The sequence below is a fragment of the Brachypodium distachyon genome, chromosome 4 (genome assembly GCF_000005505.3).
Source record: "Brachypodium distachyon strain Bd21 chromosome 4, Brachypodium_distachyon_v3.0, whole genome shotgun sequence".
In the NCBI taxonomy this organism is placed as follows: domain Eukaryota; kingdom Viridiplantae; phylum Streptophyta; class Magnoliopsida; order Poales; family Poaceae; genus Brachypodium; species Brachypodium distachyon.
Window position 1 is genome coordinate 37,134,563 of NC_016134.3, and position 138,291 is coordinate 37,272,853.

At 46.9% G+C, this 138,291-nt stretch overlaps 18 protein-coding genes, 1 long non-coding RNA gene, 2 other non-coding genes and 1 pseudogene across 23 annotated transcripts; 13 read left to right on the top strand and 9 right to left on the bottom strand.

Annotated features, from left to right (window-relative positions):
- Positions 1–7,884: 7,884 nt before the first annotated feature.
- Positions 7,885–12,702, top strand: LOC100834358 (annotated as a pseudogene).
- Positions 12,703–15,537: 2,835 nt separating this feature from the next.
- Positions 15,538–21,881, top strand: LOC100834659 (O-fucosyltransferase 35). The gene is made up of 9 exons (XM_003578144.4): positions 15,538–16,329; positions 18,174–18,308; positions 18,397–18,466; positions 18,554–18,624; positions 18,707–18,795; positions 18,893–19,025; positions 19,089–19,321; positions 20,392–20,868; positions 21,081–21,881. The coding sequence occupies exons 1-9, from the start codon at positions 15,835–15,837 to the stop codon at positions 21,280–21,282; spliced, it is 1,905 nt and encodes a 634-aa protein (XP_003578192.1). The 5' UTR covers positions 15,538–15,834; the 3' UTR covers positions 21,283–21,881.
- Positions 21,882–25,249: 3,368 nt separating this feature from the next.
- On the bottom strand, positions 25,250–29,687 carry LOC100845623 (F-box/FBD/LRR-repeat protein At1g13570-like). Its single transcript, XM_024454641.1, is given in 5 exon segments — positions 25,250–25,328; positions 27,199–27,344; positions 27,346–27,473; positions 27,577–27,714; positions 28,827–29,687. Coding segments are annotated over 5 exon segments (1,293 nt in total). The 3' UTR covers positions 25,250–25,308.
- Positions 29,688–31,101: 1,414 nt separating this feature from the next.
- LOC100834966 (mediator of RNA polymerase II transcription subunit 20a) lies at positions 31,102–34,919 on the bottom strand. Its single transcript, XM_003578145.4, has 4 exons — positions 34,758–34,919; positions 34,325–34,670; positions 32,915–33,004; positions 31,102–31,579 (listed from the first exon to the last, which is right to left on the bottom strand). Exons 1-4 carry the CDS (start codon positions 34,772–34,774, stop codon positions 31,355–31,357), a joined length of 678 nt encoding a protein of 225 aa, XP_003578193.1. The 5' UTR covers positions 34,775–34,919; the 3' UTR covers positions 31,102–31,354.
- Positions 34,920–35,880: 961 nt separating this feature from the next.
- LOC112268878 lies at positions 35,881–36,945 on the top strand. The gene is made up of 2 exons (XR_002960368.1): positions 35,881–36,182; positions 36,541–36,945. It is a non-coding gene; the product is annotated as an uncharacterized LOC112268878 (long non-coding RNA).
- Positions 36,946–37,328: 383 nt separating this feature from the next.
- LOC104585107 lies at positions 37,329–38,217 on the top strand. Its single transcript, XM_024455107.1, has one exon. It carries the CDS (start codon positions 37,520–37,522, stop codon positions 37,805–37,807), a length of 288 nt encoding a protein of 95 aa, XP_024310875.1. The 5' UTR covers positions 37,329–37,519; the 3' UTR covers positions 37,808–38,217.
- Positions 38,218–39,771: 1,554 nt separating this feature from the next.
- Positions 39,772–39,931, bottom strand: LOC112269018. The gene has a single exon (XR_002960609.1). It is a non-coding gene; the product is annotated as a U1 spliceosomal RNA (small nuclear RNA).
- Positions 39,932–39,953: 22 nt separating this feature from the next.
- On the bottom strand, positions 39,954–42,599 carry LOC100845929 (serine/threonine-protein kinase STY13). 2 transcript variants are annotated; one of them, XM_024455106.1, is made up of 5 exons: positions 42,304–42,599; positions 41,783–42,091; positions 41,344–41,667; positions 40,580–41,257; positions 39,954–40,456 (listed from the first exon to the last, which is right to left on the bottom strand). In XM_024455106.1, exons 2-5 carry the CDS (start codon positions 41,900–41,902, stop codon positions 40,271–40,273), a joined length of 1,308 nt encoding a protein of 435 aa, XP_024310874.1. In that variant the 5' UTR covers positions 41,903–42,091; positions 42,304–42,599; the 3' UTR covers positions 39,954–40,270. The 2 variants fall into 2 exon arrangements, with proteins under 2 accessions (XP_024310874.1, XP_014758833.1); XM_014903347.2 differs by having other exon boundaries at positions 41,783–42,599.
- Positions 42,600–43,042: 443 nt separating this feature from the next.
- On the top strand, positions 43,043–45,014 carry LOC100846231 (protein BIG GRAIN 1). Its single transcript, XM_003576532.4, has one exon. The coding sequence runs from the start codon at positions 43,769–43,771 to the stop codon at positions 44,750–44,752; it is 984 nt and encodes a 327-aa protein (XP_003576580.1). The 5' UTR covers positions 43,043–43,768; the 3' UTR covers positions 44,753–45,014.
- A 6,536-nt stretch (positions 45,015–51,550) lies between these two features.
- LOC100835274 (phospholipid:diacylglycerol acyltransferase 1) lies at positions 51,551–58,411 on the bottom strand. Its single transcript, XM_003578146.4, has 6 exons — positions 57,704–58,411; positions 55,135–55,357; positions 54,719–55,002; positions 53,613–53,940; positions 52,514–52,779; positions 51,551–52,287 (listed from the first exon to the last, which is right to left on the bottom strand). Exons 1-6 carry the CDS (start codon positions 58,186–58,188, stop codon positions 51,810–51,812), a joined length of 2,064 nt encoding a protein of 687 aa, XP_003578194.1. The 5' UTR covers positions 58,189–58,411; the 3' UTR covers positions 51,551–51,809.
- A 4,246-nt stretch (positions 58,412–62,657) lies between these two features.
- On the top strand, positions 62,658–68,260 carry LOC100835582 (protein Brevis radix-like 1). Its single transcript, XM_003578147.4, has 5 exons — positions 62,658–63,154; positions 63,397–63,797; positions 66,733–66,868; positions 66,969–67,405; positions 67,737–68,260. Exons 1-5 carry the CDS (start codon positions 63,002–63,004, stop codon positions 67,813–67,815), a joined length of 1,206 nt encoding a protein of 401 aa, XP_003578195.2. The 5' UTR covers positions 62,658–63,001; the 3' UTR covers positions 67,816–68,260.
- MIR1878 (microRNA MIR1878) lies at positions 65,334–65,431 on the top strand. The gene has a single exon (NR_126845.1). It is a non-coding gene; the product is annotated as a microRNA MIR1878 (primary transcript).
- A 6,976-nt stretch (positions 68,261–75,236) lies between the features above and the next one.
- Positions 75,237–78,329, bottom strand: LOC100846534 (solute carrier family 25 member 44). Its single transcript, XM_003576533.3, has 2 exons — positions 78,210–78,329; positions 75,237–76,744 (listed from the first exon to the last, which is right to left on the bottom strand). Exons 1-2 carry the CDS (start codon positions 78,327–78,329, stop codon positions 75,524–75,526), a joined length of 1,341 nt encoding a protein of 446 aa, XP_003576581.1. The 3' UTR covers positions 75,237–75,523.
- A 4,281-nt stretch (positions 78,330–82,610) lies between these two features.
- Positions 82,611–83,916, bottom strand: LOC100846845. Its single transcript, XM_003576534.4, has one exon. The coding sequence runs from the start codon at positions 83,717–83,719 to the stop codon at positions 82,751–82,753; it is 969 nt and encodes a 322-aa protein (XP_003576582.1). The 5' UTR covers positions 83,720–83,916; the 3' UTR covers positions 82,611–82,750.
- Positions 83,917–86,587: 2,671 nt separating this feature from the next.
- On the bottom strand, positions 86,588–88,080 carry LOC100835890 (transmembrane protein 45B-like). Its single transcript, XM_003578148.4, has one exon. The coding sequence runs from the start codon at positions 87,890–87,892 to the stop codon at positions 86,921–86,923; it is 972 nt and encodes a 323-aa protein (XP_003578196.1). The 5' UTR covers positions 87,893–88,080; the 3' UTR covers positions 86,588–86,920.
- Positions 88,081–97,776: 9,696 nt separating this feature from the next.
- Positions 97,777–99,302, top strand: LOC100821038 (zinc finger protein 8). Its single transcript, XM_003576535.4, has one exon. The coding sequence runs from the start codon at positions 98,015–98,017 to the stop codon at positions 98,948–98,950; it is 936 nt and encodes a 311-aa protein (XP_003576583.1). The 5' UTR covers positions 97,777–98,014; the 3' UTR covers positions 98,951–99,302.
- A 3,391-nt stretch (positions 99,303–102,693) lies between these two features.
- On the top strand, positions 102,694–103,379 carry LOC104584685. Its single transcript, XM_010239920.3, has one exon. The coding sequence runs from the start codon at positions 102,831–102,833 to the stop codon at positions 103,254–103,256; it is 426 nt and encodes a 141-aa protein (XP_010238222.1). The 5' UTR covers positions 102,694–102,830; the 3' UTR covers positions 103,257–103,379.
- Positions 103,380–106,528: 3,149 nt separating this feature from the next.
- LOC100836199 (AAA-ATPase At5g57480-like) lies at positions 106,529–108,470 on the top strand. The gene has a single exon (XM_024463534.1). It carries the CDS (start codon positions 106,787–106,789, stop codon positions 108,371–108,373), a length of 1,587 nt encoding a protein of 528 aa, XP_024319302.1. The 5' UTR covers positions 106,529–106,786; the 3' UTR covers positions 108,374–108,470.
- Positions 108,471–108,614: 144 nt separating this feature from the next.
- On the top strand, positions 108,615–112,814 carry LOC112268573 (putative cyclin-dependent kinase F-2). The gene has a single exon (XM_024463535.1). The coding sequence runs from the start codon at positions 108,646–108,648 to the stop codon at positions 110,080–110,082; it is 1,437 nt and encodes a 478-aa protein (XP_024319303.1). The 5' UTR covers positions 108,615–108,645; the 3' UTR covers positions 110,083–112,814.
- Positions 112,815–112,921: 107 nt separating this feature from the next.
- Positions 112,922–113,740, bottom strand: LOC100836502 (uncharacterized protein C227.17c). Its single transcript, XM_003578150.4, has 2 exons — positions 113,581–113,740; positions 112,922–113,503 (listed from the first exon to the last, which is right to left on the bottom strand). The coding sequence occupies exon 2, from the start codon at positions 113,499–113,501 to the stop codon at positions 113,106–113,108; it is 396 nt and encodes a 131-aa protein (XP_003578198.1). The 5' UTR covers positions 113,502–113,503; positions 113,581–113,740; the 3' UTR covers positions 112,922–113,105.
- A 204-nt stretch (positions 113,741–113,944) lies between these two features.
- Positions 113,945–117,437, top strand: LOC100836813 (gamma-tubulin complex component 3). Of its 2 annotated transcripts, XM_010239921.3 has the most exons (4): positions 113,945–116,288; positions 116,392–116,797; positions 116,895–116,956; positions 117,169–117,437. In XM_010239921.3, the coding sequence occupies exons 1-2, from the start codon at positions 114,055–114,057 to the stop codon at positions 116,645–116,647; spliced, it is 2,490 nt and encodes an 829-aa protein (XP_010238223.1). In that variant the 5' UTR covers positions 113,945–114,054; the 3' UTR covers positions 116,648–116,797; positions 116,895–116,956; positions 117,169–117,437. The 2 variants fall into 2 exon arrangements, with proteins under 2 accessions (XP_010238223.1, XP_003578199.1); XM_003578151.4 differs by having other exon boundaries at positions 116,895–117,286.
- Positions 117,438–119,122: 1,685 nt separating this feature from the next.
- LOC106866628 (formin-like protein 14) lies at positions 119,123–120,524 on the top strand. The gene has a single exon (XM_014902197.2). It carries the CDS (start codon positions 119,352–119,354, stop codon positions 120,339–120,341), a length of 990 nt encoding a protein of 329 aa, XP_014757683.1. The 5' UTR covers positions 119,123–119,351; the 3' UTR covers positions 120,342–120,524.
- Positions 120,525–138,291: the final 17,767 nt, after the last annotated feature.

Sequence of the window (138,291 nt, forward strand, 5' to 3'; positions counted from 1 at the left end):
CCAGAAATACCAAAAATACCCCTATCCTGCTCCTGAGCTTTCCTGTCTTGATTCTTCATTTTGGAGTCGAACTGAACAAATTTGGATTGGGCAAACAAAAACCGTGCCTATGCTACCCTCTATGGTCAATTGGTCATCTGCTTCCTGGGAGCTGATAGTTCTGTCTATTCTGTTCAGATTTCAAAGTTGAGCCCCTTAAGCAAGCTTGCTCGTGATAACAACACAACAAGCAGAACTGCTGAAGCAGATCGCTTGCGTACAATGCTTCTTGCAATGGCCGATGCACGGGCTGTTCTAATAAAGCTAGCGGACCATGTGCATAACATGAAGACTTTAGAAGCTTTGCCTTTGGTCAAGCAACAAAGATTTTCCAAGGAGACTATGGAGACCTTTGTGCCTTTGGCAAATGATTGGGGATTTCTAGCTGGAAGGACCAGCTAGAAAATCTTTGCCAAGGAGACTATGGAGATCCAGTAACTTGGGGCCAGAGTTTATGAACAACCTCGAGTGCTTGGTACTGGTAGCAGTCTTCCTCCTTGTCAACCACAAGACGCAGGCCATGAATGTCATGGACTTCATCCGTTGTTAAATTCTTCCTGATGATGTGCCAAAACCAATTAGCAAAGATACAGAAAACAAAGGTTCGTCATCAAACTTTGTAATCATATATAATTCAGACAAAAGAAAAGCTATTAACCATACTTCAGCATCTTGGAGTAAACACTGTAGAGGTTTTTGTGTCTTCCAGAAAGATTGCGATATGAGACTCCTGCCTCCCTCAAACCTTCATCTAGTGTATCCACAGCAGATGTGATTAGCGCTTCATCAAAGGTTTCTGCAAGTTTTGATGACAAGTACGTGTACTCCTCCGGATTCAAATGCTCGAAGCAAAGATTATTCTAGCAGGTCCTTCCAGCTAGAAATCCCCAATCGATCCCGCCATCACTCCTGGACCGGATTTTGCAGGGAACATCTACATTCCTTGGTCTAGGTACTCTTTCCGTTTGGATATGTAAGTCCCACGCAGAATTTTATGTAAAACTTTGACCAAAAATTGCATTGCTAATATGAGATTATTACGGCACAAAAGATATATTGTTCGATTCATATTGAAAACTCTTTCTAATGATATAACTTTTTATATACATATATTAAATATAATTTGAATAATTGTTGGTCAAAATATGACACAAATTTCAATACGAGCCTTATAAACCCAAACGGAGGGAGTATTAATTAAAAATTCTTCATCTCCAAATTAATTAAATGTCACAGAAATCTGTACCGATGATTTACCGTGAAAATTTCGGCAAACATCAAACATCAAGACCACATCATAAACTATGGAGAACATGTCTCAACGAAAAATAATACTGAGACATGACTATTTGCATCAATCACACGAACAATTCAACCAAAAATCCACAAAGAAATCAAGTGGGTATCTCCTATTGAAAATTCATGGGCAGTAAAATTTCAAGAAACCAAGTAACATGCTTTCTGAAAATTCATGGACAGTGAAACTTCAAGAAACCAAGTACTAGCATGCTTTTTGAAAATTCATGGGCACTGAAATTTCAAGAAACCAAGTAACATGCTTTGCATGCGGCATTGATTTGTCACTATATTACTTTATCGGAAAAAATCAATTAGGCATTCAATCACATGAACAAATCTCGGCAAAATCCACAGCCACCTACACCTGAACATCCTGTTACCATCACGATCAGCGCCAGGACAGAAGAAATCAAAATAACGGAGCACCAACAAAACACAGAGGAACTCAGCAGCTGATACCTTTTATTGGCATGGCAGGGCAAAAGAAATCAAAGAAACCATGATACAGTACCTCATAAGGGTGAAAAGGTCCCCACGAAAAAAACAAGGTGAAGAGGTCAGGTGGCCAGTGCAAGCACGAGGGAGATTTAGCTCCTGGTTTGGTGCGATAATTCAAAAGTTACGGGACCAAATAATTCCATACGTCCAACCATCCAAGCATTAACATGATTAACAATGTACCCATGGTACCACTATCCTGTTATTAAGTATAAGTATGTTCGAGTAAAATATGAGCACGGCTCTTCCAGGGACGTCTTCAATACTGATATAGTGGTATGAGACCATGCACAACTAAAATTCGTTTCACTCTAATATACGTCTTGGCTGAATTCTGCAGCGGTATTGTCTTGGATAATACCAATATGGCTTTGGCACCGGCCAACTGTCAATGAACATAATTTTTTAAAGTCAAGACATTCAGAAATCTGTGAAACTAGGCAACAAAAACTTTTGAGACATGCTATAAAGAATATAACTATAATTAGGCTTCTCTGTAGTACCGGCAGCAACAGTCCTACAATAGATCAAAGGATGGTTTAAACATCTAAGAATTGCTGAATCAGCTCAAAAAATTAAAGAATAACTGAATTTGCCTAATCTGCTGTTCCCAATAAATCTAATCAGATACCATGGTAGCAACAGCTTAGTCAGTTAGTACATGGCAGGGGAGTGGGAGCAGATGTAGATATGGATAAGCCACAACAATAGCGGCTGTATCTAACCCTAATTTAAGGTAAAAACTACCAAGTATATGATTATCAATGCATAAACATTGTAATGATATTTTCAACAAGATGTCAAAATGTTCAACAAAGTGTAAAAGCAACTAAAGAGCATACACACCAGCACCAAATTAAATCTGAACTTATTTTAAGACCAAATGTAGACCAACAATCAAACTGAACCCAAATTCTGCAACTGTCAATTCCAGATGGTATGGCCCAGAATTGAAAAATAGTAAGGATCGAACTGATCACTTAAGTCTACTTCACTGACACTTCAATGATTATATGGAAAGCACTGGAGCACTTGCATAGCATACAAGAAGGCATACCGCTCTGGATTGAAATCCCTTAGTACTTTCAGAATTATGTTCAATCCAGAGAGAACCGAGAAGCCGTTTGATCCTGTCCGCGGTGGGTCTGTGCAGGCTCTGCGGGTGAAAACCCTTCATCGATTTGGTCAGTGCCGGCGACAACAGCGTCCTCGGACGTCGCTCCTTTCTTGAAGGCGTCGTCATGTAGCCCTACTACATCCCACCCTTTGCGGACGAGGTGCTTCCGAGCGAAAGCTCAGATTCAGTTTTCGGATTGAGTAACGGTGGCGTCTTCGGACGTCGTGTCCTTCTTAGAGGCGTTGCCTTTGGAGCCCTCATCTTGCGGGGGAGGTTGCTCGTAGCGGTTGGTCCGGTTGGGGTCTTGGCCAGGGATGGCGGCTTCGAGCGGCACGGGCCAGTCGACGCGCGAGTTGTTCTTGTCGGGGCAGCCTCTTCCTTGCTCCGGTCGTCGAAAAAGCCAAGTTTTGCCTACCTTCTTCTAGCGATAGGATATGCTCCCTATTCGGTGTCGTTGGAGCGAGAGGGGGATTCGCTTTGTCAATTGCGAGTTGTTCTTCGGTTGTGTCCTTTGTTTGCTCGTAGTCCGGGTTTTTCGCACAGCTTTCCTAGAATAAGCCTTGCATTGTATGGTTTTTAGGCCCGGTTTTCCTTATAAACAGGGTCAATTCTCTCTTTCGAGCGATGGAAATCGACCGTCTTTTCCTCAGAAAAAAAAGAGATGAGAGGGGAGGGCGGGAAAGGACCGCTGGCGAGATCGAGGGCAGCGGGGACGGAGAGGACCACCAGCACCGTGACCAGCAGCCGGAGGAGGAGGGCGGGAGGGCAGGTCGTACCTGCAACGGCAGCTAGGTCTCGTGCGGGACTCGGGAAGAACCTCTATCGGGCGTGGTCGCTCGAGACGAAGAGCCAGGGTAGCTTTTTGTAAAATAAAATAAAAACTAGCAGAGTGCCGTGCACTGCCACGGCTCGCTGCACTGCGCTCCGCTCTTGTTTGGACAATTCTTCACATATTTGAAGAGATAGTTACTTGCTCATGCGATGCCATGTGCCACTTCGTTCGTATTCTCTGTGTAGGCGGTGGATTTAGGTTTTCATTATATTTTGTGATACTCCTACATCCCACTGACATGTATCAGCAATGAAATAGGCCAATATGAATGTAGTAAAACTAACAAATTTTGCAACAATCAAATACCTAAAATTACAGGTAAGTCATTTGTTGTGCAAACTGCATAGTATCCATGAAACCTTGATCTCGTTCCGTTTGCAAATATTCATCGTTATTTCACTTAACAACAGCGACAAATCACTGCATACAGCAGTTAGTACAACACCAACTTCCCTCCTCTCCAAGGGGTGCTGCTACAGTGAAATTGCTCCAGTACACGTCACCACGAGCCTTTACCCCTTCCATCCGACGTCCAAATGCAATCCGGCGGCTGAGGTTGAAACCGACGCAAAAGAATTCTCAGTCCTTCCATGACCTCCTTCTTCCAGCAGACTGTGCTCTGTAGTTTACAGTGCATTCAACCATGGAAGCATCCAGCTAAAAAAAAAGAAAAATCTGAACTGAGAAATGTAAACAAGAAACAATATCCTAAAGAAGAGATCGGCAACTATGTCCACATAAAAAAACACGCGGGAGCATCGGCAACTATGCCTAGCATGTTCTGAAGATAGCATATAGAAGAACTGCCACACAGCAATATAGTTCCAGATCGCATAAGTGAACTGAGCATGAAACATCATACTAAATTTCTCTGAACAATTAAAAGTTCCAATTGTCATTGAAATTTTATAGAAATTCTGTTGCAACAAGTGCTTCTACTGAACATTCAATCAAGTACTGAACAAATTGCAGCTTTTTCTCCTCCACGGCCGGCGGTGCCCAACAGTGTGCTCGTCTTCCCCTCCTCCGTGTGAAGGTGCAGCCTCTTCCCTCTGCTCCTTGCCGTGGCACGGTGGCGCGAGCAGATCTCATCCCGGTGAGCCCCTCCCTTTGCTCTGTGGCACGAGAAGATCTCACCCCGGCCCATCCACTCATCTTCCCCAGCACCACAGCGACGACCATATCACATCTTCCATCTGCTCCAGTGGAAGCACCCCTCTGCTGCCCCATCTGCAGATGCGGCGGCACTCCCCTCCTCCATCTGCTCCCGCCTCCGTGTCTGGTTCCGATTTGTGCCGCCGTTGTCCCAGCTCCGCGCTTGCGCTGCCTCCATCTACGGACACGGGGCGAGCGACGAGTCTGCGGACGCGGGGGCGCTTGACAAACTACGAAAACGCGTGGTGAAGGGAACGGTCCGTATTTTTTAGATAGGTAGGCATAGATATAGATTTCGTCATAAACAAAACCCAAGATCAGTATGAAGGTGCGGGTAGGTTTTATCGAATCTTTACAACAATCGCAACAAAGAGAAGATGTTGGTGAAGACCGTTGATATCGATTCCCGCAGCTAAGATTATACCTTCCAACCGCGAGAATTATCCCTCCCGTCCGAGAATCAAAAGCACGATCCCTCTGCCGGTATCCACACGTACGGAATCACCAATTCAGCATTACTTCGGCGTCCAGAACGAAGAACTACCGGAGACTAATTGTGGAACAATGAGAATGGGTATGAGAGAGAGGGCAGCCTTGCAGCCCACAGCCTTGCAGTTATTGTATATTTAACTTGTGGACTAACCCATAGTATGTATATGTTACTTGGTTAAGGGTTAGGTGATACATATGGGAGAGTTTTGAAGGAGAACAACTTTTATAGTCCATATGGAGACGGTCATCAAGGATTGAATTGTGCAAGTTCAAGATGAGCATACAAAGAGAATACATGCTTGAAACTTGCCATCAAATCCCTCCATTTCATAAAGGTTGGCGTATTTTGTTTCGTTAATACAAGGCTGAAAGGGCATTTCTCTCCTAAGTGGTTTTGGTGGTGATGACAACATGTTGTGTGGATTAATCGTGCATTAAGTATCTCAGATTTGATATCAAATGACGCAAAACGATTCAATGCCCTCATGATTGGAAAAGAAGCGTAGTGGAGTTTAGCGGCCTTTTCATTTATTGAGTCGTAGGAACTCCGTACTATTAAGAGGGAGTCCACATGAGAAGGTAATGGGTGAATCGCTTTTCACGTACACAAACATAAATCTTGCACCCACATAAAGCCTACCCAAAACTGAGAGAGAACAATTTCTTTATCTAGCTGTTGTGCTTGTGTTTGCCCAGTTCCAGAAGTTCCGGGCAATCGGAACTTCCACCCTACCTCCGGACCAGCTCCGCGACACTACTGACTAGAGCGTGGTTTTGCGGAGGTTGGACCCGAGCTTGGCCGGAATTTCCGGTCACTCGGAACTTCCAATGATCAGCGGAAGTTCCGCCCCTGGAACTCGCAGTGCATAAGGGTTAGATTTTGGGAAGTCCATATAAATAAACATTTGTCCCCAACGGGTATTCTGCCCGAGCACGAAGCCAAGAACAGCCCACTCTCTCCCAAGAACTCCATAAGCTTAAATCTACTAGATCTTCATCCATAGAGCTTCCCCCTTGTTGATTCTTTGAGGATTAGAGGAGAAGAGCTAGATCTAGGGATTCACCAAGTGACAAAGTTGATTCTCCTGGTTTTTCTTGTGGATTTCGTTTCTCTTGGACATTTGGGAGCCCTAGAAGGAAGTGGTTGCCTTGAGCTCTCTCTTGGTGTGAGGAGCTCAGGGATTGGATTGGGAGCATCCAATTCAGTTGTGGAGCTAGCCTCAGTCAAATTTGTAAGGGTTTCGACTTCGCCACCAAGGAAGCCGCTAGTGGAACTCACCTCACCTTTGTGGTGTTGTGAGAGCTCATCCCACCTTTGTGGTGTGGTGAGTTGGAGAATAGAGTGAGTCTTTGTGTCGCCTCTACCTTTTGTGGTAGAGCACTCCTCCAAACGAAGACGTACACCGACCCCAATATGTGGAACTCCGGTGAAATCTTCGTCTCCCGTGTGGTATCAATTCTTACCCTTTACATTCTTGTTATCTATTATTGCTTCGGCTATTGCACTTTAGAGAATCTAGTGAGCCTTAGAATTAAGTGCTTTGTATCTTTCAAGAAAGAAAAAGAAAAGGTTAAAATTTGTTAGCCGCCTATTCACCCCCCCCCCCTTAGCCGACCATACCGATCTTTCAAAGGCTTTGACCGATGAAAACTCCATTGTTATGTGTTTTTTCATACATGAAATTTATACCAATGGATCTGTCTTTAAAAGTTCTTGCTAATGATCATGGTTCCATATCATATAACTTACATATTAATAGAGTAATTCTTGGTCCAAAGCTTGTCTTAACGAACAAAATACGCCAACCTTTGTGAAAAGGAGGGAGTATTTTGTTGTAATGGGCATGTGAAGATGTGATTAACGTTAGGTCTCCCACATTGGAGTGTGGGGGAGAAAATTGAGAATATTCACTAAAGTGACTGTGACGAAGTGGAGAATTCCAACGTGAGACACGCATGAACGCCTACATCAACCTAATGTGGATTGCTCAAGGCAAAGGTATATCTTAGCTAGGTTTCCTAGTTTTACCGGTCTCAAGGATTTTGGTGTGAGACCGGTTTATAAGTTAGATAGCCATTCTATCAAGATGGGCTTTCGGGCGGTAGCTTGAACTTGTCGTGTGTATAGTGCTCAAACCAATGCACCAAATGCAAGACAAGAACATAAAAAATGCTCAAATCCCTCTCTCCCAAATGTCACCCAAATTAACAAATGTATTGGAGAAATTAAAGAGGAGGAACATAGAGGAGATTAACAAATGAACCATCCAAATAGATTTACAAACTCCCTTCAATTTGATGGGGAATTTGGGGCTTGGGGGAGGTGGAGAAAGCTCTCAAGAATTGGGAAATTTCGATCCAAGAAACTTTTTTTCCTGTTGGAGAAGAAGCCCCTTATATACGGGTTCCTGCGAATCTGCCCGTTGTGGCCAGATTCCACAGCCCGGAGGGCACCCGGAGGTTCCGGATGAAATCCGCTCGTCCCAAGTTTGGCTCCATGCTTGCCTCCTGTGGGTACGATGGCCGTGTTATCATCTGGATAGAAGGCGGTAAGGCTGATGAGGGGGTGCAGGCGTATACTTTCACCGAGCACAAGTCATCGGTCAACTCCATTGCATCGGCGCCTCATGAGCTTAGGTTGTGCTTAGCTTGTGGTTCATCTGATGATAGCATTTCAATCTTCACGGCTCGTTCTGATAGATCTTGGGACACCGCACGTATTGATTGGGCACATCCAGGTGTGGGTGATTTCTGTTTCTTGGGCTCCACCAATGGCCCATGGTTCTCTGATCACTACCGGACCTCCTCCTGGTCAGTTTGAGTATGTCAGAAACTTGCATCTGGTGGTTGTGATAACACGGTCCAAGTATGGAAGCTCACAAATGGAAGTTGGAGGATGGATTGCTTCCCTGCCCTCCAAATGCACAAGGACTAGGTGAGGGATGTAGCCTGGGCTCCAAACCTTGGCTCCTAAATCTACTATCGCCAGTGCCTCTCAGGATGGGATTGTTCTAGACCCAGGCAAAGGAAGGCGAACCATGGGAAGGCAGGGTTTTGCACGACTTCGAAGCCCCTGTTTGGAGACTGTCATGGTCACTTGCTGGCAATATTCTGGCTCTTTTTGATGGCAATAACAATGTGACCACTGTGGAAGGAAGCTGTTGACGGTGACCGTGGCCAGACGGCCCAGAGGCCAGGGTCCCGAACACAACCACACAAGAAGCACGGCCACATCCTCTCAGGAAAAAGAAAAGGAAAAGGAAAAAAGAAGCACGGCCACACCACGGGCATATCCATCGGCTTCCCAACTGAGACAAACAACACGCTACCTCTCCACCCGACCCAACCGGGACGTGACCCGGCGGGGAGCATGGCGTCGTCATCACCGCCGCCCCCCACCGCCGGCGCGCGGCCCAACCCCACCAGCTCCTCCTTTTCCACCGCCTGCCCGGGCTATCACATCTGGCTTTGCAGCGCGTATAGCTTTAGGGCTTTCGCCGTCTCTTTCCAGCAAAGGCAAGCGTGCCCCCTCACCGGATGCTCACGCCCATCGAGCCCCATCCGCTGCTCTCAAGGCTCAGGCGAGGTAGCGAATCCTCTTTTCATCCATCATTTCTAATCAAATTGTAATGTATGTGCATGGGTTTTGTTTTCTCTTGACTGGATTGGGGAAACTCTATCAGCTGTTCCATGGTGAAATCTAGGAAGTGAACTATAGTTGTTCTTAACCATGAGTGTTTGCTCGACAAGATGGTTTCTAGTTTGTACCTTGTTCGTTCGTTTAGGGACCAATTGTTCGCAAGAAGAATTCCTGGTTGTTTGGACAGCATAATATCCGCTTAATAATGATGGAATAATTTCAATTTCATGTTTCAAGACATATTAACAGTATCCTTGTGCCTCATATGGAAAATTAACCTGCTTTGTTTTTAAGAAAGTATGTGCATATTCTACCATTGGTGAAAATTTGTAAAAGTGTGGTGTTTAACTGTTAGTTGTTTTCCTGCTACCAGAAAATAAAAATTCTGAAACGCTGAATTTAAAATGGACTTTTAGTGTGAGAGTGGTAAGAATCAGCCAATCATGGTCTTTCTCTATTCTCAAAATCACAAAATTACATGCTTTTGTTGTACAGTGAAATGCATATCTGGAATTCATACATATTCCTGAAATTCATATTGCACTCTTGGGAATGTAATTGATGGAAGGCTTGAGATTTTGTGAATCTTCATAGGTGGTGACTGTTAGCATAGGTGCACCCGTGTGAAAAAATAATTTTAACCAATGCAAAAAAAACACTAAAAAAAACTACACGTATCAATGTTCAAGTCTTCTATGTGCATGTAAATTTTTCATGCAAAACCAATTAGTTTTGATATCCGTGTAAAAAGACAAGTTCAGTGAGTGTCTGCTTATTAGTGCACTGATTTTCTTCCCTGGACATAAAAATGTTCCTATTGACATGAAATGTACAGGCACATGCTTAATTGTTTTAAATATTAAAACATGTACAGGAGCCAAAACGTTCCTTTTCCCATTTGATGTTTATGCTTATCTGCATTTCCTTTCTAGGTTGACGCGGTTAATATTGAAGAAGCCAAACAGGCACAGGGAGCTTCCACCGGTATGATGTTTGTGGCACTATTAAGTTCGCTTCACCAACTTGTGTTTTTTCTCCCTAGGCCTGAATTGTTTTGTTCTTTTCTTTTATACAGGCCCAAGATATTATGACAAAGATTTGTTGCCAAGTTTTTCACCTAAAGAGTATTCACAACTAACTGTAAATCCAAAGACTGAAATTAGTACATCTTTCTTTTATCTTGTTTCCATGGGACAGTCTTTAGGATTTCATGTACATGCATTTCATGAGCCTAAGAGTTGAACCTGCAATCTGCACAAGAATGTACTCAGAGAGGGAGAAATTTATTTGTGGTACTTATCCAATTAGGAGATAAGATGTCATGTGTCGTAGTTATCCAATTAAGAGATAATGTGTCATCTGTCTTAGTTATCTGGTTAGAAGATCTTCAAATAAGGAGACAAGATCCCTGTTGTTAGGAAAGATGTGATTAGTTCTCTAGGATCCAAGTTATCCATATAGAAGAGGGTGCTTTCATCCCATATCAATCAAGCAATGGATGCTGAGTTTATTTAATATTCTTTGCGTATTTTTTAGCCTTGTTATCCCGTAATGATCCAAGATCATTCCACAGAAGATCTTACAGAGGTTGGTGCTCTATTGTTTATCTGACTTCGCTTGAAGATAGTGCTTTATGCAAAGAATTGTTGGCAGAAAAAGAAACCATTGCTTGGGTTCGACGGGAGACTAGGGCTGAGCTATTGTATACTAGCATAGAATTGCAGTGCGAGTAATAACGTTGCATGTATTACAGGAGAACACTTTATCATCTCTCTTCTTTAGTGTAATGAATGTCAGTTTTAAGCTCCCAGCCTTTCTCAGGAACCATTATACCAACATTTCTTTTGCCCAAAATTATACGAATACTTGCAAGCGCATACTTGGTTTACTCTTTTAATCTTATGTTATAAAGTGATAGTCCATCGTTCCTCATGTATTATTGCTGGTCAGGTTGCTAGAAAAACTGAAGAGATATGGTGCCGCTGGAGTTTTGTCATATGGACTACTTAATACCGTATATTATGTCACAACCTTTTTGTTAGTTTGGTAAGTCAAGGCATGCTTCTGTGATACTTTGCTGGTTTTTAGAATAACTTTTTACCTTTCTGTAACCATTACTTTCAGAAGAAACATTCATTTTTTGTACTTCAAAATGTAAAGCTGTCAATTCATTGTTCACGAGAAAGAGGGCACTAATTCACTTAAATACTTGTTTCACTTCGTGCATTTCCATGAGCCAAAACAACTGCAGATGCAACGGAGTCTGAATGATTTACTTTTCAGGTTCCATTTATCTCCTGCTCCTGGCAGGATGGGTTATGCTGCAGCAGTGGAGAGGTAATGGTTGTGAAATCTGTCCTTTTACTATTGCAGTTCTCACAATAATGTGTTCTATACCGTCTACTACAGGTTCATTAAATTAATGGCAATGGTGTGGGCTGGCAGTCAAGTTACTAAAGTTCTTCGTGCAGGAGGGTGAGTCAGTATCCAACTTAGTAAATTTAATCGTTGTAGAACCTGTACCAAAACCAGGGTGGTGGAATCTAGTTGTTTCACTTTTGAGGAGAACAGAAGTACATTACTGATCTGCATGACCGGAGTACGTTTGATCCCTGTGGGTGAAATATTAATTTCGTGGGTAGAATCTGGTCTCACACCCTCCTTGACGAGATACCGCAGGGCTCCTCCCTACTGGTCTTTTTTTTAATTAAAAATTGTACTAGAAATGAAATACTGTACAAAAATAACAGGATTACAAGAAAGCTCCATGCCAGGAATTCGAAGTAGAATAATCCTTTTGCTTTGCTCCAATCACGCAAGATCACCAGATCACTAGTGGGGTCTAGTTATGTACTAGCTATCACTGGCTCCTTGAGGAACACCTCAGGTATGAACCTGTTCTGATTTCGAAAATTGACTCTTTGGTTTACTCCAGAGCTCTTGCACTGGCTCCTTTTGTTGATAGAGGGCTAACATGGTTCACTGTCAAGTTCAACTTCCAGTCAGAAGGAAAGGTAAAACATGAGACCTCATGGACAGCAATTTCTTCAAATTTAAAGAAATGGTATAGTGTTACATTTATTCATCACCGATCATCTAATGTGTCCCGTGTTACATTTACCATGTTGCAGGCATTTGCTACAATCGTAGGGTTATGCTTTGGACTTGCTGCTCTCGTGTTCTTTGGGTTGACAGTACTTTGGGCATAGTGCATCTGCTGATGATGACAGTTGAGGAATCGTGGCAAGATGCCCAAAGTACTGTTAGTTGGCACTTCAGTACCGATGGGCTTCCTCCACCTTTCCCCTCTTTTAAAAGAAGAACAGAAAAATAAGGCTTACAAGAGAGACAGCACCTTCAGCATAAAATATTCCTGTATCAAGATCCTATAAGGGGTGCGTTTTTCAGATCTTCCAATGGAAACAGTCTGTAGCGGAAATAAAATATGTTCTGATGTTAACACAATAACACAGCATCTGGATTCAAACATGTTGACGCTCTTCTTCTTTTTTTCTTTGCACAAAATGTTGATGCTCTTCTGCCAGGCTTATACTTAACTGCTGTAATTTCCATGGAACAAGCTATTGCACTGTGTGTGTTTTCTGAAGACATAAACTGTTTTTTTTCTGAGTAATCACCGCAGCAGGATGGTATTACACGAGAGAGTTGGTTCTGCCAGACACGAGCGGGCTATCTTATGCTCTGGCTTCTTAAACTGAAGTGTCCAAATTGTGAGATCGGAAATGATGTTACAAATGGTTACAGGGGAATGTCGAGCTGCTGAAATACTTTTGCGTTCCATTTCCGGCCGAGCAAGGACGACCATCACCGCCACTCCAATACTAGAGGCCTTTGCACGGACCACGGAACGGCTACAAAGTAGAAATTCCGAGGATCAGCCGAACCCGGTGCAGCCTGGTTCCGGCCGCCCAGTTGGCGGTACATCCGAACCTTTTCCGGAGGGACAGCAACAGTCTGTACATTCTCTCGAAAGATAGATTCTTGCCAAGTAAAAGTCTCGCATGTTAAGCCGCAAGTGGCAGTAAAACAAATGCAGAAATGCTCCAATGAGCGACAGCTCGTGAGCTCGATTCCAAAGACGGGAAGAGTACAGGTAGGAAAGCCAGGTACACGTGAAATTATCTTCTTCCCTAATCTGCACGTCAACCAGCAGTACAGACAGCTCCCCACAAAGTAAACGCCCCCTGCTTGCTGCCTGCCTGCCTGCGTTCGCCGCCGCATGCAGCACAGCACAGTAGTCGCGAAAGCACGCGTACTGCCGTTCGGACAATTCCGGCCTTTTACGTCAAGCTGGAAAATAAATAAATAAGGGTGTGACTACTAGTGGTTGGGGCGGGCCGCTGGCCTAGGTGGAAGAAAAATAGATTGTAATGAAGCAAATAAACAATATAGGAGTACTGGAACTCATAATATCTTTGACTTAAAAGAGAACGTAAATGTGTTTGTATGGTATACAAATTTGTGTATCTTCGGGACTAATTTCCTGTGTGACTGAAAAGACAAAAATATTAGGTTGAACTACATGTTGTTGTTGCTCTAGTTTTATAAGAATATTTAGAGATGTGGCATCTAATTTTTCATGTAATCAATGTTGACAAATGGATGGTCACATGCTATTTGGTTTGAGAAGTGAGCATGAGAAGACATGGTTTCAAAAGTTAGACACACCAATGGTGGTTTAATATCTTTCATCTTTTGAATTACATCTGCACATTTATTATGAGCTTTCCATGCCGAAATGATGAGAGACTGAGAGTAGAGGGGACATGGCTTGGTGAATTGGTTGACGTTTGAGGTAATGTTATGACGAGAGTGACTTGAGATAAATAAAAGAAATTATGTTTTTGTCGCACACTGAGAAAATATGCATGTTGAGCTTGCAAACATCAAACGAATTTTAGTGGGAATTAACTTGATGACGTGGACACTCTGTATGCAGAACTTAGTGGGATCAACTTAATGATGTGGACACTTTGCATGTTAAGTTTGCAAAAATTATTAAATGAATCCTAGTGGAAATCAATTTGATGACATGGTAGCTTACATGTTGAGCTTAGTGGGAATAAAGTTGATGATATGTACATTTTGCATGTTAAGCTTGCAAACATTAAATGAGTATTAGTGGCGAACAACTTTATAGATATTATAGATATGAATATGAAATATGAATCGCACGTCAAAAAAAGATACTCCCTCTGTCCTACTTTATGGGGGCATATTACTACCTCCGTCCAACAATACCGGCGTATTAGCTTTCCTTTGACTTATGGTTTGACCACAAATTACTCTAATAATATATAATATACGACATAAATTGATATCCATTATATTCCTATTTAACGATATTTGCTTATGGTTATGATTTTGATCATATTAGTCACATATTAATGGAGTAATTTGTGGTCAAAGGTTTGGTCAACCAAAACCTAATATGCCAGCTAGTTTCTTCACCTACTAGGGCAGCCTCGTGGGACCAAATTTTGGACATAAATTCCCCTTCATGCTTTTCGGAAGAAAAGAGAAACAATGTGTGCAGTGCATACAGGCTTAGAAGAAAGAGAGGGCGTTGTTGCACCTTTTGCCTCGTGAAGGGACACTGGAGATGCATGCATGCAGGCTTGGAATAGAAAAATAAGGACATTTGTGGCAATCAAACAACAAAAAAGGCTACACGCCTCTTAATGCTGGACTGAAGAAATCAAACAACACATCTCCTAAAATAGGACGTCTCTTAAAGGGAGTAACCATGAGGCTAGTCATAGTGTAAGTAATTTAGGTAGTAACATAAGATGCTAACTAGACATTTTCGTGACATGACATGGTATTAAATGAAGAAAAAGAGAAAGGTGGTAACTAGATATGTTATCATAACATCACACAAATCAAGACAAGATGAGTATACAACCTAATAGATGACACTATGCATACAACACATATATGTTAGGGCATGTACAATGGTTGATAAGACTGCCTTATCTTAGCCGTGACACATCAATTAGAAAAAACAACAAAACATGTTGTACAACGGGTTATCTCTTATTGTTATATCTTAAAATTAATTTTTAGATGAATAAAATTAACTAAATAAATACTAAGAAAAGACAAAATCTAGTACAATGTGAAATTTGTCTTATCATTCTTGTGAAGAGATCATCTCTTAATTAAGAGAAAGCTTGTGCATTTTCTTAATTTCTCTCTCTCCCACATCAGATTTTATCCTACGTGGCATCGTCAAGAGAAGACTGACGTCATCCCATTGTACACGCCTTTACTATCCATCCACTGTGGAGGTACTAACTTAGTAACATATACTCTAATTTACTCACCGTCACGAGCAGGGTGAATCGACTAAGCCAAATCAGTCGACTTGGAATAAATAAATCCGCGCGAGTTGGCAGCGCCCCGTAATTGACTCCTCCGTTCTGACGGTTTCCTATGGCATGCGTAATCCCACACCCGGATTCCCACTACGCGCCTCACGTCGACGACTCGTCCTGCCGTCTCCTTCACGCGTCATCTTCGTTCGCCGCTTCAGTGGCTTAGTCCACTCCCACCTTCCCGTCGCGTCCCAACCGAACAAAGGCAAGGTCCATTAATGGCGCCTCCGCTGATTTAGCCTCTCTCATGGTACCAATAGTCCGCGTGGGGACTGGGGGTGCCGGGGGAGAGTGAAGGCAGCGCGACTTCAGGGTCGAGGAGTTGGACTGCGTCTGCTTGCCTTGCTGGAGCTCCCACCGCCACATGGGCTACCAACCCAAGCACGGCGGCGGAGGCCCGGGGGCCGCAGGAGGCGGCGGCGACCTCCTGCCGCGCTTGCATAGCCCCCGCGTCGCCGGAGGAGGCTACATGACCCGCCGCGCCAACTCGTTCAAGCGCTGCCCCGGCGGCGAGATCGAGCTCCAGATCGGCTCCCCGCGCTCGCCGCGGACCGAGTGCGTCGGGAGCCCGCCCGCCGAGCCGTCGGAGGCGTCGTCGTCCAGTACCTACGCCTCCATCGGCTCGGCCGCCGGGGGCGGCGGCGGCGGCCTCCACCACCAGCAGCACCTTCGGTTCCGCCTCTTCAAGCGGCCGGGCTCCAGTGGTGGTGCCGGCGAGGTCGTTCTGGGGCTGGGGATCCGGGAGAGGAGGAAGCTCGGCAACCTGCTGTTCTTCGCGTTTTGTGGCGTCTGCCTGATTCTCGGCGTCGCCAAGATCTGGGCGGGCGGCTGGTTCGGGCTTCCTGGCGATGATTTGCAGGTATGGACTATGGAATCTATAAATTTCATTCTAATTTTTACTTATAGCTGCCATTCTTCATTAGGATCAACAGCATGTGACGTTCGAAGAAAGTTGCATTTTTGCACTGAACGTAGGAGTACATTTTAGTTCTTATCACCAATACATGGTGCCTACTAATGCTGTTGCCCACCAACCGAGAGGTCTCAAAGACTAGATTAATGAGAAGTATGCTAACTTTCTACATTCACTTGCCATTCTTGCATTTTTTTTATGATCCTTGGCATTCTGAATTGCAACCTTGCAATTCGGACATCTGAGTAGCCTCCTAGTTCCTATCATAATTTAACATTCTGGACAAGTCAAGTAAAGTGGAAAGAGAGATCTTAGGGAATCTGATTCTGATTGTTTGACACTGAAAAAGTAGCAAGAATCTGAACAGGTTTTAGCACAATGGAATGTGATGCTCAAGATATTGGCCTTCTTGAAGAAGTCCGAGGTCGGGCTTTATCCTATTCTAGGCTTTATATTCTAGAATGGAACTTCTTAAATAGGGATCATTTAGGTGACACTTAGCATTTTTAGGATGTTCCACTCGTTGGAGGCTTGTAATCCTTTGCCGGTTGGTTTACTATTGAAACACTTGTTGCTTTGGTGCTTGTTGCTGTTGGCAGTTGGTTGTTGTAGAGTTGAAGATCTTCTGGTCTATCCAAGTTTGGCACAGCATTCTTTATGCCCCTACGAAATACCCTTTTATTTTCTTGGACTAAATTGTAGGATGTATGCTTAGTTGGGCTTATTCAGGTCAACACTCATCTATTATAATTTCTCCCATATTCATCCTGTGCCGAGCCAGATTTTAGGGGTACCTTGTCGTGAGGTGGAAATGGGGAATCCGGACTGCAGTAAGCCCATGCTACCTAACCAGCGCCTTCCTTATCAAAGGATAAGCAAACATCTCATATCCACCACAACAATCAGCTTACCAGACCTGAATTATTTGAACTCCATTGATGAGTACAATTTTACCCATTCAAATTTTCCTTGTAAGAAATAGCTCTTCTTCTATCTGCTACAGTGCTTGGGCAATTCAAGTTTTAAGAAAACTAGTGCTTTTAGTATGCCTATCCAAGGTAGTTGTGAACTCCTAGATGAAGTTAGCTGCAAACTTGTGATATTGTATCTTTTCAAAGTGCAAATATACTTGGTGTAACAGTATGATTTTATCTTTAGTATTCAAAATTTTCATCTTTAGTACGGAGTATTAAGCAAGAAAATAATAGGATTGGAATAAATGCTAATAGTATGAAAGTGCACGCATCCACAATTGGGCAAATTTATTAGTAGGTAGCTATGTTCAATCAAGCAATATCTTGTTGAAAATTGCATCAGGTCTAAGCCAACCTAGCCAACCAGAATTAGATGGAGAGATAACTCCATGGTTGTTCATAGGAAGACATTCCATGACTGATCCTTTATACTTTTTTTGAGCTGTATGTTAAAATTTGGCGATTTGCCACCCGTTCTTGATTGTAGATATAAGTACCTGACATATGGGAAGCTGATGATAAATTCGATATGTCCACAAAGTATGGGTTGTACACTATGTGCTTTTACTGTAGCTCAAAATCTGCATCATAGACTCATAGTATTAGCTGCACATAACTACTATTATTCTTTTTGAAGTCTATGAATATGATGGCCTAATTTGCTTTTGTCAACATTGCATAAAAGTTTAATTTACTGGGCATTACTTTTTGTTAATCCAAGTTATCGAGTTAGTCTAGATCTCTAGATTATAACATTTAGTCAAGAGAACCTTTGGTATCAGAATGTAATTAGCTGTGTTTTATACATGCTTCTAGGATCTCTCTGTCTCCTTCTCCAGTGATAAAAGGCATCAAGTTAATCACTTTGGATACATGAGAGGGAAAGAGAGTGACAGGATGTTGATGACAGTGGAATCTAGGATTGGCGAAAGAGAAGGCATTGTGGCTGAGGCTAGTAATATATCGCTGATAGACCTGTTCCTTTGTTGACATGTTAATTAGTGAAAGGTAACTTTTTTCTTGTCTGTACTTCAAACAGGCCTCTGATGTCTGGTCTCACCCAAGCAGTGAACATTTCAGACAATGCATTGTCTCAAACTCACATAAAAGTAAGTTGGTTTAGATCCCATTAAAACATTTTTTATCTTTCTGTTCCTTCGTTAACTTGATATGGTTGCCTGTTCATAATTTTGTAGAGAATGATTCTCAAACAACTGGCTACGTTCTCATAAATGCAAATGGAGGTTTGAATCAAATGAGATTTGGGGTGTGATTACTATCCTATATATTGATCTTGTGTTGCCATTAATATTCTTCGGCCTGATATCTGTTCCTTTTTCATGCTGCAGATATGCGACATGGTTGCTGTTGCTAAGATCCTGAAGGCAACACTGGTTCTACCTTCACTTGATCATACATCCTACTGGGCAGACGACAGGTTGGCCCCTTTAACCTCAACATCTTCATCCCTAATCCTCTATAGCTTGTCAATTAACAGCGCTTCACTGTACCTTTATTGTTTCCCAATCCTGTAGTGAATTTAAGGACCTTTTCAATTGGAGACACTTCATTGACTCACTGAAAGAAGACATTGATATTGTTGAAATGCTACCTCCCGCATACAAGCAAATTGAGCCTATGGCCAAAGCTCCAATTTCCTGGTCAAAGGTTAAAACTAAACTTTTTTTAATCAATAAAGGTTACATCGAGCTCAGTATTTTATCCTGGCAGGTCAATTATTACAGAGATGAAATACTCCCTCTCTTGAAGAAACACAAAGTCGTTTACTTTACTCATACTGATTCTCGCTTAGCAAACAATGACCTTCCTAGTCATATTCAGAAACTAAGATGCCGAGTTAACTATAGATCTCTGAAGTATTCTCGTACAATTGAAGATCTTGGTGCTACCTTAGTTTCGAGAATGCACCAGGATGGAAGCCCGTATCTTGCTCTCCATCTAAGGCAAGTTCATTGCTCCTATGTTCATCTCAGGATGCTTCTGTCTGCACTTTCTTTATTGTCATTTTGATTGTCTACTAACATAGTTCTCTTAGTGGAGTTATTTTTTCCTTACTTATTATGCATTTTTTTTGGTAGTTGTAGCTGTCTCCAAAATATATATATGCAGCTAGAGTAGACAAGCCATTTGCTATGTCAGTGCACATAAATGAATTTATTAGGGCATGTATGTTGATCTCTTCAGTCAAAAGATAAGTGAGTTCATGAACCTTGAACTTGCAGTGAGTTCCATTGCAATGATATTTATTGATGAAATAGATTGCCTATCTAAATCACTAATCGATGCTCTTAGGTACACTATTTGATACAAATTTCACAAAATCATCTTGTGAACGAAGTTCTAGGTTGCTTCATCATTATCAAATTTTCTTGTGTAGTTCTACTCTTTTTCCTCCACTACATCAGCAAATGATGCCACAGAACTATGGTGTTCTGATGAAGCAGACTCTTAAGTCTTTTGTGTTATGTTGTTCTGATGAAGCAGACTCTTAAGTCGCCAGATCATACTATGTTGTTCTGATGAAGCAGCCTCTTAAGTCGCCACATCATATAGCCCATTTACTTGACCTATGTCGTGTTAGCGTCCCAGGCCCAGCTCCACACACTCGTTTCGTGTTCAGGCGTTTGGCGCATCCGGTCTAGCCCATAAGCGGAGAGTCCTCTCCATCCAAAAAGCCCGGACTGATGGGAAGATGGCTACTCTCCCTTATTTGCAGCCGTAGCCCCCTTCCACTAGCAAGGTGGGACTAAAGTCACTGGCAACGCCTAGTATCCTAACATGTCGACACTGTGAGTTGTAGTGCAGCTGGCAGCACTTCATCGGAATGCCTCTCTCTAGCTGTCAGATCTTCTCCCGTTCCTCAAGTTCCTGAAGTCCCCAATAACCCAATGTCTAGTTTTGTACCTGTATAGTGCTTGGCAGTGATCAATTGACCCAATCTTCATTATGAGCCACACTCCACCACTGCTGGAAAAAATGTAGGGATTTGCTAAAGGATATTTACATTTTGCAGGTATGAGAAGGATATGCTATCTTTTACTGGTTGCAGCCATGGCTTGACATCAGATGAAGAGCAGGAGTTACGTAAGATGCGTTTTGAGGTCAGTCATTGGAAAGAGAAAGAAATCAATGGAACTGAGAGAAGAAGTATGGGTGGCTGTCCTTTGACTCCAAGGGAAACTTCACTTTTGTTGAAAGGTTTGGGTTTCACACGAAGCACCAGAATTTACTTGGTTGCGGGTGAAGCTTTTGGCAATGGAAGCATGCAGGCACTGGTGGACGATTTTCCCAATATCTATTCCCATTCTACCCTTGCAACAAAAGCGGAGCTCGAGCCCTTCAAAAATCATCAAAATATGCTTGCTGGTCTTGACTATATTGTAGCTCTCCAGAGTGATGTCTTTATTTACACTTACGATGGAAATATGGCAAAAGCTGTACAAGGCCATAGACGTTTTGAGAACTTCAGGAAAACAATTAACCCAGATAGGTAACACATTTTCCTTGATTAAAGTGCTAGATGTGTATGGTCATTTTCCTTCTACACCAGAGTGACCTTAAGGCAATAGCCCCATTTTGTGTGTTACAAAGAAATAACCGTACAATCTTTGCCAAATGATTTTTTTTCTTTGATAACATAACATGTACTGTATCTTATGGTTTTGGGGTTTTCTGCTTAATGTCTAATTCCTTCTCTTGCAGGATGGGTTTTGTGAACTTGGTTGATGAATTTGATGAAGGAAGAATTCCTTGGGAGGAATTCAGTTCAGAAGTGAAAAGGTCACACAGTGATCGAACAGGAGCTCCATATTTTAGGGAGCCTGGAGAATTCCCAAAGCTAGAGGAGTCTTTCTTCGCTAATCCCTTGCCTGGCTGTATATGTGAGAAACATAGTGAACAATGAATGGGTAATCAAGTCCATTAGATGATTCTTTGACCAACCACTCCTCCCAGAAGACATAGGGTCCTCGGCTTCCTGCCAGCTCAGCCCTGATCGATGAATTTAGAGTCGAGGCATGGCACATTGCACCTCCATTTGAAGTGCTTCCCCTGCTGAAGTTCACTGGAAGAAAATTGACAGGTGTTCAAATTATGCAAGCAATTGACAATATGGCATGCCCTGCTGAAGCTCACTGGAAGAAAATTGCCAGCTGTTCAGATTATGCAAGCGATTGGCAATATGGCATTGGTAAATTAACTCCCTTGCAACCAGAGCATCTGGTTACCCGGCCTCTATTGCAACGACTTCGAATGGTATATAGTACGAACTACGCTGGAGTATGCACTTGGTGTTCCCATTATTGCTGCTCCTGTCTCCTGCTTGAGTTGTATTTTATGTAGACAACACTGGATATACACACATGTACAAAATGGGTGCGTTGTGCCCTTATGTGTGCTGTGTACAACTGAATATTTTTACACGTGTTTTATTGAGATATACGCAGAAGTAAATGGTAGAGATCTTGCCGAGGCTCGCATTGAGTCTGGTTTAAGTACTTCTGATGTTTATGTCTTATATTACGTGCATCTCTTTCTGATAATAAAGTGGGGATCTCCTCCTGGAAACTGGAATCACCAGATAACGTTCTGTTCACTGCCCAGTAAATTTAATTATAATATTACTACAAGTATGTATTATTTTCCCAAAGGAAAACGGAGTCAGACCTAAGAGCATTTTGCGGAAAGGACGGATACCGGATAATGAAACAGTAAATTTAAAAAGTGATTCGTGCATGAATCTCATTCACAAGAACAACACATCAACTTCTTAAATCTCAACACTAATTCATGAAGAATAGCAGCTTAACTTGCAATTAATAAAAGTAGTTCATACATAGGGTTAAGCCCGCGAATTTCTTATTGGCACTTTGACCGGGATGAAGTTATTTTCACTTGATCACTACCACGTAAGATTTGTGGACTGGCCTGTAAAAGATATTATTTTATTACAATAAATGTAATTGGCCCCATGGAAAAAAAAACTAGGAACTATTCTAGGGAGTGTATAAAGACATTTTTTAGCCTAAAACGTGCCCCTGTCAAAAACCTGTCATGTGTGGTCCCCAAGTAGAAGAACCATGTGTTTCCTCTTCCCCCTCATGTAGTCATGTTGTGGTCCCGTGTGGTACCAAAATATTCATCTTTCTCATTTTCCATTCCCGCCACCTTCTATGCTTTGTCAGATTTCCCTCATTTGTTCTATGAGAACTCCACACATGTACCAAAAGTTACTTTGTCAAAACTCATAGATCGATTAAAATCTCACGGTAGTTACAACCGAGTATGCTAAGCATTTAGCATGTACAATATATAGGTAGATGTAACTTTTAACATTCATAATTACATCTTACATCTAAAGATATGGAAAGTAACTCTTAACATTAAAACTACGTCTCTTTAACTTATACAAGTAACTCTTAGCATTAAAACTACGTCTCTTTAACTCATACACGTAACTCTCATACACTGAAACTACATACAGCAAAATTAGAGAGTAACTTTTAACCCAGAATTTACATCAAGCACTAGATAAAGTATAGATCCAACTTACCCGCAAAAAACAAAGTTTAGATCCAATAGAGAATGAAAAATATTATGAGGATGAACACACATGAGGCACAAGAGATGTCAGTAGCAATAGGCGCCTCCCCTATCAGAGGTGGTGAGGTGTGGCAGGGGAGATGTGGCCAAAATGCAGAGGTGGCAGCAATTTCACGAACCTAGACGAAGATGCCTCCATATCGACGAAGACAAAGGAGACATAAGTGTTTCAGCCCCCAAATCACTTCCCCCGATTGACCCGGCCGAAAACGAACACAACGAACAAATACTTCTTCGGATTAGGCGTGGAGACATGTCGCAGGCCACCATGGGGCATAGCTGAATCGGTAAGGGTCAACGATGGCCAACATTGAAGAGAGGGACTCGCCTGCGAAGAGAGACGCCTCTGTCCATCTCAATCTCCGGTCAGAATCGGCCGACCTCATTCCTGTGCTCTCTCTCTCCTGCTCACGGGTCTTTCCATCATGTCCGCCGACACGCTGCTTTGTCTGCCACGGCAGTGGCCGGCTGGCCGTTGAACAACAGCCAACAAGGGGGCGGTGGCCGTCGAGCAGCAGGCAGTACAGTGCGGCGGCATTGGCTGTAGAGCAGCAGGCAATAGGGGAACGATGGCGTTGCCCGAAGGGGAGGCAGTGGTGACGCCTTGGTAGAGAGCAGGGAGAAGAAAAATAACGAATGAGTGGATAAGGACCTGATGGATAGAAGGCGACTAAGGAGAACCGCCCGATCGCATCCGATGACTCATGTGCGTGAGCACCGCATAGGACAAGATCGAGCATGGGCACAAAAAGGAATTGCGAAAAACTAAACATAAATTAAAAAAATATTCAAAATACATATCCTAAACGCCAATTCTTTTTTGTGCCCGTGCTCGATCTTGTCCTACGCAGTGCTCATGCGCATGCGTCGTCGGATGCGATCAAGCGGTTCTCCTCAGTCACTTTCTATCCATCAGTTCCTCATTCACTCATGTGTCTACCTCTCCCTGCTCTCTACCAGGCGTCACCACCGCCGTCCATTGTTGGCTACGGCCAATGTCGATGTTCCCCTACTTCTCATAATATTTTCCATTCTCTGTTGGATCTAAACTTTGTCTAGTGCTTGATGTAAATTCTACTCGATGTAGTTTCGGTATATGAGAGTTATTTTTATGAGTTAAAGAGATATAGTTTTAATGTTAAGAGTTGTTTTCAAGTTCCTTCAATTAGGGCATATATTGTTTCTTTTGACCGGGCATTACTCCATCGACGTGTGACTCATGTGATACAAATCATAACTATAAACAAGTACTTTCGAATACAAATACAACGACATCAATTTTATTTCACAAAACATATATATTAATATACCAATTCTTGGTCAAAGGCTCGGTGAAAGGAAACAATATATGCCTTAATTTAAGGAAAGGAGGGAATACATGCTAATACTTAGCATAATTGGTTGTAATTTCTGTGAGCTTTTAACCGACCCGTGAGTCTGGACAAAGTAACTTTTAGTACATGTGTGGAGCTCTCATAGAACAAAAGGAGGAGGGAGATCTAGCAAAGCATAGGAGGTGGCCACGATAGAAAATGAGAAATATGGAAAAAAAATTGTACCGCACGGGACAACAACGTAAGAGGAAAGAGAAAGCACATGGTTCCTGCTACTTAGGGATCACACATGACAAGTTAGGGTTAGGAGGCCTAGAGGCCTAGACCAGCCCTAATTAAACCTTAGTTTGTGTAATACAACAATATATTTTTTGAAACAAACCTTGGTTCTCACATCTAATTTCTGTTATTCTAATATGTCTAGTGGCCTTAAAAGCTGTATAGGTTAAGGGATATTAGATTGGTCGCGCAGCATACTCATAGCCACACCGCCATGGCCTGGCCAAGAAAATGTAGGGACAATGTGGGAAGCATAATAATAGGCAGGCCTAACCTGTCAGAGCAGGGTTCAAATCTTAAAGGTGGTATAGTGTTGCAAAGTTTGTGCAAAATGGGGCAAGAAGGAAAACTCACTAAATGGAATTCGGCAAAATTAGAGGTAAAAAATAGAATTCACTCTTTTTAAGTAACAGAACAGAGAACCCGCTTGGCCAACATCAGCCTAGTTTTATTACCAAGCTCATGCTGAAAGGCTCTGGCGACACCAATAGCATCGACTAGTGTTAGACAAGAGAATGCACTAAACTTCATAGCCAATTCTGACTAAATCACCAATGGCATGCCAATTTCTTTCAGAAAAGGGAATGTTGCTAAGTTCCTTTGAGAAGCCATTCTCTGCAAGCTGCGTTTATAATCATCAGACGGTAGAACTGAATTGTTGAAATGAACTAACTTCACAAGTCCCCAGCAATGCCCAGAAGTTGGTCCCTGGCCTGCTAATAATCTTCAGCTTTACCTGCGTAATTAATTAATAAAAACACGTTTTTAAGAAGAAGCACATCACAATCGACAGAAAGCAGATGTAACACAAATATATTGCCCACCACTGAATATTTATACTAACAGGCCACCATCTAGCAGAAATTAGCTCACAAATTTAGCAGCATGCATTAACTTGAAGAATATATCACATGCATCATGTAAAACAAAGCATTTGGGTCAAGTACTTTGCTTCTAGCGACACTCCGGTGGTTTAGCTGCTTGCAGTGTTGGTGTGTCATCTCAGTTTTCAGTTGTTGAGGTATCTTGCCCATTTCAGATTGGTGTTTGTATTATCTTATCTCTACTAATGAAATGTGGCAGAGCTTCTGTGCTTGTGCAAAAATAAACAGAATTGCCATTATGGAAAATGATGACATCCACCCCAACGGATCTGCTGACCAAGCTCATGCCAACGCCAATTTTGCAGATAACTAAATACCAAAAGTTGGGATGATTTGAAAAGATGTAGAATTGAATCCGCACCAAAAGCTCTCCTTTGTCCTGACATATTTTTCTCCCTGTTCATGTCATGATTCTTGAACCCGGGTTAATCTATTCCCTCTGATACTATTTGGGAAAAAAATCATACCTAATAGTAAAGAAGTGGAATAGAAAGGAATGCTCAAATTTTATACAATTATCACTTAAGATAGATGACATCTGGGGGCAGACCATGGATTTTTTATTTATTTTTGAACCTCGGGGGCAGACCATGGATGTCTACCTATATGCCAGGACTGGAACTTCAAGAAAGGACACTAAGAATTTCAGCACAGTATCAGTCACAGCAAGGGTATTTTCATCTAGTTAACATCTCATTTGGTTTGTTAGGTTGTAGAAAGAGAATTCATTCCTATTCTTTAGGTGTGTGTCAGCCGCCCAGTCTTCACAGCAATAGACCAAGCAGCACAAATAACCTCCAGCTAAAGCTAATCCACTAGTTAATTACGATGGAAGCAAGGATCTCAACACATATACATCTGCGTTTCTCTCTCTCATATGTATTTTTCCCCATAACCTATAGTGTACTGTACTTATTTATACGAGTAAATTTTAAGGAACCACAGTTCTCTCTCTCTCTCACACACACACACACATTCCTATTTATACACATAATTTTCGGAGAACTTTATATACTAAGATAAGATTATGTAATATACCTGCAGATGAAAAAGTACCCCTAAAAGTTTGTAGCAGAGTATGGTATACAAATCCTAATCTGGCTGCATTTCCTATTTTAAGCATGTGCATTTCTTTTATTTTGCAACATGTCACACGGTCCTCTGGCCAAGTGAAATTAGTGGCGTGAGAAACAGGATGCCGGTGCAGGACCAGATGAAGTAGCTAGTTAATGACCACAGGAATTCCACGTAACAAGGAATGTACTACCCTTTGCATCTAAAAGGTACTCCCTCTGATCCTAAATTTGAACTAAAACAACGACAACAATTTTAGGATCGGAGGTAGTAAGTTTTATCTCAACCATTAGTCTCCATCAAGATTGTGACTTAATAAAGTGAGCTGTACCGAAGCAAACCTCAAATATAAGGTAAATGCACTGGTATGGCAGTAATTTTAGAAAAGGATAAATGTCATGTGTAAAAATAACGGTTTTGCTATTTCTTAGGCGACTGAGAAATAACTATCTCTTAGTCGATGATAACAACCTTTAGATTCAATCATTGAGATTCGTGTAAGATTAATGTAGGTCCGATGGATAAGAAAATCTTCATTGGATGGCTATGATTGTCGACTGAGAAATACACACTCCCAAAAAATAAAATCCATAGCTTCAAAGGAACTGCATAAGATGATATTTACCGTGTGAAACTAAGTGTATTTACCTTTAAATAGGACCTGAGCTTCAGCTGAAGCTCTTATGTATCTTAGTAATTCATTTAGAGCATCCTCAGAAGACATCATGATTTTCTCACCATGACTAATAGATAATGTATGAAGAAGCCTTGCTTTTGAGAGAATCAGCTCTATAAGACATTTCGTTTGGAAGCCAATTAATTCCGGTCATCTGCACAACCTGAAGGTTGGCACACATGCCATCAGTCCATAATGCACTTTGAAACTCTCCATTAGCCTCAACTTTCTGCTCTTCGCCAAAGATCTTCCACATATAAAAATAAAACAAAAGTCAATCAACGGGAAGAAACAAGATGACCTTCAGAAGATACAAGTAATAAGAACCTATATGGAACATTCAACAATACCTCTATTTTGAGTTTTTCAAGATTTGGAGCACTCTTTAGTAAGCAAAATGTCAATATAATAGGGGGAAGTTCACAAAAGTGCATTTGCAACTTCATGCTCTTCAAGTTGTGAAAGGTGCAAGGAAGTGTCTCTGGTATCTTCGCACTTGACTGAAAAATGGGAGGAAGAAAGAAAGGATAATATCAGGACTTAAATTGGATGCATCTCTAGAGTTAAGGAGCAATTCTGACAATGGGGCAATCCCTGCTTCTACATAAAAAGAAGATCATAAATGTTAAAGAGTCTCAGCACACTATACGACCACAAAAAACAATTTATGTAGCACTTGCAAAGGAGAAAATACATTAACCTTATTTTCAAAGTCAGGATATAACTTATAACACAGGGATGTAAAATATGGAGTATGGTTTGTTTTCCTAATGGAAATGGTGCCGGGTGGTCTTTCCCTTCCTGAGAATCGGAACAAACTATGGAATTTTTTTCCCGTACTGCCGGGTGTACTACTGTACTTACTCCCACATCTGTTCCATAGCGCAACTGGGAGTATATACCATATGTACTATTTTTTAGGTAGTATTGAGTATGTACAATTTGTCAATATATACTTATATTTATAAATATGAAGATATTTCTAAAATATACTAAAACAATGTACCAACATGACATGGTCTTATAGTGCGCATGATGTTGGGACCAAACACCAGTAGGTGAACAGGTACTGGATGTCCCTGCCCCCTAGCTGGATTAGAAACTTGATATGAATATCATACCATCTCGCAATCTCGCTTATTAACAAATATCCCGTCTTATATACAGAAAGTGGGAATTCTAGAGAGTAGGGACCCATGACAACAAAACCATTTTTTTCAATGGAATGAAACATGATATAATGCGAAACAAATTAGTCAATTGGTCCATACATATTTTGGATCATTTGAAGAAAGAAACCTAACCATTTCTAAAATGGAGTACCTAAACGTGTTGCAGGTTTTTTCACCGCATTCAAGAAAATATAACAGACATTCACCACATTCAAGAAATTTTCGTCCTATGTTCCATTATCATTTGTGCCTGGGGGCTGAGGCCAGTTAGGCCAAGTAATTTTATTACATTTGTCTCTAAACTTGTTACTTGATAGAATCAGCAGAGCTTCCCTGGCTTTTCGAAGAAAAAACACCATATTCCTATGCAAGGCCTTTTAACTAGCTAGCTTTTGATTGAGTCAGAAAAATAGACTCTGAAGATAAACTGAATATATGGGGATATATGCATTTACCGGTGCAAAGATAGTGGAAATCAAAAGCTTCCTAACTTGAACAAGCCCTGCAAGAATCTGAAGGAAATTGCGGTGAAGAACAAAGTCCCACAAATCAACGACGGCGGAACGCAGACACCGCAGCTCCTTTAGGATCCGGCCATAATTTTCTTGAGAACAAATCTTTAAGTGCCTGAGATTGGGCGCCCGAATCACCCATTTTCTTATGACATCGGCGCCACCGATGTAAACGTCCGTAAGTATTAGCTCCTCGAGCAACGGGGATGTGCGAATGATCTCCTCGATTTGGTACTCCCCGTTCTCCTGTAACCGCACGTTGACGAGAGCTAGTTTTCTTAGCTCCGACAAGTCCTCGAAACCTGGCGGTAGGAACGGGATGACACAGCCGAAGAGACTGAGGGAGGTGAGCCGGCTGCAGGAGAAGACAGATGAAGGGAGGAGGGGGAAGCAGTCGTTGAAGCTGAGGTCCAGGGTCTCGACACCCCGGCGGGAGAGGACGAGGATCCAGTCGTGGGTGCGGGCTTCATAGAGCTTGTCAAGGTATACGTTGAAGAGCCGGACGCGGCCAGGGCAGCGGAGGAGGATGCTGTCGACGGCCTCCAGCCCCTTTGGCGCGCCATCGTCGTCTACGAGGCTTTGGAAGGAGAAATCGAGGGACGGGAGGGCCTCCCATCGGCGTCGCCAGGCGCGGGACAGCGCCGACGTGCGGACGGCGTCGCGGAGGCCGAGGCGGGTGAGGATTTCGTCGACGACGTCCGTGGGCAGGGAGATCAGGGCGTCCGCCTCCGCCGCAGCGGCCTCGGCTAGCCGGCGCAACTTGCGCGGTGGCGGCATTTCGCCGGCGATCGCTCGGCGGCGCGGTTCCTCTAGGGTGTGGATTTGAGGCTGAGCGCTGTTTCGGCGGCAGTTTGGAAATGTTGCGCTCTTCTCGTTGTGGTGGGACTGGGACAATTTGGCGCGCAATGAGGTGATTTCTGGTTGGAAGAAGAAAGAAATCGCGGGAAAAGAGGCACAACACAATCCCCGGTATCAACGTCGCGAGATTTTAGTCACTTTACCCTGTTACTCTCTTTTTTCTTCTGCGGAAGATTTTGTTGCGTATTTTTTTATTGATTATCATATTATTCAAATAAACCCATCGTCGTAAAACATCACTAGATACACTCTGGAGTCTGGACAGGGAGCTCATGAAATAGGCTTGCAATAGTTGCATCTATGAAATGAAATAGAAAATGCACATTCGCTCTCTAACTTTTAAGCACAGATTAAAGTTGTCATTCCACGAAACTAAACTTTTGCTCCTTATCCTTGTGGTGTGACGGATTAAAATTGACACTCTCACAGACTAATTGTCACCCTGCAAGACGCGTGACGCGATCTCAAGCACAATCTTCCCAATTGGATGGCCAACATATTGTTCGTTCCAAAAGACTAAAGAGTGAACGTGCGCTCGTTATAAATTTTGTGCGGTCTAATTGGTTATTCGGATTGAACTTATATAAGCCTTCATAGTACAACTACAATTTGCCCTTTTTTTGCAGGTATTCAGTTCAAGATTACCATGAAATGATGACAGAGCAAGGAAACACCATTTAAGTGAAGAAAAATCATTGTAGAAATCAATCGCATTCGATCACATAGGATGCATTGCGATGTTAGGGATGCTGGTGCCGATCGTTTGAGAGAAGCACAAACATTGTATGCAAGAGGGCAAGAGAAAATTACGGAGGAGAGCCATGGAAATTTCTCAAAACAGAAACTAAAGCCTCAGACAGGTCATCGAAGAATTCAGGATGGATGGTAGCCAGGGAGGGGTCCACCAAAGCCCACTGGACTTATGTAAGATGGTAAGAATTGTGAGTTGTCTCACCCATATACTCCCTCCATTTCACAAAGGTTGCCATATTTTGTTCCGTTAAGACAAGGTTTTAACCAATGATAACTCTATTAACATATGTTTTTACGTACGAAATTTATATTAATAGATTCATCTTACAAAATTCTTTCTAATAATCATGATTTTGTATGATATATGTTACATATTAATAATGTGATTCTTGGTCAAAGTCTTGTCTTAACGAAACAGCATATGCCAACCTTTGTGAAATGGAGGATACACAACATAAAAGAATGCTCGTGTGTATTCTCAAAAAAAAAAATGCTCGTGTTGTAATTTGTAATACGTCCTTGTAATAGATAGCGGCCACTCATGATAGCCTGATTCATTGACGGCATCAAATGTTTGTACTGTAGTTTGTAAACAGACAGCACCGGGCATCTATTGCAAATACATGTCACAGTAACTCAGTTTCTAACAATGGCCATTACAGGTAAATCAAGTTAAACATTTCAAATCTGGTAGGTGAAGGGATAACTTAACCAGAGTACGAGCAAATCAGTTGCATTTCATCAGATAAGATAAAGGTCCTGCCACTTGTTGATAATACAAGGATCATGGGACAAGATACACAGCATGATATACTCAACTTTCATCAGGAGATCTAGGCCCTCACAGCTGCCATAAGTTGTTGCAGGCAGGTAGCATACTGAATTGCTGTGTGCTGGAAAGAATAGTTATCTGAAAGACCATAATCTGAAAAATTAGACTCTACATGGATGAAACGACCAGGCAGTGACTTCTTTGCAAGTGTTTCCTGCCATATGTCAAAGAAGTCTTCCATAATTGCCCTGGACTTTTCGATGGATGATAGGGGATAATACTCTACCTGCATAGAAAGCAACAACAAACTTCATGTCAGACAGCATATACAGGGAAAATAATCTCGGATGAAAACCACATTTCTTGATGGGTTCTGAAATTTTTGTCAACCAGCAGAATCTTTCAGAAATTAAAATTTAATGTAATATCAAAACTATCCACAATATGGATGTCATTGAAAGGCCCATCAGCTTTGGTGGAAAGGCTGCAAGCTTTGGTCCTGGGCTCAAGGCAAATTGGCAATGTTATTTTTCATTTCTTTCCAGTAAAAAAAATAAATCCAGCAATTTAGGAAGTTGTTTTCCAATATTTCCTCCGGTTACCAGAAATATTGCTGACGGGGCCCTGCTAACTTGAGTAATAAGCAAAAGAAAAGCAATGATGATTCGTAAAACTGAAGAGTTGCAGGAAGGAAGGAATGTACAATATGCTGGCAGAATTCATCTAGTTTACCCATTCCTCCAATTAAAATTTGAGCTCACTACACAAACAGAGATGTGGATCATTATATATGTTTACAAGTTAACTGGTAGGTGCAAATAATGGAATGACCTTTTCAACTATTTCCAGAAAGGATATCAAGAACCTTGCAAATTTAAAGCTGTCAAGGTGTGTTTTAAAAATAAAATCTAAATATCATCGTCTTCATCTGCTAAAATTCATCAAGATCAACATAGTCAGATTTGCTCTCTAACCCATAAGTAAATATAAAAACAAACTACAAGCTGTATATTTGTACTCATCAATAGAGGGTATTCCAGACTGCCTGGATCTGTATATATCTAGACATCAAAGAATTATGTTGAGAGCCTAAGCAATAAACCCATTGTTCCATTAACAGAACTTACTCAACAGATTTGCTCTCTAACTCACAGTTAAATATAGAAACGAACTAAACTGTATATTTCTACTCATCAATAGAGGGTATTCCAGACTGCTTGGATCTGTAAATATAGACATCAAAGAATTATGTTGAGAGCCTAAGCATTAAGACCCATTGCTCCATTAACACAACTTACTCAACAGATTTGCTCTCTAACTCAAATTTAAATATAGAAATGAACTAAGCCGTATATTTCTACTCATCACTAGAGGGTATTCCAAACTACCTGGATCTGAATATATCTAGACATCAAGAATTATGTTGAGAGCCTAAGCAATAAAATCCATTGTTCCATTAACAGAACTTGCTCAGCCTTAAATTACACTGTTGGTTCAGTGCATTTTGGTTTAATTCTCATCATTGACTAAGAAAAGTCAAACAATCAATCAGTCAACATAGGATTAAGGCCAATAGGGTGCGAGGTAGAAACAAAACAAGGAGGCGGAATAATGAAAATACCTCCATCATGATTCCTCTGAGTGTTTCAGAGTTGTTAGGAACACATTTCCCTATCCTCAGGCAAAAATCACCCAGTTGATACTGAAATCCCTGTAGATTGAAACATATATATTATTAATGTGTGAACCAACTGAAGTTTCATATGAGACAATGCAGCATGCACACAGTAATAGAATAAGCACAATCTAGATAAATTAGAATGTGAGATACAAACAACACTCAATTAGCTTCATTATGATATTCAATGACCAATTCTATGCTGATTCTTGCTGATCACTACTTACTCATGTTTACAACCTAGAAAGGCAGACCCTTCCTAAAGTTAGAAGTCAAAGTGGAAACTGGTATAATGGACTATTTTGCACTGTTGTTCTATAGCAAGACGTAAAACTCAAGTAACATGCATCCTGTGAGAAGCAATTGCCTTTCTTTTTACAGAAAGACGCAGGAGTTATGCCAATCAATTAAGAATGATTGAGTTACATGTACAAGAGCACCTCAAAGGGTGCAACACAAAAGGAAAACCACCCTTGCTGGAATTACTTTCATCTTTTATGACCTAATATTAGGAACTTTGGTATTTTTTTAGATGGTGGCTTGGTTAATCTATCCTGGACAAATTCATCCGCAGCACTTCGTCAAATCGTCCATCTTAATCCCCTCTACCCACACAGGTGGCAGTTTAACTCACATTGGTCGTTTAGTTAGGAAAATTCAACATATTTGGCCGGGGGCATGACCTCCTTTTTATTTTATTTAATCATTCAAACAAAAATAAGTTCATTTCCAAATAATCCTAGGGCCTAAGGACAGCCAAGTTGTTGCCTCCTCAGTGATTTGCCTGTCGCTTTCATGCTTCCTGTAGCTCTATCCCCTCAAACCGAAGCCTTCTTGATTCCTCTAGCTCGTTCTAACACCACCGTCCACAGACCTCCCGTTCTCTCTTCTCCTCCCTCTTGCGGCCAATCACTCCCCCTGTTGTCCTCCCCCCCCCTTCCCCCAACCCATTTCCAAATTCAACAAAAGACGACAGGTACCTATGGTGGGATAAATCCCACCTGAATATATTCCCAGCAAGCAACATAGAAAAATACAAAAAAAAAACAATACATGATTACAACACAACGCAAATGAACCTTCTAACAAGAAGCTAGCGATGCAGCATAGGTCATGGTATAATTATCGAACAGGGGGCACAAGCAATGGGTCATGGTGGCAAGTTCATTTAGCAAAGTCACAAAGGAACTTCGAAATTTATTTAAATAAATATTATTTCACTTTGTTTCAACAGAAAAAAACACATAATGGTCAACAATTTAATCGGTATTGCTTCAGTTAACAAAATAAAGGCCAAACCTAAGTGTGACGTCAGAGAAGAAATATGAAGGGTACGGAAAGAAGCAAGGGGACCTCGAAGTTTAGGGTGACTCGGGCCTTGTAGGACTGGAGCTTCTCCATGACCAGGGGGAAGGCGGCGTCGGCCTGTAGTACGAGGCGCTGGGGCCGGAGGATTGAGAAGTAGAGGCCGGGGCGCTCGTGGAGCGCAACACCAAGGAGCTCGCGGGCCACGTCGTTGGGCTGCTGCTGCTGCGCGCCGCCAGCGGCCGTGCCGTCTCGCGTCATCGGGCGGTAGAAGATGATGGAGGTCTTCCAGCGTCCGTCCTTGGTGCCACCCAGGGACTCCGCGCAGCCGCAGGCCTCCGCCAGGATCTGGCTGTTGAGCGTCACGCCGGGGTTCGGGTGCCAGTGCATCAGACTGCGCCGCGGAAATACAGAGACGGGGTGAGTTGGCAGCGGTCTACCGTCGGGAGAGAGAGAGAAAGGGAGAGGCGCGAGTAGGTACCACTTGGCGGCGGGCATGGCGGCGACTCGGTAGAACGCCGGCGAGGAGACGCGACGGCAGTTTTTTCTTCTTCTGTTCTTTGCGTGGGCTTGACAAGACCATTAGCTCCGTAACAGATACCTTTGGTCTGGTACTCTCCGAAGATACAAGCCCATTGGGTTGGGCTCGAAGTTGCATTACGGGGTCCATGAAGTAGGAACTAGATTCTGCTAAAGTCCAAACTAATGGGATACGGGCCAATATTTATCCGCTTAGCCCTTGTGTGGCACTATAATATTTTAGTCACAAGCAGAGTTGGATTCTCAAAAAAAAAACAGAGTCGGAGAGTCAGAGATCCCCTTAAAAAGAAAAGCAGAGCCGGATAGATTAAACCCTAAAAAAAAGCGAGGCGGAGACAAGCCCCAGGCAAGAAAGGACTTGAATATTTTTTTTCTTTGATAAATTGTGATAATTTGAAGTTTGGTCGGGATTTCCCGTTCTTAATCACTTTTGCTTAGTCGCATACACTGTAAATCTGTAATGGTCTTGAAGTTAGTTCCTGACTTCGGCACTCATCACACATGCATCGAATATTTGAGAAGATCGGATGTTCACTCATGCTCTTAAAAAACTCTTCCACTCAAAACGGATAAGTGTTTATTGATTAAACATGCCTTTTTAGGATTCTAGGGACTATCTCCTGTAATCCCTCCTCCGTACCAAACGGCTTATTTGGGGTTTCTAGCGTTTTCTTAAATGTGCAGAGAAGGGATAAAACATTAGAAAAACAAAGACTAGTTCCAAACAAGATCTCAAGCGTCCCGAATCATGGCAATACTGGCGGATGATAATTTTTATTTTCAGTTTGAAACTTCCATTTGGCAGTTAAATCTTTTTTACACGACCGAGAACTTTATTGATTATCAAGGACTCCAGGTCTCCAAGAGCATTATTTCAGTTGATTTGAGGTAGTTTAGTTTTGCTAACCCCATACGAAAGGGTCGATGATTAGAACTAAGGGCATACCTTGGAGTCGGAGGCCTTCAAAAAAAAATGAGATGCTGACTCAGACAGACAGCTGGGCCCTGCTCTCACCCTCTCCTTCCGTACATACCCGGCGTCCCGACCCGATCGAAATCCATCCTCGAGTCGATCTCGAATCGAGAACCCACCCAGCATTCCCAGGCCACCGCCGCCACCAGCCCACCACCATGGCCAAGCTGCCAGCCGTCCTCCACACCCCGCGTCCCTCTTTTCCTCCGGCCAGCGCCCGTCGCCGCCGGTCGGACCTCGTCCGACCCGCCGACTCTCCTCGCCCCAACCTCCATCCCCCGCGCCGACCTCTCCTCCTGCAGCTCCAAGGCCGCCGCCGTCGCCTGCACTAACTGCAGCTCCGTGGGCTCTTCGTCGTCGTCCATCACCCGCGACCTCGCCTCCATCCCCAAGGTTACCTCCGGCAACCCGAGCTCGCCTTAATTTGTCACCTACATTCACATAATCGCTTGCTCACTAGAGATAATCTCAGTAAAAGACAGCATTTAACCGACATTTCCTGTTTAATGTGCTGTGAGGAAGAATCCATTATCATCTATTCTTTCCCTGTGACATCACTAAACTCCTTTGGACCAACATATCTGCCATGCTGGATATTCCCACTATTACGTGCTATGAAGATGTCGCTACCAAATGGCTTTGCAATACTAAGCATGCTGTTACTAACATGGTCTCCTCTGCTTTTATGTGGACGATATGGAAATTACGCAACGATTTACATTTTGGGCGACTAATGAGGTCTGGCCTGCAGGTTATTTGGTACAAACTGACTCAAATGTTGATGCGCTGGAGAATACTTTGTCCCAGCAGAAACAAAAGTTTGCTGGACAGATGCTTGTCACAACTGGAGACCAGAACGAGAGAGGTTCCCCTGATCCTGGCATGCTGAAAAAGAGAAGAGTGCTTCTGGCTGGACCGGGAACTCCTCAACCTCCTGAGCTGCGGCGTGCGCTCATTGCCTGATCGTTTGCTACCTGTGTGTACGTAGCACGTGCACTGGGGACAAAGATGACTGTAACTTTTATCAAGTTTTTACTGTTGTGTACTCTTTCCATTAGGGATGGTGATGGTTCATGCTGAATGCTGATGTAAACTGTGGTTTCATATTCAATGAAAATGGAACGGGGCGGGGCCTGTGGCTCTGAAAAATTTGTCACCTACGTGCCTACGTCTACCCGCGGGGGCCAGCTGATCGATTAACCTTCTCCGGCAGGCCTCTTCCCCGCGGATCGATCACCAGGAGGCATCCAAGCTCCTGGTATACGACGACGGATTCGCCTTCCGCGCGGCAGCAGCTACGGCGCCGCCGCCGGAGCTTGCGCTGCTGCTCGACCTCCCCGACCCCGACGACGCGGCCTCCTCCTCCACCGTCGTATCGTCCTCTCTCGCCGCATCCATGGCTACTTCCGCCGTCCCCGATCAGTTCGAATTGGTGCTGCTTCTCGAGTTTCCTTTGATGCTTATATTTTGGAGTTCGCGCAGTGGTTTTGGGTGTTGTCGACCTGCATTGTTTTCCTCTGAATTCGAGCGGTGTTTGTAATGGTGATTCCGATCAATTTGAGTTCGAGTTGCTTCATGATTCTCGTGTTTTTTGCCACTGAATATTTTGGATTTGTTTATGTTCGTTTCAGTTCGCCGTGGGAATTTTATGCATTGGGCTTTGGCTGGTGATAAAATTTTCGTTTCAGGCCGCAGACAGCGAGCAGGCTCCTCCGTTTCCGCTCACGGAGATGGAGCTCGTCCTCGCCGAGCTCCGCGGCACCCGCGGTCTCACCCCGTGCAGGAAGCGCCTCGTCTCGGCGCTCGTCGAGGCCGCCGCCGCCGAGCTCAACTCCAACCCCACGGCCACCGCCCTCCGCCTGCGCCGCGCAGCCTTCTGGAGGAAGCTCCGCGTGGGGGTCCTCGCCGCGACGGTCTTCTCCTTGGTCGCGATGGACCTCGCGCTCGCTGCTGCTCTCTTCGCCGGCCGCCGCGGGAACTCTGGCCACTACCAGTACGACGGGCTGGTCCCCACCTGACCTGAGCGATTTTATGCAGTGCAGCACGCCGTTCCTTAATTTGCTTCTCTAATGTTTGCTGCTTCCTAGTAATGCATGTCCTAGCTTGTTAGCCTTGTTGCTGGCTAAGTACAGTACGTACTAGTGTTCCCTCTGCTATTTCTCAAATTTTGCAACTCTCCTCCGCATGAACTGATGAATACCGTTTCCTGATTTTTGCAACCCTTGCGGCGGTATGCAGCTGGATGGTCTTGCAACATGGAGGTTCAATTGATTTTCAACACTTCTGGTCATGGATGGATTAGTTGTATACTGAGCTCTATACTTTTGTTTCTCTTTCGTGTAAATGAGCTGCTTACGCCTGGGGAATCTATTGCATGATTTGTGTTCTGTTTGGTGGAATATGTCTCAAGCAATGCGATTACATCAAAGATACAAGGTCCAAGTGATGCCGTCAGGGGGGCTGGAAATCTTGTTCTGTTGTTTTATGTGCATCTAAGATAGGACAATGTTTCAGGTCAGGGGATGACAATATTTTCTGTTGTTTTTCTATGCATAAATCTGAGCATGCGCATTTATCGTTCTGCGTTAATTTATATCCTCGTATCTGATCGGGATATACTGGATTCAGTAAAGAAGTATTGCAAGGCAGAGAGATTCAAAATGGTTTCGGCACACTCTGAACGGGTAGTTTCTGTTTTCAGTTCAGTCATGTACATGTTCAGTGAAGTGACCAATTAATCCTGCTTCTCAGTTTATATCTTTAGTTTGCACCCATCATTTGCTGAAACCCCCCATTGTGTGTTACCATCGGATCAATGGACCATTTAAGAACTCATTGTGCCATATAATATGTTCTTCTAGAGGCGCAAGTACAAGCAACAAAACAAAGTCAAAAGCCGAAAAGAGCAAAGAGAGAAAACGAAAAGAAAGGAGAAAAGCAAGGCTATACGGGGGAGTGGGAGAGCAAAGAGAAAACGAAAAGACAGACCTTGAAGACAGGAAAGGGAGAAGGAGAAAATGTGACCTTGTGTTTTTGGAAAACCAGATTTGAAGATGGTCTTTATGGAGGAAGTATTTTTAAGAGGATGATACAACGGTATTGACGATGTCACGAGACTCGGGTAGCCACATGTTAGCCTAACCAGGCCCATCGACTAGGGGGTGCTTCAAATCTCCTGAAGGTGTCTGACCGTGAAGAGGGGCCCCGGACCAAGATGGAGTGGCGACCAAGACAACTTCAGGATATTTTAGGGGTAGGAAAGTTCTTTGCCCCAGGGAATTCTCTTGTAACCGCCTGGATAGTTATAACCCTCGCTCGGATTGGACTATTAAGTCAGTGATGGGAAAGGTCTAGGCAGAAGCTAACTTTTTCATTCATCCTCGCATCAACCCTTTAGGCTACCACAAGTTTAGCAAAGAAACACATCTCAATAACCCACATATGTAAACTCAGATCTCGGCAGCTTTGGGGATCTCTTGCCTCAGTTGCATGAGCACCTCGAGACAAGAACAACACAAGCAAACCTCAAAGAGAGGAGTAGGGTGTTACCTCTAATCGAGTGTCTCAATTGCTACCGTCGGTGATCCTTGGTCGTGCGATACCCTAAATCAAATATTACGGTACAAAACACTGACAAACATTTTTCTAACAATATTGCTCACTTCTCTTGGAGGATGTTGCATCAATGATTTAATTTTCATGATGATGAAAAGGAAAATATTAAGAGTATCCAGGTCTAGAGACACAATAATTGTTGTTGGAGCTATATTTTTTTTCTTACACCTCCCTCTTCCAAAAACCCATTAAAAAAATTGTCATCTCTTTGTCCATTTTATGTCTGATGCATGAGATCAGTTATGAAAATACCGTCAAGGATATACTTTGACTTTCAAGGGTTCCATGGACAAATATATATACATCATTAACAAATTCATTCAACACTAAACATGTTCGAGGGGCCAAATTTTAAATTTACAAATTGGTAGGGGCCGCGTGGACGTGTACCCCCTCTGCCACAAATTATGACGTCCACTCACCCACTTGGGGAGATGGTAGACCAACGCACTCACTAAGTGCATGTGAGCCATTGATCTAGGCCACGACCCTTGTTGATCAGCCGTCGACCCCGTCCATGTAAGTAAGTCGCAACGGTGCACCAAGCGCTAGTTATATAGATGGCTGATTTTTCCCTTGCGTCCTCGCCTGGCCGATGTGGTACTAAGCTACATCCTTTTTTACAGCAACGCAGCCCAGCCGCAGTGTGAGATCTCATTGGCCTATATCAGGTTGATGTGCAACGTACAACTACTAGAGTGGCCTTTCACAGCAACTACTTCCTCCGTCCCATATCAAGTGTCTCTAATTTGTTCAAATATAAATATATCTAACATTTAGATACATGTAATATTTCGACACTTAATATGGGACGGAAGTAGTACTAAACTCGGCGTATTTCTCAAAGAAAAGAAAAGAGTCCGATGCTAACTCTGAGTGGTCTCGAGCTGCTCTTTGATTTCTCGAAGCGCCGAAGTGATAGTGTCAAACGAAGGCCTGTTCAAAGGCTCCGCATGCCAGGTTCTGCATATGAGATCAACCAATGCGCCAGAGTTCGCGTCGTCTTCCGGGAGTCTTGGCCGAAGTTTCCCATCTGCTACTTCCAGCGCAATCTGTAAAAACCCACAACAATTATGCATGGATCGATCGGACAAAGTCAGCTAATTAATTAAGATCAACAAATAACACTGGCTAAGTGGCTAGCAGCTATTGTAACCCAACTAATTAGACTTAACCTTGCTAGGCCCGTAGCTCGTATCAATGTACGGATGCTCCCCGGTGACGAGCTCGTTCAGTATGACGCCGAAGCTGTACACGTCGCACTTCTCCGTGTACGGCTCGCAGCGGATTACCTCAGGCGCCATGTACACGTACGTGCCGGTCTCGCCGGTGAGCGCCGCCTTCCCGTCCGGCAAGAACCTGGCATGCCCGAAATCCGCGACCCGAGCGCTCCAATCGCCGTCCAGCAGCACGTTGCTGGGCTTGAGGTCGCGGTGCAGGACTCTCGGCGTCTGCTCGTGGAGGTACCGCATCGCCAGCGCGATCTCCAGCGCCCTGCTCACCCTATCCGCCAGCGTCGGCGTCGGATGATCCCTCTGCCGGCGCCGCCTGTCCTTGGCCCCGTGCAGCCACTCCCCCAGCGTGGCGCCGCTGAGGAGCTCGGTCACCAGGAAGCAGCTGTCCGGCGGGCGCAGGCACGCGCCCATCAGACGCAGCACGTGCGGGTGCCGCTGCCGCGACAGCAGGTCGGCCTCCTGCGCGAAGAAGGCCTCGGCGTCGCCGGCCATCCCGTTGCTGGAGAGGGAGAAGAAGAACTCCGGCCTGACCCACTTCACCGCCACGTCGAGGCCCCTCCACGTCGCCCGGTGGATGTCCGCCGTCGATCCTTGGCCGATCATCTCATGCAGCTCGATCTGTTTCATCCATTCACCCGCGAATTAATAGCCTTCAGAAATTAAACACGATGCTGTGATCGATTGAAACTTTTTTCTCATTTTACCTCGTCAGGTGAAATGGACCAGCCGTGCTGCAGCGCGAGCTCCCTCGTGGCGGCCAAGTACGGGTCGCTAGGCGGCGCTTCAGCTTCAGCTTCAGCTTTAGCTCGCTCGTCTTCGCCGTCGGCGCCGGCCGCCGTTGCGGCATCGGTTTCGTCGTCCTGGTGAGGCGACTCGTCGTTGGAGCTGTTGGATATGAGGTGCAAGAAGCCGTGCTCCTGTGCGACCTCAAGGCAGAACCTGAGATACTCCTGCGTGCTCTCCAGCCGAGCCTTGCACGTCTCCTTGAGATCGCTCTGCTTCTGGACCTCGTCCCTAAGCTTCGCGACCTTGACACAATAAACGCACATGTAGTCATGTACAGATCTAAAATTAACCGCTGCAAAGTAACCTCAGATCCTTTCTTCGAGAGTTTGTACTACATGTTGTGGGATATGTGTGTACCTGTTCAGAGCACTGAAGGTTGGGTGAGGGCGAGGAGGAGAAGATACCGGCGAAACGGCCGCGGAGCCCACGGTGGTCGTGCCCTGTGCGCGGCCCATTGCCTGCCGGCGTGCTCTCCATGGCCAGCGGATGTTTCGAGCCGTGGGGACGGAGTGCCGTTTTGAGAAACTTTTTCTGCAGAAACAAGTCGCGTGGACTCAAGCATACGAGAGTAGCGATTCATCCAATGTAATGTTGACGAAATCACCAAACTATGGAGTTTTCAGTAGAAGCGCCAATGCGATTGGTGACATGTGGGCCACGCAAGGCCTGCAAGATGACTAGTTCTTAGAAAGAAAGAAAAAAAAAACATTTTGGGGGCATAAATAAGGGACTTTGCTGAATGCCAAGCTGGCCTAGCTGCGCAGGCTGAAAGTTCTGCCCCATTCTTTTCAGAGTAGAGTGTGTTTGTGTTTTCTTGCTCGTTTCTTCATTTTGTGTGTAGTTACTTTGTGCAAGGATTGGCCAGACCGTCAGATTACCTCTGTTCACATTCTTCTTTTTTTTCTTTTCAAAATGCTCTGCGATGTTATTGTCGATGTCCTGAGGCAACTAGACACCGCATGGATGCGGCGCTCAAGTCGGCATGGTGGTGCTTGGCTTGCTCAGCATTTCAGCAAGGTGCATGCGCATTGAAGATACCCTCCTGTCTCAAATTTGTCTAAAATATGAATGTATCTATATTTAAAAAACGTCTAGATACATGTAAGATTTCGACAAATAATTTTGGCCGGAAGGAGTACCATCTTCGTGGAGTCCTATGTGACGTTTTGTGGCCACTGAGAGAAAGCAAGTTGGGGCATTGCGCGCCCATGGCGACAGCAATTATATTTTCATAGTTCCTCCGTTCAACAAAAAATGTCTCAATTTTGACTAAATTTGAATGTTTCTATACACTAAGTCATATTTAGATACATCCAAATTTTGATAAACTTAAGACATTTTCGTTGAACGGAGAAAATAGTAAGAAATCACCTTCGTGGTGGCAGTGTCACCTTCTTCAGCCTCGAGTTTAGACACGAGCTTCATTCCAAGCAGCCATGGTAAACGTGACAATTCGTCAAACATGTGGTGTGCACTGCCAACGCCAGCGTAATATTGAGCAACGAGGCCCATCGTGGACATGAAGAGGAAACGAGATGGTGTATCATGCGTCCAAGTAAACGTGCTTTAATTTTTTTTTCCAGCCAGAAGCCCAGAATCCATTTTACTATTGGAATTGTCATGACAATTTCATCCTTCATGTATAATCATGTATGTGTGCATATTCATACGGAAAGTAATGAGGGCGTTAGAGTTTTTGCAAAATCAGATACTACGTCAGGCAGAGTATTTGGTAGAGAATATCGTATGATTGTAATGCTCTGTACGACTGTACCATCTTGTATTGTCGACAGCTTTGCTGGCTGACTTGACTCTCGATCGGCCCTGTATGCAACTTGCCAGGCGAAGACAAACAATTAGGCAAGCCGAGTTGGTCAGTGGGCCGCCGGAGAGCCGGCCAGTGCAATCAGGCCTTTCGTCAGTTTTCAAACCATAGTGCCACTCAAGTTACAGATACCGATGCCGATGCCGATGCCATGCGCCAGCTCGCGGTGCACAGCACAGGAAATTTGCCGCGGGACCAGCAGGCCGCTGGTAATTTGCCGCGAACGAATTCCAGCGGGTTGGTGGCGATCGCGCGAGTGAGATCCATGGACGGGCACCTGCCATGCCAACGCAGCAGCGCCACCACTCCCCTGCACGCACGCACCAACTTACATAAATCCATAGTACCACGCATCTCTCGCCCTCCTCGTCGATCGATCCCACTCCCACCTTCCTCCTCCAGCCCTCCCCGTGTTCTTAAATTTACCTCTCTCCGCTGATCGTTTCTCTTCCCCTTCTTTGCTGTGATCGATCGATCGGTGTGTCTGTACTCTGCCCGAACAGTAACAGTGCTCTGTCATGGAGAAGGGCCGCCGCAGCCACGGCCACGGCAAGCGCCCGCCCCCGCTCGCCCCGCCGCGTCGGGAGCGCGCTGCCGCCGCGTCCTTCTCGGCCTCGCTCCTCGACACCATCTACCGCTCTCTCGACGAGGGCAGCGACGCCGACGCCACGGCGGCGGATGTCGCCGACACCCCGCGCCGGTCGGAGGAGAATGCGCCGGCGCCCGCGCAGTTCTGGTGGGCCAAGGAGGCCGGCGGCAAGCCGAACATGCGCCGGCTCGAAACGGGCCCGGCTCGCCGGCGGCACTCGGGGTACGCCTCGTCCACCGCCTCCTCGTCGGACTCCGCTTCCAGCAGCTACAGCTTCTCCTGCTCCTCCGCTTCGACCACCGACACCGAGTCCACGGCGCGCCGCCGACGCAGCCCGCCTCCTCCGCCACGGCGCCAGCCGGAGGAAGTCCGTGCCGACGCCGCGGAAGCCGAACCCCCGTCTCCGCCCAACAACAAAGCAAAGACGAAGAAAGGCAGGCCGTGTTTCCCTGGAGCAAGGCTTCGTCCCAGAGATGCGTCCGGCCCGTCTTCTCCTGCTGGGGGCCCACTCCCGCCGCCGTCGCCGGGGTCGTTCGCGTGCGTCCTCCGGACCCTCTTCACCTCAGGCCGCCTCCCGAGGAAGCAGCCCAAGACTCCGATCTCACGGGGCCCGCAAACCCCGCAGAGGACATCGCCGGAGCCAGCTGAGACGCCGCGCGCATCGGCGACGTCGTCGGAAAGGAGGTCCGTGAGGTTCTGCTCGGATGCCGAGGCGTCGTCGGTGGTGCGGCGCAGGGTGGAGGAGCTGGTGCGGAGCCTCGGGGAGCTGGAGGAGAACGACGAGGGGAGCGACTCCAGCTCCGATCTTTTCGAGCTGGAAAGCCTCGGCGGGGCCAACGGTGACGAGCTGCCCGTGTACGGGACGACGAGCCTCGTGGCCAACCGGGCTATCGCGCACCAGGCGGTTTTCTAGCTGCCAAAGCAGAGTCTCATTTCAAACAGTTCCCAAAAACAAAACAAAAGATGTGTAAGAATCCATGAAAAATTACCTGAAAATATTTCATCTACTATTTGTTTCCATTTCTTCCGTTGCATTGTGTTGTATATAATGAAATGTCGTCAACTTGAGCTACCTATTCGTTAAAACTGGCAAATTGTTGGTTTGGAGCTCAACTTGGCCACATTCTAGGAATCTTTTTGTTCAAAGCAGAGGCAAAAGTTTTGTATCTTCTCAATAAGAAGCCTAGAAAAAATAGAGAAAATTTCAAGAAACTCTTACTTTTGGACAACTTGTATCGCAAAACTACAATTTTTGGAATTTTATAATTAAAAATACAGAGTAAATATCTAGGGCCCGGCGGCGATGACGCTGACGTCGAAGAGTAGGGAAAAGAGTCTTGTGAGAGTCAGGATGTCTTCGAGACGACGAGACATTAGCAATGGGAGGAGGAAGAAGAAGACGTGCAGCATAAAACAGACCACTTTGATGCTAATGAGGCTGACATGTGGGGCCCAATGGTCAGAACTATTGTTAGCCAGCTTGATGCTAGATTACAGGTTGTCTGATACAAATTAGTACGATACTATGTGTTAAGTGATAAAATTTCAAGAGTTATAGTTTTGGGATACAAATTGTTCAAAAGGTAAGCACCTCTTGATATTAATTCGAAAAAAATATACAAAGGGGAAAACAAAAAAGTCCCCACAACGGTCTACTCTGGCGGCATAATAAAACTCAACTTCTTTGCCCCCGAAAAAATACTGGATAGTGGGCCCAACTTTCATATCGGCACATGCACATAATTCTCTCAAGCACAACCCACGCACTATCTTGTCTTGCGAGATTGCAATTCTATATGCACAATTGCACACCGAACCAAAAATAAATACATCGAACAGATGCCTCCATGCACGATTAGGCTGAATGTGCTGATGCTATCTACCAACCGCTGTGAGATCCCCAGCTAATTGGATGACACATCGGAGTAGATAAGGCTCCGCCGACCAATATTCCATGAGCATCGATCGTTGTCTTCATTGTTACACATTCTTGTCATGAAAGAAAAAACATTCTTTTTACGTGCGAACTTCTGAACAGCAAATGGGCCTGATCCAGACCTTTGGATAGATTTACTCTAGCTTCTACCTGAAGCATTTCTCTTTCATGGTCGAGAATGATGGTGAGTTGGTGATAACGGGTGTGCCATTTGCAGATGGGAATTAACTGTGACGTTTTGTAAAGAAACATATATACGAGCTCTTGAACTGGGGGTCCAGTACATGCTTTTCGATTGGTTCCGTGATCTATAAACTTGTCACGTGAAATGCGATATGATACGGGGAAAAAATACTTATATTTTATATGTAAAAATAATGTGAAAAAAAAGAGTGTTTGCATCTCAGTTTCGTGGAAGGCGCAACCGTGCAAGCAGCTAGCTCGATCGCATCGTAAACTCCAAACCGAACAATAACAGAGCTCGAATAATCTTCAGTCTGTACAGCACGGCGTGCCATGAAAATGCAGGACACTGAGAGTCTGAACACGTCTTCGCTTGCCGGATCGATCTACTAAGCCTTAGGGGACGTACGGCATGAGGGAAACAATTCGTGTCTACTCGTGGCGGTGCATGTCTTAGCAACACGGCAGTGCGTATGCAATTTTTTAATCTGAACGATTGGGGAAATATGGGAACTATGGAGTGCATGATTCGGCATTGCAGAGCTGGATATTCCTTGATAAAAAGACGTGTTGAACTCTTTAGATATCTAGCTTGACGTACACAATTAATTGTATTTGTTTTTTCGATCATCTCGATGGACGTACGTGGTACTGATTGAATGGAAATGCAGAAGATGATTCCAAGCACAGGCATGCATCTAGCGGGCGACACCGACGGCTGATCTGCATGCTCGCACATGATCTGGACCGGATGTCCGCGCATGAGAGTGACAGTGGTAGCGCGTAGTATGTTGCTAGTTATACCTACCTGTAACACACTCCATTTCTGCTAACCTTGCACTCGCCCGCCAGAAGAAAGAGAGAGGAGAGATACATAACATGTACCTAGAACCATAGGAAACTTCCGGAAAACGACGCCCCTGACGACCGTAAACAGAGACTAAACATATTATTGTCTTCAGAGTTCAGAGATGCATGTATGTAGTGTTGCATTGACAGCATCGTGATCAATGCTGCCAACAGTTGATACACCACCGAATCGAGACGAAAAAGTTTTTGATCCGTCGTATCGTCAACGTGAATCCAGGTCAGGTCACGGTCTGTTGAATTGACAGGCAGTTCCCCATGAAGTACGTACTGCAGAGGCAATAAAGAAACAGGCAGGCTGTCAGTCAGTCGAGTCGCAGGCAGGCGAGGCAAGGCAGCAAACTGCAAACCGTTGGTTAATGCCTTAATGTTGACACGGACACAGGTCGGTGTGTGCTCGCCCGGTGAAGGGCAGCCGGCCGGCAACTAAACTACGGCACGCGTGACCCAGTCGATCGCTCGGTGGTTGTAGCCGGAGCCGAGCGCCAGACGCGGACGGGGCAACTAGGCGCTAGCCCCGAGCATAGGATGCCGCGTTCCTTTCCGCTTTTCGTGGGCGAAGCTAGGGGGGAACGAGCGCGCGGTGCACGGGTCCATCGGGGCCACGGCCGGAGTCCTCCCAAACCACGCAGACCCAAATAGATTAACTTGAAACCGACGGAGGATTCGGAGGAGGGAGGACGCGAAGAAAAACACGTACAAACACGCAAGCACACACGGATTTACTCAGGTTTGGAACCCTTTTGTCGAGGTAAGACTCCTACTTCTGTTTTGTTGTATTAGCCGAGATAGTCAAGCTCTTACGATGGCGTTCCTTGAGCTGTGTTCTTGAGGAAGAAGAAGAACAAGAAGAAGAACAAGAACAAGAACAAGAAGAAGAAGGAGAAAATCCTAAATACCTAAGTGCTTGATCCTTTTCACTCCGCGGGCACGGCTTCACTGCGCCCAGGTCACACTGACATGCGGGCCGAGTACCAACGTCACCTTCCTTGGGCCCCGCCGGACACGCGGCTTGGTTCCCTTCGGGTGGCACCGCAGGGGACAAGACAACTTTACTTTTCCTGGCATCCTACAACAAGTACCGCTATCCTCTGCCGTCTCTCGTCAGAGATTCTCTTTCGGTGTTTCTTTTGTGCAGTCGCCTGGCACCGCTACGTAAGCGGCGACTGCTTTTCCCGTGGTAATGATAACGCTGCTTTATTTTGCACCGCGTGGTCAGGATAAGACCGTTGAGAGATCTCGGCGCTAGCTGAGATCAAAAGGCTCGTCCTTATCCTGCACACACTCGGTATGCCGGCTTAGCGTTAGTTTGGCTTTATGATGCCGGCATACTTGACCATGCCGGCTTTGCTCTCGTCATCTCGGCTAGAGCGTGTCGTCATGACCCTATCCGGGGTCATCCCACCGACACACGGCGTCACGCGTCTAGATGGCAACAGGGACGAAACCCGTCGGGTAGTGGCTGCCCAAACTCGTCTCCGCGACCCTGGACCCAAACCCGTCCCCATACTCGTTCCCGGTCATAGGTTTCAAAAATTTCCCAGACCCGTCCCCGTCGGGGAACCCGAACCTGTTTTCTACACAGGCAAAATAGTAGCAGCAACATTAAAAAAAAACGATTTTCAGTACCATTCACACATAATAACAGCAACATGACAACATCATTTAATAAGACATCAGCATATAGTTCGACGACCTCATACAAGTTCACACAAAATAGACTATGATCTCATACAAGTTCATACAAAATAGACGATGATCTCATACAAGTTCACACAAACACGCATACGAGGAGCTGAGGCTGGCGGTTGTACATGGAGAATGGGGAATTTGGGTGGGGATTTAGGGTTAGGGACAATAAATATATAGGTAGGGTTTGGGGTACACATATGGGCTGGATTGGGCCACTTATATGGGTTGTATTGAAATCTTCGCGGGTTTCATCGGGTACCGGGTTCGGGTAGTGTTGTCCCGGGTCTAAACCCGTGAAACCCGCTGGGTTTCTATTTATACCTATTTACAAACCCGCGGGATTAAATTTGACCCAAACCCGTCACCTAATGGAGTAAAAACCCGCGGGTTTTCGATTTTGGGGCCCCGTTGCCTTCTTGAGTCACGCGGCGAGGTCCATCCTCGTCCATGCATATGAATGCGCGACCGCCCGCACACACGAGCGCGGCCGGCGCGGACCACTGAATTGATCGGCGTGCTGGTGGTGGGTCGCCAGGAGGCCGCCACGTATCGCGCGGCTTTCGCGAATGAGCGCGAAACTACAGCGGCGCAGACCGCCGCGCCCGATCGAGCGGGCACTCGGGCAGACACAGGTTGTTGTGTAGCCCTTGCCACGTTTTGTTCCTTTCATGGTATTTTTTTTTTGAAGGAACGAAATTCCATTAATGTGGCAAAGACGCCTGGTTACAAGGTTTAGCAATTAGCTGTATACAAGGATCAGGCAAAGCGTGAAGCAAAACGCTAGAGGACTCACTTTCCTTAGCGTACTGCGCAATGCCGTGCACAAGGCTATTACCGTCCTGTTTCACCCAGCTAGTGTTGAAATTGTTGAAGCCGCGCAGCAGGCCCCCGATCTCCCTGGTGATGAAACAGATAGGGGATCTGTCAGTCTCGCCCGAACATAGAGAGTTCGCGAGAGTTTTGCAGTCCGTTTCCAGGTGGATACTGGTTAATCTGTCACAGCACAGGGATGTAATTCCCTGGACGCACGCCGCTGCTTCCGCCTCCAGGGCCGAGGAGCAGGGCGGGAGGCGGCCCCACGCCGACGCGACGACCGCACCGTCGCCATCACGGAGAGCAGCTTCCCACCACGCATCACCAGACTGTTCCAGGAAGCAGGCATCGCAGTTGAGTTTCAGCAGCCGCTTAGCACCGGGGACCAATTACATGGCCTGCAAGTGGGAGCATCCGGAGTGGCGAGAGCTGTCGCGGGAGCACGCGTGGCCTCCAAAGGGAGCTTTGAGATGCCGGCTTCGCCAAAGCACCCGAGAAGAGCCGCATCACCACCCTTAATATTCTCCATTGCCAGCGAATAGCTTCGGATGAAGCGAGCTGAATCTTCCACAGTTGCCGTTCCCAATCCGAAGACGATGTCATTACGGAGGAACCACGCACGCCACCAGAGGAATAAGAGGCGTTGGCGAGTGACAGCATCGGCTGAGTCCAGGATGACAAGCACCCAATCAGTCCGAACCTGGCAAAGCTTGTCTTCAGGAGGTAGCTTCCAGTCATCCCTCATACGCTGGCGGAGAGCAAGGGCCTTCGGGCAGGCCATGACAGCATGATAAGAAGATTCCACTTCGGTTCCACAAAGGGAGCAGAGGGGGTTCACTTTCTTCAGACGCCGGCTGCGCAGCTCTTGGACACCCAGCGAGTTGGTGGCCAGTTTCCAAGCGAAGATTTTGATTTTGGGAGGGACATTTGCCTTCTAGATCACATTCCAGAGCTTACGATGGCCAGCCGGATCAGAGCTTGAGCTGCCGGACATGTCTTCAGAACATTCACCCGTGGCCAAACGATAGGCCGACTTGACACTGAAATTCCCAAGCTTCTCTGGGTACGATGACAGGACATCGTCACTGCCGTCCGTCGGGATTTTAATTTGCAGGATGGCTTCAGCATCATGGGGGTAGAATATCTGCCTAATCAGCGGTTCGTTCCAATTATTGGAATTCGGAGAAACAAGATCTGCAACTTTCCGAAGCCTGGTATTGCAGGCTTTCCTAGTAATACGGAGATCCCCCCAGGCAGCCAATTATGTCTCCAAATATCCAAAGACTTCCCATTGCCAATGCGCCACACGTAGCCCTTTTTTAGTAACTCCAGGCCATGCATTATACCTTGCCAAACCTGTGAAGGGGATTTAATGAAGTCTGTATCGAGGAGGTTACCGTGGGGGAAATATCTGGTCTTGATCACACGAGCGCAGAAACTATCCGGCTTGTCCAGGAGCCGCCAAGCTTGCTTTGCAAGTAAGGCCTGGTTGAAGAGGAACATATCCTTGAAGCCCATACCGCCCTTCATCTTCGGTCTGAGGAGTTTGTTCTAGCCAGACCAATGGATCTTACGTTTGTTTTCTTCGTCTCCCCATCAGAAGTTCCTTGTCAAATGTTCCAGGTACTCGCAGATATTCTTAGGAAATTTGAACACACTCATCGCATAGGAAGGGAGGGCTTGGATGGCCGATATAATAAGAACCTCCTTCCCTCCAGCCAAAAGATATTTCTCAGACCAGTCATCTAATCTCTTGGCGGCCTTCTCTTTGATAGACACGAATTTTCCGTTCTTCACAGCACCATCCGGGACAGGGAGCCCAAGATACTTTTCCTCAAAAGTGACTTGACTAACTCCCAAGATCGTAGCGACAATCACACTGTTCTGGTGCGAGACATTTCTCTCAAAGAAGATGGAGCATTTGGCCGGGCTTAGCAGCTGGCCGATGCATCTCTCATAAGTGGTCAGAATGCGTTTGATCACTTGCGCTTGGTCTGTGTTTGCTTGGAAGAAGAGCAAACTTTCATGGTATTACCTCCGATCCTAAGTTGTTTTTCTTTCAAATATGAACTAAATCAACAATAATTTAGAATGGGAAGATGTAATATTAAATTAAAAAGCCATGTACACTGTACACTAGATCGTCGCTATAGTTACGGCCTCAGCTAAGGAAAAAAACTTAGGCCTGACATATGCCAAGCTAAAGAGAGAAAATCTGCCTTGGTGAACAAATGATTTGTTATAACTGATGTACAAATGATTTTCACAATATTTCTTCTCAATTCTCATCACAAAGGAAAGTATCATAGAATGCAAATGTAACGGACGTACTTCTATACATTTTTAATATACAATGCCGGACCAGAATATTGCAATAAGGTGTGAGGAAAACACATTACATTATCAAACCAAAATTAATAATTCAACTAGAGAAATCTGCCTCCTTGTAAGTAAATCACATGATTTCCTACTAGACATGTTATAATTTCAGATTGATCTTTTCTGACCATTTGAATATACCAGAGTACACCTGATCACCACCTAATTCCTCGCCGGTCGCCCCAGCAGCAATCCTGATAATATCCTCCATCAAAGCAAAGTTCCCCATGATATCAACGTGTGCCCCACTCTGTGTGCCCCTGCCTTCGAGGAGATTTGAGGGTGGAGAATGACTATATTCTCGGACATAAGTCTTGCTGCCAGAAGGGTTGAAGCGAGTTTTTCCTCGCCATCCTTTGGCACACATATAACCCGCACTAAGAACTGGAACAGTCTCGTCACCATCAGCCAAGTAGACACCACCTTTCAAGCACTCATCCCCACCCTCAGCGGAGGCATCTATCTGAAAGGGTATGTAGCACTCCGCCTGTGGGGCTAACTTATAGACATATGCTCTTTCAGTAGGAATGCCTACTCCATACATTGAAAATATTTCCATTTCAGGTGCATTTGGTAGTCTGCAATTGAAAAGGTTGTGAGGTAGCATACAAAAACAAAAATAAGGAAATTCGAAATTCGAAATGTGGAGATACGAGGAAAAAACAGACAAAATGTGCAGGGTTTCTTTGCATGCAGGGATTGAAGTGCAGCAGATGGATAAAACCCAGAGAAAACATGTTTTCTTGAATTTGTCTAGTGTAGAAAACTGAATTAGAATGAGAATACTGGCAAAAAGGCTCTTACTTTGTCTCCAAGGGGTTTGACCAATACTTGTAGTGATCATATTTTGGATCATCCAAGTTATCAGCAATTCCATATGAGAAATGAACACTACCACGCTGCATCATCCTTGGAGCAACAAAGCGAAGAAGATCTATGATAGAGCTGGCAGTGTAAACTTTGTAGTCTGCAACTGCCTTCACTCCACCCCAGCCTAATTCGTGATACTCTGTCCATACATCCCCACATGATGTGTTTGAATGGGCAATGTTATTGCCTTTCACAGCATCCTGAAATGAGGATAATAAGGTTTTGCTCTGGCATCAAGAATTCGTGAGTCCTTTTACAGTGAAGACTACAAGACAAAACCATATATCTTAAAGCAAAGATGACATTCTACAGATAGTTCGTTGTGCCTTTTGTATACACAGGACGGCAAAGAGAGAATCATCTTTGAGCTCGACATTTCTCAAATGGTACCAAGGCAAACAAGTGACCAAGAGAACAGTATATACAAAATAATGTTTGATTCTACTGACAAACACATGCCAGATACCTGTTGAGCCAACAATGTCGACCATAATGGAATAAAGAATGATAATCATTAAGAAGAGAGTTTCACTGGAATGATGAACCACCTACAGTTTCAGACAATAATATCGACCATAATGCAACATTGTTATGGTGAAGGAGTTTAGCAGAATGATAATTTCTTAACACAAACAACGGTGCAACTAACAAAATGAATGCTGACAAGTAGCAAAAGATCTTCACCGGAATGAATGCTGAAAGAGTTACACAAAATAACGGTGAAACTGGAATGATTATCATTTTTCTAAAGATTTGCAGCTGGAATGAAGATTTCAACTGCATTTTGTATTTTCCGCAGGAATCATAATCATTTTGTTAAAGATTTTCACTGGAATGAATGCTGAAGGAGTTTAACAAAATAACCGTGCAACTAACCAAATGAATACATATTACATCAAAATTTCTAAGACAGGAAGAATAATGCAAACTGTTAAAGGCAGTGACAAGTAACACAAGACAATAACACAGACCTATAAAAAAACCGATTTGCAAATATAACTAAAGAGCTGATAGTATGCTTCTGAATACTCACACGGAATTCTATCTGCTCAATATCCGAAGGTGGAGCTTCTGCTACATCTTTTCCAAAAGACACCAGTCTTCCGTAGTTCACAGGCTCTCGATGAACTTCGACAGGCCTCCCAGCAACATCCTTGGAAACCTCAGAATCATTGGTTTTTTGCTTCTTAGCTTTACACTCAAAACCATCTTCTGGAGACCAATCCAGACCCCCCCAGATAGTGTCGCCGCCTTTAGGGATCATTGACATGGTTGAATCCCATGTACGGGTCATACGCATCAAGTGGCGCAAGGTCTGAAGTCCAAGAAAATCAGAGTCTAACACTTCTGGCGCAATAGCTCTGTATATGAATGAAAGGAAGGGTAATTTTCTTATGAACAAACAAAGAGAAGCATGCCAGGATACTGTACCAACCACAGAAGCAAATTTATGTTTCAAGTGAAATTAGAAAAAGTGCATACTCTTAACAGTAACCATTTACACTTCAGCCCTGAATTATGGCCATGCTAATACCTTCGATGGTGCAATTATCAAAGCAGTAATCCCACGAGAGAACATAAGCTTAGAACTTAAATTTTGTTTGCAAGTGATGTTAGTGTTGTATCACTAACAGACGGCCCTATGGTAGAAAATTCGTAATTGGGATCATGGCCATTTGGCTGGAATTTCAATGAAGAACATACATACAATCTACAGTTCTACACTTGGAGTGCTGGTATTAATACGATTGTAATACACATGACAAATATGTGTGCAAATACAAGACATGTGCCACGATTATTTTCAGTGTCCGTTTTAGATGACGAGTACACTAACAAAACAGCGAGTTGCTTAGACCTGTGCTTGCAACTGTTTTAAAGTGTGTGCAATGTTAAAGTTTGTAACTATCAGCAACACTCGGAATAATTGAAACGACCAATACTAGCAGCCAACTGACATTACTCAGAGTAACATTAAACATATGAGTGTTGTATGTTACCAAACATATTAGATAAATATGTGTTGAATTATTTCCTATGAATAATCTCAAACAAATCGTATAAACAACTGCATTATAAAATAACATGATTTTACTAAGCAAATTAAACATCAGCTACAAAACTTTTAACTTCAGTTACCTTGCAACAGCAACATCTTTGGCCTCAGACGAGAAAAGCCCAGCTACAGCCTTGGGAACTCCTAAGAAAGGTCCGCCAATATTTGCTACAGTTTTGATGTGCTTCGCACACCAATCAGGTCCACCACCACCGCCCATGGGAGGAGGTGCTTCCACCCACTTCATAAAATGAAGAAAATAGAGAACTCCCATGGAATGTGGGATCACCACAACCCTATTTCCACCATTAGTCGCTACCAGGAGTTCAATGTTACTCTTTATTCTGCTCAACGTTTGATCACGGACCTGCAGATGGTGGTTTACATTAGAAACATGACGGATCATCCTATATCAGTAGCATTTACGCACTGAGAAAACACATAGCTAAGGGTCAGGGCCTCTATGTCATTCTTCACACAAGGGCATAAAAAAAGTTACCTCAGTATTCTGGAAAGATAACCTCCAATCATACGCAGCCATGTACATGTTCTTCTCTTCATATCCAATACGAGCTAAATTGGCAATCAAGACTGCCCAAACAAAGTATCCTGGGACAAAATAGTCTGCTGCGACAAGGCCTGTGACCGGCCTAACTCTTACTCCTGGTTTATCTAATCCAGTTTCATTGTCCAATGACATATGTTCAACCCAGCATAAAGGCCTAAAAATGTTTCAAGAGGATTAATGAGAAAGAGATAGCGAGCCACTGCAACAAATGTAATCGTGCACAACTGTATGCAAAAATAAAGCTCTAGCAAAAGGAATGGAATAGAATAATATGCCAACTTCTAGACTAAATAACAGAGCTTCAATGACAATATGCCAACTTGTAGACCAAATATGAAGAGCACCCATTCTAGACAAAAGCTTTTCCAATAGAATGAGTCGGTAAACATAAACTAAAAGTCTACAAGTAACAACATTCACTCAAAGCGTAAAGCGTAACCTTAGCAGCGGTGGCTGTAATACCATCTCAAATGAAGTAACAACACCGTAACACACAGTTTGTTCGTAATCTTGTATCTCATGATCTTGCATACAACTAAACATCAACATACACATGAAAATGGATCCTCTATCTTGAAAATAAAACCGACTCCGAAGACAACTCCATTGAGGAGCCTCTTGTGTTTTTATACTTAGCATAGAATCTATTTTTCCATGGATGTTTCAAGACTGAAGCTATGTCATAAGATGCGTGCATCCTCCTTCTATGTGTATACTATGAACTTCGTTGCTGGTAACAGGAGCCGGTTCCGTTTATTATAAACACTACTAGGTGAGATGTGCATAACAAGCATTCGAGCACATCTGTTCCTCACAGCTGCTGGGTTGGCATGGCAAATATGCCACATTACTAACATATTTTCTTTAAAATGCAACCCCAAACTTCTCCTGAAATTTCATGTGATATTAATTATTCAAATGGTCACATTCCAATGCAGGTATTTAAAGCAAAGTATATACAACACCTCATATTATGTAGCAACTAATCCCACAGGAAATTACCAGAAAGGCTGAACTCTTAATGTCTTTCCTACTTATAAATTGGTGGTCGTCCGTTCACTCCTTCCTAACCCTTCTTTTCTCACACCTGACAAATTAGAGTGCCCGAGTTGGAGCAGCAAGCCATAACCTTCCCTTCCACAGTCTCCTACCGTCGGCTCTTAATCTGGCCCATAGTCTAATTATCATGGCGTTGTTACCTATAATTTTTCTTTTCTGGCGATTCTGTAGGAAAACACGGGCACTGTGCTAGTCATATATAACATGACAGTACACCAGCCTCTGGACAGGGTTGATAATTTTCCAAGGGAATGCCGGAAATGAAACTGAACCAAGAGACAGAATACTAAAAGCTACATTCCCCATTTTCGCAGCACATCAACTTTTCAGGGTTCAAATGAGGCTTATTTATATATTACACTTTAGAATATAAGAAGATGCAAGAAACAGAGAAAAATTACCACCCCAACCAAAATATGAATATGAACGTAAATAAAGAGAATTACTTCAGTGCAAGATTAGTGGTCTACTTTCCTATATATGGATAACTAAACTAGCACAAGGCTTAGAAGGAACAGCAGGCATGTTCAGGAGTAAGGTCAGTAATCTCCCAGAAAGTAGGCAACATAGGCCTCTCCAGAAAAGTAATGCTTAAATGATGGAACAGTCAGATAGAACCAAGACCCCACTGTTAAAATCTACAGGGCATGCCCATGATCACACCAAAAGCCTCTTTTAATGCAAATTGCAAATTCTTCCAAATACCTGAAAGTATATAAACTAGAAAGTACTTATTTCTCTTGTTCTCATATATCATGCCATTCAACAGTGATGTCTAGTTTCACAAGATGTGCACTCCATTCAACTCTAAAAAGCACCTCTTGCCCACTCAAATCCCACTTCCCTGCTAACAACAAAAATACCATCTACTTCAAGACAAATGAAAGTGACTTTCACCCTCAACGTTTCAAATATCTTACAATAGTCACAGATCTTACAAAAATAAATAGTGAAGCAACTAGCTTACAAAAGCACATCGAATTCAAATTACCTAAAAAAAGTTTAATCCTCCAAAAATAACAGTACAACCACAGAGAAAAGTAACGAACATTAATCCCAACTTTCTACTGAGCACCCAAATCCCAGTTCTTGATTGAGCACCCCGCCATTGAGAAATCATACAGCATAATTCAGATTTCATAAGAGCTGGAACAAATCTCTAGTCCTACATCTCAGATATATTAAGAAATAAAATTCTACAAAAAGGCATCTGACATGAAGAGGGATTGACTACCCGTGGAATAGAATTAATTCCCAAAGTCTAAATCGCCAAAACAATTCTCAAAAGCTCAATGAACAACAAAGCACCCAAAAGAGTAACATGAGACTCCTTCTATTAAAGCATCCTAGCGTCCATTTCTATAACGACACTAATAACCAAACAAAGTAGTAACTTAACGAACACGCGATGGATGCATCACCCAACAGATAAGAAAGCAACCTCTTATACACGTCACCGAATGTGCCGCCCCAGAGGCGCTTGCGGAAGAGACCCTCAGCGCACTGATGTCCCTCCCAGAGCTCGAGCCCCCCGGTGACGATCCCGGGAACGAAGACAACCGGGTGCTTGGCATGCAGCCCCTCCTTCTGCATCTTCACCCCGGGCGGGTCCGGGAGCGGCCCCGTGATCGCCTCCGTGACATACTGCGGGAACGACGCCGGCATCGCGTTGTAAAGGAAGAGCAGCAGCCACCAGGCCGAGCACACGCACCCCACCAGCCAGCAGCAGCTGTCCACGCACGACCACTTGGCTTTGACCCGCCTCCCGGCCTCCTTCGACGGCGGTGCGGAGGAGGAGGAGGAGGGCTGAGCCGGCTTCTTCCCCTTGTCGCCCTTATCCTTCTCGTCGTGGTCGGAGCCATTGCTGTCATCCCCCGGCGAGGGCGGCGGCGGCTGCTGTTGCTTCCTCCTCCGTAGAAGCGACATAGCGCGCGGGGACAGAGGAGGTCGGTAGGGCTGCGGGGGGCGGCTACCTGCACAGGCGCGCTGGCATCGCCGGCGGCGGTGGCCGGAGGGGAGCGGGCCCTCGAAACCCTAAGCAGCGGCGGGCCCCTGGGAGGCGGAGGAAGCGAGGTCGAGAGGGGCCGAGGCCTTGTCGTGGCGTGGCGTGGCGGCGTCGCGGGGTCTGCGTTTGTGAGGCCGCGAGACAGAGGAGGCTGTGGCCGCGAGTTGGATGGAGCCCGTAGGCCACCGGCGCGCCGGACCGATCGCTCTCCGTGAACCCGGTGTATGTGCGCCCAATTGTTCAAGTAGGCCCCGCGACATGGTCTGGGTGTATGGTTTATGGGGGCTGTCTCGATGGAATGGGCATCTGCGGCCAGAGTGGCAGTCAAAGACGATGAAGTGGGGCCACCCGCCAGCATCGCGTACCCGAATAATAATAGCGATCCAATCTTTTTCTGCGATTAAAATCAGAGAGCCGCCAACTATGTCATCTTTCTTCTTCCCCTCTTTTTGGATTACAAGGGGACGTACAAGCGCAGGCACAAGGAAAATAAAACTTCACGCATTTTACTCACAGTTTGAAATACAACAAGTGGCAATCGGCTGATCAACACCAACACAACTGAAAATGCGAAAAACTATATCGCGTGGGCCCCAGCATGGCATCCTCCTAAAGTCTCGTAGAACACCCCCCGTCGTCCACGTAATACCCCTACGAGGGCGATTCTAAGATTAGGTGATAATCCATTCGCAGAAAGAGAGAGAAATCCATTTGAACTCCAAAGTGAATTTCTGCGTGAAATTGTGAAGAAGATTTCCTTTATAGAAAAAAGAAGTATGCCTCCAACAATTTCTCTTCAGAAAATATTTGAGGTGGACCTTCGTTTCTAAAAATGTGTCGGCAGGGGATCTTGTCCTTGTTGAACTGATCCTAGTCCCATAGTCCTAGCATGATTAGGTAAAACTTTGAAGGGCGAAGCCATATATCTGTTGGGATAAATTCGTTATGGGTTAACTTGTTGCATTTGTGTCTGAGCCGAGACACTCTCTTTAATGTTACACTTAATATTGAATTGCATTCACTAGCCATCTCAGCCAAAAGTCAGAATTAATGAAAACATGCTAGACAATTTAATTCAACACTCACCATACCTATTTGTGAGGTTTGTTTGGAGATCTGCAAATATTGTTTTTCTTAATATTGCGTTGCCCAGGATTTGAACTTGAAAGTTTTGATACCATATTGAAATGCACGTGCTAGCTATCTCGACCAAAAACCCAAACTAATGAAAAGAGGCTAGAGAAATTACTTCAACACTTATTCGCAAAATAAAATTACTTTAACACTTAGGAATGTATGGGCATCTGCGCACATGATTGTGAAGGAGAAAGAAGAGCAAAACACACCACTAGTGCATAAACTCGGAATGAATGCATAGTTTAGTTCACGAACTTAAAAAATGCACACATAAATTCTAAAATGGTATTAGTGTAACACTTAGGTTCAAAAACAGTCATGCATGGTTAATTCCAGCCACGTTACCTAATCAATATTTTGTATCGTTAAGACATGACTTTGACAATAATAACTTTATTAATTTGTAGTTATATAATCGGAAACCATAAGATCGGCAAAAACTTTCGACAACGAGTTTATTTTAAATTCATGTCTTAAAAAACTCATATTAATGAAGTAATTTTTAATCAAAACCTTGTTTGACGAAACCAAATACGTCAAGATTTGTGAAAAGAAGCGAGTAATTGATAAGACCAATTTTTTTTTTAAAGGTTAGGCCCGCTCTTGGTTTCCAACAATTTGTTCTGCTAGCCCATGTTTGGTCGAGGACCAGGTCCTCAACCTTTGGCACTTGACTGCCACATCGTCTGGGCATGGATGCAGCATGATGCTCCTTGGGCTCTCTCTCTGCATCTTCTAAAGAACAATCATAGTGCAAGGCTCATTGTTGATGATCATGAAACAAACACTACGGGTAAGTGTTAACTGTGCGTGCACCCGTAGCTGCAGACAAGAAAGCTAAAAGTAATCTTAAGCAAGACGAGAAAAGGATCCGACGAGCCGGGGAGCAGCTCGGCAGCAGCAACCCCACCCAGGAAAAGAACGGATTAACTACTATACGTAGCATATTATAGGCAATCAGTGCTCTAATTTGTCACCACCGGAGCCGAGCCAAAGCCTCGTCCGTTGGGAGACAAGCCAAGGCCCACCCCCGAGCTAGCCCCGAGAGCGGCGGGCATGTGCTGCCGTCGACCACTACCGGTTCGAGCCCCGCCCCGCCCCGCTGCTCTGGAACGGAACAACAACCTCGTGGCGGACGGCGGGGAGATGGCGATCGATGTGGGCTGGCTGTGGGGGACGACGCGGCTGGAGGATATTGATATTCGTTTTTCCGGAGGGGCAGGGCTGGCTTGCCGCTGGCGTGGCGTGTACCGGAAAGGCCGGGTGGCATGATGGGTGGCGCTCGAGTGGCCATGATGGATGCGGCGCCCGGCTGCTCGTCCGATAGCGATCGGTGGCTCGGCATACGGTTGGCGGCGCAACCGCAACGTCTTTGTTTGCGCCGTGCGGGCGAGTTCGTGATGGTTGTAGGCTTCTGCTTTTGGTACAGGGGACTGGAGTATTAGTCAGATCTAACCCTTGATTTAAAAGGTTATATTAGACTTCCTTCGTGTTAGGCTAAGGCTGACGTGACCCTCCGTCCAGATCATTAGAGAGCTACCATGGCATATGGCATGTTTAGGTTTCAAATTAGGGCTTAATCCGATGTGCACATCTCATGATTCTTTATAAAAGAAAAATACTAGCATACGGGTGATTGCATACACCATCTGAAATCTCCATCACGGTCAAAGTGATGAACTAGTATATCTCTGTGATTCAGCTGGCCAGAACTCATTTCCGCACCAGAAGTCCTTGCCTGCTACTTCAGCTACTAGGGCGCCTGGGCGCGCCGTGTGATGGCTGGAAGGCCGCCGGTAGGCCAAGCCACCGCAATCACCGTCTCTCCATAGGGAACATAAACTGTCTGGGTTAAATAAACATGTTTATTTTTAAATCACGGAGTAGGTAATTATCCTCTTGATTACGTTTTACCCCTCAACCGATAGTACTCCACAGTTTTTAGATGCGGCACTCCTTCCGTGTTGCGATGGAGTACCAACGAAGGATGTCCATTAGATGAGATAAATGAACGGTTTGTATTTATTCCGGGGTACCGTAAAATAGCTCTTGGTATAAATGCAAATCAGTTGGTGCAATGTCCAAAAGTATCCTCCTCGACCTCGAAAAAATGTCCAAAAGTATCCTCCTCGACCTCGAAAAAATGTCCAAAAGTATCGTGACCTTTTTTACATGCGGCTTCGTTGATTTTGAAAGAAAGGTAATTGCACCGGAAGCCCAACAACTTGAGAGTTAGAAGCATTTTAGTCCTCTCTAAAAAAAGAGCATTTTAGTCCAACAAGTTGCAAAAGGTGAAAAACTAGCCATAAAACTTGTAATTTGGATTGCTTAGACGTTTAGGCCAATCAAACATTGACACATGGCCTGTTTAGCCGGTTTTTCAAACCCCCTGGGACAATTGCATAGTTACCCCTCGATTCATCTCTCTCCTCCATCAAAAGAAAGAAAACCCCCCTTTTCCTCTGCGCCCGACCGAGATCTTAACCCTAGAAACCCTTCGGCGTGCGAGTGACGGCGAGAGACCGGGGGTGAGCGAGGGAGAGGCAGCAGGTGGTCCGGCAGTGGATGCGGCGAGGTTTCCGGCCAATGGGCAGTGGCGATGACAGAGGCGGCGGGGTATGCGGCACCAACACCAGGTGGAGCACACCGGACGACGGCGGTTGGGCCAAGGTGACCGGTGACGCGGGTTCATGCTGAAAAACTGCTTCCCCCAGAGCAGTCAAACTAGCTAGTCCGTGAAATATTAAAAACAAGGGACTTTTCCACAAATTTGCAAATTGCCTAGCTAGAACGCCTGAGAACACCGACGTGTCCAATTCGGAATAATCCGGGTTACTGTGGACATCTAATCAAGTTTTAAGAGAGTTTTTCACCTTTTGCAACTTGTTGGACTAAAATGCTCCCACCTCTCAATTTGTCGTGGGTACTGGTGCAATTAGCTCATTTTGAAATGTCCATTCCCAATTCACTTTGAAAAGGAAAATGGGCGCATTTGAAATCTTCAAAAAAAAAAAAGAAAGTCACGAGTATATTTGAATGTTTCCTTCACCTTTTCACCCACCCACGCATCCCCGTCGAAACAGACACGCTTGCAAAAAGTTCTACTGCCACTCACACACTCACTCCCTGCTCTGCTGTCAAGTACTGCCCACACGGCCACACCCACGGGGCCCACCACCCATCAGAGATGTGTCAGCAAACTTTGGCATTGATCGATCCATCCAGTGAGTCCTCCTCTCCCTCCAGTGGAGCAGAAACAGCACAGCCGCTGCGCCGCTCCATAAATTTATCCCCACTTGACTCGTGCCCGTTGTGCGGCTCCTGCCATTACCGCAATATACTAAGCCGCCATTAATGCCCTTAACTCGAGCTCGAGATCGGAGAAGGGGAGGGATGGAGGCGGTGTGCGTCGCCACGTCTTGATCCGTGTTATTCTGTACTACTCCTACGTGCGAGCCAGCCAGCCGCCCCCCGTTTAAAGACGCCGCACGCCGCTATCGGTTTCGCTTTCCGCCGGGAGTATCCGTCGCTGTCGTCGCGCGTCCGTGAGAGGGGCGTGCACGTGCGTGGTGCTCGCCGGAGGGCCGAGAGGTCAGGATGCTCACGTGCATCGCTTGCTCCAGGCAGCCCGGCGGCGGCGGGCCGCGGCTGCACGAGCCGCCGGAGGACGAGGACGCCGTGGACGGCGGCGGCGTTAGCGATGCGGCGACGCCCAGCACGCGGCTGGCCATCAAGGCACTCACCGCGCAGGTGGGTTCCCCGGTACTCTGTGCTTGCTCGCGAGTGAAGTTCGATTGAAATGTTTTTATTTTTGTCTTTTCTTGTTCTGTTAATCAAAAGAAAATACGGGAATTTTAATTTGTCGAAATCGTTATGGAAAGTTACAGCTTCCTAGGTTTTGGAATCTTGTTTCGAGGTCATAATCATCAGATCGAGTGGCACTGTGGGAGTCGGGGGATTGATTTGACGGGGGGAACTTTTCTTCTGTTCAGATCAAGGACATGGCGCTGAAAGCGTCGGGCGCGTACCGGCACTGCAAGCCCTGCGCCGGCTCCTCGGCTGGGGCTTCGGGGCGGCACCACCCGTACCACCACCGCGGGGGCAACGGCTTCCAGGACTCCGAGACCGCCTCCGGCTCCGACCGCTTCCACTACGCGTACCGACGCGCCGCGGGCGGCGGCGCGCTGTCAAGCGGGGACGCCACGCCGTCCATGAGCGCGCGCACCGACTTCCCCACCGGCGACGAGGAGGAGGAGGAGGACGACGAGATGTCGTCTGGCGGCGGCAAGGAGGACGACGCGAAGGAGTGGGTGGCGCAGGTGGAGCCCGGCGTCCTCATCACGTTCGTCTCGCTGCCGCTAGGTGGCAACGACCTCAAACGCATCCGGTTCAGGTGTGCTTTTGCGCGATTGCGCTTACTTGAGCTAATATTTGCTTCTTCTTTTTTAACGCATTACTCGGTTCTTCGATTGCACAGTATCCTACAGTATTGGCGTAGTCTAAATTTCCAGCAGTTGTGATTGCAGTTTTGTTAAATTCCGTCGAAAATTTGCTGATAGATCAGACTGAATATGTTGAAAACACTCAACGCATTGAAGTTTCAGGCAATCTTTTTTTAATTTTTTACTGGTCAGTACGCAAAATTACTAAAGTTTCCTTGAGAAATGCACAATATGATATGGAGTAGTTAAACCTGAGTAGCTGACTTTGTCTGTGTTAACATATATAAATTTTAAATTTGGTTCGTATTTTAGTTTTTTAGCCCTAGTTGTAAATAGCTGGCTTCCACTCTTCTAATTATCTACTCCTTCTCGTCGTCCTCCTTGCTGCTAGTCTATTTACTACTGATTTTTGTTCCCTATTTTCTTTTTCTCTGATTTTTCTAAAAATCTTCAAAGCTGCCAGTCTATTTACTACTGAACGCCATGGAACTTGATGACCTTTAATTTGTATCTCGGTTGGCTTGAAAAGGAAAATTTGATATGAATCATGGGATATCATCTGTCAAAAGTCAAAACTCAAACCAACTTCCTAAATGAAGTGACCTGAGACTGCGAGTTACTTGGGTGTAATTCTATTTTGACTAGAGAATGATAAAAGGTATTATACCGTTGGAACTGGGAACGGTAACATAAAGATTCCAAAACTTCAAAATACTACAAAAGTGATACTCTACTCTACATGTCTGCCACACTTTTCCTCACTTCTATGTTTTCAATAGATTTTGAATCCCTTACTGTTTTGGATTTTACTACTGGGTAAGCTCGAAGGGGAACAATCTGGCACATCGTGAATAGCAATTACTTTAGAAAAAATGGTACTTCTCTCATTGTCAACTCTATGGTAAAGACCCTCTTTTAACCCCACACGTGCTCCAGCCAGGTAGAAGTCTAGATGTGTCAGCATGCATGTTGCAGAGTCGGTAGGTTTAGAATTTTAAGCTATACTTTATGGTAGAGTTTATGGGATCATGTCAGCTGTCCAAGGTAGAGGCATAGGAGCTCCAGTGTATCAAGTGGGTATGAATTTTGAACTTACAAGTACTATGTGGGGCAACTCCAGCTTGCACATTTGTACTTTAGGTTATCAAAGCCATACATTTGCTGTGCTGGAGGTGGTGTGTCCTCTCCACCAAGAGGTAGTATTATCATGGGGCAGAGATATGAGAGGCCCACAAGCTACATCTCATCTGGGTAGTCAATAAAGAATCTTAATGGAAAGAGAGCATGGGAACAGAAAACGTTCTCTCTCCTCTCTTCATTGGCCATATGTTATATAGAAGTGGTTGGTGAAATGGTGTTGGCTTGTGATCTTAAATCATATGGAGATGGGTCCCTTCATATCAGCATGGACTTCTAATTGGCAGCAATTTTGGTATGTGTGGAGCTATGGTTCCAAGAATGTTACAGTCATCATCATATCTTACAAATCACTATTGCAAACTTAGTCTGAACACTATAAAAAATGCTCATGTAAAAATATGCGCATCATAGATTTGTAGTGTTCAGATTGAGTTTACAGTAGTTGTTTTAAGATTTGTCTATAACCACAGTAGCATTGTTAAAATAAGATTCTTGCATGGAGTTCCTCATGGCCAGCTATGTTGAAGCCCCCACTCGTATTATTAGGTTCAGAATACTACTATTTATGGCTGAAACACAAGCTGAACCTTAAGGTGGGTGCAAGGTGTTTTTTGTTTATTTAATTGGTTCTAGATCTACGGTAAGTAAGGACGATTTAGAGTTTTGTAGTTTATGGATTCATGATGGAGTTGGTAACATTGATTTGAGAATAATGTTATTTAGATCTACCAGCAATACCTATTGGCAATTTGGCATGACTACTTTTTCGGCACAATTGATTGTTGATTTCTGTCGCCACTGTGTGTTAAATGGGGTGTTGTCAAAGCAGGAAATCGCTAGCAGTGGGCCATGTGAATTTTATCCTCCCCCATGGCCCCTTCGGTTCTGTATTTAGGAATTGCCAGATGAGGTTGATTAACTGTTCACTTTATCAGTTGAATCTGGTTTGTAAACTTACTGGTCATATGCATGTGTGAAGATATAACACTTCAAATTAATATGCAAGTGGAACTAAAATTCTCTGTGCCGCTGCCATGGATCCATCATGATTTTCTCGAGTATACAGGCATATGTCATGACTGATTGGTGAGGTAGAATAAAACTGATACATATGAATAGCATCAATTTGCACGCCCACCCCGCTGACCTTGGTTTATTTCTTCTTTTGTTTGTTGTAGGTTAGCTGGGGTTCTGTTTTCATTTTCGTTTCGGTAGTCATCATTTTGATGCTTTCGTGTAATACAAAAGTACACGCATTTGGGTGCACTTTCGAGAAAAAAATAGTTCGGAGTAATATTTTGGACTGAGTAGTTGCTAATGAAGAACTTTCCAAGTTTGATCTGGGAAGTTGTGGGATAATGGAGGGAACACTCAATTCTATCTACCAAGTAGAATATATGTGCCATGATCCTTTTGATCTGTTAGCTGCTGATGTTCTTAGCTCCCATGCATTCATTAAACCCACAGCTTGGCATTGATCATGCAGATTATTAAGTAATTACAGGTATAGCCCGTGCTGTTTATCGCTTCATTGCTCATCCTGTGATTATGTGGAAAAAAAGTGTCAGTTTAGATCTTTCTTGCACGCGATTTGTTATTTTCACAATATACTAACCTAAAATGTAATAAATGTACGTTCTGATATAAATATCCATGCTTGCTTACATTTTCTATGCTACTTTCTTTGCATCTGTAATTCACCATGCTGTGACTTACTTTTTTGTGCATGGATTGATATTATGATAGCCGTGAGATGTTCAACAAATGGCAAGCACAAAGGTGGTGGGCTGAGAATTATGATAAAGTTATGGAACTTTACAATGTACAAAGGTTTAACCATCAAAGTGTTCCTCTCCCCACTACTCCAAAGTCTGAAGATGAGGTGAGAAGTGCTTAATTTATCTTTCTTAGCTGTTTCAATCACTAGAAGTCCGTCTTGTTGCATGACCTTTACGTTGTTCCATGGCATTTGCATCCTGCAGAGCTCCAAGGAGGATAGCCCAGTAACACCGCCGCTGGACAAGGAGCGAGTACCTCGTTCATTAAACAGAGCAACATCGGGTGGCGGAGCGATGGGTTACTCTTCATCAGATTCTCTTGAGCACCATTCAAATCACTACTGTAATGGCCTCCACCAGCACCAGCACCATGGACACCAGTGCTATGATTCAGTGGGGCTGGCATCGACACCGAAGCTGTCAAGTATTAGTGGAGCCAAGACAGAGACCTCATCGATGGATGCATCAATGAGGACGAGCTCCTCTCCCGAAGAGGTTGACAGATCTGATGAGCTCTCAGTGTCAATCAGCAATGCAAGCGACCAAGAGAGGGAATGGGTTGAAGAAGACCACCCCGGTGTATATATTACCATCCGGGCTTTGCCTGGCGGCATCAGAGAACTCCGGCGTGTTCGATTCAGGTTTGTCTTACATCGTGCTTATATTACCGTTCTTTGTGAATGGGATTATTCCAGAGCCGTTGTTGGGGGTAGCGTAAGGTCCTACAAATCGCAAAGATACGGAAATATTAACTTCTTAATCTTCGGAAAGCTGTGAAGTGTTGAGCATATATACAAGCCTGGAAAGACAGAATAACAACCTAATCCTAACAATCGAAGTTTGGTGAAATGCGTAGAAGCGGTGCATGTTGAGTCGGCACCAACAAAGCTTTCCTTTTCCCCATTCGTACAAGGTAGGTGTGGTCATATGGCAAGAGACTCACTTCTTTCACTACTCTTGCTCTTTTTGTAGCCGGGAGAAGTTCAGCGAGATGCATGCGAGGCTATGGTGGGAAGAGAACCGAGCGAGGATACACGAGCAGTACCTCTGAGACGGAAGAGACTCACATCAAAACAACACAACACAGGGACCTTTTTCTTATTCCACATGAGCTAGCTGTTAATCGATGTACATTTGGAGTTGGAGCTTACGCCCTCTCTCTTGGCAGCAGCGGTAGTGTATGCATGTGAAGTTAAAAAAGGCATTGTTTTACTGTACTAACCTGCTAGGCTCTGGTTATGTGTCCATTGACATGTTTTCCTTGCACGGTTTTGGGTTCAGTTTGGACTGTGAGTCTGTCTTGAGTAGTAGTAACTCGAAGGGTGTGTAGCCTAGGGATGCCATGCCATCTGTCCTGAAAGGCTGGAACCGTCCGTGGTTTGCAAAAACCCGTGCTCCGTCAGGGATGCTGGTGTTGTGGATTCTTACCGGGACTGCTGTGAAATTCTCGTGTAAGCCTATTTTTGAAGCAGGCCACTGAGGTGTTTCTTGTCCAATTTCGTTTCTTCTCCGGTAACCCAATCGGATGCCTCCAAGTTCCTACCCACTCCAAAGAACTGATGCCTGCTTATGGTTTTCAACCAGGTTTTATTATAGAAGACCACTATTTTGGCGGTCTAATTTTTCGACCGATGTTTGGCAACAAAATAATCCTCTGATGATTGTTATGTAAAAAAAATAAGCACTATTGAACTCCTTTGTGGATATGCATTTTTTTTTCGTGAAACAGAACTTTCATTCATTAGACAGCAGTGGAGCGGTCATGCTGAATACACCTGGTTAAAAACACCGGCACCCGAGAGACTCCCAGGCACACTCCGGTTCAGTGATAGATGCACATTTAGCAGTAAAATGTGCTGCAGCATTTGCCAAACGGCTTACAAAACACGCGAAATCCCGGTAATCTCCTCAATTTGGGTTAGAATCGGCAAGATCGCTGACCTGTTCTTTTTCCTTGTCTTGGAAAGCTCAGTGAACACCTGACAATCAGATTTCATAATGACCTTTGACGTATTAATAGACCCGCACAACAGCACCCAATCACCGCAAACTAGCGGTTCTTCTGTTAGAGGATGAGCAATATGCTCGTAACAGATTGATTTAGCGCAAAGATTGGTGGATATGTATCCAGCAGTCTAGTTCAGTACTACTAGGATGTAGCAAATCAAGTTCAGTACTAATTTGTTCAGAAGAAAAAGAACAGAGAAAAATATTGATTTTTCATTGACGCACAACACCTAACATATCATCTTACGCTAATGAGCTTTCACTATCAAACATAGATAGGCCGGCCGAATGCCTAATACCATAATTACACGCACAATCACATCCCTTTTGGACCTTGTGGTCAATATATAAATAAAATAAACAAAGCTAATGTAGGACTCTCCTTCAAGCAACTACCGTTGTTGACGTGGTATCTCTACCCAGTATGTCAGCTGAGTGGCTCTCTAGATAGGGAGAGAGTATTACTCCTCCATTTCACAAAGATTAGCGTATTTTGTTTCGTTAAGACAAGATTTTGACCAATGATAATTCTATTAATACGTGTTTTTACGTACATGAAATTTATATTAATAGATTCCTCTTTAAAAGTTCTTTCTAATAATCATGATTTTGTATCATATAGATTACATATTAATAGTATAATTCTTGATCAAAGTCTTATCTTAACGAAACAAAATATGTCAAACTTTGTGAAAATGGGGGAGTATTGTGCACAAGGACTTATGGTGCATCCGACTTTCTGGCCTTGGTTACACCTCAAAAAAGTGTTGAAAATTTCAGAAAATAATTGAACAATCTCCGCCACAGATCGATATACAAAAATCTAGGTTGGACCTAGCCGTAGAGGTGCAAACGGGATCCCGCGAAGAGCCCACTTCTAGTTCATTTTTCAAATCTTCTAATGTTAGAATTGAACTAGAAGCAAGCCTTTTACAGGATCCCTTTTGCATCCCTACCTAGCCGACTCGTTCGCTTCCCCACATTGGATTGCTGTCCTCCGAATTGATAAGAATGGAAGCGTCATGAGTGCCGTTTTCCAAATGGCATGAGCCGTCACCCTGTCCCAGATTTCATGCCATCATCGCCGTGGGAGAACAGCAAGAACGCCACCGCCACCGCGAGGCCAAAGGCTGAAACGAACTACGATGGAATGATGTGTGTACAATCGTCACCGTAGGATGGCCACCATGGTGGGAGATTTGCCCCTACCGCTGCTGTCCACTGCGAGAGGCGAAAGGGGGGTTGGAGGGAAGAGGTGGTGGCTAGGGTTCAGGAAGGAGGAGGTGGGAGCTAAGGTTTGAGGATGGAGGGGAATCTTCGTCTCACTACCCCAACAGACAAGAGATATTAACCATTATTAATATGGTGAATTACATGTAATTTGTAATCCAAGTTAAGACAAGGCCACAGTGAAGGCAGTTAGAACATCATCCACAAACCACAGCTCTTGTTTATTCCAAGAAAAGACTGTTAACCTACATAACTTTTTTTTTGTAAAAGGTAGGATTCCGAATTTATTCATTACTAGTAGCACAAAGTACAAGCACACCCACAACAGATTTCGAAATACAAACAAGTCCTTGGACTTTGCAGAAAGGACCCTCAAAGGAGAAGAAGAAACGCAATTGGGTCCTCGATCCTCAATCGGTGCTCTCCTCGCCGTCGCCGGGGACGACAAAGCCGTCGCAGCTGGTTGCTGCGACCACCAACCAGGGGAAGAACTGCCTCCAAATCGGCACTCCGGCCAGGAGGAAAAGATTCGGTCGCCCTTCGACCAGAAGATGCAGAGGAACGGCGGGAGCCGGCGGCCGATTGCAGGCGCCTAAGCTCCTCCACGGTATCCCCTGCTAATGAGCTCGACCACAAGAGGAAATCTTCAACCCGCTTCCATCCTCTCGCCGGAGAGCCACCACCACAATGACTCTGACCTCAAGAGGAGGAACTGAGGACTCCCTGCAAAGAAAGGACCGCGAGTTTATTTGGGAGGTTGCCGTCGTCCATCTCCATAGCAGCCGACCTCCGGCCACCACAGGGATATCCGCCACCAAACGCCGCCGATCGCTACTCGCACGCGGTCCCAGACTACCTCCTAACGGCATAGCACCACACCCCGGCATTAAGCCGAACATCCCAGAGGGAAACCTAACTCCAACGGAGCTCCGGACACCTACCCCATCCCCACCGGCGAAGCCGGTAGTGAGGATCCGGGCTCAGGCCGAGCTCCAGGCGAGATCTAAGATTTTTTCCTGCAAGAACAGTAGAGAAGGGGACAAAGAAGAGAGAGTTAAGCCTACATAACTTTACCCCAACTTTCCAATGACCATAAACAAAGAGATGGACATCGACTGTGTCCATCGACATATTCCTCAGGTGACTCATGTGGCATGTAGTTCATGATCAGATTCAGAAACTAGAGATGGACATAAATGACATGGAATCAGCTTGGTGCATGCTGGAGTGGGTGGAATGGAATGGTGATGTGCATGCCATGTTTGGACTGAAGCAGAGCAGTAAACAAGCAGAATGAACTGCACCGCAGCGTTGAAATTGTTTCTGTCATGCATATATACTAGAAGGGTACACGCGCGTTGCTGCGCCGTACTGGATGCTTTTCTATATTTGTCGTTCATATTATCTCTATTTTATGTGATTGTTTTAATGTAATTTTTTGATGTTTTACCATGATTAGCAAGTTCACTTTTATCGTGTGCAACATCAAAAGCTACCAATAGAATAACACAAACAGAAGGGGCAAATAAAATATTACTCGTATCATTGAAAGAAACCCAAATGGAGTTGAGTAGAACCGTCACCCCACATATGTTCAGTACTAACTTACATGTATAGTCACTAAAATCAATCTCTTCCTGTTCAGTACTAACTTACATGTAGTGGTTAAAAAAAAACTTACATGTATAGTCACTGAAATCAATCTCTCCCTCTCATGTATCTATGTGCTCTATAATCCTTTGACAACGAAGTCACGCCAACCAAGAGTCTCTTGGATAACCACACAAACACAGTTAAATAATAGCAACATATGAGAACAAATACATGCATGCCAATCTAATTAGAATAAAAGACCATATCAGTTATAGCAGAAGCCTCTGGCTTTGAACCATAAACAGTGGTCGATTGCAACGTCCATACACCCTGTAGAGTCGAAGGTCTTTAAGACGAATATAACACAACACTCCAACTTCAGTGTTTACATCAATCTGAAAATTGATAGCATTTTCAACGGATAGAGAAGCAAACATCAGATATGAACATATAACTCATGACAGCTTATACACAAAGGCTAAAACACAATCTTTTGGACATCAATCCGAAAATTGATAGCAAATTGATAGCATTTTCAACGGATAGAGAAGCAAACATCATATATGAACATATAACTCATGACAGCTTATACACAAAGGCTAAAACACAATCTTCTGGACATCAATCTGAAAATTAATAGCATTTTCAGCGAATAGAGAAGCAAACATCAGATAGGAACATGTAACTCATGACAACTTATACACAAAGGCTAAAACACAATCTTCTGGACATCAATCTAAAAATTAATAGCATTTGCAGCGGATAGAGAAGCAAACATCAGATAGGAACAGATAACTCATGACAACTTATACACAAAAGGCTAAAACACAATCTTCTGGACAAAGAAAAAGGTAATGCCAAAGAATATATCCTAGCATGCCAAAAGAAATCAACAAATTGTTGATTCTTCCGTGTGGTAATGCCAAAGAACATATCCTAGCATGCTAAAAAAAATCAACAAATTGTTGATTCTTCCACAGAATCAACAGGTCTTGTACTTAATTTAATTGGATTTGTTCTTAAGTGCACCCGCTTCTCCATGAGCACACCTCCTCCTGCAGAGCTTCGAGCTCTAGGGCCCAAGACCGGGTGAGTTCTTGTCTCCACAAGGCTCTGCCTGTCATTTTCTTGCTCATGTAGCTCTGCTACTTCTTGTTTCCATTTCTTTCAAAAAACCGAATCAATATAGGTACGAGCAAAAAAGAGAGAATAAAATGCATTATCATGTCTACTTATAATGCAGATGTGGGAATACCATGAATCAATTCTGACATGAACCAGATAACTAATGTTGAAAAGTATGCTAAGTTTCCCTAAAAAAATATGTTAAGGAATAGAGGCTATGTATATAAAACTAAGATAAAAATAATAATTAGGCTTCCAAATTAGATAAGGACTAATCCGTTCAATGTGTCAGTATTATCCTATCTGCTTATAATACAGATGTGAGAAATAATTAATCGAACATCAAACATATGGGCATATGGGTGTAACATCTGATAGGTTTAGGACAACAGAGGGGGGCTTGTTCCCTTTCTTATGGATCCAAGGCATCAGCAGAAGGAATGAGATGAACCAAACCTCCCGATTTTTCAACTTCAATCCCATATCCATAGGTTTTTCCTGAAGCACCTTTATCTCCAAACTTAAAAAACTGATTTCTAACTACTAGAGAAGTAACAAGACCTGCAATATGATTTAGTACAATGAAGTTAACTGGTTAACACAGATTGTTGGCCATGAAGTTCTAACTAAATGATAAATACGGAATGACCAATAACTCTAAAAATATAGAGCCACTTAAATATAGTCATCGAAATTGTAGCATGGAACGCATTAATAAAAAGTAAAACACTTGAATTAAGCATATATACAGTACACAGAACTTCAAACTTCCAAGCCATTCATGTTAAGCTTGTACCGTTGACGCCTTGCATGAAAATGGTAGCACATATATATGTAAGGTAATTGGTAAATTTGTCCTCATAGTTGGAGAGAGAGAGTGTTGTGATTGTGAAACATCATCTACCGAAGAATTTTGTCTTTCCTGCTATAGACAATATAAAGGGCGATGTATTTAATACTCAATCTCTATTGGCTAGGTGGTGCGCAAGATACTTACATCACCTAGACATATTTCTTCAACTGTCTGATGCTTCGAGCTTTTTTGTATGCTCCTGAACTTCTATTTGCAATATCTTTCTTCCATCATGGTTCTATGAGTTGCAATATGGGCAACAATGTGAGCAACAATATAAAAAGCAAATATGAGCATAAACTTAATAATATATAGACAATATAAAGAGCAACAATATGATCAGAAACTTAATAATCTACTAAATTCAAAATTAACCTTGCATTGAGGAGGTGTAATGGAACTAGAAACCACAGGAAGTTTTCCATAGACAGAGCAAACAATCTTTCAGACATAAAGCACTGCATATGTACTCACGCAATCTCTTATGCCAGTTAAATAATCACATATATACAAGAACAAAGTACACTACACCTATTCTAGAAAAAATAAAAGAGCTCTGCCCCATGGTAATCTTTTGCGCACATTTCATCAAACATCTTGCGGGACACGAAACTATCACATATAGGCAGCAACAAAGAGATTAGCCACTTTAATCCTCTGCTCCTTCTCCTATACTTGGACAAGCTAGAGATGAGTATGATGGCATGAAAACTTATTAACATGATGAGATACTGGGAATTGTTTGATTGTTCATAAGACATTCCAGCTACACAAATAGCACTCTAAATACCAATGGCCACAAGCATAACCAACCTCAATCATCGCAGCAAATTTTTACCTAGGAAGTACTGAGGTTTGGGCCTGAAATTGGTTGGTTTCCTTAATCAGAGTACTCGGAGGAAGCGGAAAACCAACAAGCGCCTGACCATGCCGAATAACTCCACCGAGGAGGATCACATGCAGCAGGCGACCACAGGGCCGCTCCCTTGCTGAGTACTTACTGATGAACTCTTGGAACGTGGTGGTCCTGAGTTGGGGTGATTGCCGATGGTGACTCGCCGGATATCACCGCATCAGGCGGCCGCTGTAACCCCAACCGCCACCAAATTTGTCAACGCCTGAACACCCCGGCCGGAACCGCCACGAGATCAGCCACCGATTGAACAGGACCTTCGGACAGATACAACAGCAGCGCCAGCCACAAACAGCACCCGCCGAAGAAACCACCGCCGTCATAAAAAATGCTACGCCTTTCCTCAAAATAAAAAACGCTACGCAGGCAAACCCTTGCTCCCAGAGAAAAGCTTTTATAGGCCGAGATTCAGTCGGTGATAAGAACGAAGGGAGGAAGAGGAAGCAAAATCGGACTAGGATGGAAGATTGTGGAAGACGGAATCGTGTCAGGATCGATGGAAGATTGTAGAAGATGGAGGTCGGTGGAAGAAAGAAAAACAAGCCGTCACCGTGACTCCGTGAGGCACAACTGTAGCGTGAAAGCGACTCGTGGTTTGTTCCTAGGACGAAGAATTCACCGGCTTTAGGAGATGTATCTCATTAAAACACCTTCACTACCATTTAAGAGCAGGGTAACATGTATTCAAATAAATTAACTCCACCAAACGTCGTCCTTCAGAGATTTGCTAATGGTTCATTAGGATGGAACATAACAGAAAGAGTATAGTTGTTAGCAATGACCATGAAAAGACCATCTGGCTTGTTCTAAGCACAAAGAGTGAATTTCCTTGCAAAGGCTCGGAACTTGAAATATGTGATTAAACAGCACACGCCATAAGTCAAGTGGATTGTATTGAAGGAACAAACGACGACTATCTACAAACACTCATCACCATTTCTCCTTTTAAGACCTGAAAGATCAGATAAGCTGTGGAAAGGGACGAAAGAAACAAAGCAAAAGCACCTAATTTGCATTATCTATACTTGCCATCAGAAGTCAGGGCACGCCACCGTCCTGCCCCTTGGCGGAGAGTCGCTTGAGGAACTCGTACGTGGTGATCATGGTGGTGGCAGACAAGGACATGGACGCCCACCTCGGGCCAAGCCCCCTGTAACACGCGCCCCACCCGCCTTCCTTGATCAGCCTCCGTACCGTCCGCCCCACGGTGACCGGCTCACCGTCGCCGTCCATGACCTGCATCCTGGTCTTGATGGTGTCCAGCGGCATGGTCACAAGCGCCGCGGCACCGCCCGCCACCGCGGCACTCGTGCCCTGCACCAGCATAAGAGTCTTACAATTCGGCTGCACTGAGGTGTCTCCGTCGACGCCATCGATTTGGTGCACACCAACACCATACTGGCACAGGTAGCAGCCGATCCCACTCCAGATTATCTTCTGCGATAGTGAGTAAGTAGCCCACCACACGGCATTGGAGGGTGCGTAGGTGAGGATAGACATGCCGAAGCCACGGTACAGGCCGCGGAGACCGTCGGAGGCTACGATCTTGCGGAAGGCGTCAAGGCCGCCGCGGTAGCGGGAGTTCGGGCACGCGTTACCCTGCACCATGAGGCGCTGGCTGATGACGTCGACGGGGGTCCACACGACCTGCGCGGCGATGGCAGCGGTGAGTCCCGCGGCGGCGCCTGCAGCCGCAGACGCGGCAGGCTCCGGAGCGCCGAGGCTGAGCGCGGCCGGGCCGACGGCGGAGCGCGTGGCCTCGAGGGCCCCCATGTAGAGCGCTCGCGCGGGCACGGTTCCGGCGAGGGAGGTCGCGAAGCCACGGTAGAAGGCGAGGGGCCCCTCCCGCCGCAGGATTGTGGTGGCCGCGGCAGCTGCGGAGGGCGGGAGCCCTGCCCCCGCGGCGTGCGCCGGGGGCGGTTCCGGCGCAACCTGCAGGCGCGTCTTGAGGACGACGGCGGGGTAGAGCGCGGCGGAGACGGCGGAGAAGAGCCCCGCGCCGAGGAAGAAGAAGCGCGATTTGTCGAGCCGGTCCCAGTTGATGTCCGCCGGGAGCTGTAGCTCCTGAGAGCTCCCAGCCTGCTCCGCCGCCGCGTCCGGCGGCGGCGGAGGCGCCTGCCGGCGATCTATGGCCTCTCCTCCATGCCGGCTCGCCGGAGACAGCAGTCGGTCACTCTTAACGTTGCTTTCCTGCACGCGTACTGGGGAGGCGTGCGCGGCTGGGGGAACCCGAATGCCCTCGGTGAACGGCGGCGGCGGCTAGGGTTTTTGGTGGCTGGGTAAGGAGAGCAAAGCAAGCGGTGGGAAGAAGGAGCGAAGTGTGTGGAACGGCGTCAGACGTGGCGTGCTCGGATTAATGGCCTGGACTTCGGAATCCACAAGAGACTGTTGCTGCGATTCGTGCCCGGGCGTGACGGGCTGCCCGGGACTGATGCGGAAGGCGCGTGGCAGACAATTCATGCCCAACCGCAGCCGGATGCGCGATATCTGAGAAGGCATTTTTTGCTGATATATTTTTCTCCAGATGGAGGCAAAAGTTTTGCCTTATCTCAAGTAGTTCCACCAAGCTCGAAAAGGGGAAGGAAAAAAAAGTAATCCCTCCGTACATAAATAAATGTATTTTTAGGTTTGTTCTAAATCAAATTTTTCCATGTTCCACCAACTTTGTTAAAACTAGCATGGTGGCCTAGACCTCATGAGCATTTTTGTATTTTTTTTTTAATGCTTGCTGATGACGTTTCTTTTTCTTTGTATCATTTTTTATTCCCTGCCATATTGATATACTCTCTCTGATCGGGTTTATAAGACCCGCACGGGATTTAATACGGAACTTTGGCGAAACATTACTCTGTAATACGACGTTGTTGTGGCACAAAAAATATATCGTTGTATTCCTATTGAGAAACTAAGTATGACATGTATATACATATTTTTTTTATAATTGTTCGTTAAAGTTTGGCACAAAATTCGATGCAGCCCTTATAAATCTGGATGGAGGGAGTTTCACTGATATTGGATTTTGTTTGATACCTATCTATTAGTCGTACTTTTAATTTTAAAATCGAAGACATGAGATTTGCATATCTAAGTGCTTCCGTAGTGTGCCGAAAGCCAAATTTGACACATAGATCCAATTTTTCACTCATGGTAAATTTTAGTTTTCTTGCGGTGTACATGATGCTAAATTTGCACGTAGATGGGACCCATAAAAGAATGAATAAATTACTTATTTCTCTTATCTCTTTTTCTTTTCCAACCTCACTTATCCATCAAAACCCCAACTCCGCCAGTGCCCCACCGCACCACCTCTGCTCATGCCCTGCACCTCCTCCGCTCCTCTGCCACGCGCCCTCTGCACCACCTCCGCCCCTCCTGCGCATGCATTGCATCGCCTCCGCCAGCGCCCCTACGACGTGCGCGCCCAACTGCGCCTCCGCCCCTCCGCGCGCACCCCTGCACTACCTTCCCCTGTGCCCAGCGCCACTGTGGAGGTTCTAAGGGATATACTCCCTCCGTCCTGAAATAAGTGACGTGGATTGATTTTGTAGTTATGTCCCTAAATTGTGAAATTCCTCCCATGAGCCTCTCATTCCCCAAATCCCATAGGCGGCCAGGCCACAGACGCCGCAGTACTCCCACCCTTGATTGTCGCTTTGTTGCTTCTCTACTTGGCACCTCCCGTCACTGCTTCCTGCTCTTTGTATGGTGCACCAGCTCCACCAGCCGTATCGGATATCCGCCTCCTCGTATCACCGTCGGCGGTGTCCGTTGGCGCCCTGCCGCCGCCGGTCTCTTCTTTCTCTGATGGTGAGTCTTCTTGTATTCTTGTGATGTTGTCTTCCATGTCCCTGTCTTCTTCTTCATTCAGGTCTTAGAGATTTCATGGCCAGCGGCAGTACCTACCCTAGGTCGAGCAGGCATTATCTTCAAGCTGGAATGGAGCAACAATGGTTGCCAAAATTTATGAGTAAGGAGCGGCCAGTGAAATTTAGCTGAACTTAACATCAAACAAACGATTTGTAGGACTCGTAGAACTCATATCTAACGGATGGAAATAATTGGGTGATGTGAGGCAATGTAGAGCTTCCCCTCGGTACCCTCCTATTACTTTTAGTATGTAATAGGATAGTAACAAAACATATGACATCAAACCGGTACGGTATATTAGTATATTATGAAACTACATTTCAAAATGGATCTAATGATATTAATTTAGAATCATAAATGTTGTTAGGTTTTCCAATAAAATCAGTCAAACTTTAATATCTTTGACTTAGGACAAATCTAGAAGTACCCTTATCTTCCGGCATAATAACAATCATATATTTACCGTCCGAGAGCGCCCAATTGCAAGCTTCATTCTTGATCTTGTAGAAGATAATAGGCGGCGTAATTGAGGTCTTACGGAAGACCTTTCCGTTTCTTTCGTTCCAAAGCTCCCATGTGACTAACATGACGATATGTGCAATAGTTTTCTTTCTCATGCCAACTCCTAAGATGTGATGTTGGAAGCCCACCACACTCCCGCACCAAGTGGGTGTCTTGATACGAAATTGGGTTGAGCTCGGCTGCCCAACCAATCCTTTTTTTTGCAGATATATACGAGTCAGCCGCCTCGACAACTGAATTCACCAGGCGTCAGCGCCTCCACTGAACCAGAGCAATTTTTATTGTTTTAAATATAATATTGCAGGTTGATTTGGACTGTTTTAGACGAATTTGTTTCCGCAACTCAACTTCTTATAATGCCAGTATTATTACCTCTTCTAAAAGTGAGGGTGTAATGCTCATTTAATTCTACTTAGTAGTACACGTACGGTTAGGACCCTCGTGAGTCGTGACCCCACTCTGAATTTATGATATGGCAAATGCTATTTCAAACAGAAACAAGATTTATTTATTTATTTCCTCAGGTAAAACCACATCACATCGCACCACCATCTGCCGTCGGCCGAACAGACTGTAGCCTTTTAACAAAGAAAACTGCATATGCATTTGCTAGTGTTATACGATGGGCAATCGCCGATGACTCCCTTGATTTCCGGGTATTCCACATGTACAACTCCACGCAGAGGGCGCCACAACGGTCCCGCTCGCAGAGGCGCCCGTGCGGCATGGTGAGGGCGATCTCGTTGCCGCAGGGGAACCTAATCGGCCGGGAGCCCGGGACACCGCAAGTGCCGTAGCCACTTCACGACTCGTGGCACAAGAGACTGTCCACGTGTGAGGGAGAGAGACATGTCGCATATAAGCATGCGAAAACAAGCAGGAGTAAATTAAATTAAATTACGGTAATGTTTATATTAGAGCAAAACCTAAGGAGAGAACGAGGAGAACGCAGAAACCAAGAGACGCCGTTCTGTTCGCCATGCCACGTACGTGGTTCTGCGATCAATCGGGACTTGATGATTCTGTTGTGGTATCTGGTTCTTCTGTGCCAGATTGCGCCTTTGAGTAAGAAGATGCAATGTTCCACGGTATATCTCTATGTTGTTTAAATAGAAGCGGCAGCCGACCGATGGGAGGTCAAGCATACGCTGATTATGGTAAGCATTCAACCAGCGCAGTTATCCTTCCGTACTAAACTTTTCCCTTAATTATTTGTATCTTCCCCTATCAAGAACATATTATTTGTATCTTCTGAAAATTAAATCCTGCACAAGACTCGGAAGAAGGTAAAGTCAATCCATATACTACTAATCAAACCTTGAACGTTTGGAAGATTATGCCTATGTGATCTCTAACTCCGTCACTTTTTTAAAACTTAGAGCAAGTCCAAGAGACTACTCAAATGACATCTTATAGTTGTATTTGGAGCTTTTCAGCAAAAATGGCTCTCCAGCAGAACCCCCATCCAACACCCCAAACTTAGGCAGTCCCCAAATCCCCATCGGAAGCCCCAGAATCATCCGCCGGATCGGGAGTCCCCATCAGGGAGGGAATGGAATCCTCATATGGAGATTTAGGGACTCACATTTACGTAATCTCTTGGACTTGCTCTTACCTCCAAAACACCCGTTGTAAAAAGGTTAACGGGGTAGGAAGTTCACTTCCTTATATAACCTACACTTGGTAGTACCTTGTTTTTTTTTTGACAGAACTTGGTAGTACCTTGTAACATTCTTTCCCATTTATTGAGAGGTGATGTGTCCAGTGGCGCGCACAATATTAACAGTTGTAGTTCATGCACCTTCAATATATCATACACCCAACAACATCGCACTTGGTTACTACAGTAGCCAATGTTTCAAATACTTATGGGGATATTTTGTCACGATTGAAATGCCTGTAAATCCCTGATTTTCAAACAAATTGGATAGAAATGGTGAATTTAAACCAAAACTTTAATTCAGATTGAGGCCACCGGCCGGATCAAAGTAAGCTAGCAGTATGTTGAGGGACCACGTTGGAGGGCAGTGAAAACCACACGAGAATCATGTTTAAAAGTTTCCGAGTTTTTTAAAAATAATATATTGGAGGGATGATATTGTGTCAAAAAATTAAAGGTCAGATTCAAATTGTTTTCAATTATATGAAAAGAATAAATAGCAATGGGCAGTAGTAAACAGTAATGCAAATATTTATTGTTGAGTTTGAACTTAAAATTTACTTGTTTAATATCACCCTCCCAACATGCCTATCACAATACGAGGACAGTTTCTTTTGAAGGAAGGATGGTATATGAAGATCACTCTTGAGCTAGCTATACATAAAGGTAACAACCTTGTTTCGGATTCGATTTGGACTGCTAAGTGTCTGAAATTTTTAAATATAATGGTTTCCTCATGCCAACTGTGAATCAAGCAAGAAAGGACTTTTTGGAAAGATAATTGTATGCTCAGTCCAATGGTATGCTCTTGGACTCTTATTCGGCACATACTCACCCCAATATCCGAAAGAAGTCGGCAGATGCATGTGTTAGTTTACAAAATAGGTTTCTGTTACTTAGAAAAGTTTGAGCTGAGTTTATTTTTGACCCTAACACCATGCTGGACGTCCCTAGGCCTTTCTATTGGCTCTTAGCCACGGAATACTTTATCCACAAGAATTAAAACATTTTTTTGACTGGAAACTGTAGGTAAACCCGTACAGCAATTTTATTAAAACCAACACAATTACAAAAGAACTGTATAAACTAACTAAAGCTACCTAACGAAACATAGCTATTGTCTTTTCTTTCGTATCACCGTTGATGCAAGTACAACTGAGAGACGATTAGGTGTTCATTGTTATTTCTGCAATTCAAGATCACCATTCCGCTGGAAATTGGGGGACTTGGCATCCTCAAATGGCGTTGCGGCGATCATCCGTCGGTGCGACCTCGCCTCTGCGGCTCCGCCTGCCGCCGCCACCCCCACCCCAAGCGACCTCGCCAACCGCCCCCAAGCCGCTACGGCTCCTCAGTGTCACCGTGGCCGCCAACTACTTGACACCCCAATCTGCCGCCAGCCCCAAGCGGCGAGCCACCTCGCCTCCTGCCGCCATGGAGAAGAGCGGCTCCTCGCCAACACAGCCGGCTCCTCCTCTACCTCCGCCTCTCGCACGCGCAGAAGAACATGGGCTCTTTTCAGGCCCTCCAGGCTAACCGGGCCCATGCCGGCCCAGTGGGGCTCGTGTCCCGTGCCTCGGGCGTGGTTTGGCCAGACGGGCTCGAGCCGTGCCAAGCACGTTTAGATGTGGGCCGTGCTGGACCTGGGCCGGCCCGTGTTGGCCAGCTATAGTCCGGACACGCCGAGGTCGGGAAGAAAATGGGATCGTTTGTGCGTCTACATTTTCGCATGCAACGATGCACGAATGCTAGCTAGGCACACGTATGAGTGTGCCGTTGCCGTTACACACTCAACTCAACATCATAAAACGTGCTTACCTTGGGAGTAAGGTTACCTTTCACCGAACAGTAGAACACACACTTATATAGGGGCCCGCCGGCCCGGGCAGAGATGTCTAGCGAGAGGCTACTCGCTCCATTTTGCTTCTTCTTTAATCAATAAATAAAAATATTAGCTACTCGTATATATGTTTCTGGGTTATGTTTCTAGCTTCTGAAAAATTATCATGTTTTGTGTGCAATGCTGACGGAATAAAAGTGAGGTGGGAAAACTCCATGGTTCTTCAAACAAACAAATTAAGCAGGCCCGTAAGAACCGATCGATTCATGAATATATACTGTATATGTTCGAGCAAGCATTGTACACTGCATCTGCAGGACTGTATGCTCGCTAGTACTCCGTACCATGCATGCACTTGACATTTGAGAGCACTAATTTACACCTCAATCTCCAATGACGCGAAGTCGCCATGCACGTCGCCGCCGCCGTCGCGCGGCGCTCCACACTTGCGCGCCTCCTCCACGTGACCTTCCTCCTCGCCGCCGGCTACCGTCGGGAGCCGCGCGTACGCTTGGTGGGCAGGGTACCTGCTGCAGACGTACAAATACATAGCAAGGACGAACACCGTCAGGAAGGACAGGTACCAACCAAACTGCAGGTTGACGAGCGCCTTGGCCCGGCGAAGGCTGGCCTCGCCGCGGCAGCGCACCGTGTCGCGGCCGTCCACCCGCACCAGGTAGCACCCCTTGGGCACCAGCGCCGGGACCCACACCATGGCCCCGATGACCGCGAGCCAGACCCCGTGGAACATGACGCACGCCGACCGGGCGACGCTCACGGCGAAGCTCCTGGGGAACCCGATCCCGAGGAGCGACGTGGCGAGGCACGCGGCCACGACGGCCTGGAGGCACCAGTGGAACTGCCCCTCGACGCCCGCGTGATTCGTGGAGTGGAAGTGGAAGACGAGCAGCTCCTGCGCGAAGACGACGGACGCCAGGAGCAGGCAGAGCGCGCGGGCGCCCGGGGCCGGGCGCCCCCGGGAGGAGCGGCGGCGGTCGAGGTGGACGGCGGCGCCGGCGTAGACGACGAGCGAAAGGCAGATGATGGCGTGCTCGTGGTTGTGGAGGCGGTCCGCGGGGATGGAGCCGTCGGCGTCGAAGGGGAGGAAGGTGGAGTGGTCGACGAACATCTCCATGGCGAACTCGAGGGCGCTGCCGGCGATGACGAGGGCCGGCTCCAGGTAGCGCCAGCGCGCGCGCGGCACGGGGAACCAGACGGGCGCCACGTACGAGTCCGGGCGCAGGGAGAAGAGCCGGATGTGGTTGAACAGGTGCCACAGGCCCACGGCGAAGAAGCCCGTGCCCGGCAGGATGTGCCCGATGCTGCTGCGCGACGTGCCGCCCATGGCTGCAGCCGCCAGCCGGCTGGCCGTTTCGATCGACCGGTTGCGTGGTGTTTCTCTGTCTGACTAGCTAGTTTTCTTTCCCTTGTTTCGCTTGGGGCGCTCGCGACATTGAGCCTTGTATGAAAAAGGGGGCAGCGTGTAGCACGTAGGAAGGTGCAGCTAGCTGAGGACTGGGTGGGCTGTGTTTATTGCTGCAGGAGGGCTCGTCCTCTTTTTTGGTGGACAGAGGGAAGGAAGGAGTTGCTTCTACGTCATTACACATGTGTGAAGTGTGTTCCGGGGTACTGTTCATTCGGCAAGCTAGATAGACTATGATTTTTTTTTAATTTAGAGAAGGCCGAAATATGCCTTCTAAGAAAAGGCTGCATGCATGTTTATCGCTATATAAATTTATAGTTCCGGGGTACTGTTCATTGGGCAAGCTAGTTTGTTCGCTGGCCCGTTTTCCGTGGGAAGTTATGATGTGTGCTTTTGGCCTTTCCATACTTCCCAGAAAGATGGATGAGCTGATGGGGAGTTGGCTTTCCTCCTTTCCCTCTGGTCAGAGTCATTTGGTCGCTGACAAGAAATGATGCATGTTTCAAGCATAAATTCCATGATGATCACTCCTCTGTTGTTTTTGCATTATGTAACTATATCATTTCTTGGGCTCGACTTCAGAAAGAAGCAAATCAAAGCAAGCTAGAGAAGGCAGCTCCGATGCTTAAGGTGGTGATCTCTAAAGCTTTCTCAAGAAGACTGGGATGGGCTCCAATGACGCAACGACTGACGTTCCGTTAGCTTCTTTTGTGTTTTGTGGGCTTTTTCCTCTGTTTTGGGATTTGTTTTTTCCCGCCTGCTGTATGCCTGTTGTGATTACCAGCGGCATTGTTGTAGGGTGTGGCGTTTTTTATTTTCTGTTACTTTCAGCTGAACTGTTGTTTCAAACTTGGCGGTTTCTTTAATGGAAATCGGTGGGGAGAGCCCACTGTTTCAAAAATTCGGCAAGCTAGTTAGACTTGTTTTAATTTCTTGCTAATTCTTATTTGTCTAAAGAAAATGTAATTTAATCGTTCCTAAGTATAAGAATTCCTAACTTACGTAAGTCAAACTTTTTGAAGTCTGGCTAAGTATACAAAAAAGTACTAACATTTACGATACCAGATAAGTATACCACAAAAATATACATCATGTGGATTTAATCAAACTAATTTCGAGTTGTAGATGTTGGTAGATAAATTTATTCAAAGTTTAGGAAGTTTAAGACAAAGATAAAAATTTCCATATTTAGAAACAGAGAGAGAGAGAGTAAATTGGTATATTATTGACAATAAAATTTAGTCTTAGAAAAGTACATTTTTTGTTAAAAGTTATCGTGGTTTTAGTATCTTATTCTTATAGAGGTCTTGGTTGGTCATCATCCATCCGTTCGTATATATTGCTAGGGAATAAATGTAATTGCACCCGTTCAATATGGTAGATACATGTATCATATATGGTCTTTTAACTAAATTTGACTAGATTGACTAATCATGTTTATTCCCTAAAATATCTAATCATGTTTAGCAAAGCCCAGCAGCAGCCCAACCTACCGTGTAAGGAAAGGAAAATAGGGGACTAACCATTTTGCCAAAAAGTTGGTAGGTGCAATGGCATAATCCAAAAAACTCTAACTTTGGTCGTGCTTTCTTTTGGTCATGCCAAAAGAAGAATTGGCTGGGCTGGTTGCGGGCTAAAGGTAATAATAGACAACTATTGGGCCAGCCCACTCAGGAGAGGATCGTGCGGACGTGGACTGGCTTCGTAAAACCTGGATAAAGCGTCCGACCAATGCCCGTTTCGTTCGATGGGCTGGTAGCTGGCTCGGAAAAATACTTCTTGCCTTGACTATGTATACTCCCTCGGTCAAATATGAAGTAATTCTCTATTACATGTATCTAGACGTATTTAGTATGTAGATGCGTCTATATTTAGACAATTTTAAATCACGGAGGGAGTAGCTGACCGCATATTTGTCATTCTTTGACCATTATTTTTCTTGGGCCTATGTTTCCATTATCTGCCGTTTCCTGTTGGAACTGGAGAACAGCCCCCGCATCGCTCAGCTTAGGGCAATACTGCTTAGGGCGACACGGGCGGCGACTACCACCGCCCCCATCCTCTCCTCCGCCTCGCCGCCGCCAGCAGGTGCCGCCTGGGCAAAGCCCACGCGGTCATGGCGGCGGCAGGGCCATGGTTTCTCGGCAGTGGACGTTTTAGGGCTCTCGCGGCAGCACGAGCGCCCTTAGGGCTCGCGGCAGAGGCGGCAGTTTCCTTCCCGCGGCGGAAGACCGAGTTTCGTCCAGCGGCAGGCGGCACACTTGCGGCTGCGCCCCATGGCGCCCAACAGCTGCGCCGGCCAGATCCGGCTCGGCGTGGCCAGATCTGAGCGTTCGCGGCGTGGACCTGGCCCTTCGGGCGCTGGCTCGGCCAGATCTGGCCATTGCCTGTGGTGGCTCGGCCAGATCTGGCGCGGCTTGGTCAGTTCCGGCGGCGGGCCGGTTGGTTTACTGTCCATCGACCGACCTGCTGTTTTCTGGAAGCAGCAACTTCCTCGTTGTCATATCCGTCTTGTGCTACAGTGCTAAGAATGCACGGTAACATAAAAGCTTGTACGCGTGATATTCTCTTTCCCCCAAACACAACAGTTATCGGCACGCCAAACAAATTATACAGGGTGACCCTACATTCTTACTGTCTTGCACGCAAAAGTAACCAAATGTTTATCGTTATCGTGCCCTTCGCTTGCTCGCCGTCTCGCCGATGCGATAAATCGACTGATGATTGGCCTTCTAGCCACAGATTAATTAAAATGCACCTGAACATTGCTTGGGTGTACGGAGTAATACAAGACTTGAACATTTTATTTTATTTCATTTCTGCACTCGCTATCAAAGAGGGTTTATCCTGGAGAAATGTGCCAAGCGAACAGGAACAAATCGACGGATGACGTGTGTATATCAGCTAGTATGTGTCTAGTAACACCATTGATTGGCTGACACCCTTAAGTAATGAGGGTAATAAACAAATTAAAGTGACCAAACACGAACTGTACCCGCACTTACGGGTCAGGTCACTCAACATGCCAATTGTACGGAGTAATAAAATTTACAGTACACCAGTTGTCCTATATACATTGTACAGTACAGTACACAACTATCCTGATCTGATTTCCTCGTAATTTTACCTCTCAATCTCGATCGGCTTTGTGATACTAACCACGTGCCCGAAGCTATGCTTGGCAGACTCGACGTCGTCCTCGTCGTCGTCTTGATCGTCTCCGATGCTGAACCGACCACCGTCTCCGTCTCCCTCCGCGTGGTTTCCCTTCACCAGCGGCAAGTACCGCGGCTCCTCGGAGTACATCTTGCCGAGCCAGAGGTAGAACACGACGACGAACAGCACGGTTGCCGTCAGGTACCAGCTGAACTGCAGGTTCACCAGCGACTTGGCTCGCTCGAGCGCCTCGCCGTCGCGGCACCGGACCACGTCGTGCCCGTCCTCGCGGTTCAGGAAGCAGCCCTTGGGCACGAGCGCGGGCGTCCAGAGCATGACGCCCGTGACGACGAACCAGACGCCCTGGAACACGAGGCTGGCCGACCGCGTCAGGCTCACGGCGATGCTCCGGGGGCAAGGGATCCCCAGCAGCGTGGTGAGCAGGGTCACGGCGACGACGGTCTGCAGCAGCCAGTGGAACTGGCCCTCCACGCCCATGTGGTCCGCCGAGTGGAGGTGGAAGACGAGCAGCTCCTGCGCGAATGCCGCGCCGGCCACGAGCTGCGAGACGGCGTCTCGCATGGGCGGCGCCCTCGGCCTGGCCCTGTCCATGTGGATGGCCACCGCAGCGAAGAGGAGCAGCGCGAGCGAGATGGACGCGTGCTCGAAGTTGTGCAGGTGGTCGGACGGGATGGTGCCGTCGTCGTCGAACGGCTGGTGCTTGGCCGGCCCGATGACGAGCTCCATCAGGATGGACATGGCCGAGCCGGCAATGACGAGGATGAGCTCGAGGTGCCGGACGCCGCGCACCGGGAACCAGACGGGCGCGACGTAGGAGCCGGGCCGCAGCAGGAACAGCCGGATGTGGTTGAACAGCTGCCACAGCCCGATGAGGAGGAAGCCAGCGCCCGGCGCGACGTGCCCGACGAGGGTGCCCATGGCGTCCCGATCCTTTTTGGACTGTGGGGAGAGGAGGGAAAATGTTGGAACAGTCGTGTCGGGAGGATGGTGTTTGAAGTTTGAATGGTTTGATGGGAACGGAGGGATTTATTAAGAGGATTGGATTTGGATAGTGTGTCTCTCGAGAGTTCTGGGGGTTTGGAAGGTTTGAAAAGTTTTCTTGCTTTACACATTGGATCTGGACGAGGTTGTTTCCATGATTCCATCAGCAGTGATGTGTTGAAAGCTCAGGGATGAGGGATAATTTATTTTTCATTTTGCTTTGCTTACTTGGTTTGGCTTCTGATTTGTCATGGATTTCTTATTTGCAGTGTAAAGATAGCTGTCTGTGTGTGTGTGTATAAGGATAACAAGATTATGGCGGGATTTTGTGATGATACTTCATGTCATTTCACTAGTCCTTGGATGAACATTACTAATTCGAAGCAGCTGCCTCCGCGGATGTCACATTGTCCTCCCGGATGAGGTCAGGAGGGTCGTCGTAGCATTCTCTATTTGGAGAGATTGAACGGTCAAACCCTCTCGTGCAAAGTCCAAAGACGTCCTTAATTCCAACTCGGACATTTTAAGTCTTTCTCGAAGCGGTCGTATTGACCGGAGCGCCACTGCTGCACAGCAGCAGATGCACATCCATCGCTCAGAACCGTCCAGGTTGCTTCGGCCGGCCCGTTGCACATTTCTGACCTGCGCGCGGGCGATGGAACTGCCGCAGGCGCAGGCACAGGCACGTACCCTGCCTGTGGCCCCGGCTGCGCTTTTGGTCGGGTCAGTTTCTGTTTCGGCGAGACTTTTTTCCCTCTCCTGGACGGTTACGTGCTGGCTGCGAAATGTGGAGCTGACGGAGAACGCGCGCAGTAAATGATGGACGGCATGTACAACGACTCAACCATGTTAATGTTTCAAAGAAATCAGCGATGTTCTAGAGAGGGCGAACGTCAAAAAGAAAATGAACATCATACAGTATTGAATTGAGCTTTAGATGGACGTGAAACTTTATTTTTTGTAAACTAGCATTGAAACTTTTTGAAGTTCTCATACAGTATTGAATCGAGCTTCAGATGGCGTGAAACGGTGGCTCCTGGCCTTGCAATGGCCGAGCCAAGTTGTTTATAACTGGTACTTTTATTTTTTGTAAGAAGTTCATACTACTTGGTATACTTGCTCTGACTAAGACTCCACCTAAGCGCTGAGGTTAGCTGCCGGCATGCAGCAAGGCGCCAGCATACGCTTCATGTGCGAACTTTCAGGTGGGCAAAGCCGGCCCGGCGAGGTCGAGCCCGGAAAGGGGAACTAGAAGACTGAAGAAACAGACTGGTAGATTGTGCCAAGAAGATGAGTCCAGGTCTACGAAAGGACCAGGAAAATCATTAATAACGAACTAACTAAAAACATCATTTAGCGGTGAGAATAAAAATTACGGCTCAATCTAAAAAAAACAATAAAAAATTACAGTGTGAGATAGGGTCATCGTGGACTAGAGAATGGGCCTAGTCAGTGTAATCTCTCGGGAAGCCTAGATGGGCCTACCGAAAGCCACCTGATCAGCTGGCCCGGCTTAGCGTTCCTCTCAAAAAAGAAAAAAGCTGGCCCGGCTTAGACATAAACATGAAAGAGAAGAATCAAAAGCCCACCGCAACAAACGAGTCCCGTACAGACCGTATACCCGCGCCGTCCGGCGTGTCCCTCGCGGTGCCCGCTGGCGCCAAGCATGCACCGCGGCTGGCCCGTCCGACACGTCGCGGGCGCCCGAGCAGCGGCCTGACGAGGCCTATGCACGTAGCCACCACGGTAGCTGTACTGTAACCATGCCGGTTCTGCGGTGCATGCATGGATGGATTGACTGGCCCGGTCAGAGACCGATCGACGCACGATCGATGACGCATCAGAACCCCGGCCGGCTCGTCGTCCAGTACGTAGGCTGGCACGCACACACGCAGCCCAACGCGTCGGGTCGCATCTCATCCACCTTGATGATGACGATGCATGCACGCATACAACTATATATACATACATGGTCCCGGGCCGGCCGGGAATTGAACCTCTCGTTGCGATGCATGGCAGGGTGGGTGGGGTGCCTGCCAGTCCCCCGGCAGCGGCATGCAGTAAACTCCATCCAAGCTCTGATGTGTATCACTGCCGATCTCTGAGCTAAGCAACGCTAAAGCTAAGCTTCTGCATGCTGCGGGCTGTGCGGCTGTGACCTATCGATCATCGATGGCATCATGCATGCAGAGTTGCGCGCGCGCGGACATAATAATGGGTCAGGGATCATCGATCGACGCATGCAGATGCAGCTAGCTACATAGGCTGGCATGGCTGATCGTTGATCCGTATCCCCAGATCGAGATGAGGCAGTAGTCCCCTGCTGCATGCGTGTGCTAGCTGCATGCATGTACATGCATTCTTAGTGTTTTGGCCTCTCCCGGCCAGGCCAGTTCAGAATTCAGAACCACCACCAACATCGATCTATCCCTGCGCCTGCGTGCATGCATTCATGCCCATCTTTAATGATGCAGCACTCTGGTACGTGCACCAATGGAATGGGTGGTCCTCGATCTCCCCTTCCGAGAAACAAAGCAGTGACACGTACGAGAAATTAGTGCCGGGACACAATGGTATCATAACGTTAGCACTATACACCATGCATGCGAGCTCGCATGTTTCGAATTATTCCAGAGTACTCTCGGTCGAACTAAAGCATCAATAACAATTTAGAATCGGAGGAGGAAGCAATACGTAACTAGTTAATTTTTTTGACCAAATCAAGGTTTGTATATACAAAGATGTCCATATGTTCTTGAGCAACTCATTTTTTCTATGGCCAACATATGGTTTGTAAAAGATGCGGAACATGCTTGAGAAGAAAAAGACAATCACTGCCGAAAATTATGTACCACAAACGGGCCCTAACTTGTCGTGGCCCCATGCATGCATATGCATGTGGTTAATTAGCTCGCTGCTTCGACGCTTCGCTTTCGCATCAATAAACAAACCAAGGCCACACGTACGCTTGATTACAAAAATACACACGTACTCCACCAGAACTAGAGAACAAATTAATACCAAACCAGCTCTGCCAAGCAAGTGCAAACTGGAGTGCTTGTCGTCGACCTCCCGCGCCACACCTTTTTCCATCGCCGCGGCTTGCCAATCGATCGATCGATCGCCGTCCAACCAAAGAATTAAGACACGCTCTCGCACGGTCGCCCCAGCGCCCGCATGCACGCGATGTCTCGAGCGTACTACCCTAGTACGGGCTACGGATCGACCCCTGCACAGAGACTAGCCGACAGCGACGTGCACAGGCCAACCAATCCGTCGGATCGTGCCACACAACAACAGTTGGACCGGTCGCCGTCCACGCAGCAGCAGTGGCAAATGCAAACCACTGGTAGCTCGCTTGCTACGTCTGACACTTAGGAGCTATTTTCACACTGCCTCGGATTTAACACGAGCCGTTTATTTGTTCCGATCTAATGATTAGGATTACCTGGTACTCCATCCCAATCCTACGGAGTACCAGAGTCAAAAACCACATAGTACCTCAATTTAGAGGGCAAACTTGTAATTAGTAAAGGTGATTTGGTCTTTTCGCGTGGTCAACAGGATTTTGGTAGGCGGTTAAGAAAAAAGAAAATATTTGTTCCCTCATTAATCTAATCCAGCAGCCATCCACGAGATCTAACTCTAGATCAAATCAGGAGCAGTTCGTTCTCAGCCGGAAGACCAAATCAGGAACAGTTCTTTCCAACCGGAAGACCAAATCATTTTCGAACAGATGGATCCGGCCGGCGAGCGGCACTGAGAAGAGCGATCAGGACGAGGATCCGGCCGGCCGTCCGGCTCCGGCACTGAGAAGAGCGATCAGGATGAGGATCCAGCCGGCGAGCGGACGGCGTTGACGAACGGCTTCGAGGGCGGCGAATCGATTCGATGGGTGTCAGGCGGGGCGTTCTGGCCGCAGTGATGGAGATCGGTCTGGCGTTTAGAGTCTGTCTGAGTAGAAGGGGAAAAGACCAACTTGCCCTTTGTTATCAACGAACTCCGAAGTATGATTTTGGTGTACCGAAATACCTAAAAAAGTCGCACTCAGATGCATCCAAATGTTGCACTCTGTTGGGTTGAATATTTGAACGGCACTCTGTCTGTGTGCCTAGCTATGTTGTGGTTGGGGCCTAACAATCTGAGAGGGAGTGGACAGAGAGGAACACACACACACGTTCATTCCTGGTCTTGACAGCCACACACCTACGCAACGCGCGCGCAATGAATGGCGAGCAAAGCCGTGGAGGGAAACTGCTGCGGAGCTAACCTCGGTCATGACACATAAACGGGAGGGCACCTAGCTATCTCTGACTCTCTGTAGGTAGCCTCTACGTGGTGGTACATGCATGCACGCACGCACGCACCAGTTTATGCCACTTCGGTAAAGCCGCATGAAGCGGGGCAGTATAGACGCACACGGCCCTGCCACGTACTTGGACCCTTCATCGTTTTCTTCACCCCATTGGCCACTTTCACATTCAGGCATCAGCATGGGACTGGCTAAAGTTTGCTCTCACCGTCCCATAATACGAGACATCACATCCCTATATTATCAATTTAGCTAACTAAATAAAAATTAAATAATTAAAAAATCATATGACAATGAATCTAATGATGTATTTTTTGTTAAAAAACATGTATATTTAATTAATTAAATTGAAAATCTGAGAATGCGTGACTACCTCGCATTATGGTAGGAAGGGAGTAGTAAGCAGTAAAGATGAGAGGGGAGCAGCCGAGCAGGGGTCGTACACGCAGCACAGTAGACAGTACTGCCAGTGTGTGTTTGGAAACACGATGCAATGAAAGGGAAGTCCCGAGTCGGAGACTTTTCTTCTCATCCGATCCGTCCGGCCGGGCAGGACCAGTACGTTGTACTGATGGACGTGAGGAGTTGATCAGTTCATGCCATCCATGATGCGCGCCGGGGAAGCAAGCAAGGCATGCCTAGGGGGCCGGTCGCTTTCCACGAGCTGTGCGTGCCGTGGGGGCGAGGAGGAGGCAAAGTAGTAGCCGGGAACGAGCTTAAGCTCGTGGACAGGTGCTGGGCAGCCATCGCTTTAAAGGCAGGCAGGGGCAGGCGCAGGGTGTGGTTTGCTGGATCCATCTGATCAACATCTGGGCTTTGCTACAAATGGGGAGGTAAGGTAGATGCGTGGTGGCCTGGCCGCGTAGCCATCTGCCGGTAAACGAGAGGATCTCACAGTTGTGCGTGTCGACGTCCGTCCGCCGGTCCGCGCGCAAGCGTAACTGTCAGTCTTTAAACTTTTGGCAATCGATGCGCATGACTAGTTATGTCCCATTCCAGACTTTCCTGGCAACACATATAAATGTTGCGTCTAATGTTCCCTAAAATATGCTGTTGATTTTTCTTTTTGCTGTGTGATGCTGACACAAGTGTGGAAACTGATGCGCGTGACCTTAAATTAGCTAGCACCGTCGTGGCATGGCTGGGCAGGCCTCAAAAACAAGTCTAGAAATACAGCAGATCGATCGATGTTTACATCTGGGAAGTGGGAAAAAGATATACTGCACGCTGGGGCGACGAAATTAAGATCGATCGACGCCACTGAATTTACTTGTTGCCTTTCGTTCTGCACGCTGGGGCCATGCATATGCATCGCGCGATCTGCAGACGAGAAGACAGTTATGTTGGCAGCAGCGCTCCTGTGAATCCTTAGACCTATTTCACCTACCAGATTTTATTTATGCTGGCCGTGGCGCTACATGTGTTCGATCGACCGGTGGTCCGATCTGCCAATGGACATATATACGTAGGTCCCCCAATTCGTGGACGGATGGCCGTCACACACCTGAACCTGATAGATGCTGCCATTAAAATTTCGACCCTGTCGTCCATGTGCGTGTCCTATCGATTGGGTTGTGTGCGCCCCTTCCGGTGCAGAATCGCAGACATCCTAGGAGATTTTCTCCCCTGTTATCTAAAATTTATGGATTTCATCAAGACATGCACGGTGTAATTAACAGCTGGAGTAGCTGATACAGTAATCAACCAAGCTGGAACGCTCTCCGCCGAGACGCCGCAACCGTGTGTGCGAAAACGTGTACCAAATCATAGCACACCGCTAGCGCGAGGGCATAGAAACCAAATTCTTAGGACATCTCCAATGGTGATTGTTACTAATTATCTTCTTTCTCTTCTTGAGTATACATTTTTGATTTTTATTATCTTCTCTTTCTTGATGGACCCACATGTCATCTTCTTTTTCTTGATATCCACGTAGAGCCTGTTACTTCTTCAAGTAACCACTACCTATTTATTTTATTCAATTTTTTATCTTATTGGTCTACTATTTTTTGGTATCGGCATTCGCTCCAACGACCGCCGCTACTTTCGGCGGCCCGCACAAATTGACAGACATCGTTTTGACCTATTCTCCTGCCAATATATTTTCCTACTTTTCGCTTGCAGCTAGCCCAGACAGACAGCGGCGTTATATTCCGACCTACGTACGTACATACATACGTCCTTGTCCACAGCTGGGTTGACGGCATCTACTTGCTAGCTTATTACTACTATCGTCGTCCCCGTCAGCCAAGCTAGCTTGATCAGACGACAACGCTTGTCTCGTCTGTGCGCAACCGAACACACAAAACCACCGATCTCGGCTCGCCCAAGAAAGAGACCGATCGATAACCCGGCAGGCAGGAGGATCCGTCTCACCGAGAGGCCAAGAAACGGCCACATCGATCCGCAAGTGGCAGTACTTGGCTAGTTTAAGTTGAGTTTTTGACAATTACCACTTACCAGTGACACCGGCCAGGCGTGGGCGCCGTGCGGTCGGCTTCGAGCGGGATCGGGGTATCCTGCGGGATGGCGAGAGGATCAGGGAGTCGGCCTCCCCGGACAACGACGCGAGTTGGATGCGTCGCGCGCTGACGGTGGCCTGCACCCACTTTTAATTGGAGAGGCCGGCAGCACGTCGATCAGCATCCGATGCCGGCCTAGCCGGCTGGGCGGCCGAGAGAGAGAGATGCGCCTGCCGTAAACTGGACTGTCCATCGCCTGGATCGGCCGATCGTGCGAACCATGCCACTTTTAGGAGCTGCGCCGGAGGCAGCGACTTGTCCCCCGGTTCCCCTCTGCTTGCCTGCCCGGTTATGCCGCTTAAAACGGGATTTCCTCTTTTTTTTTCCATGAACGCGCGAGAGATCGGCCAGGCTACCTCGGCCCAAACTCAGGCACAAACAATACATGTACATTTTACACAGCTGAACAAAGGTTCCCTATAAAAAGACTTGAATTAAGGTTATGTCTACTCTTTTAAATCCAAGTTTTATATGACTTTCCCGTCAAAAATTCAAAGTATACAACGTTTGATCATTATTTTCTTGTCAAAAATAAGAAATATGAACCTGCATCTTAATAATCATTAGTCCTACCTTGCTCTATATAAATTGGGCATGTACTATAGGTTGATTTTAACAAAACTCAATGGTGTACATGACTGAATGCTTAGATGTAGACTGGAAATTGAAGATCAAACAGTTAGCACTTAATTTGGCATGGCTCGCTTAATGTGGAGAGTGGTCTTTGTGACTTTTAATCTCCTGCCTCCTACTTGTGTCATGAATATGTTTGGTCATTGGCTTAATGGGATGGAGAAGTCTCTCAAATTGCTCATCTTTGTTGGGTCGTGTGCGATTTGTTAGTCCATTTGAAATTTTCGGAATGATTTAGTTTTAAACAAAAAGCTTCCAATTTTTTGCAGGTGGTCTGTTGGGTGACGTACTGGCTCCATTCTTAGTCTCCACTCCGTCCGACGGTGGTGAAGGAATCTATGTAATCTAGGTGCAGCCGTATGGAGATGGTAACACGGGAGTTCTACGGCCGGTTTGGGTGGCGCGCCGTTCGTAGGCTGGATGGATGATTTTTGCAGCCTATTTGTTTTACTTTTGAGCTAATTTGAGATGTAACTGAGAATGATGATACTTTGGCTTAATAATATTATGGTTGCATGCATCAATCAGGTATTCCCTCCTTCGGAAAAAAAAAGTTAGCACATTAATTAGTAGACCTGATTAAAGTCCCTAGTCCATGCTATAGCTAGATCCTAATCGTATGCTCTCTTAACAATGCCACAAGAGGCACAACCGTACTGTAGCGGACTAGCGGCAAGTAACTCCCAATTAATCAACTTATGACGGACCGGTATACTTCAAATCGGTGTAGCGCGCGCCTGGATCCCTGCTGACGCTATTAGGCTCAGCGATGCTATTTAGTACGTTGGTTGTCGGTCGCCGGAGTAGCTATACCTACAAATATAGCGTCCATCGTGCTGTATGATGCAGCAGTTCGCCAGTCTCCTGCCAACAATTTGCACGCGCAGAACAACTACGCATACCAATGTCTTAAATACCATGATAACTACATATATCAGCTTGTTGTGCACCCTAAACCCTTAGCACATGTACAACTCGATCTATGCCAGCTTTCAATAGAAGCCAAGTCGAGTCGGGAGTCAGCCATTAGTACACATGGACACACCGAGGTATAGTTTTCTTGGACATGATGGACGTACAGAACCATTAACTATAGGATGTTTTGCGAGCTAAAGAAGGTAAAATAATTTTTTGAAACAAATGTGCTTACATGATGAACATTACACGTTAATTAGGTGTCTTTGGAATGCGGGAATCTACATGATTTGCAGTTCATCTTGACCATGCATTTTCGCGAGCTTTGGCAGGTATTATTGTTTAATTTCTCGCCATCTAAATTGGGGTTAGATCTTAAAATCAGTAACTTATCCCCACCACTATCTGTTTCTTTTCTCCCGATGGCCCTATTCATGGATGACAATGGGGGTTACTCTCCTCGATCGGTACCGACAGGGGCTACACAGGGGGTGACTTCTCACCCCCCCCCCCCCCTCTTAACCTTTTAGGGCCTACTCTTTTCTATCCTTGTTCCGATCATAGACTTTTTGACAGGAAAGTAAGCCTGGTGCTATTGAGGAAATTAATTTTCGTTTTTTTTGGATGCTAACACATGCGTATACTATATATATACCAGTATGGAACTATGGATTACATCAAAAAATATAAGGCAAAAGAGGAAGTACCCATATTTTAGGTAGGCATTAGTTTAGCATGTGTATATGTGAAAAATATATTGCTAGATGGTTGACTCGCTATGTTTGCTGGCTTATTTTTGTATCCACGATCTCTGATCGGTGAATTGTTTTGACCTCATGAACTTCGGAAAAAAAAATGACCGTGTGCATCGATTGATGCAAAGGCCAGCCGGGGATCGCCCCTTTTGAAAAGAATATATGTGAAAAATTTAATCCATTTGTCGGAGAACGACGACCATTTACATTGATCCATATCCCTATTTTCTCTTTAGAGGAGACAAATGAAAGCGCAAAGCCAGGTTGTTGGAAGAGGGTATGACCCGGTACGTGAAATGGTGACATGTGGTAAAATTGAAGCAAACGATAATTTGAATGAGTAATTTCTGTTTCTAATTTTAAATCAATCCATATAACGCACATTTTATCATATTAATATTTTCACTGATTTGCAGTTGAACGTGGAAACTAAAGTGTGTCAGTCATGATTCATGAATACCTTAACCTTATTTATTACGGATCTTATCAGTTGTGAAAACAGCAACAAATTAAATATTTTCGTAAGAATATAGCACGAAAAATAGAATAAGATGCACATAATTAACGTCGACCAAACGTACCAAGAGTGCATTTCCAATCTGACCAAACGCAACAACATTAAACAGTTTCGTTGTCAACGTACCCCTACTAGCTCCAAACTGGTCCCGCTCCACCCCACACGAAGTTAACCCCTCCTACAAGCTGGCCCATACATCAAGGCAGCTCCCTAGCTCCATCCATCCCCAACATATTACCATCGCGCAACAGTATTGGAAGACCAAGAGAAGGATCCCCTGTAGCTGCACTGCAGCTACCTAAGCTAAGCTCCCTCCCAGCTCCTTCATCCCTAGCACGACACGGCTACACTTGTTACCCTAGCTAGCCAGGAGTACGTGTGTATAGCGCGCACTCTCCGACGGCTATGAGCGAGCAAGTGAGCGACCTTCCTGCCGAGACCCCGGCGGACGGCGCCGCGGAAATCGTCTCCTTCTCGCAGCTCCCCTTCGTGCGGCCCAAGCCACCGTCCGCGGCAGCGGCGGCAGAGGCTCCCGGCGGGCCGTCGAGCCCCACGTCGTCGTCCATCCGTCTCTTCGGCTTCGACTTTCCCCCAGACGTCGGCGGGACCGCCGCGTCGTCCTCCGTCACCACCAACGGCGACGCTGCGGCCAACCATGGCGACCCGGGCCAGGCGGCGTCGGGTACTGCAAGTGGCGCCGGGCGCAAGTTCGAGTGCCACTACTGCTGCCGCAACTTCCCGACGTCGCAGGCGCTGGGGGGCCACCAGAACGCGCACAAGCGGGAGCGGCAGCACGCCAAGCGCGCGCAGTTCCAGAGCGCCATGGCCATGCAGCACGTCCACCACGGCCACTACTCGGCGTACCCCGCCTTTGCCGGCGCCGGAGGCTACCACCACCGCTTCGTCGCCGCGCCGGCCCCGCCGCACATGGGCGGCAACGGACGCTACGAGCCGCCGCCGCACTACCCTTCGTGGTCGTCGGCCAACCACCTCGCGCCTCCCATGGTGCCGGCCAGCAGGTACTACGGCGGCCCTGGCTCCGTGTCCGAGCCGATCAACGGCAGCCCGGTGCCGGCGTCCGCGCTCTGGCGGCTCCCGGGCGCTGTCAACGTGGCCGCAGGAGCGGCACCAGTGCCACCGCCGCAGCAAGAACGGCCAGCTCTTGTTGCCAGACGTGATGAGATGGCGGCGGCGTGGGGATCAAGAAGAGGAGTCACCCAAGCTGCAGGCTCCGCATCGTCGGCATCATCGGCGTCCTCATCGTCGCAGCACGAAGCGCGGCACGGGGCGGGAGACGCTGCCGAGAAGAGAGCCAACGTGAGCTTGGACCTGACCTTGTAGTTCTCTCCACCAAGGAACGATTACGGGGTGCATGCGCCGGCGGTTAATTAATTATTAGTGGCCTGGTACGTTCGTGCAGATCGATCGAGAAGATTTAATTCTTTTTTCCCTAGTTCGTGAATTTGTTTAGCTCAGTGGAGACGGATCGATCGATGGAGATTCTTTTTTCTTCGGTGCCCATTTTTGCAGTCCTTTCTCTCTCGTCGCTGCAGCAGCGCACATCCGTACGTGCAGCTTCTCTGATGTCTCATCGCTTTAGATTGCTTTGTAAGAAAACAAAGGGGGAATAAATGGAACAAACCTTGGGGCAACAGGGCATGAAAAGGAAAGAGATCGTGTCATTTTGTTTTAATCTTTCTAAAGCGTAATTTCCTGCCATTCTTAATGTTCTTCTAGTTTCTGGTTGATTGGAATGGACAGCTTATGTCTGTACCTGCACGGCTAGCTGCACTAATGTTCTGTTGTGTCTGTCTGTCCATTCAAACGAAAAGTTATCTTTTCTCCTTTCGGGACGAATTGTCTCTATCCTCGAAATGCTACTCAGGTTTTGCTACTTTAGCTGACAGTTATCCATATCCTTCGCTTTTTGCTGTAGCAGCAGCGGTAGATGACAACATTTACTCCCGATCTACAGATTGCCCAAAATGTTTTGCTTCGGAAATGCGATGCAAGGCTAACGAATGCATGTCTGCCTCCTTCCATAGAGCTTGCCTGTATGATTTTTTAAGTGCAAATTATCCATGCATTTTTTCAGCTACCCAGTTGACTATTTCTGCACTTTTTAACCGTTCTCGACGTCCCAACAATTGCAGCTAAATGAATCTAGCAAGAACAAATACGTTCCATTTTTATTTCGTACGGAAATTGCCCGTGCAGTGATGTGTCTACAAGTCTGAATGGGCATTAAGGCAAGCAGTAGAAGTATCAGTCCATGCACATCGTTTATGCGTGAATGAATGCGACCTGTGAATCGACCATTCCTTGTACGACCCATTTCCTGGATTTATGCACCTGTATATACTGCTTGTTTTGTTTCCTGACGATTTTTTTTGTCACCACCATACAAAAACAAGGAATCTCTAGCTTGCTCCAACACATTCTCGGCACGAGTCTAACTAACAAATGTGTTTGGATGGTATGCGAAGTGTACTTTCCTAGTTTTTTCTTTTTGGCATAATCAAAATTTTCGAGTTTACATTTCTAGTCTATGTTTCTTGCCAACTCATGGGCAACCAATCTCTCCTAAATTTTTGCCTAGCCAAAGTATTTTGCATGGCAAGGTGCGGATTAAACACACCCAAAATGCGCAAGGCTTCGTTGAGTTGCATGATTCCAAGGTTGGAGAAAGGAAAAGTTACAACATCGTGATGGCATATCTTCTTAAACCACGTAGATTTTGAAACATACGAATTAACACTAAAGTGTTTGTTTGTTTACTCCAAGGGAAAAAACATGAACTCTTAAGCCATACAATTTTTGGGAAGTACTTCTATGCTTTCTGGAAAAATAGTTTGCACGAACTTTAAAGCAAATAAGTGGCTGTGATTAGGGTTGAGTTTGGGATCGAGGTGGTTTTTTGATACATCCAGATTTTTCAACCAGTGTTTGCCTATTTCTCATATTTCCAAAAAGTTAAACTCTATGCACAATAGTTTTTTCTTTAAAAAGGAACCAAAAAAGCATAGATTCCCACCTACATATCACACAACTTTCAGGATTCTAGGCACCTCCGTACATTTTTTTGCTCACTTTCCCACGAAACAGAGTAGCTCTCTTCTTAATGGAGCTACAAGAGCCTCCAACCGTCTGGAAGAGATTTGAAAACCTAGAGGATTGAAATTCGTAACTTCGTGGCATTTGTCAATAATAAAGGTATCATTTGTTTGCACGGGATTTGGGAAACACAAAAATAATAAAAATGCAGGAATTAAATGGCTTGTCATAGCTACAATGGCTGAATCCAATTTTCAAATAAAGAGAGAGAATCTCTATTAAAAATAATGTGCACAACAATCCCTGCTTCGTTAGCTAAGTTTTTTCCTAAAAAAAATTGAGTCAATTATGTTCATTCTGACCGTAGAGTTTGAGTGGAGTCCAAGTTATTAAATTACTTGATACTTGTTCGTTATTATTTCCTTTTGTGTCATTTAACTTCATATTTAAATTGCTATAAAGACTTACTATCTCTCTTCATCCGGGTTTATAAGTCATGCATGTGTTTCTAGATCGCCAATTTAACTAACGAATATGTTACTGTATATGATAAAAAAATATCATTAAAAAGTTCTTCAGATTACACTACGTCACTGTAGATTACCGGATGCATTTCAAAGTGCGTCAATTTGGATTCAAAGTGCGTCAAATTTGTATTTGTGACATTTTAAAAGTGTTACATATACTCATGTTGGCAAAAATATTTGACGCACTTTTATTGGCAAAAACTGTGGTTGAAGTGCTAAAAATGCAGTTAAAAATCAAAATCAACTACGTTTGAATAAAGTGTGGCTAACATAGTGCGGACAAATGTTTACCATGAGATAGTGTACGAATCTAATGGTATACTAGCTTTTGTGCAATATGATATATATTTTTTACATTCACATTCGTCCACATCATCATGCAAAGACATTTTTTGTGTGCATTCTCCTTTGTTCACATCTTCATCCGAGACATCTTTTTTTTTTGGAAATCATCCGAGACATCTTAACTAATGCATATAAGAGTCAGGAGTGCTTGCAAGCATGTGGGTATTACGGTGAATTCATGCAAACGTTTTCTCGGAGACATTCATGCATAACTTCTTACTGGGCAGCCCAGGTAGGTGGGCGTGTTATCCTGTGTTTCCCTTGAACAGGCCAAAAATTGGGCCAGTTGTTCTCAGCCCATATTAATCAAGGGCCTACTTTCAAAGTATATTTTTTCGGGAGAAAGATGGTCTGGCCTTCTTTCTGTCTCTTTTTTTCTCTCACGTTTTATCCCTTTTTTAAATTATTTTCTTTGAGACAAAACAGCACCTGTACTGACCACCACACGGCAGATTCTACCTAAAAAATGTCACCTGCTAAACATTTTTCGAAAAATAAAAAGAAACCAGCACCTGCTGCTGACCCGATCGGATCAAGCCGGAACAAAGAGAAGTGTAGTGAGATGGGATGATATATATACATGCCGCACGTGATCGCCCCCAGGGTAGGACACTCAATGGTCTGTCTCCACAAGAGCTCCGTACGTTTGCCCTTAATTATACATACTGCACCGCACGGTGTGACCGTCCTAGATCTTGTTGTCTTTTGCCGTGGACTGTGGTTAATTACCACATACGCAAAAACCACTACAGTACATACCTCACCTGCCGTGTTATCTTTAACCTTCAACGACGCAGAGGCTGCAGATCCTGCTCGAGCCACAGGGAACAGCGGGCTCAAAGAAAATTTTGTGTGCACAACTAGAGATCCACTCGACACTTGACAGCACGCACCAGCCAGCACAGCCCGCAGGCCCACAACGGTCCTGTCGCTGGCCTGTGGGTCCAGCGGGACGGGCGCGCTTTACTTAGCAACGACGGACGGTGCTCGGGCTAAGCAAAGCGGTTCGCGTCGTGCTCGTCCTCCGGTTGCGGAGCCGGCCCCATGTGCTTCCACGCCGTGTCAAGCCGCGCAGCGGCACGCCTTCCCTGCCTGGACGGCTGCTCCGATTGGCCGATGCGCTCGCCACGTGTCGCCTCATTTCCTCTATAAATAAGCCCGACTCGTCTAGTCTCCAGCTCCCCATTCAACCCCCAAGTTATTTTGCTCCTATCAGAACCCCAGAAACCAGCTGCAAATCGATCCCCAGAGAGAGTTCCATCGATCAAGCAGAAGCCGAGGTCACGGATCGATCGATGGGGAACTCGTACAGCAACAGCGGCGCGTCGTCGGGGCATCCGCATCACCACCTGCAGGCGCCGGAGCTGCCGCTGCACCTGTGCTTCTTCCTGCTGGTGCTGCTCGCGTTCCTGGGCTTCTCCTGGTACGCGAGCTACGAGGCGGCGGCGGAGACCTTCGCCGACCAGGGCCGGCTCCTGCTCATCGTGTCGCCGCTGGCGCTGCTCGTCGCCGTGCGGCTGCTGTCGTCGTCGGCCGGGGGCGGCGAAGGGGGGAGCTACGGCGGGCGCGTGGACCAGCTGATGTCGTCGCTGTCGATGCCCGAGAGGGACTCCATCCACCGCGCGGGGGGATCGCCGTGGGGCGTTGGGCTCCTGCTCGTGCTGCTCCTCGTCATGGTCTCGTACCAGTCAAACTTCCGCGAGAAGTGGTTCGCGCTCTAACTTGTATTCGGCGAGTGATGGAATGAAATCGATCGATCGGAAGAATCAGGATGCCGCAGAGCACGAAATCGTGTAAAGATTTAATTCGCTCACTGGAATGAAAATGCGAATAATACTGTCGTACCGCGCGTCCTTTCCTGCATTGCAATTACTCGTTTCTAAATATAACAATTGACTATCTTATACTCTCTCCGTCCTCCGTATCAAGTGTCTCAAATTTGTTAAAATATGGATGTATCTATGTCTAGAAAGCGTTTAGATACATGTAATATCTCGACACTTAATATGGGACGGAGGGAGTGCTGAGTAAAACCTTTTCATGTTTGACCAAGGCTATAAAAATCTACTAATATTAATAACATCAAATGGTTTTATACTGTATATATAAATAACGATAGATTTGATAAAAATAATTTAAATCTTTAGTATCAATTGATTTTTAAGACAAAAGTAGAACTCTTATATTTAGAAACGAGGTAATACCATGTATGCATGTTGTTGCATCTCTTTGCAAGAGGTTGTGGTATGCATGCATCTTCAAGAAGAATGAACTATGCAAATTCTGGGGATGGTCATTTCTACTTTGTTGAATCAGACCCAAAATAGTACAATTTGTTTTTTTTTAGATTTTGTTACATTTAAGTTCTTTGATTTTTAGTTAAAGCTAATTTGATTGTTTAACCATTGGATCTAAATCGTGTTTTAAGAATCGAGACAAACGATAAAGAGGCGGGAGTACAGATGCCATCCCATACTGATTGGACGGCTCCGGTAATTGCGATTTAGTCATTTTTGCTTTAAAACATGCTTTATAAAAGGGCCCAGGTCGACCAAAACCTACGACTGGGCTGAAAACCCAACATCACAAAATGGAAAAACATACTAAAAAAAACTGTCGGTAGCGTCAAAGCCAAGCAGGCCGGCCCAAAACCTGTCACGGACGGCCCAAAACTCAACCCGGAAAATTCAGAGCTGGAGCTGGCCGCCTGAACGTTTCTCAGCCTCCAAATTTTGGCTTGTGTATCTGGTATTCAGAGCCCAGAGCCAGATTTTGGGATTTCGAGGCCTCCAAAAGGGCCCTAAGGTTCGGCCTTCTACATGGGGGTTGAATTTGATTGAAGTTACCTGTGGATTTATACGGACCTAAAAAAAAAGTGGATTTATACGGTCCATTTAATAATTTTGCTGGGCAGCCCATTTACTACGTGTAGAGGTGAAATGAAACATCAGGCCTATTGTGGCAAAAGAAAAGGAATGAAATTTCAAGCAAAATCAATTTGTTAAAGTTGCCATAATTAACTTCAAATAAAGGAAAGTAAAAGTTTCGACGAAAGATGCAATGCAAAAGCTCCCCCAGGTAAAGATGAAAGTCTGCACGCTCAAAAAAAGTGTGGTTTTTTGGGGACTCAAAATCAGATTCTCAGCGGCGCATGTGTGTAGAGAGTAGGTACTACTAGTCGACGTAGATGCTGAACGCATGGAGGAAAATTCCTTTGAAGCAAAGCATCATGTGTTTTCTTCAGCAAAAGATGGCACAAAAGTTAGAGAGAAAAAAAGGCATCCTAGGTTTTGTATTCTATCTACGCACGGCTGCAACGATGTCATCTTTAAACAAATATAGAACGACAATTTCGTGATGTAATGGATTGTTGTTTTTTTAGAAGATCTATGGATGAAATTTCTTTTCTCATTTTTATGAGTGGCAGTTCATTTTCCCACATTCTAGAGTATGTGAATCAGTGAATGCTCCGTAGATATATCTTCATTTGGATGATGAAGTTTAAAGGAAACATCATCTGAAAACGAAAAGATACAAGCGAATCATTACGATTTGCAATTTTACAGGACACACGTAAAGCTCTTGTTCATTGACATGGCATGTCAAGCGAGGAGATTTCCGGCCCATGTCGCGAAAGAGAGAAAGGGAGGCCGCACGCACTTGCATGCGCGGGAAAGGCCCGGCCGCGCCCCCGCAATGATGGGTCTTCGTTTTGGCATATATTCCCTCCCCGGCAAAAGGCGTCCGACTCCCGAACACTCGCTCCATCAGCTCAAACGAGCTACTACTACAAAGGACAATTAGGGCCTTTGATCCCACAACCTTTGGCAAAACTAAACTAATCTGCCATGGCTGCTTTGGCGAAAGAGAGGGGACGCCATGAACACCTAATAACAAACTTGACCTTTTGTCTTTTGTTTGGACGGGAGAATCCAATGATGCTTCGTGTGAGATTGCTCGATTCCCATGTGACGTCCACATGTAGAAAGCAGTACTAGCGATACTCAAGTGTGCATTGGTACGTACAAATCGTGCATAAATAATGGCCAGGATTAAATGGATTAGATCAGCAATTCCCACTCCTAACACTTCATAACATCATCAGTTCATCGTGTTCAACTTGAGACCAGAGTAGCCAGTATCAGCGACACTCGGTCACTGACAGCGAACAACTGATTGTGGGGTGTCAGCAATGCAGGGGAACATTCTATGCGTAATGCGGTAGCTGGACTCTCCTCCGTGCAAACGCGGCAGGCCCACTTTTCTGGGCAGCACGGCTGGCCGGCCGGCGCCACCACGCCGTCCTTCCCGGCGCCCGAGACGCCCATCGCCAAAGATGACAAAGGAACAAAAGAACGTGTAGAAAAAGAGGAGCTGCACGCACCCTTCTCGCTCCATCTTCCCGACGCTTTCCAAAGGTCTTTTTGCCTGGGCTGGGCCTTTCTCCTTCCCCTACAGGCTACAGCTGAGCCACTGAAGAAATATTCTTCCATTCTTTGGAATGGATACGCGTACGGTGTATGTATCCATTCCGGAATGTTATACGAAAATTAGGAAGACGAGATATCATCAATTTCTTCCATGGTTCAGCGACTGGAATTGTTGGCTAGTCTGGTGATTCTTAACATCACCGATTGTTGTTGTTGTCTGTTCTGTTTGAGATCGCTGAATCAAGAAATTGTTGCCGAAGGCCTGAAAAAATGGATGGAACCATGGAAATAAGTTTTGAGCTATAACTGTATGTATTTTCTTCTCAAATTCATGACTAAGAATGCCTATAGAACCCCCCCCCCCCCCCCCCCCGCAAGAAAAGGCATGCCTTGAAAAAAAGCCTTCACATAACATATCCGAGAAAGTGCATATATTTTTTTGAGAAAGAAAGTGAACAATTTTAGTTACAAGTGTCATGATTGGCACTGCTGTGATTGTCAAATACTTACTACATATTCTTACCCATCATATCGACCTTTCGTGCATGCATACACACGCTAAGCTGTCACCCCAAAGCAGATTTTGCTCAGTCCAGGCTAAAAAAACAGTTTGTAGCACTGCACACCTTCTTTTCAATCATCCTCGGCTCCTCTGATCCTCTCTTTATATCTGACGCCCCCTTCACCTTCATGCAACTGCAAGCCAAGCCAAACCATAAGCTACACCACACTGTCATTAGCACGTCAAAAACCACCACAAAACCCCAAGAGCAGAAGCAAAGCCGAGCTCGATCAGAGCTCGCTCCAGTCTTCCGACAGCAATGGAGTTCCTGTCGCAGATGTGGTCGCTCCTGGGCCTGCTGACCATCCTGCAGAACGTCCTCCCCACTCAGCTCCTCTCCCTGCTCCACTCGCTCTGGCAGTCGCTCCAGGACTCGCTCACGCCCTACTCCTACTTCGACGTCCCGGAGTTCCTCGGCTCCGCCGCCGTGGAGCCCAACGCGCTCTACCGCCACGTCCAGCTCTACCTCCACCGCTCCCTGCTCCTCTCCTCCTCCCCTCCGCCTCCCCGCCTCACCCTCTCGCTGCCGCGCTCCCTCTCGGGCGTCTCCGGAGTGCCGCCATCGGCGTCGTCCGTGTCGGTGTCGCTCTCCCCGAACCACTCTGTTCCCGACGCTTTCGGCGGCCACCGCGCCGTGTGGACGCACCACGCCGACACGCTCCAGGACTCGCTCGAGGAGCGGCGGTCCTTCTCGCTGCGCCTCCCGAAGCGGCACGCGGCGTCCCTCCTCCCGGCGTACCTCGCGCACCTGGCGGCCGCGGCGGACGCCCTGGAGCGCGCGTCCAGGGCGCGGCGGCTGCATACGAACGGCGCCTCGTGCCCGCGCGGCGGCGGGTCCTCGGCGTCGTGGTCGTCCGTGCCATTCTGCCACCCGTCCACGTTCGAGACGCTCGCGCTGGACCAGGAACTCAAGGCGCGGCTCCTGGCCGACCTCACGGCGTTCGCCGGAGACGGCGGGAGGGAGTTCTACCGCCGGACGGGCCGGCCCTGGAAGCGCGGGTACCTGCTCCACGGGCCGCCCGGGTCCGGGAAGTCGTCGCTGATCGCCGCCATGGCGAACCACCTCCGCTACGACGTGTTCGACCTCGAGCTCACCCGCGTCACCACCAACGCCGACCTCCGCGCGCTGCTCATCCAGACCACCAACCGCTCGCTCATCGTCATCGAGGACATCGACTGCTCCCTCCACCTCACGGGCGACCGCTCCAGCAAGAGACGACGGCAGCGCAACAACAAGAGACGCCGTAGTCTCGACGATGACTCGTCCGACGACGACTCGGATGACGACGACGGCCGCGGCGGCAGCGACGGCCACAGGGGGAAGGTGACGCTCTCGGGGCTCCTCAACTTCACCGACGGCCTGTGGTCGTGCTGCGGCGAGGAGCGGATCATCGTGTTCACGACCAACCACGTGGACGGCATCGACCCGGCGCTGCTGCGCCCGGGGAGGATGGACGTGCACGTGCGGCTGGGCCCGTGCGGCGCGTACGCCATGCGGGAGCTCGTGGACCGCTACGTCGGCGCCGGCGTCGGCGAGCACGAGACGCTCGACGCGGCGGAGAAGTGCATCGCGGACGGGGCGGAGATGACGGCGGCTGAGGTGGGGGAAGTTCTGCTGAGGAACAGGGACGAGCCGGAGACGGCGGTATCGGAGCTGGCGGCCGAGCTCAAGGCGCGGGTGAAAGCGGCCGACGAGCTCCAGTGGGAGGACTCGGCGGCGGAGCTCTCCGACGAGTCGCCCACGAAGAAAGGGAGGAAGGGGTTCGCCGGGTGGGAGGGCAAGGTTCGGATCTTGGGCCGGCTTAGGAGCCTCACCAAATCGGAGTCGGGCCGGCGAGGCGTGTAGTTTGTTTGAGAAAATTTCTTTGTTTGACGTGCGATTTAAGGTCACGTCTTTGTTAAAAATCGACATCTTCACAAGTTCGATGTATGGGTTTGATTGATGTTTCCTTGCAAAGCTCTCTTAGCCGTGATCGGATTGGTCGCTGCTTGAGCGAAGGCATCGCTTCGTGTCCGAGCAATATTCGAACCCGGCGCTGCCCGGCACGGCACCAGACCGACAGAAATTAGCCTCCTCCATGTACATATATATGCACCTCCTCGTTCGTCCTCTTAACTATGTCCCTCGCCGGTTGCACCATGTCCCGTTGGATTTGTGACTCTAACGACATCTTCGGAGTTTTATGGATTTTCGTAGAAATATCAAGGTGGATACTGGTGCTGCTCAAAAACCTGCGGGTGCGGTTGGCAGCACGGCTCACGCTTGCCTCTGGCGGGGCCGCCGGAACAACGGCCGGGCAACTCGCTGACCTACTTGCGATGATCGACGAGCACACCGCTGCGGGAACAATGAGCGGCAAGCAGGTCGCCGAAATCTGCTCCACGATCGATGCTAGCTGCCATGACGCTAGGGAAATTCGTTGCGAGAAAGGGAGGAGGTGGCGGCGTGGCCCCGACGTCGGCAGCACCCGCTGCTACAAGCAGTTGCATCGGCTCGGCAAGGGCTCCTTCGGGCTTGTCGTCAAGGCGCAGCACCGCGACACCGGCCAGATCGTCGCCCTCAAGACCATCCACGCACGAGACGGCGCCAGGCGTCCGGATGTTGGCGAGCTGCTGAGGGAGGCCTGCTTCATGGTGGCGTGCCATGGGCACCCTTTCCTGGTCGGCCTCCATGGCGTCGCGCGCAACCCGGACACCAAGGAGTATTGTCTCGTCATGAATTATGTCGGGCCGACCCTGCACGAAACAGTGGACAGGCGCATGGAACGACACGGCCATGCGTTCCCGGAGGCCGATGTGCGCCGAGTCATGCGGCAGCTGCTGATAGGCGCCCGGGCGATGCACGAGCGCCGCATCATCCATCGGGATATCAAGCCTAAAAACATCCTCATTGGTGACGACGACGGCGTCAAGATCTGCGACTATGGGGTGGCCATGTTCACGGCCAAGGCAGAGCTGCCGTTTGCGCAGGCTGGTACGCCCTCGTACATGGCGCCGGAGGTGCTGCTGGAGAAACCGGAATACGACGAGCGCGTCGACCTCTGGTCGCTCGGATGCGTCATGGCAGAGCTGCTCTCTGGCCAGGTGCTGTTCGAGAGGGACGACAAGATGGACCAACTCCGGAAGATATTCGACACGCTTGGCGTGCCGGGGAAGAGAACGTGGCAGGGCTTCAAGTCGACGCTCCTAGTCCAAGAGGTGCAGCAATGGCGAGCGCAGCAACAAGAAGCACCGCACCATGATCGGCTGCGAGAGCTGTTCCCGGAGGAGGTGCTGTCGAAAGACGGATTTCATGTTCTGAAAGGACTCCTCAGGTGCAACCCCAGCAAGAGGCTGACGGCAGCCACAGCGCTCCGATCTTCATGGTTCAAAGACGATGCCATCAACACTCCTGAAGCTGATAAGATCGGTGGCACGGTGTTGGCCAGGGAGACAGTGGTGTCATTACGTTGGGTGCTGATCAGTGCTTGGGCAAGGTTCAGGCAGGTAATGTTATCCATTGGCGCGTCAGCACTGCTCAGGCACAAGGCATTGCCCCAGTCCGTTGCCTTGTGAATTGTGATCAGTGCGTAGCAGACCAGGTGGGAACAAATCTGAATAAAGAGAACACAAAACTATGGGGAAATCAGTAATAAGCTGAGCTTCTCTGAAATGTAAAAGGGCGAAAAGCCTATTATTCTAAACAAAATTATGGGAAAATGCATAAGGAGTTCCAAATCATGCGCTGTGCAGGTACATGAATTAGCCACACAAGAGGATCCCAAAACTAGCGACAACTGTGCAAGAATAACAAAAAAAAAAGTAGTTCGATTCTTAGCAAATGCACAAGAATGTCCAAATAATTATCCTCCGGGAGTGTTTATTTGACACCTTGGTGTTTTACAATTAGGTAGCAGTCAGTTTTTTTGGCCAGACAGGTAGCATTCAGTTTTCCACATAAATATACTAAGATTATAAGGCTTCTAAGACATTGCAGTCAGTTTAAGACATTCCAGTTCGGTGCACAGGTAACCACAAAAGGGATGACAAAAACTCTGAAGCACAGGTTCAGAGTTTACTAAAGAAAAGCAGAGGTTAAGAATCCATACAAACTCTGTTTTGAAGCACAGGTTAAAAGAAGAGCACAAGTTCGGAATCAATACAAACTCTGAAGCAGCAGCACGCAGCAGGAAAAAACGAAAAATCAAAATTTGATGGCAAGAACACCTTCAACCTACTTCTACAAATCAGAAATAAGAAAAAATGAATATCAGAAATGATATAAACCTCAATTATATCACACTGTAAATCTTCTTAATAGAAGCCAAAAATACCTAAGATTCCGTGGCTTCTACGAAAAGACAATAACTAATAATCTTATGATAAATAGAATGATATAAAGAAACGTAAGCTTGTTAATAGATCACTTACTCAACACACACTGACAGGGGCTTAATCTAAGCACCACCGACACTCTGGATGAGGAGGACATGTTGGTGGGACATATCCTCGATGATCAGAGACAACGACCAAATAAAACTGAGAAAAGCACGACCATATGCTGATAAAAAACAATAAATTTGACACTGGAAAAGAACAAAGAGTCGTAGCCAAGAAAAGGGAAACAAAATCAGTACAATTAGGAAAAATAACGAGTAAAAGAGAGCACCACAAGCCCAGGAACTCCTTCATCTCTATAGAAAAAAAGAGCAGATGTCAGCACAAGGCTGATACACAGGCTGACAATTACAAAAACAGAAAACGGTGTATGACCCATGCCTAGGAGGGCATATTGACCTATAGAGTAACAAGAAACTGAAACATAGAGATAAAAACTGTAAAAATACAACAAGAAAGCATGGCTACAGAAAATTCATTTGCAGGTGGCCACACGGGGAAAAAAATAGAATGATTTATCACTGAGCAGGGGGGGACATCTCACCACATCGACTGCAGGACCGACAAAAACAGCAAAAGTCCCCAAACCCAGCAAGTTCTAGAAAAACAGCTCAACTATTGCTGCATCTATAGTGACATAATGCCACAGTTGCTGGGTAAAAGCTATGCTTCTAAAAACTACTAGCAACCAAACACTTCAGTTCATTTAAGACATTATTCATACATTGCACTAAGCCAGACAATTATCAAAGATAGACAAAAAATATTACCGTAAGCAACAAGGCATATCCCAGACTTAGTCATAGCTGTACATGCTATGTAAAAAAAATACGGAATTAAACAAAAAAACTGATCATAGGTAGCAGAAGTGTTCAATAAAAAGGCTACTTAGAGAACAATAATAGCACACTGCAGAAATACAAAATCCGAGGCTCTGAGCCTGAGACACACTGACCTGGGTGATACTGACCGACTGGACGAAGATGCAAATTCAGAACACTGAGAAATTTCAGAATCCAACAAAATAAACAAACCAACCTTGAGAGAGATAATCAGAACGAGAAACATTGAACAAGTGCTGATTGATCACCCTTGATTGAACAAGCCTATAAGTTCAAGATTCAGGGCCAGTTCCCGGTTAGCAAACCTTTTGTGAAAGTTAACACTCCAGAACAGATTACATTAACTACAATTCTACATGCACTTGAAAGGCAGTCTGGCAATAGTAAAATAGTAAATAGAATGGCCCAAAAGGGATAGAATAGCATCAGTGAGGAGCCAACAATCATACTGTGATATAAAACCACAACATAAAGCCCGCTGAAATAGCAAACACAAAATTGGATGTCTTACTAATCATTCAATATAAATATAAAATAAAAAAGTTCCAAGGAATTAAACCATACCATTTCCCAGTTCCATGTTTATGTCACTAAATTTATAAGGTTTCACCATGTTTTTTTAGGAAAATATTTCAACATGTTTGTAGCTACAGAGTGCACATCTTATCAATTCCAGTTACTGGCTTTACCGATTTAAATTCTTACTAAAGTATACATACAATATTTTTGACAATTCATATCACTACCATCTAAAACAGAGAGCGACTTATAGACTGCAGGTAATAACTCCAAACCAGATCCACAGTCAGTCTACCTGTGAAGAGTTTACTTCAAAGAGATACACTATTTATTTATTTTTGAACAACTGAGTATACTGCAGATAGAAGCTAAAGTTTCTTCAAAGAACAATGGTGGCTGAAGAAGGTATCATATTGTGACAACAGAAAACAACATCGTCATCAAAGGATTAGCTTACAGTCTATGGCAGCAACCACAACACGATTTGGCTAAAGGACACACTTACACCGAGGGCAGCAGGCAGCACAGCCCGCTTGTCTCCATCGCCTTCCATGGAGATACCTACGATATCAAAGCACTCACAAATAATCAACTAAGCAGAAAGCTAACCTAATAGCAGAATGAGGCATGCTGCTGATTCAGCAGAACAGCAAACGAACACCAAAACCAGACTTTTTCAGTTAAGTTGCCATGAATTATCAAGAAGATTTAACTATCGATCCATCAATGGTTCCAGTTTATTACTCCGTCAGCTACATTCAAACACCAGTGTTCCAATCACATCGCAACAAAAGCACAAACGACGCTTCTGCCTGTGCAGGGTCCCGTAAGTTTCAGCCCTCAAGAACTACCACCAGAATTGACAGGAGGCGCGGCAGAACCCGCAGGCTTCCGCGGGGCCGCCGTGATCACCACGTGCCTGTACATCCTCCACCAGTTCTCCGACGCCTCGTCGACGGTTCGGAAGGTCCAGAAGTGCGGCTTGGCCTTCTCCCGCGCGAGGAGGATCTCTTCCACCTCCGCCTTACTCTTTGTCTTGAGATTGAGGCAGTCGAGGAGATCGCCCCACTTGCCGAAGCAGGTGTCGAAATCCCCGTACCGGTAGTAGTGCTGCATCTGGTGGAACGGTGAGTAGCAGAACCACAGCGCGTCGAAGCTCTTTACGAAGTCCGGCCGCGGTAGCTGCGGGCCCCCGCCGCCGGTAGTCTCGGGCTTCTTTCCGGGATCCGCACTCATAGCTGCATACCAAGAACGGTTAGTAACAACAAAGAAAAGAGATCAATCGGGGGAAGGAGAGATCAATCGCTCCTCTCACCTTCCTCGCTGCTGCTGCCACGGCGGTGGCGGCGGTTGCGGCTGGAGTCGTGGAGACTCGAGAGGAACAAGGTGGAGATCTCAGATTGGCTTTCGGGCTTAGGAGGAGATATCGTTCTGTAAAGGCCCAACCCAATAGTATGAAAGCCCACGAGCTTCTCTCTCCGTACTACTACCAATCTGAACCGTTGATCCTTCGCCTAGGATTTGACCGCACCGCATCGTCACAAGTCATAGCCATTTCCAAACTCCAGGGCCACTTGCAGAGAGTACGCTCCTTTTCAAAAGGATTCCTCGCCGCGCTCAAAATACGAAAACTCCCCGTAACCAAAATCAAAACCACAAAAAAAATGGCAAAAAGAGAGAGAAAACACATCTGCAGCCGGCCAGCCGCAACATTCCCAAACCCCACCTAGCGCAGCGCAGTCGAACCCTAGCACTCCACTTCCCCAGTTCCATCCCCTTCCCCTCCCCGATGGACGACCACCAAACACAGGATCTCGTCAAGGAGCTCGTCCTCCGCCTCCTCTCCGCCGAATCTGGTGGCGGGGGACGCGATGCGGGCGGCGCGCTGCGGTTCGCGCACCGGCTGCTCTCTAGCCGCCTCGCCCCCGCCGTCCTCCCCGACGAGCACGCGCTCGCGGAGTCCATCAAGCGCCGCCTCGCGTCCTCCGGCCGCCCCGACGATGCCCTCGCCTTCGCCGATCTGCACTCCAAGCTCTCCGTCCGATCCCGCCCCGCCTCCCTCTGGCCGCTCCTCTACCTGCTCGACTCGCTCTCCTCTCACCGCCGCTCCGCCGCCGCCGCCTCCTGCCTCCCCAACCTCCCCATGGCCGGGACGCCGCGTGCCCCGGCAGCAACCGGAGGGAAGCCAGCCTCGCGGGTGCCCGGTGCGCCGCCAGGTGGCGTGGTGCTGGTCTCTAAGGATCCGGATAACATCCGCGAAATGGCGCTGCGGGAGTACACTGAACTGGTACTTGACGAGACGGAGGTGTCAGAGGCTGCGCTCGTGCGTGACGTTCTATATGCCTGCCAGGGTATTGACGGCCGGTATGTTCGGTATGACAAGGGCAGGGACACCTATGACCTCCCTGATGCCATCCGCGTGCCACGCTCCACTCGCACCCTTGTTCGCAAGCTGTGTGAGCTTGGGTGTCTGTTCCGCAAAGTGCGAGGATTCATTTCTGACAACATAAGACGCTTGCCCTCTGATGCTGCCACTGAGGTCGGCACAGTTGCTCAGGCCTTCTGCTCTGCTCTGCAGGAGGAGCTATCTGATTACTATAAGCTACTTGCTGTTCTTGAGTCTTACTCATTGAATCCGATTCCAACACCAGGTTCTGATTCAGGTGTTTCTGGTAATTACCTCTCACTGCGTCGTCTTGTTGTGTGGCTTGCTGAGCCTGCGGTGAGGATGCGCTTAATGGCTGTATTGGTGGATGGATGCCGGGGTTTGAGAGGTGGTGGGATGGCTGGTGCGATCCATGGGCATGCACAGCATGGGGATCCCATGTTTCAAGATTTTATGAGCCGATTGCTGCGGCGGGTATGCTCACCACTATTTGAAATGGTCCGCAGCTGGGTGCTTGAAGGGGAGTTGGAGGATGTGTTTGGAGAGTTCTTCATTGTTGGGCAGCCAGTGAAGGCTGAATGTTTGTGGCGGGAGGGCTACCTTATTCAGTCTGATATGCTGCCCACTTTCATTTCTCCAGTATTGGCCCAGAGGATTCTTAGGACGGGGAAGTCAATCAACTTTCTTAAAGTTTGCTGTGACGACAATGGTTGGGCTGATGCCGCCACTGAGGCTGCAGCCTATGTTGGGACCACAACTAGCCGAGGTGGGCTTGGGTATGGGCAGATTGATGCTTTGGAGGCATTGGTGGTCGAAGCAGCCAAGAGAATTGATCAGCGGTTGATGGATGTTATCCATAAGCGGTATCAATTTAAAGACCATTGTCTTGCTATCAAGAGATACTTGCTTCTTGGGCAGGGTGATTTTGTTCAGTATCTAATGGATGTTGTAGGGCCTGAGTTGTCTGAACCTGCCAATCGGATTAGCTCCTTTCACCTTGCTGGCTTGCTTGAGACTGCAATACGAGCATCTGATGCACAGTATGATGATCGCGACATCTTGGACCGGATAAAGGTAAAGATGATGGATCATGGAGACGGTGATCGTGGCTGGGACGTCTTCTCCTTGGAGTATGATGCTAGGGTCCCTCTGGATACGGTGTTCACAGCTTCAGTCATGAAGATGTACCTCAAGATATTCAACTTTCTATGGAAGCTTAAGCGTGTTGATCATTCCTTGACTGGAGTTTGGAAGACAATGAAACCTAATTGCATCGTTTCTTCTCCATTTTACAAGGAAGGAACAAGCATCAGGGTGCAGTTTGTTTCAGTTCTTCGCAAATGCCAAGTTCTCTTTAATGAAATGAACCATTTTGTGACCAACTTCCAGTACTACATTATGTTTGAGGTTCTGGAGATTTCCTGGGCTCGTTTCTCGGAAGAAATGGATGCAGCAAAAGATTTGGACGATCTTCTCACGGGACATGATAAATACCTCACCTCAATTGTGGAGAAGTCCCTCCTTGGTGAGCGATCCCAGGGAATTTTGAGAAATCTTTTTGCACTGTTTGACATCATATTACAGTTTCGCAGCCATGCTGATAGGTGGTTTGAACGGATATATGACTTGCAACTAAGGTTAGATTATTGCAAAATTAGCTAGTGCAAGCTTTCCCCCAAAATCTTTAATCTTATATCATCTACTGTTCAATTTAATTTTATGTTCTCTTTTGTACCGCAGGGGAAAGGGTAAATCAAAAACAAAATCTAAGGAAGCGGGTTCATGGTTGGATGGAGGCAGAAAAGCCATGATTCAGCTTGCCGGAGAGCTTTTTCGGAAGATGGGTGAAGATTTGGATAGCATCGCGAAAGATTATACAGCTTCTCTTGATGCATTTATCTCTCAGTTGCCCCTCCAGCAACATGTTGATTTGAAGTTTCTTCTGTTCCGTTTGGACTTCACAGAATACTACAGTCGTGTTTCCTCCAACAAATGAGTGTGTGTTTCCTAATGTGGATGACGTAGGAATTAGATTTACTTTTTGGTTGGGATTTGCGAGGCATTCTTTCGTACACCTTAGCCCCAGTGGTTGATTGTTAATTGAAAGGCATGGACACTTTCATTGGCCCTGGTCCTACTGTTGAAGGTAATTTCTAGCTAGGACTAATACGAATATTCTCAAGTTATGCATGAATGCCAATGTTAGAAATTTCTTTTCTAACCTTGCCGCTGTTGTTCTGCAGATGCTTATCCACCTATGCCATGAAGTTGCAACCTGCAAGCAACTTTAGTGTATAAAGTTGATGTAAGTTTACTTTGATTTGACTTCCATTTTGGGTATATTGGTGTAAATTTCATGTATCTGTTTTCGATCTTTTTCTTCGTTTTGAGTTAGATTGCAAGGAGATTTATCCTTACCACTTTGTATTCTTTAGTTAGAAGACAATGGGGATCTAATTTTGCTAGGTGTTTTTTTTGGCTGGTTATCTAAATTTTTATCATACAATCTCATGACAGGATACCGGCTATTTATAAGGAAAGTAACTTTTGATTACCATATGATGTATGTCAAGATATTCTGTTTTCTTTGAGAGATAATAGTCTTGAGCTCCGTCCTTTGTTTATGAACTTATCATTCAACTGATTTTACTGAGTGATATATCTGCAAAGGATCATGCTTTTTATTATTTTGCTTATATTAACTTGAACAGTTGTTTCCATACGCAGAATGACTGAAAATGTCTGTATTTGATGTGTATGAATCTAGTATTGTGTGGGGATGTAAATATATAACACCTTCCAGTGTTATCTTCTGTTGATAGAGTCGAATCTAAATATATATACGGATGTTGTTAATGTGCTCTATTTTTTCTGCACTTGGGAGTCAGTTACACAGTTATAACATATCCGACATTTTTCGAGCAAATGCAGCCACTCCTGTAATAGGTTCAATTGATATTACTCAGACCATGGTCCATGAACGTGGTCATGCCGTTATGCCACTAGAAAGTTGGAACTGTTCCTTCAAAAGGTAGGCGACTTTGGTTTCAACTGCAATTGTGCGTTTGTTCCATCTATGGTAATCAGATGTACTTACCTTTTATGATATTCTGCCCTGGCTGCTCTATCTATCAAAATTTACCCTACTCCAATTATCTCGCCAGCTTAGGCCCTGTTTGGTTAGGCTTAAATGTGGCTTATATTTGGAGCCGTGTCTCTGTCTCATCCAATCCATCGTTTGCCTGCTTCCCTTGAATAGCATGGCCATTTGAGCGAATGAGTTGCTATGGAGTTGAGCTTTTTTTATCGTCAGAAAGAAGCTATGGTTGATGACATTATGTCTGTTGGCCATCTTTTTTTCAATCAGAAGGGCATCGGCTCTTTTTCTCTCGCCATTGCTGGTCATCAGCTCTTCTTTCTTTTTTCCCGAGCATTTGCGATCTTTCTGCTGACGCACACTTCTCGTCAGAGTGCTTGGATTTGAACAGCAGCCAGCTAGGCCTGTTTGGCAGTGGTCCAGTGGAACGACCTTGAATTACTGGTGTCCATATATGTTGCACGGGGAAACCACAAAGCACAGCAAGGTAGCAGTACATCTTTCCGTTGTTTTTCAAGTTCGTTAGCAAAACGACGGGTTTTGCAACTCACTAATCCTGCTGTATTGTATTCATTCGATCTTTTGATTGGGAAGTGTGTGGTGACATCTTCGCATCTCTTCTCGCTATTCTCGCGGTGTGTCAGTGTGACGATGAAAGTTAGTTCATGCACGTCGTCGAGCTTTTGAAGCCACCAAGGAAAGGAGTTCCATAGTTCTCATCCTTTTCTGTTCCAGGGCCCTTTCGAAAAGTACAAACCTTAAGACTACTGACCTTTTGATTCAGGAATCAGGATTGCTTTCTGTTTCCCTCCAGAATTAGACTGTTTGCTGTGAAATTTCATGAAAATCCTGAGAATCAAAGAGATCCATAGTTTAGCATGAGCCCATGAATCAAAGAGGCCCTTAGTTTTGAAGTTCAGAAACTATGTTTTTTTTGGCAAACGTTACTTGGCTTTATGTTTTTTTTTTCTTTACTTGGCTCTGGTTTGCCGGCTCAGCGTCTTCTGCTGCGCCATTCTTCTGAAAGTTCGTCTGAAGACGTGCCTAGGGTTTTTGAAACCAAATCCAGAGACACCCCGGACACATATCGCTGGATGGCCAAGGAGCTCAAAATTCGCGATGCTGATCTGTGATCAAACATCACGTAGTTACCAGTTTACGCGCTGGTGATCTTGCCACCGTTTCAACGAGAAGTTAGAATTGGGGTGTTCCCCATCCTGTTGGTGTAAACAAATGTTTTAGTAGAAATTTGTCAGATCTGCTCTCAGCTTGAAATGGACAGCATGTGAGAATACGCGCATAGCTTTCGTCAAAAACAAGAAAGAAAGAATACGCGCATAGCCACATCAGCAAGGCAACATTTTTGTTTCCTTTTTTTGACAGCACATCAGCAAGGTAACTTAACTAAACCATTAGAAACATTCATGCAATGTTGAGTGGAAAGTCATCCATAGGACTGACGAGGAAGGGATAAAAATAAAATAAAAATAAAAGAAAAGAAAAGGAGCGTTGTCCTAAACAAAAACGGAAAAGTGCCCAAGCCAGTAGTACTAGGAGCGAGCCTTCCGGAGCATCGGCGCCGCACCGCAATCCCCGCACACCCATGTCCACCTCCTCCGCCGAGATCGTGAACTTCTTCTGCCATGCCTGCGGGGCGACTGTCCCGGGGCCTGCCCCATCCTCCATCTTCCACTTTACCCTCTGCCCGCGCTGCGGGGAGGGCTACCTCGACGACTGCCCCGCTGCGCCCAACCAAGCGCCGCTCCCAGCGTGGCTGCTGCGGCTGCCGCCTCCACCGCCCCCATGGCTGTCCCCACCGCCTTCCGCCGGCTCGTCCTCCCGCAGAGCGTCGGCTTCGGCGTACTCCTCTCCCTGGTCCCCCCCTCTGGCTCTGTTGCCCCCACCGCCGCCACTCCACCACGGCGCGCCTCCGCGTGGGTCGACGTCTCCTTTGACCTCGCGCTCGTCCGCCACGTCGACGTCTCAGCAGATCGGCCTGCGTCCTCCTCCGCCTCCGCCTTGGCTGCTGCTGCCGCCGCCGCCCACGACGCTCCGCCATTCGTGGGATGACGTCACCTCGCTGATCCCCTCCGACGAGGAGAGCCCGCCCCCGCCCCCGCCTCCACCGCGGCGGCCCCCGCCTGTTTCCAATTCCACCGACCACGACTCCGCCATGTCCCAAGCGCCCGCGCCGCCGGAGTCCGTCGCCGCCCTGCCCACCGTCGCCGTGTCCGACGCCGCGCTGGTCTGCCCCATCTGCACGGATCGCCTCATCCTGCTGCTGCCGCAACCGGCCGAGGCCGCGCGGCAGCTTCCCTGCGGCCACGTGTACCACTCCGGCTGCATCGTGAAGTGGCTGTCGCTGCGCAACTCCTGCCCAGTCTGCCGCAGCAGCATCCCGGCGATGCCGCCCCCCTCCGCCACAACAGACACTGCTGCGGCCTCATCGTCGGCATCACCTCAGCCGGAGATGGGCCGGAGGCCGAGGGGCCGCCGGATCAGAAGGATTTGCTCCAGGTTGCTCAGGTACATGGATATTAGCCGTGGTCGTCAGGCAAATACTTCTAGCAGCGGCGATGTGCGTGTCTCGTGATTGGCATCGTACTGCACTCTGCCATTCCATATGATGTTCAGCGCCTCAGGCAGGCTCTCAGCGCGTGTATTGCACTTGCACCGGCATCATGATCTGGTTGTGTATGCTAGTACTATGATTATTGAGTGTGTTCCATTGATAATGGAGAGTGTTACGTGCAATTAATTGCCTGAACATTTGCGACGTAGTGTGTTTTTATTTGTTCAAGCGAGACCGGCCATTTTTGCACTTACAGGCAACAGAAGACTGAGTCACGTGCACTCAATAGAGATCTCCGCACATGATCGTCACAACCGAAGGTCAAATGACTAATAATAACAAAAAAAAAGTGAAAGACACCGAACGATCAATGATTACGTACTATAGTATCCTGCACTTAAATGTACATTTTTCTCTTAATTTTCTTAATGCATTATAATATCAAAGTATATAAGGGCAACTCCAACTGAGCCACCTAAAACGAAAGCAAAAATTGTCTGTTTTGGTCCGTTTGGGTTGCGACCTGGACATATCAGAGGACTTTGTCCGGTCTGTGTCGCTGCTGCCCCCAACGCGGTTATCTATTTGGTCCAACAGAGGACAAATAGCAAAGAGAAAACAAGCGGTGCAAAGACGATGTCCGTCCAAACCCAAACCTGGACCAAATTTGGATCGTGCCGGACAGAAAAGTTGACAGCTGCCGAAATGAGTCGTTGCATTGGGGCGTTCTTTTGTCCGTTTGGAGAGAAATGGACGTGTCCCTACCAAATGCGTCCCCCTATAGAGATGCCCTAACATTCTCAGTACATTGTCTTTAATACTGTTGTAGTAAAATAAAACTCTTATTTGGGCCGGCCGTAAATCCTACGTGGCGACGACTAGGTCGACTTTTCTCAGCACAAGTTAAAGCGCCAACATGGCGTGGTCAATCCTACGTGGCAAGGGAAGACAAGTCAACAAGTCAAGCCTCTCATACCATGGTCAAAGGGAAAATTGAGCTTGAATAGGGGGTAAGAAAGATGCAAGGAGGGGGCCCTTAGTCCATGGTGGACCATGGACCAAGCCCCACTTCTCCCACTTGATGTACACAAAAGTTATGGATCAAGAAGCTACTTTTATCATTTTGTCCCCACTTTTCTCTCCCCCGAAGGGTAGCCATGGTCTTTTGTCATGAACCTCTAGGCTATAAATACCCCCCCCATGGAGGTATGTACCATTCACTGTCACTTGAATAAACTCAAGGGGAGAGGGCTAGAGAGTCTCTTTGAGAGGAGCTCTAGTTTCGGGATCTCGGGAAGCCTCGTTCGGCCCGAGCCCGAAGGAGAGGGAATCGGGTTAGAGTCCTAAGGGTATCTCGACCTCGCTACTTGGGAAGTCTCGTTCGGCCCAAGTACGAGGCGATCCTTTTCGACCTCTCGCTAAGTCATTCGGGGAGTCTTGATCGACCCGAAACGCTTTGGCTAACGATCCCCTCGAAGCCTCTCCTAACATAAGACTAGGTCGCACCCGCAGGGTCGACCGAACCTATTCAAAAAATATCGACGTGTCAACTTGTCCAAGTGTACGGCGACCTTCGCTATAAGGCCGGCGTACACGCCCTACTTTTATACTCGCACTTGTGCCATCACGTTTTGGCACCTCTTACTCTAATTGTTGTCGAGAACAACAACAGTGGCGCCGACCGTGGGAAACCCTCGGCGCAATTGAAGATTTAATGGCCCCGACGAAGCCTACTTCATCGGGTCCTCAACTTGCTGCGAAGTCTACACGGTTGCAAACGAAGAAAGCAAGTGCCTCGGGGGCTCCCGAGGAAGAAGGAACCCTCACCAATCCGGACATCGCCGCAAGCATGGTCGCTACGACGGAAGTCGCGGTCGCCCCTTCGCTGCCGGCCGTCCTAGAAGGAACCGAGGTGCTCGAAACCGTCGCAGGTAGTCCCTCGACACTCACCAACGTAGTGGGAAGGATCGGCGAGCTGCCTACGGTTGCCGCCCCCGCAGGGGATACGGAACTCGGCATGCCTCGCTTAATGGGCTTCGCGCCACCTCCCCTACAACCGGTAGTGACCCTGCCCTCGGAACCTACAAGAGGAAACAATGTGGCGTCGGAAGGATCCGCGCCGGAAAACCAAGGAGTCCCGGCCTACGACCCCTCCAACCCGGGATTACCTCGCCCATGGAGCTCCTTGGTATCATCCTTATTGGAGGCTTCCGCCGCAAGGCGCTCTCCAAGTCGCACACACTCAACATCAACCTCGCTTTGCGAGTGCCCCGCAAGCGCCTCTTGCTCCCCTTGTCGGGGTCGAGCAAGGTGGCAACCAGGTACCACCTCAAGCTGCGCCTCGCGGGAAACGAGATCCCAGCGTACATGGGAATGAGCAAGTGGCGGAATCCGGAGCCCGTGCCGACGGCGAAAGGAATTCCCGTCGACGCTCCGACTCTCCAAGAAAATGCCGAGATCATTCTCCAAGCGACCCCTCTAGCGATGAAAGCGACGAGGGAGGACCTTGCCACCAAAGGAACCAAAAGAATCGACCAACTTGCAACCTGCTCACGCGGGAGATCCAAGACACGCCTTTTCCGCCAAGGTTCAAGCCACCTACAATACGGCCGTACGACGGGGAATCGAATCCTCTTCAATTCTTGGATGTCTACTCCACCGCCATACGGGCCGCCGAGGGAGGTCCCATCGAGATGTGCACCTCTTTCCGCTCGCGCTCATCGGAATGGCGCAAACTTGGTTTATAACCTGCGGAAAACTCCGTGCACTTGTGGGAACGCCTCCAAAAGGTCTTCATCGCCAACTTTCAAGGAAACTTCAAAGAACCCGTGCAGGCTCACGAGCTATAAGCCGTGAAACAAAAGCCGGGGGAATCCCTCCGAAGCTTCTTCCATCGCTTCGCGAAGGTACGAAGCGAAATCGCCAACCCGCCGTCGACCACTGTGATCGACGCATGCATGCAAGGCCTTCTCCAAGGAGAAGTGAATCGGGCCCTAAGTCGCAGTCCTCCAAGGACGACCGAGGAGCTCTATTGGATCTTGCAGGAATACGCCCAGGGCGAAGACGGGGACATTGCCAAGAAGGACGCGCCACACGCCGCTCCCGAAGGAACTTCCTCATCCGACAAACCCATGCGCCCGCTTCATATTCCAAGAAGAAGAGGAGGTGGGGGAATAAGGCCCCCGACGATCAAGCCCGGAAAATCTTCGCCGTCGAAAGACAAGCATTATCCCAAAAGACTTGGCAACCCAAGAAGCCACCTCGTCCCGCCGAGGGAGGAACTGGAAGAGGCCTCATCCACAACTCGGCAAGCCATAGCACCGAGGAGTGCAACACTCTCATTGCGGCTCGCGAAGAATTCCAGGCACGAATGCAGGCCCGGCGCAAGGATGAAAAAACAGCCGAGGCTTCGTGCCCCGCCAACGTCCTCGTTGCTGACCCGGCACCTAAGGAGGATAACCTCCCGTTTCAGGAACCCGCGCATCACGTCGGAGTGATACTCGGGGGCTCCGCCACAAGCCGGGGATCGAAGCGGCAACGCAAGGAGTATGCTCGCGAAGTCAATGTCGTGGAAACGTTCACCCTGCCACCGCCACCAAAGTGGGCAAGCGTGCCAATCGCCTTCACCGAGGAGGACGCCAAGGGGATACGCTTCCCACACGACGACGCCCTCTTCGTAACGGCGATCGTCGCCAATTGTGAGCTCAAAAAGATTCTTGTGGATGGCGGAAGCTCCGCCGACATCCTATATCTGAGCACTTTGAAGAAGCTGATGGAGCCGCAAGGGGGATACAAGAACGGCTCGTTGTAGCCATCCCTTTATCCTCTCACCGGCTTCATACCAGGGAAGTCCATTCAGCCGCTCGGACAAATTGAGCTAGTCACGACCTTCGGGGACGCCACAAATCATCGAACCGAGCTCGTGCGCTTCGACGTGGTGGACATGGAGGCCTCCTTTAACGCCATCCTCGGGAGGACGACGCTAAACCGTCTGTGCGCCGCCGTCCACCACAACTTCTTGCGTCTCCCAAAACCGGTCACCCGGAGCGCTACATCCCTAAGCCCCTCCCCGAAGGAGAACTCAAGGAGGTACGCGTCTCCCAAGAAGACGCCACGCGCACGGTGAAGATCGGAGCCGACCTCCCGAGTAAACTCAAGGAAGAACTCGTCGACCTACTTCGCAAGAATTCCGATCTCTTCGCTTGGTTACCTTCCGAGATGGGAGGAGTCCCGCGTGACGTCATGGAGCATCGCCTCGCCGTAAGGCCCGACAAAGCTCCCGTAAAGCAAAAACTTTGGAAACTCTCCACCGAGCGATGCGAGGTCATCAAGCAAGAAATCGCCAAACTTTCCGACGCCGGGCTAATCCGAAAAGTTTGGCACCCCAAATGATTAGCCAATCCCGTCTTGGTAAAGAAAGCCAACGGCAAGTGGCGAATGTGTGTCCCAAGGACGATTACCCGCTCTCTCGGATCGACCAACTGGTCGACTCCACGGCGGGATGCGAAAGGTTGAGTTTCTTGGATGCCTATTCAGGATATCACCAAGTCCACATGGCCAAGGAAGACGAGAAAAAAACCAGCATCATCACTCCCATCGGCACCTTCTGCTATCGCAGGATGCCTTTTGGTTTGAGGAACGCTGACGCAACTTTCCAACGCCTCGTCAGCCTCATCCTCAAAGAGCAATTGGGGAGGATCGCCAAAGTATACGTTGATGACGCCGTCATCAAAAGTCAAATTGCGGAGACCCATCCCAAGGACCTGCAGGAAACCTTCGACAATCTTCGCAAGTACGGCGTGAAGCTCAATCCGGAGAAGTGCGCATTTGGAGTTCGAGGAGGGAAACTGTTAGGCTTCGTTGTCTCCCAATGGGGGATCGAGGCCAACCCTGAAAAAATTCGGGCCATCCTGGAGATGGAACCTCCTCGCTCCGTCAAGGATGTGCAACGCCTAGTGGGAAGAATGGCGGCCCTAGGACGATTCGTCGCCCGGTTAGCCGAAAAGGGTCTACCTTTCTTCAAAGCTTTGAGGAGCCTCGACAACTTTGAGTGGACCGACGAAGCTCAAAGGGCCTTGGAAGAGCTCAAGACCTTTTTGTCAACCCCTCCCCTTCTCACGAACCCAAAACAGGGGGAGCCTTTGCTCCTGTACCTTGCCGCGACCCCAGTCGCCGTAAGTGCAGCACTCGTGAAGGAAGAAGATGTGTCACAACGCCCGGTATACTACGTGAGCGAAGCTTTGGGAGGAGCAAAGGGCCGATACACCCAGATCGAGAAGATCGCGTTCGCCCTCCTCATGGCCTCTCGAAAGGTCCGTCATTACTTCATGGGCCACACCATCATGGTGCCAAGTACCTTCCCACTCAAGGAAGTCTTCGGCAACAAGGAGGCTACCGGAAGAATCGCCAAATGGGCAACAGAATTGGCTCCTTTCTCGTTGGAACTTACCGCGAGAACGGCCATAAAATCCCAAGTCCTGGCCGACTTCGTGGCCGAGTGGCACCCTCCACCAGCCCCGCCCGAAGAAATCACATCCAAGACCGAGCTCCTTGAACCACATTGGATAATGAGGTTCGACAGCTCTAAGCGCCTCGACGGTGCGGGGGCTGGAGTCATACTCATCAGCCCCGAAAGCAAGATCTTGGAGTATGCCGCCCATCTTGACTTCAATGCCACCAACAATATGGCAGAATATGAGGCGCTACTTCTCGGACTTCGATTAGCCAAGGCCATGGGAGTCCGACGCCTTCTCATCAAGGAGACTCACAACTGGTGATAAACCAAATGGACAAGTCATATCGATGTCTTGATGAAAGGATGAAGAAATACATCGAAGAAGTTCGCAAGATGGAACGGTATTTCTTGGACATGGAAGCGCGACGCATCGCATGAGGAGAAAATCACCTGGCCGACAGGTTAGGTCGAACGGCCGGTTCTAAAGAACCGCTGCCGTCCGGTGCATTCTTCGAAATAATTCGCGCCCATCCATAAAGGAAGAAGCCGACGCCCTTGACGAGGCTTCAAAGACCAGCATGGTCATCGACACTCCACCCTCTTGGATGACACCGATTATCCGTGCCTTGAAAGGCGAGGTGGACGAAGAAGCGGAAGGCCCAAGCGCCAAAACTCTGCTAGCAAAAGCCAAGATGTACGTCCTTCTCGACGGCATCCTATACAAGAAAGGAGCGGCCGCATTGCTTAAGTGCATATCTCCTGACCGAGGAGCCGAGCTCCTCTTGGAAATCCATTCAGAAATATGCGGCCACCATCTCGCGCCAAGAGCCACCGCGGCGAAAGCCTTACGTCAGGGATTCTATTGGCCCACCATGGTGCAAGACGCAATCACCATATTGCGGAAATGCGAAGCTTGCCAGAAAATGACTAAGTCAATCCAAGCGCCCGTGACTTTCCTGAAGAATATCCCGATAACATGGCCATTTGCACGCTGGGGAATAGACCTTCTCGGGCCTTTCCCTGCATGCAACGGGGGCTGCAAGTATCTCGTGGTGATGATGAGTACTTCTCCAAATGGATAGAAGCAGCACCGCTTGGCAAGATCACATCACAGGTCGTTCAATTTTTTTTGTGGAAAAACATCATATGCCGATATGGTGTCCCGCGAGAGCTAACCGTGGACAATGGCAAACAGTTTGACTGTGCGGAATTCATAAAATTCTGCGAATGCCTTGAGATCAAACTACACTTACCCCAAGAGCAACGGCGCATGCGAGAGGGCAAATGGACTAATCCTCCAAGGACTCCGCCGAAGGATAGAGCACACGCTTAGCAAAGCAAGGGGAGCATGGGGAGATGAACTCGCTAGCGTGGTTTGGGGCATACGGACCTCCGTAAGCCGTTCCACGGGCCGAACACCATTCTCTTTGGTGTATGGAGCCGAAGCAGTTCTTCCCACGGAGATTGAGTTCCGCTCACCTCAGGTCGAAAGGCTTCAAGAAGCGACCCCAATTGCCTTCATCGAAAATGAAGAGCATCACAAGACGGCCGTCGATCTTGTGGAAGAAGCTCGTGACAAAGCCCTCATGAGGCACGCCGTCTACGAGCAAAGCGCCGCACGCTTCTACAACACAAGAGTGCGGGAACGAGCCTTCTCCCAAGGAGATCTCGTGCTGAAAAAGAATGTCGACCCAAAGCTGCAGCGCAAACTCGACCCTAAATGGGAAGGACCATACCGCATCGCCGCAGTATTGGGAAATGGTGCATACCACCTCGAGAATATGAAAGGGCAAAATCTTGTCCATGCCTGGAACGGCGACAAGCTCCGACGTTTCTACGCCTAAGGAGGACCTTCAAGGGCAATCCTTGCAGCTCCCAAAAGGAGATCATCAGCGCCCAACCGGCCTCTTCCCTACGAAACTGCGAGGGATCGTAAGCGCCAACGAGGGCACGTCTACATAAGGCTTGTTAGTGCCCATCAGGCCATACCTTAAGACAAGGAAGCAAGGATCAATAAAGCAAGTCCTTGAGGAAAAACTAATAGTGACACGAGAAACTCACACGACTCATCGTCGTAAGAGAGCCGTTGCCCATGTGCCGCTCACCGAGGTACGCGGAAAGGCCTCCGTTAGCCCAAACATCCTCTAAAAAATGTCCATGGACATAGGTCTCTACTACCGACTAGTTCGTTGATGGATCCTAGCGTGCCTCGAGGCCATCCACCAAGTAGAACCAAGTCCCTCGAGGGCCGGAAGCTCCTTAAAACACATTTAAGGGGAACCGCAAATAAGCGAGTTATGCATGAGCTTACTTACCTCGGAGAACCGTGCTACCCGTATGCGAGACGTCGCGCACGGGCCTGCATGATAGTAACCGGGTTAAGGCTCCATAATAATCGCGGGAAAGCATAGCTTCTTGAAGTCCAAAGAGGGAAAATTCCGCATGACATTTTCCGAACGGCAGGTCGAAATGTCCAGACCACTACCGGCATATCGATAGCGACCCTCACAAGGGTACTAGGACCCATGGCTCGTAAGCATGGCCTAAGGCGCCAAAGCCGAGTCGTATCCCAACGGCGACAGCAATTGATGACACAAAAGTGTAATCATAGCGACGATCGCGAGCTGTATAAACTGAGGAAATATAGTACTTCACAAGAAGGAAATATAGTAGTCCAAGAAACACATGTTGAGCCAAGTTAACATTTCCGATAATGTCGACCACATGGTAAAATATGAGAAATACATGCTGAGCTAAGTTAACATTTCCGATAATGTTGAGAACATAGTAAAGCATGAAACACAACAAAAAAGCTGCCTTACAACCTCTACGACCAAAAGCCTAAACATGCTAGCCATGAGTCTAAGTCAAGTGGAGATATACAACATCGCATAAGTAAGTAGCCGAGGTACATCACCACCTCCGAGGGCGACGAGGCTCACGCCTCACCATCACCCTCCTGAAGAGCGGGCTCAAGGCAACGCACGAAGCGTCGAGCCCGAGCACGAAGAGGAGCACCCTGGTCAGCCAGAAACTTCTTCGCCCCGTGAGACATCTCACCCTCAAGCCCGCTCATCCTGGCACCGCCGTCCAGGACTGCCGCAACCGCCGACGAAACAAGTCGAGCGCCCGTACTCAGGAGGCACTTCTTGACGGTAGGCTCGATGAGCTCCAACTGGGAAGTAAGCACCCTGCTCGCCTCATCCACCATGCGACACGGAGGAAGGTCCGGCTGGGAAACGCTCCTCAAGCAAATCATCGTCTCCCGAATCTCGGTGGCCTGAGCAAGTAAGAGTGAAACCACCTCGGGACGACGATCCGAAGGAGGGCGAGCACGAGGAGCGAGCATCGGGCTGTCACTCGCTGCAGCCAACTCCACCTTGAGGGAAGCAGCCTCCGCTCGAGCGTGCTCCCTATCAAGGTTGGCCACTACCAAGTCCTCCTCAACTCGACGAGTCTTCGCAATCTCGTCCGCCTGGCGCTCCTCAGGGAGCCGAGCCCTGGTATCCATGGCCGTGAGCTCCGCTGAAACGCGAGAAAGCTTGCCCTCCACGGCCTCGCGCCGCACCCTCTCCGAAGCCAACTCGCTCAAGGCAAGGGTAGACTTGGACATCTCCACATCCAAAGCGACAGAAAGCGCCCCCACCTGAGTCTTGAGGGCAGGAAAGGCGCCCACAAAGAAGACGGAGTTAGCCCAAAAGCAAAACCGAAAGACCGAGGGAGACATGTCACGGACACTCACCAGCTCCAGTGTCACGAGAGGGTCTCTCACCCCATCCTCGGTTGTCGGAAGCTCTCCGTCCCTCGCTTGAGTCGGGGGCTCGCCCTCGAGAACCTCGGGAGCCGCGACCCTCGCACCTGAAAACAAATCAAGGAAACCATGTCAGAATCTTCAAAAAAGAGCGACATAGCCGAAGAGAAAGGCACTCACCCGAGGTAGGAGCATCCTCCTCGGGACGCTCGCGACCGATAGAGAACACCGGGACGCTCGCATCGCTGGCTCCGGTCGACAACTCCACCACCGAGTCGCTCCGCAGCCGAAGCCCTGTCTCGCGAGTGAAAGCCTCAACCTCGTGGCTCGAAGGAGGAAGAACGTGCTCAAGTCCAATCTTCCCCTTCATGTGCAGGTCCAAGGTCACCCTCAAAGGGGACCTCGACTCACCTATGACGGGATCCGCCGAATCCGCCGGGGCGTAGTCGTAACAAGGAGAAGGAGTCGGGGGAGCCTTCCTCTTGCACCCACTCGACGGACGAGGTATCTTGAAGACCGGCGCAACAGGCACTGCCAGGCTCAACACCGCCGGCCCCGTCTTCACCTTCCCGCAAGTGTCCCACAACTTGGACCCTACCGCCAGCATCGACGGTGTCGCTAAGCGGGACTAGCGATCACCCACTCGAAGGAGGTGCCCGAACTTCGGATCCTGTCGCATTGGCACCATCTTCCTGAAGCACTTTGCGATGATGTTATGACATCCCCCGCCGCTGATCTTGGTCTCGTAGCCACGGTGCTTCGGCCCGCCGTATGGACCTATCAGCTGCACGGCCCACAGCGCCGCCCTCTCCTCGGAAAACTTCACTGAAAAAAGACAAGCCGAAGTTGTTAAGTACCATCGCAAGGGAAAAGAAAACCAAGGCCCGAAAGGAAAAAGGGGAGCGGCACTCACGTGTGGTGATGGTATGAGGAGGACGGAAAGCCCGAGGAATCCCAAGCTCGGACCTCGGACGGCTGAAGCGATTCTCCCCCTTACAAAGGGTTCGATCTCTGTGCTTACTGTGCTAGTTCCTGGATCGACTCGCTAGCACACACAGTTTCAAGATGTAATATCAAGATAGAAAGGTCAAAAGTATATTACATCGTATTGATCCTGAATTAAATAGTACCTTACATATTGCATAACCTCACGGGTTAGCTCAAGAGAAAATAAAATCTTGCAGCGGAAGGCAGAAGATACAGGAGTCCCATAACAACTCCACAGTCGAAACATGTTGGAATGTAAACTCGCAACCCTAACAATTCGTACCTCACTCTTCACCTGGTTCACCTGCAACATTTAAACGTTGCAGCCACTAGGGGGTCAATACATTGAATGTATTGGCAAGTTCACCAAAGGGTTATAACAGATCCTATCAACTACATGCAGTATTTGGCTAGGTGGGGTTTGGGTATTTGCATAAAAGCATCATTGTTTCATCCTATCATTTTTTTAACAAATAGTTTTGATTCTATTGGACACGGGGTAGAAACACTCATGCTCCTATTAACCTAGGCACATTGAGTAGAAACATCAATGCTCCTACCCAGTTCAATCCATTCGTTTTATTATGAAATTGGAATGAGTGAGACCTTCCTTACAGCCCCAATATCTAGTTGCTCATAATTGTCCATAACCGGGGACACGGCTAAGTACTTAGTTTGACACTCTCGAGAGGTGGTACACTTTACCCACAAGAAATCGACGTGTTAATCCTCAGGGTAGAGTAGCAACAGCATCGATTACAGGAATTTTCAGAACATATTCCCCCAAACCACCCGAGGGACGCGTTCCAACCTACACTGCTACATACCGTTGTCACCTCGGATTCAGGTTCATATTTCTTACATCCATCCTGGCAGAGCCCATAATACCATGTGGTTGTACTGGAAGCTACTAAACAGGAAACTAGTCCAGTCTCTGGTTACCGCAGGTGGCATTTCTCAGTTGCAACGCAGACGCTCCCATAGAAATGGCGAGCCGACTCATAGAAATGGACCCATAGAAATGGACTTGACGTCGCATACATATCCACTTCCTCAAAGCAGCCCACCCAGAACGGTTCATTGAATTACTTGTTTTGCCATACACTAAGAAATCATACTTTAATTCAATAACCTCACATTTTAATAATACTACCCTCCTATATTAACATAGCAAAACATTTTACTACTACGATGGCAATTGGTGGTAAGGACATGGGAAGGGTATCCTATACTACTAAGAGAGATCATAGCTAGTATAGATATAATAATAATCCTAACAATGCAACTAATAAAATCTAGTGCATAATAAAATAATAGGATGATGGTCAAAGTGAACTTGCCTGACTAGTATCTTTGTATTCTTCTTCTTTTCGATACTCATAGTTACCGCACTCAGTATAATCTATCGCGAAGATCGAAAATCAATAATAAATAACTATTCGAGAACTCCAAATCATAACTCCAAATAAAGAGCCAAAAACAAATACAAAGTTTAAATTAAATAGTACCTAACTAGTGTTAGGCTATCCTAGGCATAGATCTAAGAGATAGGAACAAGGTGGGGACAAAAGCGGAGTTGGAACGGAATTGATTTTGTAACCTACGGGCTGTTAATAGATACAATTTTCTAGGGGTCATGGGCTATGGTAGGTGAACTTAAAAAGGTGGACAAAGTGGCCCAGAATCAAGAGTTGGGTTTATTCTTGTCAACACAGAAAGAAAGAACTGGTTTAGAACTAGGGATCAACATATATGCCTCTTCGAAGGTAGCTAACCAGTAATCAGACTGCAGCAGATACAATTTTCAACTGAAAATAGGCTATTGATTATGAACTGGAACAAGGTGAACAATTGGACAGATGTGAGGAGGGTGATCTGTTATTTGTATTCCAGAAGGAATTGGCTTAATAGGACAGACGGATAAAAAGATATGAGCTTGCAAAGACGGCTAGTCAGAAACTGGCAGACTAAAGGTACTAAATCCAATTGAAATTTTACTGGTGCTAATGGCTTCAAAAGACAGAGGGCCAATGGGATGAATTAAACTGGATCTAACAAGATTGCAAAATCCACTGGTTTAACCTAAATAGGAGTTGTGAATCAAAAGATACAGGCTTACCAAAAAGGCTAATCTATAACAAAGTTTCTGTAACTAATGGCTTAGAATTGGCCATGGGAAACTTCTGAAGGTACTGTTTTGCAATGACGATGCACTACTGTGGATGAACTTGGAAAGGTGTTAAATGAGGTCTAGGATGTAGATTTCTATTTGATCTTTACATGACAGAAAAAATCATCTAATTTGAAGTAATGGCTCAAAAGATATAGGTTCCAGAAGACAGCTAACTAATGTGACAGTGTTACCAGATACGACTTTTGATTGAAGATGCACCTCTGTAGATGAATCCTAAGTTGTGCAAGAAGTACACTAATGTGTATAACATGATCTAATTGATGATCTACAGAAGTTTTGGAACCAAACGGATCAATGGAACAATTTATATTAATTTCGTAAGGTGGCTAATCCAGAAATAGCACACTGTGAATAGCAATTTCCAACGAAGATGCCATACTGAACTTCATGGAAACGGGGTATACAATCTGGTCTGGTCTAGAGAGGTGGATGTGATCTAACTACAACAGAAAAATTCGTCCGAAAATGATACACAGATCAAAAGATATGGGCTTCTAAACATGGCTAATCAAAACTGCTGTCGCTGAAAAGTTGCTCACCGAAAAGACACGGATTTCGCCTGAGTTGAAGGAGGACGGCGATGATGTCGACGTAGGGTTCGATGGGGCCGTGGAAGACGTCGAGGCGGACATTGTGACGCGGTTTTCAGGGTCGAGGGCGTCTCCGGACGGCGACGGGCGGAGCTTCGGGCGCGGCTTCGGCAAGGGGTCGGGGACGGGACGTCCAACGGCGTCAAGAGGTCACGAAACCTTGTCACAAAGGTAGATAAGGGTCACATGAGTCTACCGGTGAAAGGAATTGAAGAACGGAGGTTTGGGGTGATCTCACCGGCAACAATGGTGGCGGTGACCGGCGAAGTAAGACGTCGACGTAGCCGGCTGTACAGAGGTTTTGAGGCCAAACTTTGTACATGGGAAACAGAGAGGAGAGGCAAATGTTTAAAGTGACGCGCGTGGAATCCTTTTATAGGGGCCGAGGAGGGAGATCGGGCGCGGGATGTCGACGGCCGGCATTCAGGGCACCTCTTTTGGAATCTGCGATTATGAGAGGAAATTTCAAATTGATTTCCTGAATGGGTTCCCGGGATGGTGAGGATTGATGGGGTGGTTTTCTTTCGGAGAGAGACGCGAGGGAAGGAAAGAAATCGAAGAAAGAAAATACGAAAGGAGGGGATTCTTTAGCGTGCAGAGGAGGAGGAAGAAGGAGCACGAGCTCGTGCTAGTGGCTGGGGCGCTCGGCCAGGTGAGTTGGGCCGGCCTAGTTGGATCGGTACATTCTTTTTTTTTTCCATTTCTGTTTTTATTAATAACTTTTGATTCCTAACTCCAAATATGTCCAAATAAACTCCAGAAAATTTGTAAATTCAAATCTTCCAAAGTGTGAGTTTTTGGGACTTGAATTCTTTCAAAATAAAATAAGTAAAAATACTTTTGCTTATATAAATGTCATTAGGGCTTTATAAGCAATAAATAAAATAGGTTTTGAAATTTATTATGAAACCTTTATTTCATAAATTAGTTTAAACTCCAACAAAATATTGGGTTGGCATACTTTGCATTAAAACCCTTAGATAAATACCCCATTGGGTTGAACTCGAAATAAAATCTCATAATAATTATACAGTTCAATAAATTCCCAAATAACTTTATAACACCAAATCACTCATTTTGAAATCATAGCAAATGTTTCCAACCATATATAATTTGGGAAGTCACGTTATCCCACTCTCAACGACGGAATAAATGTTGGAATAACATTTGCACAGGAGAATGTCACGTATACTCTTCTCGAATATTTGACAATTTTTTCTCGAAAACAAAATTAACATGTCAAAATAAAAATCGAGATAACATAAGTGCATCATTAAATATGTTTCCAACCTTATAACTAGGAAAGTCATATTATTCCCTCTCTTTATCCTTTAGATAAATGTTAGAGAACATTTCTGATCGATTTAAATATTCCAATGATGCTCTCAAATGGTCATGGCATCCAAATTGGAAACTTAGTGTGCTAGTAAATCCTTCAAAAAGAACATAGGATTTATTTAGATGCAAAGAATAATCCGGTGAAAATCATAAGATGCATATGGGTCCAAAATAGAATTACTTTGAACTTACATAAATGTCCCAACCATGTTGTATAATTTGGATAGTCATATTAATCCACTCTTTTGTTGAATATTCAAACATGGTTTGGAAAAATTTAAATAAGTCCTAAAAATTTCAAATCCTTCAGAAATTCACAATCAAAATATTTCCAAGGCCAAAATTTTATTTAAAATAATAGTTTTATTTAACATTCCAGAATTGGAAAATTCTGGGATGTTACAACGGCTCCTCATCATGAAGCGCCCCGCCATCACCATCTCCTCCATGAGGTCACGGAAGCTCCTCTCAGCGGACACCTCCTTGATCTTGGTCACCTTCCAAAGGTCGGTCGACCGAAGCTCGCCTGGGTGAGGCACCTCCTTGAGGTCTCCTGCCCCCGAGTGTCGAGGAAGATCACCTGAGTGTCGAAGACGCGTCTTCGAAGCCCGAAGGAAAAACCACTGGGACTCCCACTTGTCAAACAACTTCACCGTGCTCCTCCCTGGCATGAGCAGAAAGTCGTCTCCAAAGCCGGAACGAAGCCTCAGGTTCACAGAACCAAAGGCGCTCAGGGTAAAGCCGTCAGGAGTGACCGACTCTCTCACCTCCACTGTGAAGTAGAACAACAACACCTTCATCGAAGGCTCCTCGTGAAGCGCCGTCTCGCACAGCCAGCGGAACACATTCAGCTTCACGACCGCCGAAGGGTGGAGTTGGGCCAACTCGATGCCATATGTCTCCAAGAACTCCAGCAGGAAGGGATGGACAGGCACACACAAGGCGGCATGGAACCAAGCCGAAAACACCACGATGCACCCTGGACGCCGCTTGTGGTCGAGCTTGAACTCCTCCCCATCGGGCAAGATACCATCCCTCTTGGGGAAGTATCCCGCCTCCTCCAGCCAAGGTCCTCGGGACTCGCCGAAGAAGGAGAACGAACTCGTGAGCCCAACCGCCCTCCATCGGAGCCATCGGGACCACCGGAGGATCCCCACGCGGATGAAAGGCGACCTTCTTCTTCCTCGACGGCCGGCTCGCCGCTCGCTCCGCCGCGGACCCCTTGGAAGGCCCCCTCTTGGTCGTGTGCTCGGCTTCGGGTCCCGCCATCTCGCCTACACGAACAAGAATCCGACAACGGTTAGTGGGAATGTGGGAAAGTCTCAAAGAGACTAGCAAACAAAAAAGAAAAGGGAGCCAAGCACCTTGGCCGCTCGGCCCGCGCGGATGAGAACGAGGCCAAGCTTCCCAACCGAGAGACTCCTTCTGGCCCACAAACAAAAAGAAAGAAAGAGGAGAGGCCAAGCCTCCCGGGCCGAGGGACACTCGGCTTGCCAGCGTGCAAGCAAAAAAAAAGGGGCAAACGAGGGGCGGGCGAACTGTCACCAGCGTCCATAGTGCGTTCGGCACATTGCCGCCACACGCGTGCCCGCGACACGCCGCGTGCCTGTGTGAGCCCGCACAGTCTCCGCGACCGTACCGCCCCGAGCGCGCCCGTGCCCCACCGCGCGTCCGCCCCGCCCTGTGCGTGCCCGCGCCGCTCTGTGCTCCTGTGACGCCTCCGCGCCCACACCGTGCTTTGCCCTCGTGCGCGCCCGCGCCTGCATTGTGCCGTGCCGCCCGCCGCATTACGCCCGTGCCATGCCGCGTGCCCGCGTCGCGCCGCGCGCCTGCTCGTGCCAACACCGTGCCACGCGCCCGTCCACACCCGCTCTCCACGCGCCGCGCCACGCCCACACCCTCGCCTTGTCGGCTCGGTCCGCTCTCACACCGCCGCTGGACCTGCGTGCGCCCAAGCCGCATGCCTCGCGCTCGCTAGCTACGCGTGCGATGCTGAGCGCCCCCGGATCCCGTCGCCCCATGAAACCACCTGCATGCACCAAAGATGCTCGACGGAGTGCCTAAAGGGCACGCCGGCGCCCAGGGAAAATTCGGACATGGTTGCTCCCGCCTCACCTTCACACGAACAAGAAGGAAGTGGCCGACGTCGAGGGTCTCCCGGGAAGACTTGAAGGCAACGCCTACACCTCGCTCCGAGCGGCCTCGTGCGCACACCTCGTCCCCACGAAGCTACAACGGCGACGAGCCTCCGCAGCGGCTCTCTGGCGGCCAAGACGATCGCCGTGACAACAAAGAGGTGGCTAAGCCCCTAGAACACCAAGCCCCGGAGAAGTTTCGGACGCCGCTGAACGAGGCTTCGGCGCAGGAGAAATCAAACAAGGCCGGTGTGGAGCTCCCCCATGAACCCCTGGTTCCATTTTATAGGCCCCAAGGGCGTGGCGTCCGCGCCGGCCAACTCGAGGTCGACACCTCGCCGTCCTTGGTCACAATGCAACAAGACAAGGAGGGGGAAGAACGGGCAAGGGGAGCATCCCCTTTCCCCAAAAGGGGGATGGCCTAGCCAAAGAAGGGCGCCTCCCCCCCAGGCCTGGCGTCCCGGCCTCGCCGACGTCACCTCCAGTGACGACCGGCCGCCTGCTAAAGGCGAAAGGAGGCAACGGTCCCTCCCTCCCGTACCAAGCAGGAAGAAGACCTCCCAGCCGTCCGATCTAGGGCTGAGGATCCCTCCCAGCCGTCGGATCTCCATAATGCCCAGCGAACCGGTACCGGGCCCGGCTAGGCCGCGGCCGAAAGCGGCCCAAAATCAGCCTTGGTAAAAATAAAAAGAGGGGGTTGGGGGGGGGGGGAAGAGGAGGCCTGCTCACCCAGGGACGCCGGCCCATGCGCTGGCCCATTTCGCACCCGCGCGTGCGCCGCCGGCCCAGTTGTCCCACGCGGCCGGCTGGGTTCGGAAAAACTGCATAAAGGCCCAGGATTTTGGGAAAATGCCCGTAAGTCCTCGGAAATTTTGGGGAGACCCTCGGGGTCCCTGATTTTTGCAGAATAGTCCTTCGGGACACCGGTTTTCTCGCAGAGAGGCCCCTAGGGTCCCGATTTTTGCTAAAATACCCCCCGAAATCCGATTTCTCCCAAAGAAGATCGCCGAAGGCATGGAATTTCTCCGAAAACACCTCCAAGGCTCCTTTTTTTGCAAGAAAGCCACCAAAGTACTTTTTCCTCTCATGAAGGGAAGATCTCAGGAGTCTCTCACGAAGGTTGACCCGAAGGCATTCACAATGCGCTCCAGCTCAAGGGGGCTACTGTTGTAGTAAAATATAATCCTTATTTGGGCTGGGCCGTAAATCTTACGTGGCGACGACTAGGTCAACTTTTCTCAGCCACAAGTCAAGGCGTCAACGTGGCGTGGTCAATCCTACGTGGCAAGGGAAGACAAGTTAACAAGTCAAACCTCTCATGCCATGGTCAAAGGGAAAATTGAGGTTGAGTAGGGGGCAAGAAAGGTGCAAGGAGGGGCCCTTAGTCCTTGGTGGACCATGGACCAAGCCCCACTTCTCCCATTTTGTGCACACAAAAGCTATGGACCAAGAAGCTACTTTTACCATTTTGTCCCCACTTTTCTCTGTCTCCCAAGGGTAGCCATGGTCTTTTGTCATGGA

What these genes read in the sequence shown, in the direction of transcription:
- LOC100835890 (XM_003578148.4), bottom strand. Translation starts at nt 87,892, where the DNA reads ATGGGCACCCTCGTCGGGCACGTCGCGCCGGGCGCTGGCTTCCTCCTC.
- LOC100836813 (XM_010239921.3), top strand. Translation starts at nt 114,055, where the DNA reads ATGGACGACCACCAAACACAGGATCTCGTCAAGGAGCTCGTCCTCCGC. An exon ending in ATATATGACTTGCAACTAAG is followed by an intron (nt 116,289 to 116,391) that starts GTTAGATTATTG and finishes TTTGTACCGCAG; the next exon opens with GGGAAAGGGTAAATCAAAAA.
- LOC100836502 (XM_003578150.4), bottom strand. Translation starts at nt 113,501, where the DNA reads ATGAGTGCGGATCCCGGAAAGAAGCCCGAGACTACCGGCGGCGGGGGC.
- LOC100834659 (XM_003578144.4), top strand. Translation starts at nt 15,835, where the DNA reads ATGGGCTACCAACCCAAGCACGGCGGCGGAGGCCCGGGGGCCGCAGGA. An exon ending in TTCCTGGCGATGATTTGCAG is followed by an intron (nt 16,330 to 18,173) that starts GTATGGACTATG and finishes ACATGCTTCTAG; the next exon opens with GATCTCTCTGTCTCCTTCTC. An exon ending in GAGAAGGCATTGTGGCTGAG is followed by an intron (nt 18,309 to 18,396) that starts GCTAGTAATATA and finishes TACTTCAAACAG; the next exon opens with GCCTCTGATGTCTGGTCTCA.
- LOC100836199 (XM_024463534.1), top strand. Translation starts at nt 106,787, where the DNA reads ATGGAGTTCCTGTCGCAGATGTGGTCGCTCCTGGGCCTGCTGACCATC.
- LOC100835582 (XM_003578147.4), top strand. Translation starts at nt 63,002, where the DNA reads ATGCTCACGTGCATCGCTTGCTCCAGGCAGCCCGGCGGCGGCGGGCCG. An exon ending in CTCAAACGCATCCGGTTCAG is followed by an intron (nt 63,798 to 66,732) that starts GTGTGCTTTTGC and finishes ATATTATGATAG; the next exon opens with CCGTGAGATGTTCAACAAAT. An exon ending in CTCCGGCGTGTTCGATTCAG is followed by an intron (nt 67,406 to 67,736) that starts GTTTGTCTTACA and finishes CTCTTTTTGTAG; the next exon opens with CCGGGAGAAGTTCAGCGAGA.
- LOC100845929 (XM_024455106.1), bottom strand. Translation starts at nt 41,902, where the DNA reads ATGGAGAGCACGCCGGCAGGCAATGGGCCGCGCACAGGGCACGACCAC. An exon ending in ACCTTCAGTGCTCTGAACAG is followed by an intron (nt 41,668 to 41,782) that starts GTACACACATAT and finishes TATTGTGTCAAG; the next exon opens with GTCGCGAAGCTTAGGGACGA. An exon ending in GGTCCATTTCACCTGACGAG is followed by an intron (nt 41,258 to 41,343) that starts GTAAAATGAGAA and finishes TGGATGAAACAG; the next exon opens with ATCGAGCTGCATGAGATGAT.
- LOC112268573 (XM_024463535.1), top strand. Translation starts at nt 108,646, where the DNA reads ATGTCCCTCGCCGGTTGCACCATGTCCCGTTGGATTTGTGACTCTAAC.
- LOC100821038 (XM_003576535.4), top strand. Translation starts at nt 98,015, where the DNA reads ATGAGCGAGCAAGTGAGCGACCTTCCTGCCGAGACCCCGGCGGACGGC.
- LOC100835274 (XM_003578146.4), bottom strand. Translation starts at nt 58,188, where the DNA reads ATGTCGCTTCTACGGAGGAGGAAGCAACAGCAGCCGCCGCCGCCCTCG. An exon ending in TTCGGTGACGTGTATAAGAG is followed by an intron (nt 55,358 to 57,703) that starts GTTGCTTTCTTA and finishes AAACATTTTTAG; the next exon opens with GCCTTTATGCTGGGTTGAAC. An exon ending in AAAGATGTTGCTGTTGCAAG is followed by an intron (nt 53,941 to 54,718) that starts GTAACTGAAGTT and finishes ATTCATATACAG; the next exon opens with AGCTATTGCGCCAGAAGTGT.
- LOC100846845 (XM_003576534.4), bottom strand. Translation starts at nt 83,719, where the DNA reads ATGGGCGGCACGTCGCGCAGCAGCATCGGGCACATCCTGCCGGGCACG.
- LOC104585107 (XM_024455107.1), top strand. Translation starts at nt 37,520, where the DNA reads ATGGAGCTCGTCCTCGCCGAGCTCCGCGGCACCCGCGGTCTCACCCCG.
- LOC104584685 (XM_010239920.3), top strand. Translation starts at nt 102,831, where the DNA reads ATGGGGAACTCGTACAGCAACAGCGGCGCGTCGTCGGGGCATCCGCAT.
- LOC100834966 (XM_003578145.4), bottom strand. An exon ending in GAGTCACCCTAAACTTCGAG is followed by an intron (nt 33,005 to 34,324) that starts GTCCCCTTGCTT and finishes TTCAATCTACAG; the next exon opens with GGATTTCAGTATCAACTGGG. An exon ending in TCAGAGGAATCATGATGGAG is followed by an intron (nt 31,580 to 32,914) that starts GTATTTTCATTA and finishes CTTTCTATGCAG; the next exon opens with GTAGAGTATTATCCCCTATC.
- LOC100846231 (XM_003576532.4), top strand. Translation starts at nt 43,769, where the DNA reads ATGGAGAAGGGCCGCCGCAGCCACGGCCACGGCAAGCGCCCGCCCCCG.
- LOC106866628 (XM_014902197.2), top strand. Translation starts at nt 119,352, where the DNA reads ATGTCCACCTCCTCCGCCGAGATCGTGAACTTCTTCTGCCATGCCTGC.
- LOC100846534 (XM_003576533.3), bottom strand. Translation starts at nt 78,329, where the DNA reads ATGGAAGACAACATCACAAGAATACAAGAAGACTCACCATCAGAGAAA. An exon ending in GGAGGCGGATATCCGATACG is followed by an intron (nt 76,745 to 78,209) that starts GCTGGTGGAGCT and finishes CAAAAACCCTAG; the next exon opens with CCGCCGCCGCCGTTCACCGA.